The following is a 105,015-nucleotide window of genomic DNA, read 5'->3' on the forward strand; positions in this document are numbered from 1 at the left end:
ACATCCTGGAAATGGAAAAATAAATAATTTTTGGTTATCTGAAAATGCTGACAGGAAAAAATCATTTAAGCATAAAACTTACCTGGATAGTGACATGCTTTACCTAGGTAACTGCTGACAGTTCACTGCCTAGTATAAAAGAATTTTAGCTGGGTGGTGGTGACGCATGCCTTTAATCCCAGCACTTGAGAGGGAGAGTCAGGCAGATCTCTGTGAATTCGAGGCCAGTCTGGTCTACAAGAGCTAGTTACAGGACAGGAACTACAGGGAAACCCTGTCTCAAGAAACAAAAAAAGAAGAAGAAGAAGAAGAAGAAGAAGAAGAAGAAGAAGAAGAAGAAGAAGAAGAAGAAGAAGAAGAAGAAGAAGAAGAAGAAGAAGAAGAAAATAGAAAAGAAAAAAAAATGAAGTAAGTTTCCTGTGAGGCACCATGCAGTTTAAGTTGGAAGTATGGTTTTAGAATTAATTTTCAAACACACAAGAAATATGTTTGAATGTCTTCACTATACAAGATACTCTATTAGATCAATGAGAATAGTAATGAGAGTTTTGGGCAAATATTCCACAGCTTTCACTCAATAGATATTTATTGAGCAGTTGCTGGAGTCAGGCAATTCCTTGAGCCCTGAAAATTCAAAATAAACTAAAATTCTTTAGTAATAAAGTTGTAAGCTTACTTACCAATATATAACATCCTAACTCCTGAATAAAGCATATTTTGTTTTGTATTGTGACTTAGGCCTATAGGAAGCTGCAAGAAACCAATGACAAGTGCCACATTCTGAAGAAAGTTAAAGCTTAGTAAGTAAGAAACTTTGAAAATAAATTTTAAGAATAAATGCTGAATGAAGTTCATAAATGTCAAACTTTAAATACTTTAAGATCTTTTATTGAATTTAACACATACATAAATCAAGAATTTTAAAAGTCAATGAATTATCATGCAATGAATGGAATCATTTCACCTATGAAACCATCAGTCATGCCCAGAAATAGAATCTTATCAATGCCAATCAATGTTCCCTTTTCTTCTCCCACTCAGTGACTCTACATCAGGTCAAGGTTAACTACAATATTATTTCAACATCACATTCATTTTTTTTTCATTTACTCTTCTCTCATATAACATATCCTGACTACAGCCTCCCTCCCTCCACTCCTCCCAGTTCCTCACCCAGACTCTCCCCAAGATCCACTGCTTTTCTATTTCCCTTCAGTCAAGAGCAGGCCTCCCAGTGATTTCAATGAAACACAACATAACAAGATGTAATAAGAATAGACACAAACCCTCATGTCAAGGTTGGACAAGGCAATCAAATAGGAGGAAGAGGGTCCTAAGAGCAGGAGAAAGAGTCAGAGACACTCCTACTTCCACTATTAAGAGTACCACAAACACCCCAAGCTAAACAATCACAGCATGTGTGCAGACCCATGAGGCCTCCATGATTGCTGCTTCAGTCTCCATGAGCCCCTATGAACCCTGCTTATTCTGCAGTCTGTGTTCTCCTGGTGTCCTCAACCCTGCTGGCTCCTACAATCCTTCTTCCCTAATGTTTGGGTGTGGGTGTCTGCCATTTCACTTTTCTAGTTATTAATTGTCTTTTTTGAATGGAATTATATGCACTGTTTTATAGCTGGCTTCCTTTACTCAACAGTATTTTATCTATTACTTACACTATGAGTACCTATAGTTCGTCTAATGTCTTTGTCATCTAATGTCATAAAGTATATGTATACTGACTCAGTATTTTTCTGAGTCTAAAAAACATTTTCCATATTACTAAGGAAGTTGAATATTTTCTCATATTTTGGGGGAATTTAGACATCATCTTTTATGAGCTTTTCACTCAATTTTCAAATTTCATTCAATTTTCTTTATTATTATTTTCTTTTCATTTTTGTTTGGTGATTGATACTCAAAGTATGAACTTGAGTTTATCCTTGGTGAGCACACACACACAAACACACACACACACACACACACACAAACACACGGCAAATCAGGCAGGATAAAAACTCAAAACACATATGCTACCCCAGTTATGTGGAAAGAGAGGTTGCAACATGAAGAATGACTATATAGTAGATACAGATTTTTAAATGGGCAAGTCAAAACCAAAATGAAAACATTAAGACATTGTGGACGCAGCATTTTACAAGAAGCAGCTACATCTAAGTGAACCAAGAATGATGTTATAAAAATCAGAAATTAGTGGAGGGGTGAGTTGAGCTGAAATTTTGGGCTCAGGATTGCTGCTTCTCAGCTAGTATTGGGTCTTGGAGGGATTGCAAGTCAACCTCTGTGAATGTTGGAGATGGTTGCTGTAAAAACACATTGGCACTGCTGTCATGCACATGCAGACTTAGACTGGTGCTTTCAGATGCTAGATAGAGAACAGAAGGTTGGAGTCCTTTCCACCTGCATCTTCTAGCAGCTCATAGTGGCCTCCAATGTCACAAACCAGAATGGTAGATTGGAGCTGATAGATCAGATTAATTCGTGGCAAGAGAACAAAAAAGCAAGTCAAGAAAATTGAAGAAATATTCACTCCATGGGGAATGCCATCTTGCCAGGAGTGTTGGTTAGCAATTATTAATAGCTAAGTTTTAGTGGTTACTGCTCTGTTCTCAGGCTTCTTCACATCTTCCTATTTCATATCACAAGCATCCTTGAAGATGTGAACTATCAGAAATTCTCAAATTCAAAAATAAAGGTGATTTACTGTAAAGAAAAAAGTATTAAAAGTTTATAGTAAATGAGAAATAAAGTTATTAACAAGTCTCCTGGCTTAAAGGTATTTTACAGTAATCAATACTTTGTGGTCATATGAGCTCATATAGACATGACATCAACATTTTTCTTCCTTTACTGTTTGTATAGTCTTTATCAGTTTTAGTTGGTATTTCAAGAATCTTTTTTTTCTTTTTTTTTTTTTTTTTGGATTTTCGAGACAGGGTTTCTCCGTAGCTTTTGGTTCTTATCCTGGAACTAGCTCTTGTAGACCAGGCTGGACTCGAACTCACAGAGATCCGCCTGCCTCTGCCTCCCGAGTGCTGGGATTAAAGGCGTGCGCCACCACCGCCCAGCGGTATTTCAAGAATCTTTGCTACTGTGTGAGAATAACCACAGACTCTGTTGATGTAGATTATGTTTCCTGACAGCTTTTGTTTCTGCGCTTGCTGTTGCAGACGATAGTCATCTTTGAGTGAGAACTTCTGTCCTGCCCCGGAAACTGTAGGTTCATGCTGACCTGAAAGATGATTGAACCTTCCCTCTGAGGCATTCCTTTCTGGCTTGAATTAAATTCAGCCGTTTCTTATCAACATCCTATGCAATATGCTTCACTGAGCATATGACTGAGACATAATCTCCATCCTCCATGCTCATTCTGCAAGGCAAGTCAAGTAGAAAAGAAGAGTAAAATGGCACGTGGCATGGAGGTTTTAGCCCCCAAGTCCAGCACTCAGGCTGCAGAGGCAGAATATCTTAAGTCTGAGGCCATCCTTGGCTACGTAGTCAAGTCAAGCCTGGACTATATCGTGAAATTCTGTTTCACAAAACTAATAAAAAAGAAAGGAAGAAATGGAAGGATGAGGGAGGGAGGAATGGCCTCAAAATAATGTAGAAAATGTCCTTTTTTTTTTCTTTGAAAAATGTCGGGAAAGATTTCCAGCTAAGAGCCAATTGAACTGAGTGAGACATAAACTAATTTTTTAGGAAAAGGGTTAAATTATAAGCATTTTGTACTCTCTCTATTCATCGATTACATCTCTACCTGAGGTGTTTGGGCCAGTTGCTGCCATCAGTAAGATTTATGCCTGACTGTTTCAGAATAATAAGAGTTTCACTACTTATTTTTTCCAGCCCAAGGCTGGCAGAGAAAAGGGTTGTGCAAGAGAAGGATGAGTTGCGGGATGCTCCGCTTTGCCTGTGGCAGCATGGCACAAATTCAAAGCAGCAGAGGCTGTGCCTTGGTTAGAATATGGTGGTTTCCCAAGTACCTTGAACCAACCTGGGCAGATGCCAGATGATGAGAAAATGGCCACATGGCAAAAAACTCAGAAGACATCAGGCCGGGCTACAAATCGGGATTCTCTCATTGTCTAGACCCTGACTCGGGACAGCAGTGCAGGAGACCAATTCAGCCCACCTTGTACATGCCTGCTCTGGAAAGCAAGGGGCCTTGAGAAGACAACAGACAGGGTAAGTGCAATAGCAGCACAGTCTCTGAAAGTCAACCCAAAGAATGATCAACCCAAGCAAATACCTGCATATTTTCAGCAGCATACAGCAAGAGCAGCAATGAAAATGAATCCACCTTAAGACGGTGCTGATGCTATGGAAATGAAAGGTACTGAAGCAGAGCTTCCTTCCAGAAAGCACCAGGAAGCCTGCTTCAGGCTTGTGTGTGCTCAGTAGAAGACTTACAATATTGCCAAAACATTGGGTGGCTGCCAGACTTTTTGATAGACTGCAAAATTGAAGTCTGCAGCAAAGTTTGATTATGCCCCAGTTTTATTTTGGGAAAATCAAATTTTAAATCATCTGTATTTGTAAATTTTACTAATAAGAAGTCTTTAAGTTAAACATCAAAATGATAACCCATGAGATCACTGGTTACATTTCCTGCTGTGGTCATGCAATCCCTGACAAGTATAGTAAAGGAAGGAATGCTGCCTCATAGTTTGGGGGTAGAGTCCATTACTCTGGGGAAGTCAGGGTAGCAGGGGCGTGGGCTAGCTGGTCACATTGTGTCCACAATCAGCAAGCAGAGGGAGATGAATGCTAGTACTCAACAGGACCCTAGTCAATGGAATGGTGCCATCCATAATTTCCACCTCTATTAATTAGAAACTCACAGACACATTCAGAAGTTTCTCTCCTAGGTAATTCTACATGCTGTCATCCTGTCAAGTTGACAGTCGATACATTAACCATCAAAGCCTACAGTCTTCAAAGAAAAACCTAGGATCTGGGTTGGAGCCAACAGTTGGCTCATGGCCTATTGAGTGTGTGTGTGTGTGTGTGTGTGTGGTGCGTGCTAGTGTGTTTTGATACTCGGTCCCCACGTGGTAATACTGTTTGGGAAGGTTTTGTAAATCTTTGGGAAGTAGAGCCTAGCTTGAAGAAGTGGATCACCAAATGGCAGGTCTTGAGGTTTCAGTTCTTGTCCCCATCTCCCCCGCATCTAAAAGATATAATCAAGCAGCTCCATTTGGCCTGAAGCCACAACTGAGATGTTTCCACCATGTCTTATCCGCCATGATGGATTGTAGTCTCAAAGCTCCAACAAAATAACTTCCCCACTTTAAGGTGCTTCTTGCTGAGTCACCGCGCCAAAAAAACGTGACTAATAGTTTTTGCAAAACAAAAAAGTGTTTTAAGTGAAAACAACATTCATGTGCTAAACAAAGCAAAGGCACATAGGACAATAAGAAGCAAGAAGATGGTCACAGATTCATAAGAAGAGGAGGAGTCTGAAGTTGACCTAGGCAGTAGTTGAGCAAGTTCCAGAAAAAGCGGATGAAAGTCAGAACGACAGAGTGAACACAGACATAAGGAGGATTAAAGAGACAAAGCTGCAGAGACGTGGAAACTGAGATGCTGAAAATCCTTCAGGCTGCGCTTCTGTCATACATGGAAACCGACTTGTGGTCACAACATATTGGGATAGGTTGGGAACAGACTTCTCGAGAATGCCATAAAATTCAAAGAAACCACACGCAAAGCACACATGTCAATTTTGAATCAGAGTTAAGTGTTTAACAAACACCTGCTCACCCATGAGTGACAGAGCAGAAGTAACTTCTGAATTAGACCCAAGAGCCTGCCAGGCTGCCAGGAATGCTTAGTACAGTCATGCTGGTTCCCTTCTGTGATGATGGCTGGTGAAGGCATAAAGCAACTAAAGAACTACTGCCACCTAGTGACGTGACCGTGTCATAGCATAATACCTTGCTCAGTTTGCCATGTCACCTGTATAAACAAACTAGGGCACTGTCAGTCACATCACTAATAGACAATTATTATATTATGCATTGCTAGTTTATATATGTACTGTAATATACTTTAATGAATATGCTAGAGAATATTACTTCTGCTTGCTTTTTTTTTCTTTTAAGTTAAATTTAAATAGCTTCAGGCAGATCCTTCTCAAAGTATTCCAGCAGAGGCTTTGTGATCATAGGAGGTCACAGTCCAAATGTTACTGCCCTGAGGACTCTAGAGAGGGACAGGATACAGAAGTCGAACACAGTGGTGGTAAGCCTGACCCTGTGTAGGCTTTGGATAATGTGAGTGTATTTGTAACTTAATCTTAACCAAAAGGAAATCAGCTTAGGAATTTTAAATATGTAATTTAAAATATAAAACTAAATTATAAAATTCAAATTTAAAAAGTGCTATGGTAATACAATGTGTTTCTGTTTCTAAATAGAGTCAAAAATTATTTTTAATAGCTTATAAGATTAAAAGATGTCAGTATGCTAATGATTCCTGAAGAAAATGTTTTTACAAATTTAGAATAGTCTGTGCGTATCATGCCTACAAAGCCTACAGGAGTGTGCACAAGGTCTGCTATCTTTTTGTACATTCATCTCTCACTCACCAACTCACCCAGAATAACTTCTATGTGCTGGAAATGTCAGCAGAGCATCGGCCTTTCGCTGTGTGCCAGTTGTCGGACTTGGTACCATATCCTCACTCTGATTAGTTCCACAGTACTTAGCATTATAATATAACTGCCTATCATATTCAGGACAGCAATACTGTATGCAAGCTTTAGCTTAGGAGTGATGGACTAGACCATGTAGCCTAGAAGTTCAGAAAACTATGTACTCAAGTTTATATAAAATCGAAATCACTTAAAGCTGTATCCTTTGAGTTTATTCCTGTGGCTAAGTGAAACATAATCAACCACACATGAAACTGGAAGCTTTTCTCTGTCTCAACCAGTCCCACTGGATTGGTTTATCTCCAGTCTGCCGGTCCCCACAACCACTTATAAAATAATCATTCTGAGGCTTAATATTAATTATAATTTCTTGGTCAATGCCTTAGGCTTCTTACTGGCTAGATCCACATATAAATTAAACCATTTCTAATAATCTGTGTATCACCATGTACCCCATGGCTTACTGGTAATACTCTGGCATCTTACTCCTTCAGTGGTTGGTGGTGTCTCCCCGACTCTATCTTCTTTTTCCCTCTATTTGTGTGCTTGGGTTTCCCACCTATCTATATTCTGCCCTGCCATAGGCCAAAGCAGATTCTTTATTAACTAATGGAAATAAAACATATTCACAGCATACAGAGGGGTATCCCACATCACACACATCCATGAAAAATATGCATTTAACCCTGTCCTGTGGCAAATGTTGCTGATATGAACTGATTCCACTTTTTTTTATTCTTTTTTACTTAAAATTTCCAACTGCTCCCCGTTTCCCATTTCCCTCCCCCTCCTCCCACATATTGCCCCCTCCCCCCACTCCCCTCCCCCTATCCCCACTCCACTTCTCCTCCCCCTAGTCCACTCCCCCTCCCTCTCGATACTGAAGAGCAGTCCAAATTCCCTGCTCTACAGGAAGACCAAGGTCCTCCCACTTCTATCTAGGTCCAGGAAGGTGGGCATCCAAACAGGCTACGCTCCCACAAAGCCAGTTCATGTATTAGGATCGAAACCTAGTGCCATTGTCCTTGGCTTCTCATCAGCCTTCATTGTCCTCCTTGTTCAGAGAGTCCAGTTTCAACCCATGCTTATTCAGTCCCAGTCCAGCTGGCCTTGGAGAGCTCCCAATAGATCAGTTCCACTGTCACAGTGGATAACCTTTGCTGGAGAGGTTGTGGAGAAAGGGGTACCCTCATCCATTGCTGGTGGGACTGCAAACTTGTGCAACCACTTTGGAAATCAGTGTGGCGGTTTCTCAGAAAAATTGGGATCAACCTACCCCTAGACCCAGCAATAGCACTCTTGGGAATATACCCAAGAGATGCCCTAGCATATGACAAAAGCATTTGTCCAACTATGTTCATAGCAGCATTATTTGTAATAGCCAGAACCTGGAAGCAACCTAGATGCCCTTCAATAGAAGAATGGATGAAGAAGGTGTGGAATATATATACATTAGAGTTCTACTCTGCGGTAAAAAAACAATGACTTCTCGAATTTTGCATGCAAATGGATGGAAATAGAAAATACGATCCTGAGTGAGGTAACCCAGACCCAAAAAGAAGATCATGGGATGTACTCACTCATAATTGGTTTCTAGCCATGGATAGGGGCCACTGAGTCTATAATTTGTGATCCTAAAGAAGCTAAACAAGAGGGTAAACCCAAGGAAAAACATATAGATATCCTCCCAGCTATGGGAAATAGACAAGACTGATTCCACTTCTATGATGAATCTTATTCTTCGACCCCAGCTTAAACAGAGCCCTAGGATCTGCTTTAGTCAAGAAGGCATTGCCATGCTTCACTCTCAGGTGAAGGCATTGATTAATTCCATGCCTTTTCCTTCTGCTGTGGCAGCTAGTGATTGCAGAAGAAAATTTCAGCAGGGAGGTGCTGCAATAGGAAAGAAACCTAATGATGGAGAGCCCCCATATGGATGTTATTTGAGCAAAACGTGAACCTCTGCTGCAATGAACAGCTGGTGTTTTGTCATCGTAGCAAACTATCAGATGACTTGAAGACAGTCAACTGTTACACATAACACCATGAAAACGGTCACAGAGAAAGATGTGGACATTATGAGCTAAAACGTGAGGGAATAAGTGGAACATGAGGTCCCTTTCTGTTCCGTGCTCCCCTCTCTGCAATGATCCTCAGCTGTGGTGGGAGTGTCACGTGCCATTGGGAATCTCCAGGTGAGTCAGGTGAAAATAATTTTGTAGAAAACTTTAAAAACCATCAATTGCCCAGCATCTTACCATCTTGCAAAATCCTCACTACTTTTTTTACCTGTCAAGTCAGAGATGGATGCGGTGGGAGGAGGTCTCACTAAATTGAAACCTTAAGTATTGTCCCAAACAATCATTTTTCACAAATAACCCAAACTCTGTGGAAACTGTGTAGGCTCTGGAGGATCAGAAAATATTACAGCAGCTGTGAAAGCTGCACATAACAATTTCTTCAAACCCTGAATTATTCTACATATGGCTGAAATATGAGAGTCATTAATAAAATTGTTGACACTGAAGAGGCTATGAAAGATGCACTGTCTCTGATTATAGTCCTGCTTACAGAGCAGGCTTCCTCCATTTCTCCCCTCTAGACCTGTGTAGAACAGACAAGATATTTTAATCCACTAGTAACTTGGATTTACAGTCTGGGATGCTCAAGTACACAACTCACAGCAAGAGCTGCCAGACGCAGCTTTTGACAGAAGTACACACACCAGCATATGATCATGGTTTGTTAATACTCAGGGCTTTGATCCAAGAAGCACAGTTGCTTAGGTTCTTTTATCCAGTGATATTGAAAGATGAAGGTATAGATAGATGAGTCCATACTAAAGGGATGAAATGGAGAAAAATTAAGATGATGAATTTGAATGGAGGAGAGATAGAAGAAGAGAGAACAGCAAAAGACATACAAATGAGGGTTCTGATGCTAGAGCATCGCGGGGGGGGCTGTGTTTTTCAAGGATTACAGTGGTCCTTTCTTGCCCAGATAGTTTTTGATTGACTCGGGTCCCGACAGTTTTAAGGGCACTTTTGAGAGAAGCACAGAAACTAAGAGTGTTCTTACTTAGAATCTAAACACTTAGGGTTAGGGAGGTACTCAGTTGGTAAAGTGCTTGTTGTTCAAGGACCCGAACTTAACCTCAAGAATCTCTATATAAATATTTTCAATCCAGGCGTGGTGGTAAGCTTCACTTGTAATACCATCCAACACTGCAGAGGCAGACAATGGATCCCTGGGACTCACTGGGCAGTCAGCCACACCTAAGAGTTTATTCCCCAGTCAGCAAAAGACATTGCCTCAATAAACAAGGTGGGTGGCTCCTAAGTAATAAAACTCAAGGTTGATTTTTGACTTCTACACTCTCTGGCATAGATGCTCCCCATGCACCGAAAAGTGCGAATTCACACATGTACAAACAGACATAAAATAGAAACCGGATGCTTGCTATAGATAGAAGATTCTACAGAGAATTTATTGAAATTCAGCAAATGCTATCTAAATTGATCCTGGGCATATAAGTGTCTTCCGATATGCACATTTGTGGATCACTTGGCTGAACTCTTACTTCCTTCTTTAACACTCACCATCTCTTCCCCTTCCTCCCTGCTGCACATGCTCTCGGGCAGCCTAGACCTGAAAGACCCTTTCTGCAGCTCGAACAATACCTTAGCCCCACCAGCTCATCACAATGCCTCATGCAGCTGCTTTTTAACTTGATCATAAAAGGCATCAGTATTGTATGCGTTATTGCAAAGGACACAGCTTGGACACGATTTTTTTTTCTGGTTTTTGACATTGGGTAAACTGAGTCCTGAGGATATAAAAGTGGCTTGGCCAAGACCACAGAGTGATTCAGGGTCAGGAGGCAGAGCGATGTGAGATTGACTGCGGGCACTCTTGCAAAAAAGGTTTGCAGCTTGCGACTTTTCAATGCGACAAATTTTCTGCGAGTCAAAAGTCTGAAAACCTCAGACTCATTAGTTTTCTGTGCTTCTTTTTCCCTTCCTCACATTCTCCACCACCACTACCACCACTTCCTTCCTTATGTATACTACGTCATTCTATTTTTTCCTTCAGTGAAAACTTATTGAAAAGATGTTAACTGTCAGTGCTCAAACAATTCTCTTATGTATACTACGTCATTCTATTTTTTCCTTCAGTGAAAACTTATTGAAAAGATGTTAACTGTCAGTGTTCAAACAATTCTCTTCTGGCATATTTTAATTGCTTTACCACACATTGATCCATTTTCTCTTAGTGAAGCCATTATGATTGGGCATGATTATATCATGAGAGTTTTACTTTCCAGGTGACTATCTGACTTTTGCTGTTTCTGCAAGCCTTTGCCTCTTACTGATACATGTTAATTTTGAGCTATTTATGAAGACTTCTGAAATTGTTTTAAAAACTAGCTGTATCCCAACTGTCCCTGAAAAGGTCGATGTGTTTTCCGAATATTCCTTTCCATACTTCCTTTCAGAAGGGAATGTTGTATAAGGGAGTTTGTTTAGTTAAGGTGGACACGGAAAAACTCAGCTTCTCAATCTTGGTTGGGTGTGAATATCATTAGGGCTGTTGTTGACGTGATCATTTCCAGCGCTCTCCGCTGTGTCGCTGACCGCCTGTTGGAGCCGCCAGGGGGCGCTGTGGCCCGGACGCGAGGCAGCAGCTCGAAGCGGATCCTCCCCCTGCGTCCCGGCACCGCCCTGTCCCAGGCTCCTTTGCGGGTAAACAGACATGGCCGACGAGGGAGATCAGCCGGACGCTGCGCACAACATGGGCAACCATCTGCCGCTGCTGCCTGGTAACCTCCGGGACGGGCGACTGGCAATGGGTGGAGAGCGAGGTCCGGGGCCGACCCCTCAGGGAGGACAAGGACAGCAACCGGGGTGCAGCGGCGAGTGGGGGAGCTTCTCTCATGAGCCTCGACCGCTGCAGCTCTGCGTTTTCCTCCCGGCCTCTGTCTCCGGCGCTGTGGGGGATGTTGGGGCGAGGGACTTTCGTCTCCTAGAGCAGGGACCCAATCCTTTGCATCTTTTTCCTTAGCAAGCCTCCACGGAAATGCTCTAGAACCCGGTGACGTCCGAAACCGGGTTACATTAGTAGCCGTTGAGTTTCCTGCACGTCTGTCTTTTAATAAGACTGACAGCTAATATGTACTAAGCACCCACACGTCACGCGCCACGAAGTGAACGCTTTGCATGCGTTTCTGCTTTTGCTGCTACCCCTGTCACCTGTTCAGAACCTTGCTTGTAGGGGAGAGATGTATCGACGAGTTGTTAAATGTCTGTATAGTTTAGTGATATGAAGGTCACACAGTTGTAGAGACAGCTCTGCGGGGTGCTTGGCAGCACCTCAGGTATTGTTTTATATATGGCTCTCTGTCTGTCGAGGCCATATTTGGTGGTTTTTCTCTGGTATGAAAATAGTATGCTTGCATATTATCACTCAAGGGAGTGGTATTACCAGTTTCTCATCCTGTTCACTGTATGCCTATATATACGGTGCAGTACTGAATATTAAAAGGGCATGAAGTAGTGGTCCATACTATTCCTAGAATGCTGTAGACAACACAGACTGTTACCTGAGGCTTTAGGTTATAAACCTGGCAGTGTGTTAGTATGAAAGTCGCCACCACACACACCATTCTACTTTAAGGTTCACAGTTGTGGTGAGGCTAATGAGAATAATTATAATCTCGGGTGCAGTTCATCTAGGGCCAGACAGGCAAGTGCTGTTAGGGTTTAGGGGGTTGTGTTTCATTCATTGCTATGCTGAATTGAATACTAGGGTCTCCCAAATACTCTTGAGCTGTGTCTCCAACTCTTCCTGTGATTCGTCAGAGATAGGGACTATGCTGGGGTTAGAGGAATTGAACAATCTTGTGATGTAGATTTACTTAGGATACAGTTGTGAACTAGGTTAGCTGTAAGTTGTTGAAAACTTGCATCTTTGAGTTAGGAACTTTTTGTGGGTTGTGAAGAAATAGTTTCAGGTTTCAGTTAGTCACCTCGGGAAAGGTGTCCTTTGGGTATGAGTCTATTACTAGGTAATGGTTTAGTCTGAAGGAGGGAAATGCTGGGTGCCGTGCCAGGGCATAGAAGGCACCTTTGTCTAAGTCACTGGTTGTTTGTGAAGTTGTACTCGCTGAAGTTTGTAAAGGTAGGTAAGTCATCTTTCAGCAGAAGAGATGCCAGCGACATCAGCTCCACTATGGATGTGCTTAAGATTTAGGGAGAGTGGCAGAGTCCAAGGAGGGTGCTCATGTTGTGTTGGCATTCACCAGAGGCTGCTGTGAGCATAGCAGTAGCTCTGAAAAGTCCCTGTGTGTTTTCTCAATTTAAGATGCTGAAAGTAAGAGACTCACAGATGTTGTAGATGTAGAATAATGGTTTTCCAAATTATAAGAGTTCAATTTCTGGGAAAACTTTGGGTTGCCCCCTGAGTTCATGTAATGTAAGCTGTTTTGGAAAGTGATCATCTTTAGGTGCTAAAGAAATTGCCTAACATTTTAGGTGTGAAGAATCTACCCTGGAAAAATTAAGTACTCAAAGATAAACATTTCCAAGTGGGAGAAGTGGCTTTTGGCTTTTTTATGAGACTGGACACCATACATAACAAATCCCTTTAAAGAATAAAAGTAGAAAATGTCAAGTGTAAATTTTGTATAACTGCCGCCCTTGAATTCATAGCAGAGCTTTTAAGCTTGCTGTAGTAGAGAAGAGAATGGGTCTCTCCAAATGTCAAGTCAAATCTATGTTTTTTAGGGTTGCAGGTGAAATAATTACATTCAGAATGTTTCTCTCATCATTTTAGCTTCATCTTATTTGTTGATGAAACTTTCCTATTGTCGAGAAAAACATGTTCAGAAATGTTAAGCATCAACTATCTGCATACAACTTAAAATAATTATGTTCTTGTCTCTGACAGAATATTATATCTAGGAATTCATAATAAATATAAAGTTCTAGGCATTTACTTTTTTGTAAAGTCTTTGTGCTGTTAGGAGCCTACTTACAGATGGTTTGATAGAAAAAAATAATTTCACAATGAAAAAGCTGACCAATTTGTAATCAAATCTTATGCATTTAAAAGTTTTGGGGGAGGATATGTATATGTGTGTATACACACACACATATATTTTTATATATATATATAAAGTTTAGTGGGTTTAGGATCTTATTTAGGCCAGTGTTTCAAGCTGGAGAACCCCTTGTAAGATGTACTTTAAGCAGTACAGGGTATTTAGCAGCATGCCTGACCAATACCTAGTCTGGATTTCCAGGATTTTTCTAGTTGTGACTGTCAAAGATATCTTAAGACAATTCCAAATATTATAAAGGGACAAAATTATCCTTGGGTTGGAAAATGCAGCCACAGTTGGCAGGAGGAGAACAGTTCCTACGAGATAGAGTAACACCTCTATAAAGTAGCAGTTTGTTTGGATTTTTTTGGGCTTTCATCTCTGCCCTTGGTAGCATCAGGTTTTAAAGTAGATCAGCTTACTTTTCAAATTTAGAAAAGTATGTGCAGATAGAGTTCTTAAATCTCCTTTAAAATGTATTTTTTTCTTTCTGCCAACATTATTTTCAAATTTAAAATGACAAGGCAATGTTTGTATGAAAAGAGTGGCAAACATTTCATTTTTAAATATGATGGTGACCGCCGGGAGAGTCGTCACTGGGACAGCAGTGCCCTTTGCCAGGTTTTAATGGAATCGTTTTTCCAGTGTAACCAGCAGATCTTTCTTGCCTGCTTATTTCTTCTTGCTTTTTTTCACAGAGGAACTCTTTACAGCTAGAGTTTGAAATATCCTCAGAGATGAGTGTGTCCAAGCCTTCATTTTTTCTTCAGATAAAGCAGCTCAGCTTTAATCAGTTGGAATTTATTACATAAAGGGTCAGAATTATTTTGATGGAGAAGAGAAAAATATAGCAGAATTACACATAATCTAGCTGTTTCCCTTAGACGGCTGTGCCTGGTGATCTACTGTCTAAAAGTACAGTGTGAAAGAAGGGAAAGGGAATTTTGCTGTGAAGGAGTCTGGGGGCTGTGTCCCCAGCAGGTGATCGGGGGGAACATCAGCCCCTAGGTCAGCTTGACTGTATGTACCCCTGATATGAGGTGCGGAAACACCACGAGCCTCAGCTGAATCCTGAGAGTTCCATCAAGCTGATCCTTACTGAGGGATGCTGTGTAATGTACCTGATATGTACTCTGAATGATCTGGCTGTCCCTCAGACAGGAGGGCAGAGACAGCAAAAGAGCCATGACACCTATATAGAATGTGATATCCTGGAGGGGAGTCTATAACAAGATATAGAAATTAGCTAAAATTCTAAGGAAATCCAAATAAAATAAGGAATTTAGTTAATAGTAATATGCCAGTATTAGTTGTGACAAGATCCCAAATGAATGTCCAGTGCTAACTGTGGAGGAACATAAAGTGTTGGCATACTAAAGTTCTATTTTTCCAACATTCCTGTAAATCTTAAAGTGTTCTAAAACAGTTGGTTTCTTAAAACGGGGAAAGGAGGAAGGCACTATGGTGGCAGAAAAAGCATAAGGTCGCTTTCTGCTGCCCCTGCATGGCTGTCTTTGTGTGAATGTCTTGCCTCTCAGGGCAGTGCATGTGAAAGCCACAGAGCTGCCTTTAAAAAAAAGCTCATTATTTTTTTCTATTTCTTCTTCAGCAGAGAGTGAAGATGAGGAAGATGAAATTGAAATGGAAGTTGAAGACCAGGATAGTAGAGACGCCAGAAAACCAAACATCATAAACTTTGACACCAGCCTGCCAACGTCACATACAGTATGTAATTTTGCAATTGAGCTAATACAGTAGATGGACCTTGAATGTGCTTGGAGTTTCCTAAATGGCAGTGACTGACTGAAGGATCCCTGCATATTAGCTGACCCTAGAACTTGTGGATGAGAACGGGCTCTTAATCTCCAAGTGCATAAGAATGTAATTTTATAAACTGAAGCAATATAATACTATATTCTCCTGTGATTCTTGACTATTTTCTAATATGCAAACATATAATCTTAACTTTTAAACTTATCCTGGGTATACCTCTTTGAGGAATTGTCTTCCTCTGAACAATTCTACTATTAACTGAGCCACCAAGAGTGTATTCTTGGTACTGCTGGGATGTGGGGTGGAATTCTGCTTACTAGCATTCTGTCATATGAGTTGTCATATTTTGACACAAAGGGGTTGTTGGTTAAAATAAGATATCTTAAGCTACAAAATACTAATGAGAGATTCTTCATAAAAAATTGGGAGTTCTAATAGACAATATTAGATCAAAAATTAGAGTTTGATGGAGGTGTCCTTATATAACCAAGCTTATATAAATAAATGTGTGTGCTCTGTCTATGTAGTTCTTTGACTCTGCTCTACCCTTTAATCTGCTACGGTGTATTAAGTGTCCTGACTCTGTGTGTGTTCTTGAGTAGTATCTGGGCGCTGATATGGAAGAGTTTCATGGGAGGACTTTGCATGATGATGACAGCTGTCAGGTAATTCCAGTCCTTCCTCAAGTGATGATGATCCTGATTCCTGGGCAGACATTACCACTACAGCTTTCCCACCCGCAAGAAGTCAGCATGGTGCGGAATTTAATCCAGAAAGACAGAACCTTTGCCGTTCTTGCGTACAGGTAAAAGGTTAGGTGATCTGTTTACTGTGCTGCCCTCTGTGTTGTCACAGCAAGGTCAGGGTGGTAACCAAAGCCAACTGGAATTTTTCAGAAGATGTTGGATTAGAGTGTGAAGCAAGCAATTTGTCAAAGCACAAATTGGGAATATTATTCTCATTACTTTGTAAGTCAGATATTTACTTTTACAATTTAGCTGTCTGGCTGTTGAAAAACTTGCATGCATTTAATGGAAAACCTGCCTGGAATGCGAGTTCAGAACTGTTTTTATTCAGACAGCTATTTTTTTTTTTATATTTCATACCGAGGTTACTTTTCCCTTTCAAAACTCACAAAGTTGTACCAATACAAAACAGTGGTAAACTGAAGCATTTACCACTTCAAGTAGCCTTTGGCAAATGAAGGAAATGTGGTGGAGACAGGAAATGGAAACAGGAAGCCTCCCATCACCCCCAACTCTCCCCCACACACATGTGCTTAGCGCTGCTAATTAGCAGCAACCATCAGTGTCTAACAAAGTGAAAGAATGTGTAGGTTGTGAAATGAGCCCTAGATTATTTCAGTGACTAAAAATCTACACTCATTCTAAAGTGCTCTCTGGAGCCTCCTGTGTTAGCTTTACAATGAAGGTTGACTGCTGTAAACTGCTTTCCTGTCTATATTGCTTTTGCCGGTTTTGTGTATTTAAAGGCTAAAGCTGAAAACTCTTCTTGTACATTTTTCTCTTGGAAGTAATGCGCAAGAAAGGGAAGCACAGTTCGGAACCACAGCAGAGATTTATGCTTATCGAGAAGAGCAGGAGTTTGGAATTGAAGTAGTGAAAGTGAAAGCAATTGGACGGCAGAGGTTCAAGGTCCTTGAACTTAGAACACAGTCAGATGGGTAAGACACTTCAGCATCATAGAGGGCGGTGGTTTTGTGGTCATTTGCCATTTTATAGCTTCACTAGTTGTTCTCTTTGCCTTCTGTGGTGATGGCTATAGTTTCCAACCCTGATGTTTAGCAGACTTCCTTGTCCAGGGTAAACTGTTCAGGCTTCAGTTTTGGCCTCATCTCCTCTCCCAAGATGTGACTTAATATGGAGTGTGACTGTGGCATCGTTTAAAAATTATTTCTAGGCGACTGCAATATCCCTCTGGGTTTGAAACCAGTAATATGAGGCACGGCTTTTTGGGGACTGAAGAGCTCTCTGCAGCACAGGAGAAGAGAAGGCAAAGGCTGTGCTCATTGTGTTCCCCGGGACAGGGGGTGGCAATGGCGGCATTCCTGGGCTGTTTGAAAGCTACACTGCCAACTGATACTCTGCCAACTGATACTCTGAGCTGTACCAGCCACCGAGGTTTGTGGCTGTTTGCAGTGGGAGTTCTATATCATCCCAAAATGCCTTTATATGAAGAATGAAGAAATGTCATGTCGCTGCCCTGTGTGACATTTACAAGATCCCTGGGAATCCTAGTGCAGTCACATGGTTGGCTTTTCATATGATCAGCTATTTTCTTTTCCCATTAAATTCTGCTAATTACCCCTCTTCCTAAAAAGGAAATGAATTCGACGTAAGCATTTTTCTTTCCTGGTGTCATGTCTTAGGCACATATAGGAACCACTGTCATGTCTTAGGGGATAGCCTCTGGGGTCTACCTGTTGTACGGAATCTAGCCTGTGGTCAGAACTGAAAATTCTGTCGTACCTTTTTTATTTCATATGGCATCTGAGCACAGGAAGGTTTGAAGGTTTTAGGGATCAACAAGAATGTGAGCTGCATGAGAACAAGATTTGTTGTCTGTTATGTTCATATTGTAAGCAGCGGTAAATAGTCATATGCAGAAGTGCATATGGTCAGGCAGCATTTCGGGACAAGAAAACAAGGATATTGGGTGGGGTGTCCTAACTTGAGGGGCTTTTCTCCTGGTCCTTGCCTAGAACATTTCATTGTATAGACTCAAAGTCTTATAAGGTTGTATGACTGAGACCCTCAATAGACAAGCTGCCAGAGAAGTGACTGAAACTTTTATGATCTACATTTAGGACAGTGTTAGGTGAATGAGTACAAAGTGATCTGGGAATTGTGGTCTTTTGTTACCGTGCATCTTGCTGACAACAACAGCTTTTAATTTACTTCCTATATACATTGAAGTTCATACAATTTGATTTTCTTTGACTATAACTTTCTAGATAAAAGAAATTGAGTTGGGAGAAAGTATATTTCTGTATGTGATTTTAATAATTAGTTGTGTAAAACTCTAAAACACAAGCTGGAAGAAGTCACTGTGAGAAAGTAGTTCAAGAGACATGGTTACAATCTAGTAAAGACCAACATCACACTGGCACTGGACTAGTCCTAGAAAGGGGAGTTCTTTCTAGTATTCTATAGACCTAGTATATATTAATTCTCTAGTGTTCCTTAGACCTTATATGTATGTGTTCTTTCTAGTATTCTATACACCTAGTATATATTAATCCTTTTTAGTATTCTATAGACCTACTACATATTAATTCTTTCTAGTATTCTATAGACCTAGTATATATTAAAGCCTCTCAAAAAAGATGTCTCAATTTGAAAGCCCTCGTGGATTAAGATTTCTTTACTTCCACTGCCACCCTGGTCTGAGACCACCGTCACTTAAATGACGAATTTAAGAAACCATGAAGGTGGTCTAGGGCAGTCTCTTCTTTTTGCAATAACACATAGAAGGGTGTATTTGACTTGGTGTAGGACTCTTCAGAAATATTTCCTATAAGTGTACAGAAAAAGATTGATATCCTTTTGAAATATATATTACAAACATTTTAGCTGAAACTTATATTAGAGTAACATTTTGATTTTTGGGGAGACAAGGTTGTTTCTTTGGGTATGCAGATTCATTTGGATGTAGATGCTCCTAGATTTTCTTTATACATTACCCATCTATACCTGTAAGTAGTTTCAACAGGCATTACAATAAATGCAAAAACTTAAATTTTACAGTTTTCCCCCAATTTCACATGCTTTTGTAGTCTGTTATAAAATCATGTTGTTATAATCATAAAGTAACTGTCATAAACACCTAAGGAAGAACCAATACACACATACACACCCACCCCAGGCATGTTGAACAGGACCACGAGGGCTTACTTTTTCTATCCCTAGTTCTGAAAGACAGAGTTCTGCAGACAAAGACCTGGCATGATCTAGAGGACACTGCTTCCACGTTGTCTTTGGTGCAATAAAATTTTGTCTAGAAACAGAGAGGGAGAATATGTCTGTATGTATGCTTATCCAAAGTTTGTGTGTGTGTGTATGTTTATGTCTTTTCCTTTCTCTACCTGTTTTTGCTGCCTGGATATTAATGACAAAGAGTGTGTGAGCCTAGAGACTTGGGGATGGAGAGTTACCTAAGAATATCTATGAAATTAGATGTGTTAGGATAATCTGTAGGCTGTATGCTGAATTTTTAAAATAAATTTTGTTTTGTTTGTGCCTACATATTTATCTGAAATGTAGTTTCTTTTGATTCTACAAGTGAGGATGAAATCTAAATTATCTCTTATATTTTATATTAAGATTTATTAAACAATTGTTTTGAAAATTTCTTATACACATACATTACATATATAGTATTTGTTCCATTTGTTTAAAGTGGTGAACTTGGAAAAAATCTCATTTAAAATTATATCAAGAAACTAACATTATACCTTCAAAATGAACAACATGCTTCTCTTTGTTTTAGAATCCAGCAGGCTAAAGTGCAAATTTTGCCAGAGTGTGTGTTGCCATCAACCATGTCTGCAGTTCAGTTAGAATCACTCAATAAGTGCCAGATATTTCCTTCAAAACCTGTCTCTTGGGAAGACCAATATTCATGTAAGTGGTGGCAGAAATACCAGAAGGTGAGACACTAATTTTTTATGCATCTTCTAGAACTGAAGACAGGTTGCTTTTAAATAGTCACAGCTGTCGTGACATTTTCTAGACACTGTAGCTCACTTGGTCATAGGCAGGTTTAAAAAATAATTCACGAGGAGTTATTTATGAAAGATAACTCAGAGTAGTTGTGAAATGTCACACAATTCTAAGACACTGTTGATCTTATGCTTATCATATATGTATTAATGCCCTGTGGCCCTTAATTCCATAGGAACCTTAGAGTACTCTAATCACATATTTGGCTTTTGAGTTAAATGCAGCCTTGAAGAAGGGACAAGATTGTTTGGGCTGGCATTCAGTGACAGTAGAAAAGAATGCTGTCCTTAGACTTTGCAGAGGAAAATTTTTGTCAGTTGTTTTGCAGCATGCTGCTGATTGCAGCAAAAATTGACTTGTGAGGGTAGCATTGCTTGTTTGGCGCTGGGAATGGAGGTCAGTGGTTGGAGTCTTGCCTAGAAGAAAGCCAAGGGTGCTTGTTTTGGCATTATATCTTATGTAGTCCGTTGGCTACACAAGTTCACCTCTGAGGAGAAAAGTGAAACCGGTTCTGCTTCATTGGTGAGATGAGTACTTCACAGAAGGTGTATGTGTAAATAGCTTTAGGTATAAAACATGCTTCTTAAACTGATGATTTCCCCATAACGAAGAAATGTACAATAATTTCTAAGTTTAGAAGTTGGGTTTTGGTACTTGCTAAAAATACAAAAAGATTATCTCCACTGTAAACATAAAAGTTCATGTGAATCATCCCTACTCTTCTAAGTTAGATTAGGAAAGGTTTATATTTTGCTGTAGGTATAGCATGGCATCCTAAAGTGATGTGAATTAGTATATAATATTCATGACAGGTTCTATTTCTTTTCATTGTTCTATCACATTTAGTATTCTTTTAAAAGACTTCAGTTTCTAGAGAACTTTGGGCAGACTGGGTGCTTGATGGTTTTCTAACTTAAGATACACAGTTTTATATTCTGTTAACCGTTCCTTCATAGTACAGTATGCTTTGCTTAGTCTAATGCTCTACACAAGTATAATTAGACTGCTTAAACACATGCTAAAAGAACCTTGAAAGGAATATTTTAGAAACTTTGACATTATTGCAGGCAGCTTTGGTTCATCTGTATAGTACTTCCTTTTCTAAACTGGATATAGAGATTTTCAATATATCTATCTTTATTTACTTATCAGTACAACAGTGGGGAATTAATGTTCATGATTATTTTAAGCATAATTCTTAGAGTAAGTATGTCAAAAGGTAGTTCTATCAAAGAGTGTTGTTTTTTATTTAATCTTTAGTACTATCACTTACCTGCCAATGAAGTGATTATGTGACAAATTAAACATATCAAGATGTCCGCTCCCTACATGTCATGTCAGTATTTAGTTGTTCATCTCAATGACTATTATCGTTTCAGTAGGACTTACTTTGAAATTTATAATTCATATTGGGGCAGTAATGGGAATTCTTAACTTTCTGAACTTTCTAAATTAACTCCTCTTTGAAAATTAGTAAGTATAGGATGGGACTGTAACTAATAACTGACTTAAGTCCTGTCCTGGCCACAAGACCTTGAAATTCTCAACCTGAACTTCAATTTGTGAAGTTTAACTTTTTTGTTCCTTATTTGTTAAACTCTTCATATACTAGACAAAAGTGTCTCTGCATATTTACATTGAATTTAGAAATGTTTTCCTTTGCAACTGGATTGTTAATGGCTCGATGGGCAAGGAAGCCACTGCTTGTGTGTTGACAGATCACCTGAATTCCTGAGTCTTCTGTCATCCTAGGTTTGCACTCAGTAGCCCTCACTGACTGTGGGAAGAGTTGCCAAAGCCTTACCAGAAGGAACTAGGGAATGAGGTAGCATATGAGATTTTAAGAGATTTACAGAAAGCCTTTGTATTTTTCAGATTATTTCAAAGGTTTCCTCATTTAAGCTTATAATGTCTTAGCTTCTGAAATTTGGAATCTTGATCATGAGATCAAAAAAAAAATGTTGCTAACAAATGTATGTTGTGCCCAGGCAACTTGTAAACTTAGAGCTATTCAGAATATAGACTCTAAAACAGGGAAGTGCTACAGGGATGGTTGGCCAGGACTGCATACTGCACTTGTAGGTGGACATTCGATTACTTTGAAAATGGTCTGCGTTTTGCTTGTGTTTAGACAGACATTGGGTCAGTTCAGACCTCTTCCTAGATTTGACACTCACTTATACAACCCCACCACAAAATAAACCCATATTAGATGTGTCCTTTTTCCATGGCTGAGTAGTAGTTAAGGTGGAAGAGTTGGGACATTTGTTAACATGATTTAAAGGTAGTTGTCACACTTCCAATAGGAAAGATAAAGCATTCAAGAGAACATGGTCTTCCTGGATTACATTTAGTTATCTCTGAATTTATATAAACTACCCAGATATCATGAAGTAATATTGAAGCTTCGCCGAATGTTCTATGCAACCTCTTATTCCTACAAAGTACCATAGGAATATAGAGGAAGTCCAATAGACATGTGTCTGCTCAGCATGTTGGATGTTGAAAAGGGGAAAATATTGGAGCCAAGTTAATTGGGAAACACTTCAGACCTATTCCATAGAGATTTGATTTCCTGAGGTTCAGGCTTTTACACTGGTGTTTACTTTTTTATTATATTTTTATTTATTTTTACTATCATGGCCCCTTTTTTTAAAAATTTATTTATTAAAGATTTCTACCTCCTCCCCGCCACCGCCTCCCATTTCCCTCCCCCTCCCCCGATCAAGTCCCCCTCCCTCGTCAGCCCAAAGAGCAATCAGGGTTCCCTGCCCTGTGGGAAGTCCAAGGACCCCCCACCTCCATCCAGGTCTAGTAAGGTGAGCATCCAAACTGCCTAGGCTTCCACAAAGCCAGTACGTGCAGTAGGATAAAAAACCCATTGCTGTTGAGGACTACTGAGCACTCATAGCCCCTTTCTAAACTCACCAGAATGATTGGAAGAGATTGTCCAAATGGCAAACTTTTTCATCCCTCTTGTCTGTCCATATATAAAACTTACCCTGTTAATCAGAAGAGTTAACTCTGAAATACAAAGTAATCAATGTGAACAATAGAAATCTGTAATGTTTGATGTTCATCCTTTCAGCCTGTGCTAAATAAACAAGAGATGATTATTCCTGTGTGTCATGTAGAGCAGAGCAGAAATGAGTACAAATTTCCAAAGCCTTCAAACTTGCTCTAGTTTTTAATGCTCTAGAGTTTATAAAGATACAGATATTCATTTTTCTTACACCTTATGCAAAAGGGTATCTGCTGTTGACCTTCTCTTTTACTAACAGTGTCCTACAGGAGACTCCTCTCTATCTTTTGATAGACACAGCATCATTCCTTTCTAAAGCTGCAGCAGGCTGCTGTATTTTACACTAGTCACCTCTGACACCTATACTAAGTGTACAGATACCCTTTGCACAGATACATACATATGCTCAATCTTGATAGTGAGATGAAGTGACAATGCGGGCTTGTAGTTTTCCTTATAAAGGAGTTATTTACCTGCTGGTATTCATTGTTGCCACGGTTTCATAGTTAATATACAACCATGTTTGTTGAACTGTTAAGTGTAAATTGTGGGTTTAATTTTAACTTAATTTGCATAATTACTTATAGCAGTTTACTTAAGGGACTTGTGTACTTCTTATGAAGTTAGGAAGTTTTTATCCGTATTTTTTCCCTAGTGGCCCACTGGTTTCTCAGAACTCTTGACAGTTGTCATCTTTGTAGTCACAGGCCTGTCCCATTTGTCGTGTTAGTGTTGGTCATGGTGTGCTGTTTTTAAGGGGTCTTTACTTAATTCTATTTTAGTACACTGCCTTAGTGTTCTAAATTGTAACTAATAACTTCCCAAGGGAGGACACACACGATTTTTCTCTTGATAATGAATTTTATGTAAACAAGAGTCCATGTGCAGTTTATCCAGGCGTGTCACTGTTTCCAGGTGGCTTGTCTTTGTCCCATTTACAGTTTCTGAGAGTTCAGTGATTTGAAGGGCCGCCTCAGACTAGACTAGTTTTTTCTTTTACTTCTTCTGGTACTGTGTCAGCCTACATGTACTGTGCTGTGTAGCAATTCTCACGTTCACAAGCACTTTGAGTATAAATGGGGCCTCTGGCCTTCTCACTGCCCCCTTTTCAATGAAGCTTTCTAAGCTGTTTCTAAGATAGGTGTAGTCAGGTATTAACACAGAGAGACTTGTGATTTTTTTCATGCCTTGCACACATACTATGCATAGATATTTGTATATCTACCGCTAGTTTATAAGCCACTAGAATAGTAAAAATCCTACCAGCTCCCATAAGAAAAATTTGGTAAAAAAAAAAAAAACAAACCTGTCAATTTCCAATTTATTTAACTAAATTTTATCATTTACTTTGTTCACTATAATAGATAAAACAAAAACAAAAACATGGAGTCTCTGGACTCCATGTAATAAAAGAAGTCAGTGGAATGAATTTTAAGGGTTTTTTTTTTTTTTTTTTTTTTTTTGCTTTTCCATTGTCCTATTAGTTTCATTGCCTTTCTTCATTTTTAAAAGTTTTTTGCAGTTTTATTTCAAAGATCTTTATGCATATCAGTAGCAATCTGTTCCATGAACAACTACAAATTCTATGAAGAGTCTGTTCTTAGTCCCTTTAAGTTCCTAAATTTGGTGGCTATTGAAGTCTGGCCCATTTTACAAAGTAAGCCTTGAGCAACACTTGTAATCTGCTGAAAGTTAGCAACAGTATCCATACAGGTTAGAAGCTCCTCTCACAGTGCTGAGAGTCAAGAGGGACTCATGAATGTAAGAACAAACAGTTCTGCTCCCTTCAGTTTGTGTAATTACTATTAAACATTAAACACATTTTTTTTGTACATAGAATTCTTAGACTCAGAATAATTGGAATAAAGGTTTTTAGAAGTCCTTTTCTTCAATAGGAATTGAGACTCTAGTTTGCTTGTAGGTTGGGGCCCTGTAATGGGATGGCAAACAAGAATCAAGTCCCCTGTAATTGAAGAATTTTTCTTTGAGACAATTACCAAATAAAATACTTTATATATTTAATATGTATTACATATAGTCTATCACACTATTCAGACAGTAATATCCTAGGTCTTCTATTCATTCTCTACCACTGACCCACCCAGAACAATGAACAGTCCTGCATAATCCATCCGTGGTAGGTCCCCCATGTTGGCCTAACACTTCTTATTCTTTTGTATTTGTTAAGCATAGTTTGTAATACACGGGTATTTACCATGTGTTTCAGTTGCTGGCATACTCAGTACAGTAATATGCCATGTGAGCTTGCAGGTATATAGTAACCACCCTGGTGCTGTGTTGAATGCTGTTTTTGACGAGCATTTCTCAGAGAGTACTGTCATTAAGGTGTTGAAAGTGTTTGCCGTCTATAAGAATGCCTTTCAGATAATCACCTACCATAGATTGTGAATACATTTCAGATAATCTATTGGTAAGCTTTTAAAAATTAGAAATTTTAGGTGTTACTGTTTGTAGTATTTGTACCTTTCCCTTGAATTTTCCTAAGTGACACTTTTTGTTTCAGAGAAAGTTTCATTGTGCAAATCTGACTTCATGGCCTCGCTGGCTGTATTCATTATATGACGCTGTAAGTAACTTACCAGTCCTGACTTGTATCTTAGCAAAATAGGATGGCACATTTTTGGTTACTAAAATTATGGTCATGTGAAAGCCACACTATAAGAATTCTTACATCAGAATATTGTTTTCCAAACAAGTACATTCCAATGTATCTCTATATCATTAGCATAGTAACTGATGCATCTATACAGGCTTGTGCTATCAGTTGCACTATGCACTGTCAGGGGCTAGCAAAATCACTAAGAAACCGAATACTAGGATAACTTGAAGAATCTTGATTTGGAATACAATGAATGCCTTCAAAGCCCCTCAGTTACGCTGTGGTTTGAGGCAGATGGGCATAATAGAAACTATTACATAGTAAAGATTAAACAAATATTGCTTGTATTTCTTAGTGAATCCCTGCCAAGAAATCTAAAGAACTGGAAAAATAAAACAAGTAATTTGAGCAAGTATGATTTATGTACCACTAAAAAAAAACACAGTTGCCCTCTGCCCTTCAGCAGCTCTTGAACCTTACAAAGGCACAGATGCACTCTGCAAAACGTGTTAATGCCTGGAAAGATAGATAGCAATTTTCTGTAGTAACTAGTTGCTAAGTGGGGTGTGTAGCAAATGCACTGAGCCAGGAAAGGGCTTGGGAAAGGTCAGAAGAGAGGCCAGTTCAAGCAGCAGTCTAAAACAGCATCCAGAGGCATTTAGAATCACATAGTCCTTGGAATAGACAGCCTAAGGGTGAGAAGCCAGGAAAGTTGACCTACTTGCTAGTCAAAGGAGTTAGAGGCAAGCAGTTCCACCTGTAAAAAGATTGTGTCTGGTCTCAGATTTAGTAGCAATGTATGGTTTTTAAAGGGGCTGAACCTTATTGTGGTTACTTTTATTTTAAACCAGGAAACATTAATGGATAGAATTAAGAAACAGCTACGTGAATGGGATGAAAATCTCAAAGATGATTCTCTTCCTGCGAATCCAATAGGTATGGCAAATACTACAAGCTGTGGTATGTTGTTGGAAAAATTTTTTTTAAAAAAGCCTTTAATTCAAACTCACCTTTTATGAATTCTGAAAAGGCATTTGTATCTCTTTTACTTTGAAAAATATTTTTCAAAAAATTAATATTTTAAGCAATAGAATCTATTTTGTTAATTTTCTACCTAAAGTTGAATTGTAGAAGTGGTTCTCATGTAGACACTTCCTGTTCTTTATAGAGCTTTTACAAGTAAATCTGGCTCCAGAACTTGCTTTGTCATTTCTATATTTGTAAGTCAGTTTCATTCAAGTACGTTTGACTTAAAGGAAGGTAGCTGGAATATAAGTATATATTAATGATTCCTAAGTTTAAAGCCTGCATACCTCTCCCTGTCTTTTAAGACTTTTCTTACAGAGTAGCTGCTTGTCTTCCTATTGACGATGTGTTGAGAATTCAGCTCCTTAAAATTGGTAGTGCTATTCAACGGCTTCGCTGTGAATTAGATATCATGAATAAAGTAAGTAAAGATGACATGTCTGTTGTGTGGTTTGTCACTGTTGAGATCAGGAACTACCTCTATTGTATAGGAATACAGTCATATACTGGGGGGGTACTTGTTTGCTTCTTCTGGTTTGTACTGAAAAGCTTTTCTCAAATCTGAAATGCTCTGTATTTCAGACCATTCCAAATCTGGGGGATTAGGATGTTTAAACAATCAAGTCATACATACACACACACACATAATATATATATACACACACATGCAGTCAGTATACCTTTGAATAAGGTATAGTCAACTTGAAAATTTGAATTTTTGCAATCCTTAAATATTAATCCTAGGCTTCATATAAATTTATCAGGTTGGAAGTGTGACATATAACCCAAGACATTTGTACCCTAAAGAAGTTTATTCATGATTTGGGTAACATGTCTGTTTTTGCACTTCAACTTTTTAGTGTACTTCCCTTTGCTGTAAACAGTGTCAAGAAACAGAAATAACAACCAAGAATGAAATATTTAGGTAAGCTCTTTATTACATTTAGTATACCTCTCTCAATACATTTTCAACTTCCTTTTAAAATTTTTCTTCCAGTGCCTAAAAAATATACTCAATAAAGAAAATAAACACAGGGAGTTAACTTGGCTTGGGATAAGGCTGTCTCCCAGGCTGGAAATATCTACAATATCTATACAGTATATTTTTCCCTCAAGTTTTGTTTCAAGCTTGAGGTACTGTATCTTCTGACACGATGAATGCTTCAAGCATTATCTTTCAATAGTTATGCTACAAGTGACCAGAATAGGGCATGCCTGAGTATGTGTTAATGCTGTGATACAGGAGTTTAACACTTTGATGAATTCAGTAGAATTCTAAAATAAGACAGTAAATCAAGAAAGGAAACTGATGTCTTCAAAGCATCTAACTGTCCAAAGATGAATAAATATGACCTTTTTATTAGGCTTTTTAAACAACAGTGTTTCCCTGGAATCACCAAAGAAAATTTTCAAGCAAAAATAGAATACCTGCCAATCTCTTGTATATACAAAATTCAAAGATTAATATATATAATATATTGAATACAATAATAAAGATATATATATATGTATGTGTATATATATATACATACATATATATCCCAGGAAGGAAAAATTGGAGTTACTGTTTTTCTTTTCATTATCTTATTCTTCATACTACTTCTTTGTTACAGTTTATCCCTATGTGGTCCAATGGCAGCATATGTGAACCCTCATGGATATGTACATGAGACACTGACTGTGTATAAAGCTTCCAACCTGAATCTGATAGGTCGGCCTTCTACAGTACACAGCTGGTTTCCTGGGTAATGTGGTTGTGTTCACTGTTTTTTATTGACTCCTCGTTTAGTCTTCAGTGTAGCATCTAGAAATGATACAAGACAAACATGACAGGAATAATTTTAACTAATCTTCATTTCATCAATAGGTAGAAATGAACTTGGTGTGTATCGTTGTATATGTTAGGGTAAAAAACTGAAGTATCTGTCAGCTCATTGCAGAACTTTATGATCCACTGTAACTACTTTATGATCCACTGATATGTGACTCAAAGGCCTTAAGCAGGGACATAATGAGATGTAAAAACCAGAAAATCTTGGTTTATCTAGCCTGCTTTATTCTGGGCCACACCTTTACTTTGAAAGTGGCAGAGGAATTAGGGATTAGTGATTTTACTGCACCTGGAAAAAAAACCCTCTTATTTGACATCATTCTTTAAGACTGTAAAACTATCAAAATATGTTAATGTAAACAGTAAATGCAGAATACTCCATCTGAGGAAAATGGTAACTTGCTAACTTGAGAACAGAAGTACCTTATTTTCAGGGAGGTCATGCGCTCTTTCCTTTACATCATCTGTATCTCCAAGATTGCTGTTCTCTAACAATAATGTAGTAGAAAGCAGTGAGGTTAAGCCTGGACCGATGCAGTCCCTTGCAAACAGCAATATAAAGATTTGATAAAATTATCAAATCATAGTATCAATACAGTATTGGTAAGGTAGCTTTGTAAATTCATGAGGTTTCAGAGAAATTTCCTGACAAGCCTAGATCAAAGGTTAAAATAAAAATAGGTTGTTTAGCTTGTGTTTTCCTTCATTTTGTAGGTATGCATGGACCATTGCCCAGTGTAAGATTTGTGCGAGCCACATTGGATGGAAATTTACAGCCACCAAAAAAGATATGTCACCTCAAAAGTTCTGGGGCTTAACTCGCTCTGCTCTGTTACCCACAATTCCAGAAACTGAAGATGAAATAAGTCCAGACAAAGTAATACTTTGTTTGTAAGTGCATTGTAGGAGTAACTTCCTAACAAATTATTTTCTCAAGTCAGATCTGCTCCAGAGGTCACTGTCTCTGATATGTGTATAGTGGTTACAGCATTTGACTACCAAGTTCAAGAGCACACTTGTTCAGAGGATGAAAAAGCAGAGTAAAACACAAGGCTGGATTCAGAAGTATCAGCTTTAGTAGCTTAGTGCCATTAATTATCCTGTTGAATGTGTCATTGATGGGATAAGAAAACATGTTTGAAATGATGAGAATGACTATGGAACAGGATTAGGGCACAGCTCCACTAAATGATGAATGTTCCAGAAGCTCAGTTGGCAAGCACAAGACAGAGGCAAAGCAGTGTATATTATTTTGAAAGGAACAAAGTCCTTTTAATTTTCTTTAGCTTGTCTGAGATATTGATTTGTAAATTTTGAAAATATTAAAGAGTAAAATAAGCAGTTTGAACAGAAAAAAATAGCATTTTGTGTATTTGCACTATTTATTTGATAACCCTGTCATGTGTAAGACCCTTTAAATAGTAATATATGTGCGTTTTGCATTTAAGTGAACAGTATATCTTTCTGGGATTATGTCCTTTAGGAAAGGTTAAAGCAATTAAAGGGCATCTTTAAATAAAACTTACCAAACTTAATACCTATGTCCAAACCTACACTTTAGTTGAATTATGTAAAAGTCAAAAAGTAATTAAGTAAAATTTAAAGTGAAGTACAGTAATAAAATGTAACTCCTCAGTGTCACTTTTTAAGTTCCACTTGAGTTCATTTAAGCTGTAGTCATAAAGTGAGGGAATTCCGCTTTGTCCTTCTGCAGTGTACTCTCATGATCCATACACTGTTTACCATTACTTGCTAACAGTGCTGTTTAAAGGATAGCACTCCATCTGTATACTTCCTACATGCTTATGCAGGTAGTGACAACAGGAGGAGCTCCATGGTTAAACTCCCTCTTATTTGGGCTTCGTCATGAGTGATTTTATCAAACTCTAAGCCATATCCATCTAATTAGTAAAATAAATACTTATGATCACTATCTGGGACCTGATAGAAAGCTTTGCACACATAAGGACATCACAAAGTCCTGTGTAAATGAATGGCACTGTTGACTAACTTTAAAACTCAGTGAACAGCTAAGAGAACATTAACTAGTTATTTAGCACACACAAATGTTGACAGTTACCACATCCAGTCTAAACAAGTGACAGCTACAATTTTCTCATTGGCACTACTCCTACAGACTTGGAGAATTCAGAGTTAAACCTGTATTGAGAGGACATAGACTTGCTCATTTTTTTCTATACTGCTATACAAGAGTTTTATCTTGCTGTTTCTTAGGATTTAAGTAAGAAACAGAAGGAGATAAAACCAGTCTTACCGAGATTTCCCATTATTTCATATGGAGCTCATTTTAGGTCTTCTTTATATAACTCAGAAGTTCATCTTTTTCCATTTGGTAACCACTTTTCTTCCACTGTTCACGCAACTGCTGTAACAGGGCTCCGATCTCCTTTCCTGAAGAAATACCCACTTTCCGGATATCATGTCCACTCACGGGGAATGGCGGGACAGACCACTGCTGCATCTCCTTGAGCAGACCATGCTCTCCTTGGTACTTCAGCAGCTCACATACACGGGCAATTGCATCCGGTTCCCTTGACTAAGTTGACACACAATTTTTCACAATTAAATATTCACAATCTCATTCCACTATTTACTTATATAAAGTCTACAGTTAGAATAAAAAATACTTCTCTAGTTAATGAAGAACTATTTTTATGACCAAACCTAATACATACTTACATCTATAACGAAGTCTTGATATGGTTTCAGTGGTTCTGAACTATCGGTTGCTTTAATCAAGTCTTTCCTGTTTTTAACTATAAATAAACCCAAGTTTTTCTCTTCTTTTGAGATTTTCAATCTCAAATCCAGTTTTGTGACATCATCTTGTACTTTAAATAAAGAGGCCAAAAGAGTCATTGGCTTTGGTGAAAAACCTTCAACATTTTTACTGACTTTGTTAAATTCCTCTAAATTTGCATTAGCAGGTAAACCTGTATGGCAAAAAAAAAAAAAAAAAAAAAAAAAAGTCATTCTTTTTATTTATAAAACCCTAGTCATTGTTTTTAATTATAAAACCCTCACTTGTCTCTCATACCACGTAGTTTTGTGGGTTTTTTGAGGCTTTCTATGTATAGCTTTGGAGTGTGTCCTGGAACAGGCTAGCCAGATCCTGTCTGCCTCTTCCTCCTGAGTGCTGGGCTTAAAGGCATATGCCACCACTGCCCGGTCCGCCATGAAGTATTTTTTCAGTAGTACTCTTTTTCCACCTTTTATTCTCAGCCCATCTGTCACTCTCAACTCCTAGGAAACCCTATCATGGGGTTTTCCCTAGCAACATGTAGCAGGAGGCTCAGGAGCCATGGTCACGTCAAGTGCACAGCAGATGCTTTCTCAGTCACGCTCCTGTCTGCACCCACTCCTTGCTCAGTACGTCTGTGTTTCTCACTGACTTCATTTCTACATATTAAGTTTTCTTGTAGAAGGGGTAACTAGGTCTAACTGCTTTTTGATGATAACCCAACCTGTAAAGCCAGTAAGTGGTACATCTTCATCAAATCCAAGTGTTCACTGGATTATTCTTTACCCCTAAATTGTTAACCCTCAATCCCAATGTTTACCTTAGAATAAAATTTCCCCACTAAAAATTCCTTAACTATATAACACAAAACATTTTACCTCGTGTACTTTAAACTAGGTCTTTTGTTGCTCAAAATTTTTACATAGTTGTATAACCTATGCTCACCTATGTGAGAAGCCACATCAAGATCATAGATCAGGTGGATCAAATGGTTTACATGGTTCCCAGTGAGAATTTTCTTCAGTTCTATCCAAATCCTCTCTCCTGATATTCCAGCCAAGCCTTTGGCATTTTCTGCAATCGCTTCTAGAGTCTCGGGGTCATGGTCACCAGGTTTGTCCACAATTCTGCCATAAAACCTGTAAGACATTTGACATGTGACTTTTTTTTTTCCTTTAAGGTTTTTTAAAATGTTTTATTAAAGAGGAAAAACCCTACAAGACAAGCCTCAGAATTTTGTTACTTCCATACCAACGTCTATCACCATATAAAGTATTTTTCCATTTCTTTTCCCAGGGTTGTCCCCTATACATCTAGGTGATGGGTCAACAAAACATAGACAGTGCAACAATTTCAAAGGCTTGCTGTTTGGTCTGTTTTTGACAGATTGTTTGCATATACTCGCTTAGAAAACTTGGATTTATTGACTAAATACTTATGCCCTGCTACACAGTATTCTGAGTGGGCCCAAAAAGTGGGCAGTGAATGTTACCAGATGCACACTGCTCAGGTCGGCATTTTTTTTTAAGGTTAGAATTTGGATTCTTTTAATCCCTGGTAAGAAAACTATCAAGATAAAACCTACAGAATGTTTGTAAATGTCACATCAGATGAGGCATTATAGAAGGAATTCAAAAATAACTGCAAAATGTATAAATGATCAAAAAGTCTATGAACCATGTCTAGTATCACTAGTCACCAGGGAAATGCACAGGAATCACTCCAGGGAGAATGGCTCTTATCAAAGGCAGCAAGTGCTAAACAAGTCAGACAGAAACACACTTGTAAAGCTAAGCAGAAGTAAACTAGCATAGGCACTGTGAAAAATGGGGAGAATCCTCTGAAGACAAACATATACAATGGTTTATATCCAAAGAAAGTCAGGTCAGTATGAGGTGACCCCGGCTGTCCTGTGTTCCCTGTGGGTCACTTTTAAAAATAAACTGCTGATCAACTGTTAGAAAATGTAGCGCATTGAACATGTGGTACAGTGGCCTGAAACTTATGGTTAGCCAAGGCTGGCCTTGAACTCATGACCTTCCTGCCTTAAGATCCCTCAGTGTTAGGATTATAGGCATATGCCACCACTCCTGATGCAATATCCTGTCAAGTGTAGCAATAGATGAAGCTAGAGATGACTGTTAAATAATCTAGACACAAAAAGACTAGAAATGCATAATCTCATTAGGTATCAATGTAGTCAAAGAAGGTGAGCCTAAACCGAGGATCAGCTGACTCATCAGTGGGCATTGATGATAGGTACACATACGAGATGACATCCTCATCACTGCTGCAGACTGGAGTGACACAGATAACCAAAAAGCTTAAAGGAGTATGATATTTTCTCATAAACATGCTTTGTGTTTGAGGGCAGACAGGAGCTTTACCCTTAAATTACAATGTATCACAACATTACATATACATGTATAGAAGTTGAAAGTCATGCCTACAAAAATTAAAAATCACTGCTACCCACAAATCTATCCATGCGTCTTACACTCACCAAGTTTATCCATCTTTTAGATATATTTATCTATATTCTGATTTATTTCGCCACTCATTTAATAGCATTTTCTTTTTGTCAATGTCGTTTAGTGGTGAGGCATCTGAGCAGGTCTGTCCCAGAGCATCTCAGACTCTGCAGCTCTGTGAAGGCAGGCACTTTAAGTCATCCTCACTGTGATCAGAGCACCTAGCACAGTGCATGGTGAGGACTCAAACCACAATGAAGCAAAATACATTAATAACTTAAAGCTTTTATATAGAACCTTCCACAAAGGATGGTTTATATATATATTTTCAAAGTCAAAGGGTGCTATCTCATCACAGAAGACAGGTACTTGGGGGTCTCTATTTTATATTTCTGCTGATATGCACTACACAAAACAGGATTGTGCTCAAAGGGAAAAAAACCTGAAATTTTTTTTTTTTTTTTTTTTTTTTTTTTTTTTGGTTTTTCGAGACAGGGTTTCTCTGTGGGTTTTGGAGCCTGTCCTGGAACTAGCTCTTGTAGACCAGGCTGGTCTCGAACTCACAGAGATCTGCCTGCCTCTGCCTCCCGAGTGCTGGGATTAAAGGCGTGCGCCACCACCGCTCGACCTGAAATTTTCTGTTGTTAAAATTTACAAATTCTTACCTGAAATATCTTAAAATTCGAAGATAATCTTCTTGAATTCTCTGGTTAGCATGTCCGACAAATCGAATTTTTTTATTTTTTAAATCTTCATAACCATTAAAATAATCAAACAAGGTACCATCAAAACCTATTCATTAGAAAAGAGGGAAGAAAAATCATTGGCAAGAATTTAGAGTGGGAAGGAAAAAGAATCATCAGAATTATCTGAAAACTACCACACAGTAAAAATTCAATAAGGCTAAGAATTACAAACAAAATCAATTTACTAAATTCGTATAAAGTGGGAAGGAGGGGAAGACACCAGACAAGCTAATTTTCATATTAATACAGAACACCACCAGCAATGAAAACACATATTCGTAAAATATGAATAGAAGGAGAGACCCTGCCTCAAAGGTATTGGTGGAAAGTAATACAGAGCACTCAATACCGTTTTCCATCCTCTGTGTACATGCATACATATGCACATACACATACGCATACACATAGACACAAATAAATCTTAAACAGAAGCATAGTAATATAGTAGACAAAAACTATTTGAAAATAAAAATATGCTTATTGGTAGGAAAAAGAAGAAAGCCAGCAAGCATCTTACAGAAAATTACAAGCTTCTCCAAAACCACAGAGAATCCCTGTCTCGAAAAACCAAAAAAAAAAAAAAAAAAAAAGAAAATTACAAGCTCTTCAATAATATTCTGGGGAAAATATATCAGTACCAAAAGAGACTAATGTCCCTAATATGCAAATGCTGTTTTGAAATAAACAGACCCAAGATGGTAAAATACCTATTATCTCAGCATCAGGACCCTAAGAGAAGAGTTTTTAAGATGGCCTGAACACACCCTCAAAATTGAAAATAACAAAAAAGCAAAGCACATAAATAAAACACAGGTTAAAAAAATAAAACCCAGCAATCTTAAAAGATGACATTTTAACCTTAGTCACAAGGTTTTGAAAAGCTTTTCAGAATTCTCTCATACTGGATAATATCTGTCTGATAATAATAGGCTGTGGCAAAGCAGACACTCTGGCTCAACAACACGAGACTGAGCTGACTATTTAATCCCCCCTTTCACACACACACACACACACACACACACACACACACACACACTCTGTAACAAGACCCACTGATGGCTCTGTGTCTAGAAAGTGAGGAGGAAGGCTGGTCAAACTACTCTTACCAGCTTAGAAACAATATTAGAGTGACCCACTCATCTTGATTCCCCTTCCAGGAGAAATCTCAAACTCACATAGATAGCAATTTACCACAAGAACTCAAAAAAACCTGAAAGCATTCTTTCATTTAACTAAGCATGTTGGCCAAAGGCTCCGTGAGATGTTTCATTCTGTGCCATCAAGAACAAGAGAAACTGCTACCACCTTTGGAAAATGACTATCTTGTCAATTTAGCTGTTTCACATTAAATGCTATTTGATTATTATAAAAGGAACAACACTGGCAAGTCTTTAAGTGTTTCAGGGCTGTTTTGGATTTATACATAAGAATCTTGATTTATATGACAATTTCCAAAAGTTCCATATGAAAACAAAGCAAAAATGGAGAAAAGAATGCTAAACTAGCAAAATAAGATTACAGCGTGTACCTTAAGATCATGTTCTAATACAAGAATGGCAGGATGGCTAACTCTCCCAAGCTACCATGGACAGGCCCCTTATTTCCATCTCTAATAATGGAAAAGAAATAAGAAGGGGTGATAATGCCTTTGGGAACAAAGTAACCAACCATTAACATCCATACTATTAATGTTTGAACCAATAACAACTGAAAGAAGCCTGAAAAGAAAACTAGGCTAATGTAAGCATTGTTATTGTTTTGGTGGGATTACTATATTTAAAAGAAAACAAACAAACAAACAAAAGCACTAAAGATATAAAGAGCATGACCTTTAGAGCCAGACTGCTTCAGCGAGAATCCTAATTGTTCAATTTACAAGCTACACATTAGGCATTTACATCAATTAAATGGCTTCATAGACTTGTTGAGCAGATTAAATTTATGCAACGTGCCTGTAGTTGAGCTGGGCAAATGATAAATTTCAGCAAAACAGCATCAAGAGTAGCTTTGTTTCATGTGAAATACTACTTTTTTAAAGACTTAGTTTTTCTGTTTAGTGAAGCATACTGAAAATATTCCTGTTGGATGAGACTCTATAAAACCAGGTGGAGTAGTTTAAATTTGAATTATGTAAAAAGAAAAACATACACACACACACACACACAAAAAAAAAAAGAAACACACAGAGCACATTCATTATCTGGGCTCCTTACTGTCATAAATGCCTAGGTTTTGGAAGCTCTCACCATCACTAACTTTAGCATTCTGCAGTTTTATATATCCATCTTGCCTAAACTTACTTTCTCAGCACATGAAGCAATAATCAAACAAAGAGACTGTGTGAAATTAAAAGTATAAAAATTGGTGTAGCAGGGCTGGAGAGATGGCTCAGCCGTTAAAGGCTAGGCTCACAGCCAAAAATATAAAAATTGGTGTAGCAGAGATGTACCATCCCAACTCACCTCAACTCCTATTTCTCCTCACCTTTCATACCACAGAGGATTAAGCTGACAGGTGTTTCATTATCTATGGCAAATCCATTGCTGCTTCCTAAGATTGGATGCTCAAAAAGATTTTGACATTGTATGTAGAGTCAGTAACAAAGATTTGATAGTTATATGCCATTCTACACAACATTTTTGGATACATATGTATAAAACACAGTGCAGAGAGTGATATGATATAGGGGGAATGTGTGTGTGTTGCACATTTTTCTTACACTGTTTAGGTACAGTAAGTTAACAGACAATGTGCAAATATGGCAGTTAAGCACTGACGGTTATTTATTCCCTTAATCTTCACTACAGTACAGTAGAACAAAGGAGGCTGACAGAAATACTTCAGTTTGCAGCTAGTGAGTAACCAAATCTGAGCCCAGAGATGTTGGCTCCAGTCAACAGGATATACTGTCTCTCATAAGTTAGTGAGTTCAAAACCATTTCCATAGCACAAGTTTACCAAAGAAAGGAAACCCTGACAGGCTGAATTAAAACACTGTCTTGACTTCTTAAGAGATTACCTAGGAACATAGAGTTTATGGTAAGATCTCTTCGTTCAGCATCCTTCTGCCAGTCAGTTGTGAATTCTACCTCAGCATGTCTTCCATCAGTGGTGACATCAATCCGGAGTGTAGTAACCTCAAAATTTTCTTCATGAAGCTACAATTAAAGACAAATTTGTTATCGTTTTAAATTTTAGCACGTATGAGTGTGCATGCGTGTGCCACAGCTAAGGAAAACATGCCCAAGTCCGTTATCTCCTTCCACTATTGGTCTTCTGGGAACTAAATTCAAGATGTCAGGTTGGGCAGCAGGTATCTTTACCTACTGAGCCCCCACAAAGGTTTTTGTTTTCTTTTTAATTTGGTTTTTAGTATCACCAAGTATTTTTAAAAACTTGACTACATCAAGGCAGGATGTTGTGATACCTGCCAATTCCTGTATGTCTTTTAAAGTCTATTAGGTTACACACATAACTTTGTACAAAAACATACAATTCAAAAAAAAAAAAAACCCAAAGAACAGTTTCTTAAAATTACCCACTGTGATTAAGATTAATTTCAGAGACAAACACACAACTGTGAGGAGTGGGGTGGTAGGAAATGCACTCAGTACATTTGACTCCAGTTATTCCACTTTAGAGCAAGCTCTTCTCTGACATACTATTGAACAGCTCCAGTCTGCAGAGAGGCAAAGACCAGTTTCTAGAACACAGACCACTGAGTAGCAGCTGCTGAAATACTGAATCTTCAGGAAAGAGACCTCCAGCTGCAAAGGCTGGTAATAACATGGTGTGAGCAGAACACTGAGAAGGACCTGGACATGGGATGTGGGGAAAAGCACATTTCAAATGCAAGCTCATTTGATTATATCAGTGGTGCACTGCCAAATGACAAATTAGCAATAGTCAAGCACAGAGAGTTTCAATCACACAGGAGCTTAGGACCTCCTCATTAGGAAGTTTGTTCTAGCATTCCACACAGTTTCACATCCTTTTCCAGACACAAAGCTATACCTATAGTTTCATCATAAACTAAGGCTCTTGAGATACAATGACATATGAAAGAAAAGAAATGGACTTGACGTAGGAAACTATGTGAAATTATTATCAGAAACAATATGTTTTTCCTCCCTATACAAAACCAGCATAGACCAAAACTAATCAAAATTTGGGGCACCAGAAACTGTTGATAGTAGATAGAAATGAAACACCACAATGAAAACAGGATTAAGTGGAAATCAACAAGACTTGTCTTTTTCACTATTTAATTTTCAAAATATTATACAACTGTGTAATTGGAGGTTTCTCTGTCCCGCCCCAATCTCGCAGCTGCTTCTAAATCACTCAGAGGCTTAATTGTAATTATAGACTGCTTGGCTGAACAGCTCAGATTTATTACTAACTAGCTCTTACTTTTAATTTAACCCATTTCTATTAATCAATGTTTTGCCACATTTCTTGTGGCTTTGCCTCTGCTCTAATACATCTTGTTCCCCTGTCAGCTGGCTGGCATCTTCCTCTTGGTCTCTCCTCATCCAAGTCCTCAGTTTCATCATTATGCCTAACCTTATCTCATCTGAACATTGGTCAAACAGCTTTTATTATTAACCAATTAGAGGAATACATATTCAGACTACAGAAAGATCATTCCACAGCACAACTGAGCTTATCCCCTGGCACGCGACTCTGTGGAATTCTGATTGCTAATGAAAATTCTTGACATCAGGAGCACTAGCTCACTTCCATAGACTACCAACCACAGGTCACTTTGCTGAAGAATGGAAGCATGGGTAAACAATCTTTTGACGTTTTGACATGACACTGTCATCTGCAAATGTGATGGACTGTATTCATAGTTATCTGGGGTTATCAGGTCCAAGGGGCCCTGCCTGGCCAAATTTCATTAACAGCATCATTCGAATATAATGAGAACAATAGAACATGCTCATTTAAGGAAAACCATTAAGACAAATAAAAAATACTTAAAAGAAACACTTTGTCAAAACAATTTATAACTAATAGCCAATGGAAAATAAAAATTTTCAATCTGAAACAAGAACTGAACACTAAAAGAAATACAGTCCTGTGCCACATAAGGACACTTTAACAAAAGACCTCAGTTTATCATATTATACACATAGTACAGTATTTGTGCACCCAAAAGGGTAACATATAGTCATGTATAGTACATATTTATTATCATAAACAACTATGTTACTAGTTTCTGTATTTACCACACTACATTTATAGTTACTTTATTGTATGTCACATGTCATTCACTTAACAAAGGAAGCATGTTCGAAGAAATTGGTTGATGGGCAATTTCATTAACAATTTAGTTGATTTTAAACTTTACAATAACATTTGAAATATAAGATACAGCTATAAAAATAGTTAATGTCCTATTGTAAATCATATTACTCTTTAAACTTTTTTGTTAACAAGACACAAATTAGAAGAGGAGGTAGTGAGGATCACTGCTGTTCACCCCAAATCTTGGCCCACTGGACAGTTCAGAGTGACACAGATGGAGCTGTTCTCCCCCATGACAAGAGCCGTACCATGTTGCATGTCCTAAAAGACCTGCCTGGATCTGATAAAATATAGTCCCAGAACACAGTTGTAACTAACAGTCATAAATTCATACTCTGAACCTGAATTAACCAAAGTATATGGGCCTGCTGTGAAGGGTGGCAAGGAAATTAACTCACATAAATGAAGAGCATCGTTAAACCTACAAATTAAAAACAAAAACGCCAACAGAGGACTTACTTGGTTTTCCCTCAGAAACTGAAAATGAGTTGAGTGTCAAACTTATATAATACGTAGCTCCAATGGAGGGAGGGGCATGCAAGATTTCAGAGGGCAGGAGGCAATGACTTTTCTATTTATACTTTCTAAAAAGTTGTTATTTTTGAAACCAATTTACACTTTCACTCACCCTGGCAGTGATCGTCCCATGCTTCTCTCCTTTGTTGTTTATCATGCGAACACCAGCTGACTGGAACATCTCCTTCATCTGAGTAGGGGTTGCAGTGGTGGCAAAATCCACATCTTGAGGCTTCACCCCATTTAGTAAATCCCTCACTGCTCCTCCTGCTATTCTTAATTCATGATTCTCTTTGGCAAATAATTCTGAGGAAAGAAGGTCATTTTTTTTTTAACACAACAGGATTGAAGATTAAAGCTCATATAAGCATAAGGTCTTGTCATCTATTACAGGTAGGAGATCACTGAACTGAGCAGTCTTGTATGAGAATGAAAACAATAGTTAGGCAGTGGTGTATATGCCTTTAATCTAGCACTCAGGAGGCAGAGCTGATGTGGGATTCCCCTCTGTATGCTGTAAATACCATTGGTGAATAAAGAAACTGCCTTGGCCTGTTTATAGGGCAGAACTTAGGTGGGCGGGGAAAACTAATCTGAATATCTGAATGCTCAGAGAAAGGAGGCAGAGTCAGAGGAGAAGCCATGTAGCCCCCCGCTGGAGACAGACACCGAAACTTTAGCTGGCAAGCCACAGCCACATGGCGATACACAGATTCTGGGAGAAAGAAGGGCGGAGTCAGGGAGAAACCATGGAGCAGCTGCTGGAGAGAGACATGCTGAAACTTTGCTGGTAGGCCAAGATCTCATGGTGAGGCACACATTAATGGAGATGGGTTAAATTAAGATGTAAGAGTTAGCCAATAATAACCTAGAGCTAACAAGTGTGATTTAACTAATAACAGTTTCTGTGTGATTATTTCGGGGCTAAGCGGATGGGAACTAACTAGTGACCTCCTTCAACATAGAGGCAGGGAGATGTTTGTGAGTTGGAGGTCAGCCTGGTCTACCGATCAAGTTCTAGTACAGTCATAACTACACAGAGAAAATTCTGTCTCAAAAAAACACCAAAAAAAGGTCTGAACATCTGAGATGGTTCCCTACAGTAGACTGCCCCTAAGAACTGTAGAAAGAGAACTTTGAGAATTTCATTCTGATCCAGCAGATAGTACAGAATTCTAAGATGCCTTAAGATCATCACTGTAAGTATGAGTTTCAACAGCAATAAACAATTCTGATTGTTTCTCAGTGGTGTATGTGTACACTTTAGAATGGAAATTATTCTGTCTTTGGGACAAATGTAGAGACAGTAAACTTATGCATGAAACCTAATGATAAATATTAGAGCCAAGAACTCTTAAAAAACAAAACTGCACATATTGTTTGAAACTAATTTGAATCTGTGCTATACAAAGTATAAACATTATCCAAGGCATGCCTTGCACAGTTCTTGAATGACTGCCCCCGCTTTCCAGTCAGTTTTAGTCTGTGTTTTCTAGCCACAAATTAAGATAAATTAGCAAACAATTAGTTTCTACCAATCTAAAAGCTAAGAATGCCAGCAGATAGCAACTCAATCCTATAGAAAAGCTCATTTATTTCATTGCACCTACGTTTCTGATGTACTACACCAATGTATTTTAAACTTGTATTGATTTATGACTGTCTCTGTTCTATAAAACAGTGAAACTGCTTTCATGTTGAAACACGGAATTTGAGGTAACCTAAATTTGTCTTCCTGGGCTATAGACACTCACATGGCTCCCCTTACGATGAAAGTTGTGGTTTATAAGTTTAAAGAATAACATCTTTTTCCTGAAAACAGACAATCTTCTTCAGATCCCACTTCCTAAACTCTCTCCAAAAAAACTAATCCAGGTCCCAATATTGCAAAGTCAGTTTGAAAATGCTCTGTTGCAAGGTCACTGGCATCTCCATAGGTAGTAGTCTTCCTTTACTGCAAGAAGCAGCTTGGTGTGTCCTTGGGGATCATGCATTCAGCTAAACCCAGCCCTAATCACTCCCAACTCAAATAGAATCCTCAACTTATTTTCCTCCCATACTCTTCTTACACCTTAGATTTTAAACAATCGTGTCTAAAATAAACGTGGACTGATTCTACTTCCATAAGCCCTCCCCAATAAGGGTTTTGCTCCCTTAATTTCCAATCGAGTCTCTCAACCAAATACCCCTGTAAAATGTAAAAATCATGTTCACAACTGTTCTAACACTAATGGAGAGGTCCATGTCCCAAACAATTGAAAAACTGTCCAAGCTGCAATCTGTTTCCTTTAACACTTAAAGCAGGCCTCTAAAATCTGGGCTTTTTCAGGGCTCTCCAGTGTCTTCATAGATCTCCTTGCTCCAATGCCAAGTCCCTTAAATCCAGCCTCCATAGTTGGATTACTCAAAAGCACCAGAGTAAATTACACTAGGCAACTCCTCCTAAAGATTTGCACTGCAATGTCCAAATTCTCTAGCACAATACACAATGGCTCCCATATCTAACTTCTATCTCATCTCTCTCTAATCTCTGCCTCACACTTTACCTACACCACTCTCTGCAGTTTACTTTCAACTCTGTTTGCACTGAGCGCTTCACTACAAGCACTTTTCCACGTTGGTCAATCCAGCTCATTGGCCAATGGTCCAACTTCTCGTCCGGTAACACCAACTAGGAAAGACACTACTTATAGAGAGCAGTGAAATGGGCTTTAAGGGTGTGACCCCTGAGAAGCTATGCTCTACAACTAGGAATCAATGGGCAGCACAAATTGGAGTTGATTGGTTATTTAAAAAAAAAAAAAAAGGCAGCGAGGGAAGGAACTAGAGGAGTTAGACTATAATACTTAACATCGTAAGTATTGTTTTATTTAAGGGAGGGGCAATAGAGACTGGGAAAACTAGGGGCTGTGAGACACATGAGAAAAGAACAGGTTCAATCAACCTATATTAGAGCTGTTAGGACTGCAGTGCCCAAGCAGCTGATCGCCACTTATGGTTACTGAACATTTGAAATGTGTGAATCTGAATAGAGACGTGTTATATGTGCTAGATACAGCCTAACATGCATAAATGTGACAAGAATAATCATTTTCACAAAAATCATACTCCTATGATAGCTTGTTAGTTACAGAAGGTTAAATATAATGGAGAACTCTTAATTTCACTCATTTCTTTCTAGTTTTATAATGTAACTAGAAAAGGTTATCACATGCAGGTTTATATATTTCTATTGGAGAGCAAATTTCTAGGATTTTCCATTCCGATTAAATCACTGTGAATACAGCATTGTAAACTTGTATTTAAACCCTCTACTTCCACTAAAGAACTTAAAAGGACGTTCTCCTCGGTAGGTACCCATATCTCATGTGAAGAATAAAAAGCAGTTTTGGGAACAGCATAATAATTTAAAACCAATGGTTCCCTGGTTTGTTCAACAGAATTAGTCTGCAGAGTTAAAACAAAAGCAAACAGATGTTCTTCCTTATGAGTCAGTGGGATGTAGGATAGAATCCTAGCTTTTATGGTTTGAAAGTACTTCAAGGGCCTGTGAGATGTCTGAGTGGGTAAGAGTACCATCAAGTCTAATATCCTGAGTTGCATTCCTGGAACACACATGGTGGAGACTACTGACTTCTACAAGTAGAATTCTGACCTCAACACAGAACATGCATTCTGCTCATCCCAATAATAAAGAGGCACCTCAAGTGCATCCTAGGTGTTTTACACACCCACACAACTCAGTGTATTCCTGAAAGCCATTCTTAGCATACCCCAAGCTTTAAATCGCAGCTGTGGGCTGCATCAACGTCATTTGCTCACTTTACAGACCAATACTGACATAACTGTAGCAACAGCCATTTTCTGTCTGCCTCCCAGACAAGCTTTACAGGTGCTCACACAGAAAAAGAGGACATAATTTTTAGTTCCTTCCGTTCTCTCAGAAAGCAATTATACAAAGGAAGAGACTGTAACTTCACTGTTTACAAACTGCATGACATCAGACTCTGCAAATTTAAAATCCAACTCCTTCAGTTAGTTATTTGGGAAACAGAAGAGGAACTTCACTTCCTAATTAGGTGTTTCCTCTTCTATACACACATCTAGAGGTGTTGGGTCTCATGATGGGTAAATGGGATTTCTTAGAAACATAGAAGAGCTGTGCTTTATGCTACAGTCAAATCCCCATATCTAGTGATCAGGTTTATGATTTTCAGTTTATCCCAAGCAGGCCTTTCTTTCATTAGCCCCAAAATAACTATCTCAAAATCGGGCAAAAGATGTTTCCCCTTTATTTGTGGTGAACAATTCCAAAGCACAGAAGGCTACCTTCACCTCTCACCTGTCAGGCTCTTCAAGCCTTCCGTGAAAAGTGACTGGAATTCTGGAGACTGCAACTTCATTGTAAATAGGTGTCGCTTTAGAAGGCACAATCTACTCCAACTACAGTTCAGGACCTGCCTGTGCCAAAGAAACAGGCGCCTCTGCATCTGGAGACAGTCACCAACCACGCATCTACAAAGGCAAACACACGGGCACGCCAAATTAAACTTCAAAATGAAGGCAAACAAATACTGTCAGGCAAGTCAACTAGCAAAATCCTTTCTGGATAAGAACCTGGAAGTGACCCTTTAAGGAATACTAAACCTCTCGGATGGCAGCTACCCAGTTCTGTACTCCTCACACGTTTACTATATCGGAAGCAGGAGGGGAAGAGAGTCCCCGAAAATGAAATATTAGACCGGCAGGAATAATTGGTCTCCAAAACAGATCAGTTACACGTGCTCATCACCCTCCTTCCCCACCCAACGCCGACCTCAGGGTCACTGCCTCCAAAGTTGGATGGTGGCGGGGTTGCCTCGGCGGGCCGTAGCTCTTCAAGGAGCCCGAGGAAATTGACGCGCCCCGGAACAGGCACGCTGGAGCAGGCCACGTGTGTCTGAAACGCCTGCTTTCGCTCCTAACTCAACTCTGAAACCCGCCGGGCACCGGCTCCGGCCGCCCACGGCTCGGTGAAGAGACCGGGCGACACGAAGAGGGGGAGCAGCTTCGACCTCCCGCTATCCCCCCAAGGGATTTCGGATGCACGCGGTACCGGCGGAGTCGCCTGGGTCCCTTACGAACGAAGCATTCCCACACCGAGGGCCTCTGACCCGCCCCCCTCCCCGCCACACGCGCACTTCCGGGTCGCGGCGCAGTGACGTCGAACGTACTGAGGCACCGCAGCAAATGAGTCGCCACGAGAGGTTCCTCCCACTTCCTCCGGGAGGGCCAGCCTTTCCGAGTGGCGCCGGCTCCTCCTGCGCCTGCGCGCAAGACTGGCAGCGTCTTGGGGCCTTTGAACAGTGAAAATAAGCAACGGGTGCTTTTCTGTGCTTGAAACCCCGAACACGCTTTATCTGAACAGTTACCAACTTTGCGTGACCGTTGCTACCTGGTTTAGAGGCTTCGCCAGGCAACGCGAAGGACTTGGATTTGATTAAGTCCTTTGCAAAGTGGAGAGAGTGGGAAAACAGGTCTGAGACTTAAAATTTCTTCATCTTTCTAAAAGATTTCCTTGATAAATGAGAACTCTTTAATGTTTCGGTGTTTCCTGTCACCCGGCCCCTTATCTTCAGGGAACTTGGGTATCTACATTTCGAAACGACAGACTGCCTGTCCCACTCCGAGATCCAGAGACACAGTGGTGACTGAATCCAAAGCCTACAGGAAGCTAAGTTCAGAATCCTCGACTTTGTCCCAGAAGAGTAAGCTGATAATATTAGGATAAATCTATAAAAACAGATAACTTCACTGAGGTAAGATAACGTCTAATAGGGCAAACTCCCATCTCCAAAATAATAAACAAGTAACAAAAATAAAATATTAACAAACTGAATCCCAAAACAACATATACAAAAACTCATGCTTGTAAGCTTGAGTTTATTGTAAGGCAAGGAATGCTAGCTAGAGTTAATTCAGAAACCAGTTGAGATAACTCATTGTACTAACAAACCCTAAAAAAGGAGCCATAGACACTAGACACACTAAAAAGTTCTCTTAGCTTTTATACACTCACTTAGAAAATTAAGATTAAAAGGGACTTTCTCAGTAAAGTAAAAGGCACCTGTGTAAAAATCCACAACTCACAGTCCAGCTGGCCTTGGTGAGCTCCCAATAGATAGGTCCGACTGTCTCAGTGGGTGGGTGCACCCCTCGTGGTCCTGACTTCGTTGTACATGTTCTCCCTCCTTCTGCTCCTCATTAGGACCTTGGGAGCTCAGTCTGGTGCTCCAGTGTGGGTCTCTGTCTCTATCTCCATCCATCGCTAGATGAAGGTTCTATGGTGATATGCAAGATATTCATCAGTATGGCTATAGGATAGATTCATTTCAGGTTCCCTATCCTCAGGTGCCCACGGAACTAACTGGGGACATTGCCCTGGGCATCTGGTAGCCACCCCAAGTTCAAGTCTCTTGCCAACCCTTAGGTGGTTCCCTTAACTAAGATATGAGTTTCCCTGCTCCCCTATCCAACCTTCCTATATCCCCAATCATCCCGTTTCCCCAAGTTCCCCTCATCCTCTCCTTCACACTTTTCTCTCTCCATCTCCCCTTACCCCCATCCCACCCTACCCCCAAGATTCCAATTTTTTGCCCGGCACTCTTGTCTACTTCCCATAGCCAGGAGGATAACTATATGTTTTTCCTTGGGTTTGCCCTCTTGTTTAGCTTCTTTAGGACCACATATTATAGACTCAGAGGCCCCCTATCCATAGCTAGAAACCAATTATGAGTGAGTACATCCCATGATCTTCTTTTTGGGTCTGGGTTACCTCACTCAGGATAGGACTGTGACTGAAAAAGCATGGGATAAAACCGGATTCTCTGAACATGGCGGACAATGAGAGCTGACAAGAGGCCAAGGACAATGGCACGGGGTGTTGATCCTACTTCAGGTTCTGGCTTTGTGGGAGCCTAGACAGTTTGGATGTTCAACTTCCTAAATCTGGATGGAGGGGGGAGGACCTTGGACTTTCCACAGGGCAGGGAACCCTGACTGCTCCTGGGACTGGAGAGGGAGGAGAAGAGGAGTGGAGAGAGGGGGAGAGGGGCGGGAGGAGGGGGAGGGAAATGGGAGGCGGGGAGGAGGCGGAAAATTTTTTTTTCAATAAAAAAAAAAAAGAAAAAGAAAAAAAATCCACAACTCACATCAGACTGAGTAAAATTTGGATCACGTCTCCCTTAATATTTGGAACATAGCTAGCAGTTATTCAGTATAACTTCTTATTTCCAACATTTGACTAGTTCATCATCAGTTAACAGAAAGCAAGAAAAAAAAAACAGTTCAATTCTTGTATACAAGAGACCTTAAGATTTCCATCAGGAAACTCCTGCAAATGATAAATGCTTGAAGCAAAGTGATAGAGTATAGAACTAACACTTAAGAAAAGACATGTTCCTATATATCATTTACGTGAAGAGATCATGAAAACATTCCCATTCAAAGTTACTTCTAAAATATCTAGAATATTTTAGACAAGAATTTTGGGTTAATTTAAGTTGGAAGAGCTGATTAATAATAAGCCTGAGCTGATAGACCAAACAATTTATAATTAATATAATCACATCTGTGTTTCTTTGGGACTAAAGGGCTGAAGGGACTGGGTGGGACAAAAACTTCAGTCTGCACTTCTCCCCCCAAATAATGTTTCCTTTTATTTCCGTTTTGAAGTCAAGACATTTTTAAAAAATATATAGGTTGGCTTAATCCAACAGTTTTCACAATCCAATGTGTTTTAGCAGTTGCTGTTCCTTCATTAGCAATCAGAAACTCTAAAGCCAACACAATTATATGTATGTATGTATGTATGTATATATATATATATATATATATATATATAATATATATATATTCCAGACTCACTGTGTTTTTCCATCTTTACATAGCTTTTTATTTATTTTCATTTTGTTACATTATTTCTTTTTTAGGACTTTATTTTATTACTTTTAAACTATTTTAATCTATGACTGTATATACCCTTTCTCTTCTCTCTCCCAAGCCTAGGTCTATTTTTAAACACACTGTAACCTGTTTGTAGGTTTCTTTCATCTGGATCTGTCTCTACTGAAAAACTGTATTGTTTTTGGATTGCATGAGTTGACTCTTAAATGGCACAACTCAGTTTAGCATGTGAGTTGGTGAATGGCATTGGTGAATGACTCCTTCCCCTTGCTGCCTGAGAGCTTAGCCTCATGGTGCAGGCTGCACCAGCAGGAGCCATTTTACCACCCCAGCTCTGGAAGTTGTTGGGTCCTCACTGTAACCAAGTAGCAAGAAGCCTGCTGCTCATAAACCTCATTTAAGTGTTTGATAAAAGAGCCGTGCCTGTGTTTACTGTAGCCATGCCTCTCTTTGTCACTAGTATCAAGCCTACCCAAGAAAAGGCAATTATCAGGAAGTCGTGTTTGGCTCTACTTTTGTGTGCTTAGACTCTTTTTTTAAAAAACTTTGTTAGGTCTTATATGAAAATTCTAGCCCCATGTGGTGTAGGAGGTTCTTCTGTTCATGTATTGCTTTCCAATAATGAATAAAGAAACTGCTTTGGGCCTGATGGGGCAGAACTTAGGTAAGTGGAGAAGACAGAACTGAATGCAGGGAAGAAGGGCAGATTGAGAGACGCCATGGATCTTCTGCCTGAGATGGATGCCAGTTAGAATCTTGCCAGTAAGCCAAAGTCACATGGTGATACACAGATTATTTCCTTTGTTATGATAAAGGATAAAATAGATATAAATATTGTAACTGTAATTCTTGCTTGATAACTGTTTTGTTATATGTAATCTTACTATGTTAAAGTTAAAGCCTTTCTTTTTTGTTTAAACAGAAAAAGGGGAAATGATGTGGGAGTGATTTCTTTCTAATCTGTTGCTTTCATTGGTTAGTTAATAAAGAAACTGCCTAGGCCCATTTGATAGGCCAACCCTTACGTGGGTGGAGTAAACAGAACAGAATGCTGGAAGAAAGAAGTTGAGTCAGTGAGTCGCCATGATTCTCCCACTCCAGACAGATGCAGGATAAGATTTTTCCTGGTAAGCCAGCTCGTGGTGCTACACAGAATATTAGAAATGGATTAGATCAATATGTAAGAGCTAGCCAATAAGAGGCTGAAACTAATGGGCCAGGCAGTGTTCAAAAAAATACCGTTTCCGTGTAATTATTTCGGGTATAAAGTTAGCCCTGCGGGAGCCGGGTGGCAGGAAGCAGCCCGCTGCCGCCCCTTCAACAGTCTCAGGTGGAGGATCCATGGCTTCTCTCTGACTCTGCTTTTTTCCTCCCAGAATTCAGTTCTCTCTTCTCCACCTACCTAAGTTCTGACCTGTCGGGCCAAGGCAGTTTCTTTATTCACTAACCAATACAAGTAACACATAGAAAGAAGGTCCTCCTACACCAGGTGGGGGGCATGGTTTAGCCATTAGGGAAGTTAGAGTGTTCTATGGACAGAACTTGACAGTTGAAAGTCCTCAAGGGAAGGGCCTGGCCACGTGTGTGACTCTAGGGGCTTACACTTAATACATACCATTCATAAGGGAAATGAAAACTCCACTTTCAGAAGTGTATGGGGAAAGGGGTCAAGGAAAAACATACTGCCCCTGACTAGATCTGAGACCTGGGCCAAGGAAAAGCACCCTGAACACCCTGAACCTGACTTAACCACAAGACCAGGACTTGAAATCTCACAAATTTTTGAGCTGACCCCAGAGTCAGGCTGTAGAATTCCACATATTTCTGAGCACAGAATCCCACTAATCCCTGAGGTCCCTGAGCTTGAAATGCTGCCAATCCCTGGGCATGAAATTGTACCAATCCCTGAGCTTGCCCCAGAATCAGACCACAAAAATCCTCCAGTCAGTCCCAAGCTACCCTGGAAAGCCACACACCAATTCAAGAAACCCTGTGTAAGTTCTGTACTCTGTCCAGTTCGCTGCTATTTTTTTTCTGAGGCAACTGCCCTCCTGGATTCTTCTTTCCCAATAAATCTCTTGAATGAGGTTTGTTGTGCAGTGTGACACTTTCCCTGGAGCCGAGCCCAGCTGTAACAACTTTCACCAAACTGGAGCAGAACAGATTTGTAACACCTTCATGGAGAAACTTTCCCCTAGAGGAGCAGAGTTATTACATTCCTAGGGACCAGACCAGAGCTGTAACACTTCTCCAGAGCAGAGCAGAGGAGAGTTGTAGCAACTTCTCTGGGAAAACCCCAATCTGCCTGAGCAGAGTTGTTACGTTTGCATTGGGGAACCCTTTTCCTGGAGCATAGCTGTAAGCTGTCAAGCTTACAGTGACTTTGCTGTATCCTAGGCTCCTAACTGCCAGGTTACCTTTCCATCTGAGCTGTAATGCTTACAAGAACTGGTATTTAACACAAAACAGCACAGGAAGAATTCTCTCTGGGTATGTACTTTATACTGTGAGATAATTATAGTACAGAGTACCCTGTAAGGATCTTGCAAGTTTGTACTATTCTAGAGAAAAACCACAGTCAAGGTGATTACTCATCAGCTAGAAGATAATAAGATTAAAAAGAAAAATCAGGAAACTGAAATAAAATCAACCTAGACATATATGTATGTACAAAAATATATGTGTAGGAAATTTATTAGAATGGTTTACAGGATGTGGTCTAACTAGTCAAATAATGGCTGTCTACCAATAAAGGGTCAAGACCAGAGTTGTTCAGTCCATGAGGCTGGGTGTCTTAGCTGATCTTTAGTACATGCCAGGATCCCAAAGTTACATAGACTGCCAGCAGGTGTGGCCCAGAACTTCCCAACTCAAAAGAACTGGGTTAAAGGTATATCTTCTACCCTAAAAATCCAGATCAAAGGAGGGTCTTTCTACTTCAAGTAATTCATTTAAGAAAAGTCCTTCATTGGTGTACACAGCCCCTTAAGCCTCAGTTAATTCCAGATGTAGTCAAGTTGACAACTAAGAACAGTCATCACAGGCTTCAAGAGGAATTTTGGATTCAAGCATTCTGACTCAGAACTGTTACTCAACACTGATTACACTGGAGGAGGTCACAGAGATCAGATCAGACTGGCTAACACTATGTGTCATGACACTGAATGTATTTTTAACTTTAAGAGTAGAGAATTAATGGGTTTACTGAAGAGGGGTTTTCATAAACTCACTTGTGTTTTCCCAAGAGTGATCACTACACAATGGTGGCATGAAGGCCTGGGGAGGAGGCTGGAGCTGATATACACATGCTCTTGGGCCAAGAAAGGCACTGGGGGCAAAAGAAAAATGAATGGTAACTAGAAGAAAACTGAGAAAAGCTAAAGATGAGTGAGGAGAGGAAAACACTGGCAACCCACTGCCTTAGCTCCCTGGGGCTGCCGTAGCCAACTACACCAAATGCAATGACTTGAAACCACATCAGCTCATCAGCTCACAGCTCTGGAAGTGTGCATTAGTTACCGTTCTCTTGCTGTGATAAAGCACAAAGTCCAGAAGTGACTTATGGAAGGAAGAGTTTATTTTGACCTTTGTTTTCAAAGTAATAAGTCTCCACCATGGTGAAGAAACACAGCAGTAAGAGGCAGGCATGATGGCAGGAGGCTGAGAGTGCATATCCCCTGACTGTGAGCACACAGTAAGTGGCGTGAATTTACCAAGTCTCAATGCTTGCCTTCAGTGGGGTACTTCCTCCTGCAAGGCCCCACCTTCTAATTTTCCAGTACTGTACCACCAACTGGGGACCAAGAGTACAAATGCCTGAGTCTGTGGGAGACACTTCTAAGTCATACTACCTCAAGGACAAAGTTCTAAAACAAGCTAAAACAAGTTTATTGAGTGGGGTTCCTTCTGAATATTCTGGGGATTCTGTGTCCTTTTTCTAGATCCAAGAGGATTTCTTTCTCCACTTTCAAAGCCAAGAGCACAGCTCATTCCCTTCTGCTTCTTCCGGCCACCCTGTCACAAGGACATGGGCAACTGGATTTGTTTAGCTAGATATCCTAAGATGATCTTTCTACAGAAAATTTTTTACCTTAATTCTCTGTTTCATGGAAGTAGGCTGATTTCTGGGTTCTCCCATAATCCTGCCTGTGAAATCTCTAAGGGTGTACTTCAATGGCTAGGCAGCTTGTGAGGTAAAGGAACACCACAGAAAGATCCACAAAGATGTGCTAACTTTAGCTGCATCTGATAACATCAAGTGCTTTCCCGACTTCTCCCTTTTGGCTTTAGGTAGGTTGTGTGACTTCCATCGCAAATGCAGCTCAGGGACTGGGGAAATAGCAAATCGGTAATGTGTTTGATGTCCAAGCAGAAGGAACTAAGTTCAAACCCCAGAACCCTTGTAAAATGAAGCAAGGCATGAGGGAGGACACATGTAGTCCCAGAACTGGGGAAGCAGAAGTAGGTAGATACCTTGAGCTTACTGATGACCGATCAGTGTAGCAGAACTGACAGGTGCTGGCTGCTGAGAGATGCTATCCCCTAAAATAAGATGATCAGGCTCCTAAAGAAAAATACTAGAGATTGAACTCTGTCCTAACCACATATATATGTGCATGTGTGGATGCGCACACACATAAACACACGCACATCATACACATACACATTTACTGTTGCATAAAGGCAGACTGACAGACAGACACACCCACCTCACCCTTACATAAGCACACACACACACACACAAAACCAAACGTACGGCTGAATATAAGCAGAATGCCCTTCAGCCTCCACCCTGCTCACTTTACCCTCCCTCCTGCTGGAAGCAGTGACATCTTTACACTTTCCCGAGAAGGCAGATGGACTCTTTTCACTGTGCTGGGTGTTAATAGCAATGCTACCCACTTGAGGAAGACATTTGAGGCAATATTTAGATAAGCCGGGAAATAATATGATTGTGACCTGATGTTACAGTCTGCAATTCAGGAGTGCAGGCAGTTCTCTCCCCGCTCTATCCCCACTTTGGCCTTTTCTCTGTAAGTGACACACAGTAATTTGCTGAGGCAAAAATTCTGTTTCAGGCCTGTGTGCTCTTCTGTGGAACAACAAAAAGTACCTGTTTGAAGGAAAAGTCATTCCCTAGTTTTGTTCTCATAAAAGTTTCATAGAAGCCAACTAAAGTTTAAGATCTCCCAGAGGACAAATAAAGATATTTCTCTGCAAATGTAGAATTGCTGTTTCCATTGGTGCTGGGGGATTTTACACACAAATGCAATTTTATTTTACATTTAAAAGAGGTAAGTAAATAGACGAATCAATTTGAGTTGCTCTGAAATTTCGTACCAGGTCATTAATTTTAAAAGATAGAACTTCAATAATTTTTAAGAGAACAGAGGCCCAAGGGTAAAGACAAAATAATCACCTACAAATTCTGACTTTTCAGCAGTTTCAGATCAGAGTAAGGAGGAATCTAAAGTCAGTGTCTTAGCGTCGTTCTCCACTGCACCGTTTAGCTCTAAGTGTAGGTTCACAAGGAACAATCTAGTGCCAACGCAGAAATGGCCTCCCTTCTTGCAGCACGCAAACCTGCTTTGTGTGCTGGCTCCCAACAAAGATTAGGAGGCTAGAGTAAAACAAACACCTGTCCTCTGACCAGCTCTGGGCTTCAGATTTGAGATGGGCGATGGCGCTTGCAGCCGTTGCTGCAGTGGAGACAGAAGTACGAGCATCAATATCGGTTCAGTAACAGAGTAGAAGTGTTCAAGCAGAAGTGTTCAGTAAGCAAGAGGGAGGCAGGAGAGGGCTTCGCAGACCAGAGGATATTCATCAGAGGGCTCCGGAAGAATTGCACACCAGTCGTTACCAACTGAACATTCCATCCAAGTCATCCACTTCTTATTCTCTTCAAAAAATAACTGTGATGTTTGTAGAAAGAAGGTTTCTGCTATCCCAGGACATGTGAATTTCGGAAGCATCACAAAGATGCTGTGCTATGTCAGTTCTCCAAGCCTCAGTTTACTTGCCTGTAAAATAGGTTTATGGGGCTACTGTGATGCATGCACAGCAAAAGACAATGAGGCAAAGAGCTTCTTTCTTCACTGAAACAAAATGCTACTGGTCATTAATAGAGTGTTCAACTGCACAGCTTTTTGTTAGTTCTTCTTTTCTTTTTATGTTTGTGTTCTGTCTATGCTCTGTGTGCATAGGCTGGAAGAGAGCGTTCGGTATCCTCCTCTGTCTTTTGAGGCAAGATCTCTCCTGCGATGCTGACTGTTTTCGGCGAGGCTGGCAGTCAGGAATCCCCAGCCATTCTCCTGTCTCCAGTCTCTCTAGCCCTGAGGTTACAGACACAGGAAGTACCTCACTCAGCCTGTTATGTAGTTACAGGTGTGAAGACAGCCCATCACAGTTACACCAGGAATAACAGCACTTAGCCTATGAGCAATCCCCAAGCCCATTTGTTAGCTCTCACACACTTAGGCGATTTCCTGTCTGACTTGCAGAGTGATGACCCAGCTGCCAGCTGGGAAAGCTTCCACTTCTGGGAGTCTCTGTTGGACAAAACCGAGTTTTGAATTCCAGGGAAACATGATGAGTCTGCACACACTGAGCTTCCACTATATAGTTTTCCCAATAACTTCCTGGGATTCGGATCAGGAAGTATCTTTTATGACAGTTGTACTGGCACATAATTCATGCTATAAAATTTATGTAATGTAACTCAATGAAATTTTTAAAAATTGGTTGAGTTGCTATCACCACACACAGAATAAAATGCTTTTCTTACCCCAAGAAACTCACAGTAAATAGTGGTTACTGTTCATGTTCTACAGACTTTCCTCACTGTGTCAGCTCTACAGCTGAATTCACAAGCACTAGCTGATTTTCTTCCTCAGATTAGCTTGTTCTGGCGCCCTCTTCTGGCCCGCAGGCAAACATGTAGACAGAACACTGTATACATAATAAATAAATAAATAAATAAATAAATAAATAAATAAATAAATCTCTTTTTAAAAAACGGAATCATGCATTGGTACTTCTTGACCAACCTGACTTAGCTTCCTATTTTTAAGGATCACCTATTTTATAGCATGGATCAGTACTTCGTTCTCATTCTTTATCAATATGCCATTGACGCTTATACTATATTCTCTCTCTCTCTCTCTCTCTCTCTCTCTCTCTCTCTCTGTGTGTGTGTGTGTGTGTGTGTTGGCGGGGCAGGGGGACAGGGGTGGGGGTGATACTTGTATCATGGCATGCTTGTGGAAGACAGAGGGTGATCTCGAGTGTTTTACCTTGTTTGAGACAGGGCTTCTTTTGTTGTTTTTCCACTGGATGTTTGTATAGGATAGCATGGCTATAAGTTTCCAGGTACTCTCCTGTCTCTGACTTCTATCTTGCCACAGTAATGCTGGGATTATAGACACTCATCATACTTCCTTTTTTTTCAAACAAGGGGGCTGTAAATTTGAATTCAGGTCCTCACGCTAGTGTGGCAATATTTTATCCCCAAGTCATCTTCAAAACCATGTACTACATATTCTTTATATAGTCATCAATTGATGGATGCTTGAGTTGTTTCCATTTTTTGGCTATCACAAATAATGCTATGAATATTTACATAAAGTTTAATATGTTTGTATTAGCTATTTGAAAATTTCACGCAAGAAGACAGTGTATTGTGATCAAATTCATTCCCATTCCTCTTTTAAGTTCTCCCAGATTCACCCCATGCCCCCAGTCAACTTCACATCTTCTTTGAATCCTATTTGTTCTGTCCATGGGTACATGGTCATTCACAGGAACATGATTGGCTTACAGAGGGACACAACCTTAAAGAAAATTGGGTCTCCCTCCTGCAGTCCCCATCAAGAGTCACTAGCTCCTCAGCTAAGGGTTGGGGTTCATAAACCTTTCGTCCTTCCTCACTGGACTGTTGACTAGCCTGATCCTGAGGTCTTATGTGGAAAACCATCACTGCTGAGTTCCTCAGTGCAGTAATCCTGTTTGAAATTACCTGGCACAAGTGAGAAGGAAACATGTAACACCAACAAACCTGCTTAAGAGTTTATTAGAGGGGGTGTGTACGGGTCTGGGGATTGGTGTGCAGAAGTGGGGGGAGATGGCGCGTCCAACTTTTAAAAGCTGCCTAGCACATGCGCACAGGGGGTTAGCGTGACTACATCACCCTGATGACACAGATGACAGGTGACTCACACATGCGTAAGGGTTTAGCTGAGCCATACGTGGATGTGACCACACATGTGCACACGTGGGTCATGCTGGGCCCTTTGTGCCCAAGGGCCCATCCGCACATACCTGCCTTTAGAACCCAGAAGTGCAGCCTTATCTGTGGCTGAATAATTACACTGTTATGTTTAGAAGACACTACTTTGCCCTAGTCCTCCCCGACATCTGGCTCTTAATCTTTCCACACCTCTCTTCCATGGCGGTCCCTGAGACCTGGGGATAAAAAGTATGATACAGATGTCTCGTGTATGGCTGGGCACTACATGGGTGCTTGTTCTCTGTACTCTGACTAGTTGTCAGTTTCTGCCATCCACAAAGAAGCCTCTCTTATGGAATCTAAGAGCTTCATGGATCTACCACACGACAATTCTTATGTGTCTTCTTGGGTAAGCGTCTGCCTGGGAATGCTGGGTTGTACTATTTGCAACCTTAGGAAAGATATTGGAAGCTCTTCACCCACACTTGTTACCATCTGTATCTTCGCCATTATAGTGGGTGTAAAGAGGCTGCCCCTCTGTCATTTGATATGAAGATCCCCCACAGCTAGTGATCTGTGCACTTTTTCATATGCACACTGACTAGTTACATTTTTTATGGATATATAGCTGCTCAAATTCTTTGATGAATTCAGATTATTTTTCTTTTTATTGCTGTGTTATATCTTTAAACATTTTTGGAGGGACTTTTCTAAGTACGAAATATTTTACATTTTGTGAAATCTCAGATGACCTGTCCCTCTTTTGTTACTTGCAGTTTTGTGATTCATTTAAAAAAATCTACACAGTTCAAACTCATGGTCTTAGTCACTGTTTTATTGATGTGAAGAAACACTGTGATCAAGGCAGCTCTTAGTAAAGAAAGCAATTAGTTGGGGGCTTGCTTACAGTTTCAGAGGTTTAGTCCATTATCACCATAGCAGTAAGCGTGCTGGCATGCAGATAGGCACTGGAACAGAAGCTGAGAGCTGCATCCTGATTCATAGGTAGAGAGAGATAGAGACAGAAACACAACAAGACAGAGACAGAGACTGGGTTTGGATTGGGCTTTTGAAACCTCAAAGCCCACACCCTGTGATAAACTTTTCCATCAAGACCACACCTCCAAACCCTTTTCAGAGAGTGCCACTCCCCAGTGACTAAGTTTTCAAATATATGTGTCTATGGGGGCATTCTTATTCAAACCAAAAAACCCAGAAGACTTATGCTTATCTTCTTCTGAGTATTTTATGCTTTTCCCTCTTATATGAGTCAGGGTTTTCTAAAGGAACAGAACTGATTGTGTGTGTGTATGTGTGTGTATTTGTGTATTTGTACACATACACACACGTGTGTGTATATACACACACACACACACACACATATATATATATATATGAGAGAAAGAGAGAGAGAAAGAGAGAGAGAGAGAGAGAGAGAGAGAGAGAGAGAGATTTATTAGAATTGGCTTACAGACTGAGGTTCAGCTAGTTCAACACCAACAATATTGTCTACAAATGAAAAATCCAAGAATCCAAAGACAAGCAAGCAAAGAGCAAAAGCTTGTTTCTTTGATGTCCTTTGTATAGGCAGTCACCAGAAGGTATGGCCCAGATTAAAGGTGGATCTTTTCCACCTCAAAGAATCTGGATTAAAGGTAAGTCTTCCACTTCAAGTGATTTAATTAAGAAAACAATGTCTTACAGGTTACCCAGGTGCTTGGGTCTTTGTTAATTCCAGATGTAGTCAAGTTGACAACTAATAATAGCCATCACATGTCTTCTGCCCCTGTGCTTTATCTCTATCAAGTTGATCTTTGTATAAATTGTAAAATAAGTTCTGTATCAGTCTTCTGTGTGTGTATGTGCACTATTTCTAGAACAGACTGAGCTTTCCGCCATTGAATTGTCTTGGCACCCTTCTTACAAATCACCTTGCTGGACTGCAGAGGCAGCTCTGTAGGCAAGGCACTTGCTGCACAAGCATGAGGACCAGAATTTGGAGGATTAGAATATGGATCCCCAGAACCTATGTAAAGACTGGACACTTGTGATGTCTGTCTGTATTGTCAGCACACTGAAGCAGAGGGAGAGCTCCAGGGCAAGCTGGCTAGTCAGACTAGCTGACTGTCATGTTGTAAACTCATTTGAGAGACCCTTCCTCAGTAAATAAAATGGAGACATATATGAGAACACCAGATGCCAAGTCTGAAGTTACACACACACACACACACACACACACACACCATATACATCATATGCAAAAATATCAATTGATCATAAATCCGAGAGTTTATTTCTGGATTGTCAGATCTTTCCTGTTCATCAGTATGTCTCTAATATTTTTAAGTAGTTTTGCTCATGCATTTGTAAAAAAAAAATGTAGTATATGAGAAACGCATGAATAAAATAAAGGACATATAAATCCTGCTACATTAGAAGGAATTCTTTTACTCTCAGTTTTCACTGACCTGTACGTTTGTTTCACTGACCACACTGACAAGTGCAGATGGCAGAAGAGACTTTGGGCCTGAGACTTTAGATCCTAAGATTCATTCTACTCTATGACCTGAGCCTTAGAATATCATTGAGAAGCTGAGCAACATGAGCGTGAATAGTTGGTCTTGCCCTCTGGCACTTTTGCTATCACTGTAAAAAAAAAAAAAAATGCCTGGAGTAGTCCTAGTTCCAAAAGTCTTGCAAATGCCTGGACCAAACCTGAACCCACTGTGTGATCTGAAACCCAATGTAAACTAAGCCAGACTCCAGTGAAAAATCAGACATACTGGTTAGAAACAAATGCCTTTCGGTCACGATCACTGACATGCCATGGTATATGTTCTCAGTGAATAGCTAGGAAACCTACAGCTTAGACGTTCTCCCTCCTCCCATTCTTCATGTGACTAAAAATGACACTATAAAAAAAGCGTAAGTGTGAACGTTTGCACACTCTGCTATTGCTTTCTCTATAATAGTTACTTACAAACTCTTGGTAATGCTGGGCATAGTGGTAACCCACTACTTAGAAGATGCAAGAGGATCAGGTGCTCAAGTTCATGCCTGCTACACAGCTAGTTTGTTGCCAGTCTAGGTTACATAAGACCCTGAATAAAAAGGAAAAAAAAAAAAAGACACAGAAAGAAACTTACCATAATCATCAATTTTACTACCCAAGTGAGTGAAACTTGAGGAGCTGTATATATCTCACCCATCCCTATATTACTTTTCCTATTGCAGGGAAGGCTGAAATGCATTTCTGTCCCTTATGTATAAACCTTGGTCTACCCATCACACTTTAATAAGCACATTAGGCAGAGCTCAAAAAGAAGACAGTGCATCTTACTCCCCATGTAAGGACAACTCAGATTTAATCTAAGCCAATGAGTAAATCCTCATTGTTGCCTTTCTTAAGGAATGCGACACATTAAGAACAAAAGCAAAGCTGATTTTGTGAATTCTTCTTAAATGTTCCACTATGTCTTTGGACACATATTTTACCTTAAAGAATGAAACTGTTGCCATAAAATATAAACTATGCAAATTACTGCCTTTCTTCATTTCCTTTGAGTTGACAGGAAAACATGAGAGAAATATGAGCATATTATTTGTGCTTTTTATTGGTGTAGTAATTTAAAACATCAAACCATCCCCTTGGAAAAATTGGTATACAGGGGCACAGCCAGAATAATTTTCTGAAAGTCTTCAGAGGGTCTGGCATGGTGCATATCTGAATTTTGTAGATGTATTGGGAATGAACACGTGTAAGAAATATATCATATGTTAAAAGCAGCCCCTCAGGACACAAAATACTATTCTCACAGTGATGCATAAATATGTTTAGCGTTCTTTAGTGAGAAATGTATTGCATCTAAACTAAGATGTGCTGGACTCTGACGAGCAGGCCAGATGGCTGAAACTCACCTGATCTTTCCTGGGCAGCGCTCAGCAAAGAACAGAAGCTCTTTCTGTTGTTTGTTTCACTTCTTCATTCCCCAAAGAAAATCACATTTTTTAGGTCATCAAATAATAATTGATCTGGTTTCACTTTGGCAACTGTTTAAAGTGGTTACCTTGGGAACCCCCAAGAACCAACAAAGCACTGTACTTACGCTGTGCGGACGCTGAGCCGTGTGGAAATTTCCTTCAGGGGACTCATCATTTATCATCTCACAAACAGGAACATTGATCTAGCCTCCACAGTGGCCTCTCTGTGTCTGCTCAGAGGGAATGGCTGCCTCTCTTCTCTGAAAGGCTTCTGTGCTGGCTTCTCTGGGGTCTAGGATTATTGCACCAGGTACTCCTACAGCTGAGCCTGCAATTGGCCTTTCAGAGACAGCACTAGTATCAATGCACTCAACTGATGCACTGAAGACAGTCCTTGTGTATGCATGCTAAGCCGGTGGTTCAACCTGTGGGTCGCGCCCCCTGCCGGGGTTGCAAATCGCCTATGTAGCGAAATTGCAGTTATGAAGTAGCAACAAAATAATTGTATGGTTGGGGGTCACCACAACATGAGGAACTGTGTTAGAGGGTCGCTGCATTGGGAAGGTTGAGAAACACTGTTTTAAGTGCTAATTAAAGGGAGAAAAAAAGAGTCTGCTCTGCTACTCACTCTGCTTGAAACTTCCCAGACTGAAAGACCCAGAAAAGAGCCAAGGGCAGGAGAATCTAAGGGTATCAGTTGAAGTACCACAACAAGGGCTGGGGCTCTACTGAATACTGGGAGACGACTCAGTAAGTATGTGGAGTGTGCCTTGGGAACCCATTGTCAGGGCTCATGAAGGATGAGCTGGGTCAAGTTAGATAGACTCTAGCAATTTATTACGCTGAGACCCCTGGGCAGTCTCCCAACAAGTTCACTTGAGGGTGCAGAGTTTAATAACAAAGCAGAAGTCAGAGGGCCCGAGAAATGCATGTCAGGCTTGGGGTGGAGGAAACTGCCCCCGTGCCAGGCCCTGTAACCTGTCAACATAGGAACTTACTGTTGGTCACACACGGTGCCTTCACATCCTGATGAAGCTTCTTAAATGCTCTGACTCCTAAAGGCAGCACGCTATCACCCCCAGAGACTGAGGCTTGCAGAGTTAGCAGATTGTGGCTAACTGGAGGAGGCAAGGCTTTTGTCAGGTAACAGTCACTGCGAGTCCAGTGCAACTCCTCCTTATGGGGTTGCTTTCTTGGGAATCATCCTCCAAGAAGCAGTCATGTGGCCTTTCCATTGTCAGGGAAACTGCAGGTGACTTCTCAACCATTGCAGCTCTGATGATGAAAGAGTAACCCAAACAGTGTACCCAGAGATAAGGTTCGCAGCTGTTGTCTTACATCGCGTAGCCACCCTTACTTCTCAGTAAGTGGGAATCCAACGCTTGACTCACTGCAGGCTTGGTGGGGCAGATAAATTCGGTTCTCTATGACTAGGCTGGAGACACACCCAGGACCCCCAACAAAAGGAGGGGCAGAAAAAGAGAAATAATAATTGGTAAGCATATAGACAATGCTTCGATAGAGAAAAAGAGGAAACGGAGCACTTCGTAGCCCTGTTATCAGCAGAGACAGAGCAAACACTGGGGGTACCACACGTGAAGAAGCCCCCTGGACAGGTCCCAGCTATGCAGTTCTGGATTTGGTGGTGGTTCTGTATCTGATGCACTCCTTCATACCAAGGTGAGTTTTGTTAAAGTAACAACTTACGTTTTGTCAATGCCCCTGAAAATAGAAGGCACTGGTTTGCTGCTTCTGTAGACACCTTACAAGACTGAAAGGAGTATATATCTAGTGATAAGACTTCTTCACAAATATATTAGTTTAGAAATAGGTTATAGAGTCTAGTTAGAGATTGTCGTGAAGAATTTCACAGCTAGTTTCAAAAGTTACAAATTCAGAGACAAACAATAATAAGGAAATGATGTCATACTATAACTGAAGGCATTTTGCTTTTGGTTTCTGTTGAAATTTCTTTGGTATCCATGACTTTTTCATTTTACCTAAAATGTACAAAAGGCTTACAAAATGTCTCCCTTGTCCTTATACTCACTAATTTAATTAGTTACCAAAAGCCAGGAAGATATATACTTTATATACATGGAAAGAATGGATGGAAAGGATCAAAATGTAATTTTATAAAGAAGAGAAACAGAAAAAGAGAGCAGAAAGACAGAAAAAAACCAGAATTCAACGAATTATAATTAACATTTTATTGCCTGTTATTTCTACTTATTGTTAATATGTTCTCTTCCATAGTTGTCTGGTGATAAATCTATGTAGTTGTTATTAAAAGTTTATGTTTTGAAATATAATGAAGTTTTGGAAATCAAACTGTCTCATTTGTTTAGCGTTACTTAAAATGCAATGTGGGAAATCTTTTAAGTAAGGCATACAAGGAGCCAGGCTTGCTAGGTGTTTCCCACACAATCCCACAGTGGACCTAAGGTGTCTCTTTGATCGCGTTGAAAAGACCTGCTTTGGCTCCTTGAGGCTGGGTACTGACTTGTCCCTATTCTTCACAGGACCAAACCTAATAGGCATGCGATCTGCACTTGATAGTGGGCTGGGTCCTGGGGCTCTGATGGGAAACCAGGCATGACAGGCAGCTGTAGTCCTCGGTTTCTAATGCTGAGAACCTGTGGAACCGAAGGGAGCGTGCATAGACAGGTATGTTCACCAGCGAGGAAGCATCTATATGGATAATACTTAGTGCCAAATGAGATTGGCAGGATGTATTTAAATATTGGGATACTTGTAGCAAACACCTTCTCTATACAGAATGTTAAGGGTGGCAGCTAATTGCATCTGGACTTATGGAGTGTTTTGTTTGTGGCCACAACTTGAACCTGAGGGTGATATTTGAGGATTATTCAGAAGTATAGTAATGGGAAAAATAAAGTGTTGTATATGTTATCCTGTTGCTCATTTATATTTTTATGAGCATCTCCAGTTTTTCACTGTGTGTGTAACATGGTGTATCTAGTTAAACATATCCTTTGGTTTAGGCATTCATCCCCCTAATCCAGAACTGAGTTTTTTTGGCTGACTATACTACAGAGGGTTAAAAAAGGGAAACAAATTCTTTCTATGTAATAAATTAAAAGAGCATGAATTCTCCCATTGGCTTTTCAATTTCTGCCACTCAGGTGGTGCTTGGAATTAGATGCTACCACAAGTCACTCACAAAGGCTCTAAAAATAGGGCTACCGATGTAATTTTGGTTGTAAATGAATGCTCCAGGCAGAAGAATTATTTGGAAAGAGAAAATTTTATTTCTGAACTTCAATAGAATTTGGCCAGTTCTCATGAACACTGGGGAAGTCCATCATCAAAGGCTAAAACCTGACTCAACTTAGTTTCTAGAAACACCTGTCATGAGAGAGACTGCACTCCTGTTTTCTTCTACAGTTCAAGGAGGGCACTCAAGAAATTTAAATTTACTCACAAATTTAAATTTGTCACATGAACAAATTCCTTCTGATTACCTTCAAAGATAGAGAACGTATTTCTAATTGTAGATAGGCAATCTTTGTTTATTTTGTTCTTTTTAATTTAACAATCTAATGGCTTTGGGTTGTGTTTTAGCTAATATCCAAGAGAAAAATGAGTTAGGGATATTGTCATCTTGAGGCTATATAAATAAATAGGCTATTGTGTTAACTATATTTTAGTATATGGCTTACAGTTCATTTGATAATAGTGCAAGTTTGAATGTATGAACCAAACAACTTTAACCTTTTTATCCCTAACCATAGATGACAGCTTCTTTACAAAGAGCTCGTATGCTTTAAACAGTCACACAGAGACCAAGCCTAGAGATGTTTGAGGAAACTGAGTCAGTTAATCACAGGAAACACGAAGTCAGATGTTGATGCTCCAGTAGTATCCAGCCTTTGTTGAAATTTTTCTACTCTACTTTGCGATATCTGTGGTCTATTTGAGCAGCTTGTACTGTCCATAGGACAACTGATTTTTTTCCTCAAACATACTGCCTATGGCATAGAAAACTGGGGAGATGGGGAGAAAACATCTTGCCATTAATGGTCAAAACTTAGTAAAAATATGTTTGAGTTATTAAACTTGAAAGAGAATTCTATTTTTAGCAGCTATAAAATCAGAATGCAAGGTAAATTCTAAGGGAGAGCGCTTACTGATATAAAATATTCAGTTACCTCCCCACTGAGATATTCAACAGAGTCATTATTTACTTCAACAATTTAATTGCAAAGGATAAACAGATGTTTGTTATTTTTACAAGCACTGTATTAAGACACTTCCTCTTCTACCAGTCAGTAAAAGTTACTACAGGGTATTAATTTTGACGGATTTTATTTTGCCTGACCTAGAACTCCTGGTAATGAAAAGCAGTGAAGGTAGGGGCATATTAAACATGATGTCAGGAAATGTTGATATCTGAAGACGAAGCTTTCATAATTTGAAGCAGTGGCTGTCTTTGTTGTTACTAAGGATATTTCAGCTGAGCTTAGTGCATTAGAAATGCTTCCCCTTCACTCATGAAAAGTCTATTACAGTGTCTGTTTCATTGTCATGATAATGATTGGTGTAAAAATTCACGCATATGGGTGGAAGTGTCACAGAAATAGAAACAGGATTATTCTGTTGAAAACTGTCATGATTCTAATAAGTTTATTTGAAAATAAAGGAGAAAACAGAAAGACTCGAATGACTTTTATATGTTCTCCCGTTAGGGCTGCTGTGTTATTACTCCAGCTTGAACAGTAGTAGCAATATGTTAAGTAAGATCTTGTAAGATGTGATTAAATAATGAAGCAAAAATGTCTGGTATTCGTTTTTTGAATTTATCCATTTAATTAAGGTCTTACCCTTGCCTGCACTGGAATTAGACTTTGAAAATGTCTAGCCATTGAAATAATTTTTAAATAAAAACTTCTCTTATTGATTCATTCTTAAAAAAATTACTTATTGTGGAAGTGCTGAGGGGCTGCTAACCAAGGTCTCCCATGTTCTAAGCATGGTTCTCCCACTGAGCTACATCTTAGCCCTGTAAGTCATTTTGATTACTATTAAGCTTCAAAAGCATATATTTTGTAGTCTGAGATTGCGGTATGGTCGAAGTTCACTTCACACACACACACATACACACACACACACACACACACGCTGAATCAATAACTAATGTCTTATTGTTTTAAGTGAGAAGGCACAGCCCAGGTGGAAGCCACACACACTTTTCATCCTTAAGGTCAAGCTCCAGAAAAATCTCCGGGAAAAACTCCAAATCTCTAATCTCCAGGTCCCAGCCAGAGCTGTTGCATTCTCCTTGAGTTCAAGGGCTGAGACTGTTTTTCCTCATTCACTTAACCTAACTTGCTACTCTTGTCAAGTTGTTTTCTGAAGGAAGAAATTCTTAGATTTCTTTTTCCAAGTTTGTGGCCATGTTTCTTTGTCCTCCCCTGTCCTATTCTAATTTGGGATCTTAAGACAATAAATTATTTTTTCCCAAACTCAAAGTACTACAAATTTATCCTGAATTTTAAAAGAAAATTTCTCTTTCTCACATTACAAATTGCTACTAATGTAAGTTTCCTGTCATATTGACTTTAAGGGAAAGGGTGATGGGGGTCGAACCTAGAACTTCCTACATAACATCTACCTTGACCAAGTCCCTAATTTAAAAACACATGAATTAAACGGGTAGTATTTATGTTTGTTATTAATTGCTTAGGACTTTTTCCATCCCAAGGCCTGCTCTAAGTCCTGAATACTAATCCTCTCCTGATTACTTCTTTTTCTTCTAGTTCTACACATTTGTTCAGTGGATTCTAGTGGAATCTTTCCTTGTGTGTATTGTGAACTTTAATTCACCCTTTGTGAGTCAAATCAGAAGTCTCTTTGCACCTATTGTGCTCCAACCCATTACACTGTGAGTAATTTTTCAATTAATTAATGATTTACATGTCATTCTATCCCAAAAGACCATGATTTTGCAACTCAAAAGTAAAACCCCATACATTTGCATTCCCAGCATGCCAGAGAGATCATAAGCAGTTGCTAAGTAACTACCTGATTTTATGCTAGAAAGTAGCAGCCAGTTTTCCTTAGAGCTGACAATGTGATGACCTAACATTTGTCTCCCATGTTTCCCATAGGGTTTGACCATCATGCTGCCTACGTTAGTAATTCTTGTGGGGTCTTGGGCAACACTGCAAGCTGACTTACTTTCTGACAAAAAGGGTAAAAATCTTCTATCTAATAATGTTTGGTTTTGATAAAGTATATTATGAAAAAAGATAATGGTATTTTCTCTGAAAAGCCATTCGATTGGGAAATTTTTATAAAACAGTATAAACTCTTGAGATTTTAAGGAAGCGGCATGGGCAGAAATGTAAATTCTATGCTGCAGTGGCAAATTCAATTCTAAGAGTAAATATGGGCAGTGTGGAAGAGGGCAGCCTCTGGAGGCCACATTTCAAACCCCACCTTTACCAGGACTTTCATAAAAGTCTTCACAAGAGGCAAAAGCAAACTTATACCATTTTTCTTTTCATTTCCCCCACTGAAACTTGTTGATCTAAGGGTTTGGTATAATAATGGAGGTTAAGAGGGGAAAACTGTTTGATGGCACCAGCCCAGCTCTGTCTAGAACTCTCTATAAAGACGGTATTCTCGTTCAGTACTGCCCTGCGCATAGCCCCTGTCCACATAATCACCAAACAATCGAAATGTACACAGTGCGCCTAGAAAAATGAACTTTGGGGTGTAGTTAGGTAATTTATATTTGAAAAGACACAGTAGCCAGTGGTTGCTGGAATAAGGTGAACTACATAGACAGTCCTGCATGTCAAACACAGCTGCAGAGTCAAGAAGGGCTTTTAAGGTCAATGGAAAACACTGACAATTCAGTATATGAATAAATTAAAGATTAGGTGTTTTATAATGTATGGTGTCGCCCTGGTTTGGGTGAAAAGTTTTAAGAAGTTGTTTAAACATACACCCAGATAAACATAACAAAATAAGATGTGGATTAATTTTTTTTTTACTTTCTTCTTATCGCTCATTATGTTTTACAGCATTTCTATAATAAGTTCTGATTCCTTAATTAAGTAAAATGTTTTATTGTGAAAGCAAATCCTTTTTTTCTACTCAGATACTTTAGACTATGGCTCATACTGAGAAATAAATACATTTACATCATGAATCACTGATCTTACAAATAAGTAGGTACTTTTATGCAATGGACACCGGATGTCCATGAGGCAACTTTTTACATGTTTATATACGTCTCTCTCAGTCCCTGGTGTGTTCGATTTATATTCTATACTATTCTGAAAAGAAAGGAAGGGAGCTTAGAGCTCCAGAAATTGTTATCACATACCATTCACTGGTTAGGAAGTTTACTGTGACAGCTACAGCTTTAATAAATAGCAATATGGTAGACTGTTCATATTCAATAAAACCATGCAAATATTCAGGTAATACCTGAAAAATGAACTAGCAATAACTTTAAAGAAACTTTTGCCAAATTACTTCTGTGTCATATATTCTCAGAAGCCACAACAAATCAGTATGTTATTTAATAATATAAATAATTAAAATATGTTAAGGATAGGGAATAGAGCTCAGTGGTACTATACCTGTCCCACATTCACTGGCCCTGAGTTTCACGCCCATTGCCATGCATAAAAAGTGCTCTTTATGGACAGCTGAACATCGCATCATTTGTTGCTGTTGTTTTTTTGAATCAATAGCTTTACTTCTGCCACCTGTCAATTTTACCATTAAAGCCACTGGAATAGCCCAAGTTCGTTTACACTGGGACCCAAACCCTGACCAAGAGCAAAGCAATGTTGATCTACAGTATCATGTGAAAATAAATGCTCCACAAGAAGATGACGTAAGTGCTGGGTCTGATGACAATTATTACGGAGAGTGAATATTCATTTTTAAACTGTATTTTATTCATAAAGTGAAATTCTTGATAAATAACAATCAATTACTAAAGATCTTCTTGTGTTACCAGTAGGATCTGTAAAATGAATTAGACCCATGTTTATTATTCAAAATGAAACAGTAGCATAAAAGGCTTTATCTTGAGAAAAATTCTCTCTCTCTTCTCTCTGTGTGTATTCTCTTTCTCCCTTTCTCTCTCTCTCTCCTCTGTGTGTGTGTGTGAGAGAGAGAAAGAATGTACACATGTGTGTTATGCACTTGTCATGTGCATAACACGTGTGTCTTTGTGTGTGTGCATGCTTGTGCGTGTGCAGGAGTTTGAAGGCCACAGGTTGACTCTTTCCTTGATTCTTCTTCAAGACCTCTTTTTTTTTTTGAGAGAAATCTCTCATTGAATTGCAAAGTCATCAATTTGACTAGGCTTCAATAATCCACCTATCTCTGCCCTACCCCAGTGTTGGAATTGCAGGAGCATGTTGCTATGTGCTTGAATTTTACATATGTTTTAGGGACCCAAACTGAAGTCGTGTTCACTGACATTGTGTGCATTGACTGAGCCATCTTCCCAACTATTTACCAATATTTGAAGTGTAATGTATTTGGTAGTACAGCTTATATAGCTCCTGAAATGTCACTAAAACTTGAAGAAAGTAGTGAGAAAAATAGTACAAGGTAAAGGTATAAGCTTGGAAAACCCAAGGTAAAGGCCAAGTTCATTCACTACCTTTGCTTACATCCTCAAGTCTTGATTTCTTGGATTCATGATAAGGATATGCTAACACACCTGCTGTGTATCATTTTGTAGTAAAGTGAAAGAAAGGGAGATATAATTTGTATTAACCACTTTGGAGTAAACATAGAATTTTAAAGAATTCCCTGTCAAGAAGTTTTTCTTAGAAAGGACACTGGCATTAGAGATGAGAATCAAGGAACTTGAACCTTAAATACAATATGTTGTTTGTCATTAAAAGCAGAATATGTTCACATGTCATTGAGAAACTATATTAATATTACAAAGCCCCTTTCTTAAGAAAATTACTTCATTCCGTTTTATTTATTATTTTCAAAGTGGAGTAAAAGGCCTATTTGATTAATGTTGCTTTCTCTTATGTGCCACGACTGGTGGATTTTATTTTAGTATAGTACCAGGAAGACTGACAGCAAGTATGTGGCCCCTCTGCATGATGGCTTTGCAGCTAGTGTGAGAAGCATCCTAAAGAGAAGCCACGTTTCCCTGGCCAGCAGTTGGGTTTCTGCTGAACTCAAAGCTTCACCAGGTAAAGGCGGCATGGGACATCCAAATTTCATATTTTACACTTTTCAAAATGGGAAAGAAAGCAATCCACTTTTCTTTAGTCCAGCACCACACCTTCCAATCTCCTTCATAGCACCCATATTCTAACCACAACTGCCATAGGCCATCCAGGTCCACCTGTTGCATCCCTACAAGCACACCCCTGTATCTACACTGGCCTCCAAGGAACACTGGGAATTCTAATACACATAAGCAGAGATAGCTCTGGTTAAACATTTTAACACAGATAGACACAAGCACAAGAGGGAAACAAAAGGAGGAGACTGACCATCAGATCCTGGGATATGTGACTTCCTAAATCATATACATCTTAGCCCCATGTCTATGATTGTTTTTCAAGTCTTCCTCCTATCTACATCATTAGAGAAGAAGATCCTACCCCCTTTATTATTAGTCAGCTTTCTTTTGACTATATCAAATATGTAAGATAATACTCTTATTTTGGCTTCTGCTTTCGGTGGAGGTTTCCACCCATGACCTATCAGGCCTAATTTTAGTCTGTGTAACAACACAGTAGAAAATTCTAGAAGCAGGTGGTAGAAGTTTATAGCCAGGAAGTGAAAGGGAACCATGAAAAGGGCAAGGGTTCAAATATCATTCCCTTTAAAGATTTGTCCCCTAAAACTTCCCCAAAGGCCCCCAATTCAGAAAGGGTTCTCTACTTCCCAACTACATCATAGGCTGCAGAATAGTCTTTAACAAATAGAACCTGGTGCACACTTAACCAAAACCCCTGAACTGTGTTGGTAACAACACAGATGCTTTTATTTACTCATCATTTTATTTCTTGGGTTGGAACTGGGTAACTGCTGACTTACTTTGACATCACATAGACTGTGTGGATGTTTAATATGTGGACACATGCATACATGCATGTATGCACACACAGAGTGAGGAGAAAAGCCCTGTATCCATAGGCTACACATTCATGGATTCAACTAAATGTGGATCAAAAGCACTCTATGACAAAAGCATTGAAGCATCCATATTGCTCATGAACACATCGTTTCAAGCCACTATTTTTTGAATAAGACACTTTAGCAACTATTTATTAAGTGCTTACATTAAGTATTCTAAGTTATCTAGAAAGGATTTAAACTAGGTCAGAGACTATGTAAGTTATATGCAAGATAGCATCATATAAGATGCCATCTTAGTATGGGGGGAATGTTCTAGAACAGATACCATAGATACAGAGGCATGATTTTATAGATACATGTGTCTACGTCGTATATAATGTACATATATATATATATATATATATATATATATATATATATCTCATAAAGCAAAACTAACCAGTTTTCTGTCTCCAACCTCCATATGGTAATAGGAGGCACTTTCCTCTCCTTCCCTCTCTCTGTTAATTGAAAGACATTCAATGACAGTGAGAAAAGTTAATCTATAGTTGTTTTAAGAAAAAAATAAAAACCCATCCATCATTCAGGGTTTCCTCTTTAAGGAGGTTCTCCCTGTCCCTAGCCCCCAAAATAATTTTCCCCTCCTTTAAGGAACAACAGCAAGTTTATTTGATAGAGTACTCTGGGTAGCATGAACATAACTTGGGGAAGTCCAGGGCAAATCTTTGAAATCTCCTCCGATTTTAAGTCATGGTATGTTAAGGAGACTGGCAGGCTGACATACACTCTTCTCTAATGTAATGGTAAGATCTTGGGGTATTGTCAAAATGCATCTCCTGAACAGCAGTCCATGCAATTCATGAGGCATAGATACCAAGGAATGGCTCATATGATTCAAGACGGAAGGGCATTCTGGAGAGATTCCTTGACCTAACCTCTCATTGACAGCTTGAAAAACTGGAATTCAGCCATTACAGGGGGAAATGCCTCATAGTCAGGTACTGACAAATATAGCACTGCAGTGCTGAAGCTGTTGGACACATGACCCCAGCCTTGAACTTTCAAATATCTGTTGCACTGACACGCCCCCACGTCTTCCGCTAACACAGCCACGAAGTTCTTTCAGGTCAAACCCTGAGGCTCTATAGCTCTAGTTTCATTTCTCCAGTACATTTGCCCTTTGCAAATGAGTTTCTATAAATGGATGTTCGTGGTCACTCACAGTCAATAGTATTCCAAGCAAAAGCACAAAATTCATAAGCCATTAAGGCAATGTTTTATTCTTTTTATTTGTGGTCGCCTAGGGTCTTCTGGAACCTCGGTTATGAATTTGACGTGTTCCACAAACACTGTCGTGAGTAGTCACACCCACTTGAGGCCATACCAAGTGTCTCTTCGCTGCACCTGGCTTGTTGGCAAAGATGCCCCTGAAGACACACAGTACTTCCTATACTATAGGTCAGTATCTATTTTTACTTATGCAAATTATCCATTTCCTCTTCCCTTATAAAAACTCATGGGTATTCCAATTTAGGTTTGGTGCTTGGACTGAAGAATGCCAAGAATACAGCAGAGATACACTGAACAGAAATACTGGATGTTGGTTTCCCAGGACGTTTATCAACAGCAAAGGGTTTGAGCAGCTTGCAGTACATGTTAATGGCTCAAGCAAGCATGCTGCAATCAAGCCCTTTGATCAGCTGTTCGCTCCACATTCCATTGGTAAGCCAGACTTAACTCAACGTTGGAATAATGGAAGAGCACAATCTTGGTACTGGAAAGGGTCTTGCTACTTTTCAAATATTAAACAACCATATAATCAACATGGAAAAAAAAACTGAGGCAGTCATCCAACCTTTAACTCACCTTAAATGTTTGACTGGATGATTTGGCAATGTAGCGACCTGTTCTGGCCATGAGAAGATGTTTAGTGGCCTTCCTAGCCCCATCCATGAATTTTCTAACTCTTTTCTTTCCTGATGGTTCCCCTCTCCTAGTTGTGACTATTCAAACTTCAAACATATCCTATTGAGGGCAGAGTTCTCCCCTTTTGAGAATAACTGCACCAGGAAAAGTCATAGCAGTGCTTATCTGTTCAGGCTGCTATCATGAAATGTGTGTCTACAAGTCTTATACTAGATTGTACCCAGAACAGTTCTGAGGTTCTTCCCCAAGGTGTGGCCCTTCTGCAGTCCAAAGGTATTCATTCAGCTTCTCCATCCTGTGACTCCTCCTTCAAAGTTAATCATCTCCAGTTTTTATTGGGTCTTTGTAGTGGTTTGGATTCATCTCTAGACTTTTAGACAATATGTACACAGGTCTCTTTCTCCTCCACCCTCCTCTTTGCTTCCCCACTCTTTTATTTTTCTTCATATGTGTATGTGCGCTGTATGCGTATTTGTGCAGGTGTGCTGGTCCATGCAGAAGCCTGGGATTGCCATCACAATATCTTCCTCACTTGCTTCTCTGCTTTATTTTGTAGGGCACAGAGACTTTCACTGGATCTGGAACTTGCCATTTTTGTTAGACTAAGCCCTAGGATCTACTTATCTCTACTACCCAACCTCCAACCCCAGCTCTGGGGTTACTGCTGTTTTCACCTGGGTGCTGGGAATCCAAACTCAGGTTCTGACACCAGTATGGAAGTATTTTACTCCTGTATAGATTTATTTAGCTTAATCTGTTCTTTTTATGTAGAAGCTTCTTTTTCTATATGACAAAACAGAACAACAATAACAAAAAATAAATAAATACTGAAACCAGAAAGGAGTAGTGATTTACCCAGAGCTATCCCTCTCCTGGGAAAAGGATATGGTGCAAATGGTCCATGTTTTGTCCATGAGCACAGTCTAACTTGGAAAGTTAAAGGGATGCTGGGTACACCTTGCAATGAGCTAACAGAGGAAAGGTGTCAATTAGTCCCTTCCATCTGGAGTAGTGATTTTGTTCTTTATGTGTGTAGATCTATTCAGTGAGCCATACCAAAAACCTCTTGGGAAGCCACTCACTTCCTGTGGCTTTGAGATTAGTTGATTGAGACTTAATGGTAAACCTTGAAAAAGCATATCTTAGAAATGGTGGGTTGGGGCTATCAGCCCTGATCATTGGGTTTTCAGAATTGCCACTGACCTATCTCTTCTCTTCTCTAGATCAAGTAAATCCTCCAAGGAATGTCACAGTTAAACTTGAAGAAACTTCTCTTTATATCCAATGGGAGAAACCAGTTTCTGCCTTTCCAGTCCATTGCTTTAACTACGAATTGAAAATTCACAACACAAAGAATGGCTACTTTCAGGTAATTTTAAAAATCATTCCTTTTTTCTATATTAGACACCCATTATTTGTGAAACATTTAAAACAGTGGCTCTCACTCTTCCTAATGCTGTGGCCCTTTAATACAGTTCCTCATGTTGTGGTGACACCCAACCACAAAGTCGTTTTCATTGTTGCTAAATAACTGTAATTTTGATACCGTTATGAGACCTAATGTAAATATTTTTGGATATAGAGGTTTGTCAAAGGGGTTGCAACCCACAGTTTGAGAGCTGCTGCTTTAAACCTAGTGACTGGCTTTGGGTATTTTTAAGTATCAACAAAGTCAATGTTGACTTACACCTGCCCTAGGTATTACAGAAATAAATCAAATCTTACATTACTTTCATTTTGAAAGGACATAATTTGAGTTGAAAATAATATAAAGATAAAATGAAACCCATTTGTAAGAGCTTTGCTAAAAATACAAATGATACAACTACTGGGGAAAATGGGAAGGCAAGTTTTCCAAAAGTTAGAATTATCATAAGAGCCTGTGGTTCTCCTTTTAGGTATATATGCAAATGATTTCAGAACAGGGTCTCAAAAAGATATTTGGGCACCCATGCTCACAACAGCATTACTCACAATAGCCAATTGTGAAGAGCTGAAGCAGCCTCCATATTCATTAACACATGAATGTAGTCAGGTTTGGTGGCACACATCTGTGACTCCAACACCCAGGAAGGAGGCTGAGATAGGAATGGTGTAAATTTGAAGATAGTTTGAACTATATAGCAAGATTCTTACCTAAAAACAAACAAGCCAAATCCAAGGTTCTACAGAATATGAATAGAAAAACAAAATGTATTGCCGGGCAGTGATGGTGCCCACTGCCTTTAATCCCAGCACTCGGGAGGCCGAGGTGGATCTCTGTGAGTTCAAGGTCAGCCTGGTCTATAGAGCACGATACCGGACAGGCTCCAAATCTGCACAAGGAAACCTTGTCTTGAAAAACCAAAAGAAAAAAGAGAAAAAGAGAAAAGAAAAACAAATATGATATATATTAATATATACAAAGAGACAATATTCAGTCTTTGAAAGGAAACTCTGATACACGCTACAATATGAATGAACCTAAGGACAGCAAGCAAAGTGAAATAAGCAGATCACAAAGGACAAATGTATATGATTCTGCCTGTGTGAGATGCCAAGGTTAGTAAAACACATATAAATAGAAATTAGCACAATGGCTATCAGGAAATGGGGAATGGAAAATGAGGAACCATTGTCTAATGAAAACAGAGTATCCAGATTGTGAATTTTTGATCACTGGGTGATGGGAATTGAAGAGAGGGGTTCATACATGCAGAGTACGAGACACACCCTCAACCAGCAACTTCAGACACGCAAGATGAAAACAGTGTTGTAGTCTGGTTGCACAATAGCATGGCTGTTTAACATTTTTGGGCTGCACACTTGACAATGGTGCAGGTGGCATATCTTACACCCATGGAGTTTTATTATGTTATTTTATGCCTTGTCCACAATAACTTGCATAATTACGTTTCCTGTTTTAGTGACAATTAAGCCCCATCCCCCAAAAAAGATGAATAATTTCTCAGTCATGAAGGTAAAGAAAAAACATAGAGGTTGGGATTCAACCTCATGTCCTACAAATAAAAGAAATGGAAGAACCTGTGAGACACCCCAGCTGGTGAAGGCATTTGCTGCTAAGCATGCTTTCTTGAGTTCAATTCCTGGAGCCCACAAGGTGGAAGAAGAGAAGAGACAGCCTCAAGTTATCCTCTCACCTCCATATCCATGCTGCGGCATACATAATACATATACACAAACAAATAAATGCAAAAATAAGTAACAGAAACAAAGAAAACACAGTTTAATTAAATTTAACCACTACCTACTAATAGGTTTCTTAGGAAAATACATAAAGAGAAATAAGGCCTTGTTTTGTAGTCTGAAATAAACTAATTCATATGTTGTATTAATTTTAAATTATGTGCTATATCATGGGGGAACACTATTTTCATATGATCTGCCAAGCAGGTAATTCACATAAAAATAAATGGGCATGGGCCTAGAGAGATGGCTCAGTGGTTAAGAGCATTGACTGTTCTTCCAGATGACCCAGGTTCAATTTCCAGCACCCACATGGTCTCTTATAACTGTCTGGTTCCTCACACAGACGTACATACAGATATATATAGAGAGAGTAGGCAGATCAGTGAGAAGCCATGTAGCTGCCAGAGGAGACAGATGCCGAAATTTTGCCTGGTAAGCCACAGCCACATGGCGATACACAGATTAATAAAAATGGATTAATTTAAGACATAAGAGCTAGCAAGAAAGATGCTTAAACTATTGACCAAACACTATTGCAAATAATATAGTTTCCGTCTGATTATTTTAAATCTGGACTGCTGGGAAACAAATGAGCAGCCTCTGCCAACAGCATACCAACACAATAAAAATAAATAAATTAAATAAAAATAAATAGACATAGAAGATGAGTCCTGCTCTGGTAAATGGCATCAGAGTACAGAAGAGAGGGGGGGAAAACAACCTTATTTGCTTCTACAGCATGGAGCTGAATGCAGCCTGAGCAGAGGTGGAACATCAGACAGAAACTTGCCTACTGAAGTAAAAAGAGAAGGACATGATAAGATATGTTTCCAGAAATATTCTTGTGAAGCATTGGCTTTCTCTTGTAAATTTCTAATCTGCCATAGATTAACAGTTTTATAAAATAAATTCATAAGGATCAGCTAGGAAACAAACAAAACAAAACAAATACAGCCAAAGATATAAACATGCAAACCAACTGATCATGTGCTTGGATGTTACAGTCATGTCCAACGGTTCTCCATTTCTAAACAGTGCTCTCGCTTGTCTGCACAGATCTTATCATAGACCAGCAATCAGCACTTCCTGACTTGTACCAGTCCACAACCACACTGTGCCTGCTAGGGTGTACCAGAGGCTCGAGACTGCATACTTCCTTCAGTTAAGTGGTAGTGACTGAGTTGGCCTCCACACAAGCTAACACTAGACTTGTAACTCTAATGAAATAGGAACTTCAGAGTAGCTCTGTAAGGTTTTTACTAAAAGCTGAAGAGCGTCTACTTTAAAACTATGGTCATGGACAATGAGCAGCATCAAAGGATTTTACACGATCGAGAAATGTAGCATTTACAGGGTAGAAGGGTAATCTTGGTGGCAGTGTGAAAGTTGGATGTGAGGGGGGAAACATGTGGCTACAGAGATGTGAGCTATTAGGACCATCCAAGCAATAAAGCAGAAAGCCTACACAGGGTGTGGCCATCGGGCAGGGATGAACAGGCACAAAATACACACTGTTTAGTACTATGACTTACCAATGAGGAAGGACAAGGTAACGGAGATTAAGTACGGTGTTGAAGATGACTCCAATTTTTCCATAGGAAACATTCTGTCTACACATTTCACCTAGTCCTTCAGCTGGCCATTTTATATATTTTAGTTACAAGATCACCTTCTCCCTCAGGGTAACTGCCAAGACCTCACACAGGAACAGTGCAGAATAAACTCATGACTATGCCCTCTTGATTTTAGATTACTTGCTAAATAATGAGTCACATTACCTACATGAGATCTCCCATGCCGGTGTTCTGCAAAAATTGTATGCCTAGGCATTATTATAATGTTAATTTTTCCCATTTAGATGGAAAAACTGGCCACCAACAAATTCATTTCAAAAATTGATGATGTTTCTACATATTCTATTCAAGTGAGAGCAGTTGTGAGCTCATCTTGCAGAGTATCTGGAAGCTGGGGCCAGTGGAGTCAACCTATTTATGTGGGTGAGTTCCTGTTGTGTATTTAAAAGCAGTGGCAACAGATAATCCTGGAAAGTGCACTTGTTCATTCAAGTCTTGAAATGGCTTCATCTTTACCCTGCCTCATCTTTCATCCATCTACTGTGTCTTCAACTAGTTACAAGTATTCTAGTAAAGAGTGTCCTACTGTCTCCCTAGCACAGCCCTTCCCAGGACTATTTTGCTCAATTATTTTTATTTAGATTTTTCCATTTTGACTTCTGTTCATATTGAGTGTGTATATGTGTGCATGCATGAGTGTGTGCCATATGTACCTGTGTGTAAATATGCAGGTATGTGCAATGTGTGTGTCTATAAAGATAAAGGAGGATGTTGAGATCCTATTCTATCACTCTCTGCCTTGTTTGCTTGAGACAGAGTCTCTTGTTGAACCTGGAGCTAGGTTGGTATGCAGTAAGCCCCAGAAATTCTCACACCTATGCCCTCAACAGTGCTGTGCTCGCATGTCTCCATGCAGCCATGCCCAGCTTTTCATATGGGTGTTGGGAAATTGAACTCAGTCCCTTACGCTTGTACAGCAAGCGCTCTTACATGCTGAGGCATCTCCCCAGCCCCTATCTTATCATTTAGAGTACACTTTTTATTTTCAGATAATTGCAGGTTCATAAGCTGTGGAAAGAAACAGAGATCCAGTCTTTCTTTGACCTAGTTCCTCCCAAGTGGCAGCATCTTGCAAAATCTATAGTATAATTTTAAAACTACAGAATTGGCATTGGTGAACATCCATCTTTCTCAGAGGCTTAGAATTTAATGCATAATTATTTGTTTATGTTTGGTCTTATGCAGTGTTAGCATTCACATCACAGCTCAGTCAAGATGCCAAGTTGTGTATCATAAGCTTGTTCCTTTTAGCTGTTTGAAACACACCCATTCTCTTTTGCTCTTCATCTCCAGGCCTTGGAAAGGTCCACATCACCATAATTTTGCCATACTCACATGTGAATTTATTTATTTGTTTCTTTTTAAAATGATTTTAAAATTAAACAATATTAGGGTCCATCAAACTTTTAACCTTGCAGACAGTAAGTCCATCTAGTAATCTGGGCAGTTCTTAGGCATGTGTGTTGGTTTTACACCTATTTTTATTTGTGATCAAATTGACTGGTTTATTTGGCAAATAAAATGCGTACCATACATGACAAATGACTGGGAATGGGTAGTAACCATGGAGGAAGGGGTGCATTTCTTGGATAAAGGAAATTACTGGTATATGTAGATAATTGCAAAACACCATCCTAGATGATTTTCATATAGTCTCTTAGTTAAATTTACCAAGAAACGCATTCTTCAGATAAGGATGTATATTTGGAATACTTGGGTGCTTTGCTTACCTCTACAAGCATCCAAGATGGGGTGAACCCTACATTAATATTTAGGGCTCAGTCTCTTAGCACCCTGTCATGGTGTGACAGGACCCTACCTGCTGCAAGGTGCTTAGCAAATTAGCCTGGCATAGAGGACTCTGTGGTTCTAGCTGGTTATATTACCTCTTACAAAACCCAAGGGATCTTCCTGAACAATTTGGACAGCATACTTAAAGAGAAATTTATTTCGGGCACATGCTAAAATTTCCTATTACAGTAATTTATTCACTCGGGCTGCAGGGTGGGTCATCTGGAAATTCTTGGGCAGCGAACCATTTGCCGGTGTGGTTGTGAGCCAGTGCTGATGTGACCGGGTATTTTTCCAGGGGAGAGAGGAATGGTGGAAGGGCTCGAAAGGTGAAACACTGATCTGAGTCTCGAGAATTCTGCTCCTAACTCCTGTAGCATACCCTACAGTTGTTCAATGTACAAATAATACTGCCTCGTTCGGTGTCCGGCAGCACTGGTGTGTGTATGTGTGTGTGTGTGTGTGTGTGTGTTTGCAGAGTGGCATCAGCATCATGAGCTTCCTGGGGAGAGGAACTGAAAGGCAAGCAGAGGGAACCGAAAGATGGACAGACTCACCTACCTCATAATTCTTCTGAGGTGAATCTTCCTGACCCTCCCTTTCTCCCCAGCTGAAATAAGCTGACCTGGTACACACAAGACCTCTCTCAAAAACACTTCATTTGAACAAATAAAACTTGCTCTGTGCCCCAAGAGAGAACAAAGTTTCACTAGTCTTAGGGACTTTGAAACTAGATCTATTAATTTTGTCAAATCCTGTGATAGACACTTCTTTTATTTGTACTCCATGGAGTCCTTTTACAGATATGTTTTATGTGTTTCTTAAGTGCGCAACCCTCATTGATCTGAAGTGTTGATGTTTCTCATTGTTGTCTCTACATTGCAACCTAAACAAATTTGGGGGGATAAGTGGCCTCAGGTCAGAATCCCGACTAAGAAATCAGTAGGGTTTGCTGAGCACTTGAGTCTTGAAGTTATAGTTTGTGTTGATTATTGACACTTTAGAACTCAAGAGGGTGAGGAAGCAGCAGTAGGCAAAATCAGATCTGTAGCCATGACTCTGCCGGGACGTAGTTCAATGATCCAAGTCAGAGATGGCTAGGTAATCAGAGGACACAGTTCAATGCTGAGAAGAATTCTGAGAATAAACTCGGGCTGTAAGAGGGAGGATAGACTCTGCCACCCCATGGGGGACTGAGTGAAGGAGCTTGCTAGTCTGGGTTTTACTACTCCAACCTAATTCCTAACACCTGACCTTTCTGGACCTCAGTTTCCTCGCCTATAGAAGTGATGCTTCATTTTTTGGTAGCTTCTAACTCTGCCATTCTTCAAGCTCTGGCTCCACTTTCCAACATTCATTACCAAAGGCCTGGGAGTAAGATTGTGATCCATCTGAAGAGTTTATTTCAAGCTTGCTGTTAACTTATTATTCATTTCCCACTCTCCCTCTCTCTTACTGTTTCCAGAATAACTGCCTCCTGGTTTGGATCTGGCCTCATTAGATTTTCCCGCACCCAGGTGCACCTCATTGTCATTTGCTACTGCAAATCCTATTTCATTTATTGCCACCCGTTTCATGAAGACGAGCTGATTAATATTAGTGCTTACCTTATAAATCCATCCTTTCTGGAATTTACTACCCTGCTCAGCGTAGGATCATTAGTGAATTTAATCAATGCAGACTCTCCGTTTTCATCAAGATGATTAATAAACATAGTAGGAAGTCCAAGCCCCTCAGGGACATTGTGCATGGCTCTTCCTTACCCCTGGAGGCTGCGGTAATAATTAAGCTCAGCTTGCAGTCTCTCAGGCAGTTTTGCTGCTGTGTTCATTTCCTTCAGACACTCTTCCACCTCTCCTACCTTGCCTTATAAATGGCCCTGGGAGCCCTCCTGGATTTTCACTACCAGGCTCAACTGAAATATCATCCCGTGCCTTTGATAGTATGTTTACCCCATTGTTTTAATTAAGGTAAGGAAATGGTAGCCTGAAGATAATAAATGACTCAGTCATTGTCAAATAGCCAAGAAGTAATTATTAATGTATAATTTCCCCAAATAAGTGCCATATGAACCAATTAGCAAATTAGAATAGTTTAACTAATTAACCCATTATAGAGCCCAAGGCTACTTCATGAAGAATGAGACACAGGGAATTGGATTGATGATGGTGGGAGCTGGGCTTGCGGGAGGTGGCTTCCATTCTGGTTGGCAAGGTCCTTGGTCAGTCCAACAAGCACAGGGGATGTAGATGCAGTGAGCAGTAAATAAACTCTGTCTGTCTCCTTGAGGTTTGCCTTGAATCTGCCCTCTTGCCTTGGGATTTTCAGAGTATAGATTCTTTTCCTTCCTTCCTTCCTTCCTTCCTTCCTTCCTTCCTTCCTTCCTTCCTTCCTTCCTTCCTTCCTTCCTTTCTTCTCTCTCTTTTTCTCTCTCTCTGTCTCTGTCTGTGTATCTCTCTCTCTCTCTCTCTCTCTCTCTCTCTCTCTCTCTCTCTCTCTTAAGTAAACGAAAGTAGCAGTTTTATCAGTATTCCTTATCAACTGCCCTCAGGCAGCGGGCTTCTGCTTTAAGAGCTGAACTTCCTAATTTCAAGTTCTTTCTCCTTCTCAAACTAGAAGTTCCTAATTGTTCTGTTCTGTTCTTATCTCTGCCATCTGTTTACTAAAAATCTTTGTGTCCTGGACTCTGGTCTCTGAAACTTACTGTTTTTTTGTTTTGTTTTGTTTTTTCCACATCTTCTTCTCTTTTCCACTCTGTGACCTTCTGATACAGACTGTGGAGCAAGCAGTACTTCTCTATGGAAAATGAGAGTGTTGGCTGCACTTATTTGTAGCTGTGCCCTTGGTAAGAGGTTAGACTGACAATCACTGGACGCCCCCTTTCATGTCAACAATGGGTTTGCTTCACCCTCACTGAAGACTGTATCTGCCAGTCTGGACCTGGTATTACTAGAAGTCTGTGAAAACATGTGCTTTCCAAAAGCTTTCTTCAGGCTTAAGATGGATGCACTTATGCACTTATGGGGGGGAGCAGAACAAGAGTCAACCACACCAGCTTTCACATCACGCAGTCAGCAGTGTGGTCACTGTCCACAGGGTGACTGCTGCTGTCTTCGGGAAAAATCCCTCAGCAACAAAGACATGCTACTCATTGGAGGGCTCAACTTGCGTTTTCCTGCTATATGTGAGTTAGTGTGTGTGTGATATATGTGGGGATCACAGCAAAGCAAAAACCAACGTGGCATATATGAGTGCGGGCTGGATGGAGGGAAGACTTTCTTCTTTGACTTGGTGTTTATCACAGAGGTGTGAAGCAATTTACCTCTACCTGAAACGTACGGTCTCAAAAGCTGGGAGGAGATGGGGGTTATGTTATAGCATTGAGTGCATTTCCTTCATGCTTTACAGCCTATCAGAGAACCCCAAGCTCTAGTTCTTGCTCCTTCTTTCTTCTGTGCCTTAGGTTTCTCCCAGGCTCCTCTTCATCTGTCTGTCGTTTTGCTTTTCTCTGTCTCTCTCCTTAGTCCCAGCCCTTTCTTCTTAAATTCTCGCATTGTGGTAAGACAAGGCAACAACCAGGAAAGGGAAGAAGAAAGGGAAAATAGGTACAAAAAAAAAAAAAAAAAAAAGAGCCAGCTTCACTTTCTTTGGGCTTCCAAAAAGACTTCTGCTGATTCAAAGCCTCATGAGGTAAGAGAAGGTGGGGGGTGGGGGGGAAGCTCTGGGTAAACACAGAGGGAAAAGATGCTTGGTGAGGAAAGCAGGCGGCACAGTAGCGACAATGAAAACCCCCAGAGAGACTACTGTACACCTGTGGCTTCGGGTTTTTCTTTGAAAGCGGGGGATTTCAGCTGGTAGACCCTGTAGTAGAGGCAAACTGCTTCCTTTGACTCAGGCTTCTGTGGTTTCAAGGCTGGATGAATCTTGCCTGGTAAGCCTCAGGCTGGACAACCTTGGCTCTGTAGGCTGTCCCACTGTCTTGAAGAAAGGGTAGCAGTAAGTTTTAAGGCTCTGTCCCTTAATGCCAAAGCTTTTGTTTGTTTGTTTGGCTTGTGTTGTTTTGTTTTACTTCAGATGTGACCACTTCTCTTGGTGGTCACACCAATCAATTATTTATGCTTAACAATTTAGATCAAGGATGCACTCTATCCCTGTGCCTCGCCCTGTGAGAGGCAAGCTTACAGTATTTAGAATATCTGCCCAAATATCATTTTTTCACTATAAATAGATAGGGAAAAGAAGACAAGGGTATTCTCAAAACTGGTAAGAGCTGGGCTTTAGCCTGGAACTTGGCAAAAAGGTTGTCTTTACTCCTATGTATGCTGACTGATGCTCCTTGTCCCATTTGTGAGGTTCCAGCCAGAGAAACTGAGGCATGGAGATAGACCTGGCTTGGGATGTAGACTGCTGCAGAGATGCGACATTAGGCTAGTTCTTGGCCTGCTCAGGTTCCATCTAGGCCCAGCACTATGGCTGTTTCCATTGACCTCTGCAGGCAATTTTTGTCTGAATAAGTCCATGTTGTGTACTATACTCCTTATGTGTGTGTGATGTGTGAGTTCATGTATTCATGTGTTTGTCTGTGGGGTGTGAGTATGGGCATGCATATACTTGTCGGGGACCAGCCTCAACAAAAATACCGCTTGCCAGGGTGGGAGCGTGGGGATCCGAAATATAAGTAAAGAGTGCGAAGACATGAAAATAATAAAACAGAGACCATAGAATAGTACCGGGAGAGAGTTTCAGTGAATACTGAAATCACCTGAATTTAATTTTCCGTATACTTTTATACCCCAATACAAAAGGGGGAAGAAGGCAATTAAAGACTTCTTTAACATGATACAAAGGACAACCCATACAGTTGCTTCAACACTTTGAGATGTCAAGCCATTAGCATTCTGTTGTGTAGGCAGTGAATCCACCCTAGACCAAGTATCCTGAAAGCAGCCACTCCCCAGGTAACTTTCTTCTTACAAAAGAAGGAGCAGAAGTACGCTTGCATGTCCTGACCATCTGTTGGGATGGAATGATCTACTTGTATGAGCCATCTTAATGTCAAATGAACCAAGTGACCACATCCTGAGGCAGGCTGTGTAGCTCCGACTGTTGTCATCAAATGTGAGCAACCTCCAAACTCTCTGACCATCAGACAAGGTAGAACTAGACTCACATTTTTGGGCCTTCACATGAGCCCCAGCCCACTGTGGAAGTCAGGGGACAACCCTTGGGTATTGGCTCTAGTATTAGGCTCTTTGTATTTGTACACATTAGGCTAGCTAGCACTCAGATTTCTATATATTCTCTTTTCTCTGCCTTCCATTTTTTTCTGCAGGGTTTTGCTAGGATTACAAATACCTGGACTGCTGTGTTAGGCCTTTATGTGAGTTCCGGAGATCTGAATGCCCATTTTCAGGCTTTTGTGATAAGCAATTAATTGTACCAACTAAGCCATCTCACCAGCCCAATGCAATGTTCATCTTAATTCAAATTCTTTGTTTATTTGTTTGTTTTTTTATTTTATGAGACAGGGTTTCTTTGTGTAACAGCCCTGGATGTTCTGCAATTCGTTCTGCAGACCAGAGCGGGCCCTAAATTCACAGAAATCCTCCAGCCTCTGCCTCTCATATGCTGGGATTATTGTAGACCAAGCTGGCCTCGAACTCACAAAGATCTGCCTGCCTCTGCCTCCGGAGTGCTGGGATTAAAGGCGTGTTCCACCACTGCCTGGCTAATTCAGACTCTTGAGGAATGGGTCTAACCCTGACTTCTGACCCTTCCTTCCTTTATACCCAGACTATCTGGTGTTTGTTTCTCCTGACCTGAGGATTCTGATAGCACCGCAATTGTGGTTTCCCTTGAGGATCTAGGGAAATTAACTCGATGCCTTTGCTCTGATACAATGCATTAATCCCTATCATAATCACCACAAACATGGATTGATCGGCTACTCTGGACTGGCGCAGATGCTAAGCACTTTGTATGTGTTAACGCGTTCACTCTTACCCCCATCTTCAGAAGCAATACACAAAGTGAAACAAATACACTGCTCAAGGAAGGTCACCTCAGTAGAAAGAAACAAAAGTAGGCCCAAGCTGCTCTGTCTGAGTTACTTCTGCCAGGCCCTGGCACCCTGTGTAGCCAGCCTGCAGCTACTTTAGCAGGTTCACAGAAACAGGCTCCAGAGCTACTCCCAGGAAAGATTTCCGGGTTTGTGGGAGCTCTGCAGAGGAGAAGGAAACATTCCCAGTTGTCATCCATCCGGTCTGGGCCTGGCAGGGGTTGTGAAAACCACCACACTCCCACTCAGTCCCGAGCTTGTCAAGTCGTTCACATACACAGCGTGGCGTCCAAGGCCTTGCTGCTCTGTCCCGCACCTGGGTTCAGTTTCACCGGAAGAGCCCAGCTTTGCACATTTTCCAGCAGGTCTCGGGTTTGCTACGAGCCTTTTTGCTGCCCTGCCCTTTGTTTGTTATTTTCTCCCTGGCTCCTTCAGTTAGTTGATCTCACCTGAAAGCTGCCATCGAAAGCTCAGTCACAGGAGGTGACTTTTGACTTTTGCTTGAATTGGGAACCTTTCCTGAGTGACAGTAGCGCTTCACCCTCCAAAAAGGGGAACGCCACGGGAAGCTAGTTAAAGCCTGTATCATAGACTAACATATTGACACCATCTTAATTACCCAACCCTGTTGATGCCATTTAAACTTCTCCTGCCACCTGCCGGTTTAAAGACACAGCAGGACTACTTTATGTGAAGAGCTCCGTCAATTTACTAATTAGTGCTTTTGCTTGAAACCTATTGTTGAGTCAGAGTCAGATTCAAAATCAATACTGAGGCCATCAAGGTACAAACTTGTGTGGACTAAGGCAGAATAGGCCTAGGAATCAAATTCACCTCCGCAGAGCCATCAGTCTCAACTAATAGATCACAGAATTCTCGAGCCAGAGAGACTGCAGCACCCAGATGCGAGTCATTTGATGAAGTTTCGACGGCAGTAAGAGGCAGCTAAAGGAAGCTAGGCTGTCATCACCTAGAGATTCCCTAGCCTCTGTTGTCACCATCCCATCCTACCTACTGTACACTTTCCACAGAGTTTCTATGAGGTTCCTTGTTTTAAGGACAACTGGCTGAGATGTCAGAAATAATGGGAACCAACGTCAACAGAACCATATGACCAAATTCTCTAAATATGCTGAGTTGGTAAGGTCTGAAGAGGACCCAGATATAATGGAATGTTTCTCTCTAGACCGCTCCATCCCAAGTAACCAAACAGAGGCTTACTATTACTTATAAATGTTTGGCCGATGGCTCAGGCCTATTACTAGCTACCTTTTATATATAAATTGACCCATATTTCTATTTATACATTGACACGTGGCTCATGGCTTGCTCCCTTATTTTCTCACATGTCATGTTTGCTTGGCAGCTAGCTGACATCTCCTGACTCTGCCCTTCTCCTTATCATCCTCAGTTTGATCACCCTGCCTATACTTCCTGCCTGGATACTGGCCAATCAGCATTTTATTAAATCAATTCGACTGACAAATCGAGTGTGCAAGAGGGTTATTCCACAGCACCCAGAAATGAGGCGGATATACTGGTGGGCTTTTCCACAGGACAGGCTATGCAATTTCCCCTCTCAAAAACTCATCTCTGTATAACCGAGCGAAAGAGTGCCCAGCACTTTCTTAAGAAACATCTGTGACTCAAGATGAATAGCACGTAAGAAATGTCCCTTAAGTCAGACAAATGATTCATATCACCTAGAACTTTCTCTTTTTACTTTCTATCCCCACCCTACTAAAGCCCCAGGCTGACGATCAATCCTAGAGCCTTGTCTGTGAGATAAGGAAAAGAAAGCTCTGAGGTCATGTATTCCAGGACATCTGAAAACATCTCAGCTTTTAGAGTATTGGAATCGGTGGGACCTGATCTCCTGTCACTCCTTCAACCAGACAAGAGAAGGTCCTTGCTTGGATTCATCTTTTTATAATCATTGTTCCCTCTCTCTCTCTCTCTCTTTCCTTTTCATTGATAAAACAACTGGTGAGATAGCTCAGTACATAATGGTACCTGCCACCAAGCCTGATGACCAGGTTCAATCCCTGATACAGACATGGTAAAAGGTACCAACATACAAGTTGTCCTGTGATCTACACACATGTACGCTGGTACCTACAATTTCCCATCAAAAAAGACATAAATGTTGAAAATCAGCAGAAATAAAATTTACATAACTGAACTGCTGGTAATTTACGAGTCACTTTTACTCAACAGTAAGTGAACAGTTTTCTTGCACTGGATTCTCCTGCCAGCATGCTTCCTTTAAGGTCAAGCTCACAATGCTTATAGTCTTGAGCATGAGTTCTACTCTTCACATGGTGAACTCCTTCCAAGCACTGCCCACAGCTCTGCTTCCTACACAGGAATTTCCATGTAGTGAGAACTTTCTTTTTAAGTTGGATGAAATAAAATCAGCTGCCTCCATGATTTTGCTTACCCGCTGATAATCTACACTTACCTAAGTCAGAAGTAAGGCGAATGAGCCAGTGGGATAACTGAAAAGATTTTTGTAATCATGGTCAGAAGGCAAATGTTACTGTTATCAGGACTTGGCATATCAGGCCAGTGGGTATTGTACAATTTGAGCCGCAAATTATTGAGTGTGTACCCATGATAATATTTACAACATTTTGTTCTTTTCACATACTCAATGTTTTGCTGTTTGTCTTTGTATCATACTTAGGAACAAATAGACAATACAGTTAGTGACTGTCCATGCCATTTTCTTAAAGGAGAAAGAAAAGAAAAGCAAATGACAGCAAATAGTATCATGTTATGCAGCCCCAAGTGGCCTGGAATTTAACAATGTAAACCAGGCTGGCCTCTGACTTGTGATTATCCTCCTGCCTCTGCCCCACAAATCCTGGAGTGACAGGTATGTTTCACTATGCCAGGGTGTGCTAATGCCTGCTTTTAACAGATACAAAAACGTTTAAGAAAAGAAAAGACAGACTTCGGATTTTAAAGTTTTCTTTTAATGTATACGTATGTGGATATGTCTGAGTGTTTATGTACATATGTGTGGTGTCTTCAGTGGCCAGAAGGTATCAGATCACTTGGAGCCAGAGGCCACGGATGGTTCTACAAAGCTAGATGGCTCTACATAACCTAATGTGGGTTTTGGGAAGCAAATTTCTCTGCAAAAGCAGTATAAGCCCTTAATCGCTCAACCATCTCTCCAGCCCTAGCTTAGGATTTTAATAAATTGATTCAGTCCAACCAATAACTTGGGAAGGTCAAGGACACTGGCAGTTTGCAGAGCAGCCAACATCAGTTAGAGAGGAGGCTTGTAAATATATAATCTGATGCAAAACAACTTTTACTACAGTGAAGTAAATCCAGCAACAAAGGCAGTGGTGCTAGGGCGTGGTGGTGGTGCTCCTTAATGAAATATACACACCTGGAATATAGTAACTGAAGAAATACATAGTGTATATGAAGTAAAGAGACACCTAGAATACACTAAGCAAAGAGACACCTAGAATACCCTAACCTAAGAGACACCTAGAATACACTAAGTGAAGAGACACCTAGAATACCCTAAGCAAAGAGACACCTAGAATACCCTGAGCAAAGAGACATCTAGAATACACTAAATAAAGCCCCAGCACATATAGCACACCCACTGTTTTACAGATGGAGAAGAATGCACTGGGAACCCTACATTACATTTAGGGATTCAGTCATTAGTCAGTCCTGAGCTTTGTTTCCAGTTTCCCTAGCTGAGATCTGTGTGTCTTCAGGTGACTTCTCTCCCTTTCCCTACTTCAGTATTTCTATTTACACAGTAGCTTTTGGAAATAAATTAAAGGTGTACATTGTGTCCACTTTTTTTTTAAAAAAGGACATATAAAATATTTGTAGAGAGTAAGTTCTTAGTTAATCCTTATGAGTGGCTTTTCTATTTTTATACTTTATAACTTTCAAACTATTAGCAGTTAATGATCCTGCTTCTGTAGAATTAATCTTGTTTAAAGGCTGAGTAATGACATGATGGTGCCCTGGGTAGAGTAAGTACTACCAGAAAAAAACATATCTGTGGGGGAGGAATGGGAAGGAGCCTGTGTTTTTAACTTGGTTTGAGGTGGGACTATCAAGCCCAAGATGTCCACCTTTACAGAAAGCTGGGTCTGGAACCCTTATCTCCAGACTAAGCAAGAATAGATGAAGGAATCAGAACCATGTAGCCTTACATGTATGATTGTACATAGAGCTCATATACTAAGGAGGTGAAGAAGACACATTGGAAACAATCAAAGTAACTCCAAGGATTCGGGTCTGGGTCTTGGAAGGGCAGAGACTGAAATGGAGAAGCTGGTGAAAGAAGTAATTTTTGGTTGTTTGTTTTTATTTCTTTTGTTTGTCTTGAGGCAAGCTCTCCCTACTTCCCATGGGAAAAGAAGTGTCATCCTTCTACCTGGCAATTAATATGCTAAGAGTATGGTCAAGCAACACCATGCCTGGCTGAGAACAGGTTTGATGAAACAAAGAACACAAATTTGGTTGTGACTATTCTCAGGTTTACAAAAGGCTCAATGAGTTTGTGAGATTGTGCTATGGGGATTGTATAATCTATTCCTATGGCTACAAGTCAGGGCAAGGGCAGGAGAAAAGAAAACACTGTGTGTTTCATGAAATTTAAAGAGATAGGTCTGACAAACACACTTTTCAGTGCTCAAAGAGCATACTGATCAGAAACAGTCAAGGGATGCACTGAAAGGGACCCAGCTGCAATTTTAAAAGCAAGAAGTGTCATAGAAGAATGGGGCCATCTCAGTAAAGAGCTGTGGCTTCCCTTAGCTCAGTTGTGGTCAGGTTGAATTCAAATGGAGATGGCAATGGGGCAGATATGATAGGAGTATAGGAGTATATTATGCATATTTTAAAATGTCATAATGAATACTGAGATCTTCAGCAATTAACAAATGCTAAGAAACTTTTTTTTTTTTTTTTGGTTTTTCGAGACAGGGGTTTCTCTGTGGCTTTAGAGCCTGTCCTGGAACTAGCTCTGTAGACCAGGCTGGTCTCGAACTCACAGAGATCCGCCTGCCTCTGCCTCCCCAGTGCTGGGATTAAAGGCGTGCGCCACCATCGACCGGCCTAAGAAACTTTTTTAAAGGATGGACTGGGGATGTGCCTCACTTGGTAGAGAGTTTGCTTAGCATGCACAAAGCAATGGATTTGATCCCTAGCATGACATAAACTAGGTGAGGTAGAGCACTACACAGGAAAAAAAGTGGAGGCAGGAAGACCAGAACTTCAAGTCCATCCTCCACTGCATATTGAGTTTGAGGTCAGTCTAGGGGTACATGAGACCCTTCCACAAAGAGTATGTTAAAAGAAAAGAAGAAATTTAGGGGCGAGATCAGAAGACATCAAGTCAGGAGAGGAAACAAGGGATCTTTTGGGTTGCTCTAGGAAGACATTACCAGGGACTGCAAAAATGGTTCCTGAGGCATGACAATACAGCAGATTGAATCTTTATTCAAGACACTAACCAAGTGAGAGCAGAAAGTATATGATGAGAGCTGTGGAAGATGACGGAGCAGGGTCATAGCTTAGTCAAGAAGAAGGACCCTGAATATTTGAAAGCAAAAAGGAAGAGATGAAAGCTTTGGGAAGGTAGAGAAGAAACCTGACCAAGGATGCCAAGAAGGTACTGGGAAAGAGATGCGGAGAAACAAGAACCACTAGCATTAAGTCCAGACAGCTCTCTCCTGTGATACTTAACAGTGTGTGGGTTTTGAATGACTTGAGGTGTTTTTTGTTTTGTTTTGTTTTTTGAAAACCTAGATAGTCACAAGGGCTCAAAAATTGTCATTTATATGCATTTATTGTTTTGTAGAAGAAATTATAACAAACTGAGGTTTGGAACCCTTTTTCCACATGTAGCACTGTTTGAACCTTACTGCAACGCCTACATAGTACAGCTATCATCAAATCATGGGCTGAGTCATTATTTGCTTTCTGCAGATCTCCCCTGATGGACTCCCAGATGCAGGATGGGAGGTACCAAATGTACTCTCTTAACCCCTGTGTCCCAGTAACTTGTATACCTGACAAGAGCCTAACAGACACTTACTAAATGTATGAACATATGTATGTATGTATGAATGAATGAATGAATGAATGAATGAATGGTCATCTCTTTTCCAGGAAAGAGAACTGAATATAACTCAGGATTTGCTTTTGTTTTCTGAAAGTGAGTAAGACAAATTAGCAAGGACACTACTTTTCCCAACATCATTTAGTCAGGGACCATTGGATTTTCAGGAGTGCCTTCCTGAAATCCAACAGACACACAGCACTGAACACCCCTCCTTCCCACAGTCTGATGTAGTCTTTAAAGTCCATAGAAGAATCCCTTGAATACAGAATACAGAACAAATTAGAAGAAAGGTGTGCAGAAAACTTCCTGTGCTGACAATGACAACGTTTTACTTCTAGATCTGTGGAAAAGGGGATGAGGGTAAAAGGCGCTCTGAGGATAATTACAGCTGTAAAGTGCTCATTGTGGACTCTAACACCTGCACTGCTAACTGTAAATTTTTCTTATACTTTCTTTCCCAAGTGGGTAAAAACAATGTTTTACTACAGTGTAATGAAGTTATTTAGTAGCCTTATGCTTCTGTAGCTTTGCTATCTAAGACCCTACTACTCATCTGATGCTCTAAGCTCTAGTATCCAGGCAGTACAGGGTAGAAGTGGACTAGTTGATTGGTTGAATTACTCCTGCTGAAATAAATAATAATTAAAAGACACCTGGTGTGGGACCATAGTCTGTAAACTGTCAATTATATTTTAAATAAACACTGATTGGCCTGTAGAAGGCAGGAACTATAGACGGGACAACCAGGCAGTAAGTAGAGGCGGGTCAATGAGAACAGGAGAATTCTGGGAAGAGGAAAACCCATTCCTCCACAATTGTGAGCTTGCCACAGAAGCAAGATGTGACTGCCTCGCTGAAAAAGGTACCAAGCCATGGCTATCACAGATAAGAATAATGAGCTAATATAAGTTATAAGAGTTAATAAGAAGCCTTAGCTAATGGGTCAATCATTTTATAACTAATATAGACCTCTGTGTGATTTCTTTGGGACTTAACGATTGTGGGAACTGGGCAGGACAACAGGCCCCACTGCCATGGTTTCCTTTCCTGTTTGTAACAATCTTGTGGGATGGGTATTAGCTCCTTCAGCAGAAGAGACACCTAAGTCTCAGTCAGTGTTCAATCACTTGTCCTTGCCTACCACTACCCAGCACCTTCAACATAAACCAAGCCCTCTGATGACTCATCCTTATCATGTTATTTTCCCTGGTTCTGACTTTGCTTTCACTCTCTCTCTCTCTCCCCCCCCCACCAGGAAAAGAGAAGAAGCTCTTGGCAGAATGGCGTCTCATTGTGTTTCCAGCAACCTCCTGCTTTGTCTTGTTAATTTTCTCTCTCATCTGCAGAGTGTAGGTATTCCTTACTTTCAAGGGCTGACTTTCCAGTGCAGCCCTTACACATGGCTCATTATCAGATGGAGTTTATAGCATGCTGCTTCAGGCTGAAATAACACATGGCATACAGACAGGATACAGCATGGTCCTCAGCTACCACACACTCCTCAAATTTGCTAACGTTATCTTAATTTCTACCAAGATTTTTGCCACTGTATTCTTTACTTTCACAGTTTCCCTTTTTGTACTTGCTTGTTTTTTGCCATCTCCTATAAAAAGGCAGCAATCCACCCAAGTCTGAAGTCACCACACTGCCTTCATATATGGGTCTCAGTAGTCAAGGGTTGACTTCTGCCTGGCTTTCAGGTTCCTGATCCAAAGTGGCTGTCCTTATGTCAAATTGCAGATTCTCTAAAGGCTGCACAGACCGTGCAGCCTGCAAATGACTGTACCCTCTCCTCTCTCAATCACTAAGGCAAAGTTCTGTTTTAGCCTAACAACTTTGGAAATAACTTCCCTATTAAAGGATATTACTCATTGACATGTTATATTTAGATGCCCCATAATAGGCAGCAGTTCAAAGGGAAAGGAAAGAAGAGAGGAAACTGTGAATTTGTCATTGTTGAAGGAGGAAAGCTAGAATGAGCAGTGAATGAGAAGTCAAGCAAAGGATGCGGTTGACCCATCTTCAGAAGTCAGATCTGGCAATGAGCCCAGTGTGAAACTGTTAGGGTTTCCTCTTCCCTGTCTCCAAGAAGCTCAAAAGCCTGGAAGCATTCCAAGGTTTTCAACGATGATAAGATATTTAGAAATCTTAATGAACAGAGATTCTCAACTTATAACATGGTTACACATGGAACTAATTTGGTCAATGTTTGAGTAGAAATCTAGACAAGAGGACTATTTATGTTCACCCAATTTCTTTCCTGTTTTCAGATGTCACATATGGATTAAGCTATTTCCATCAGTTCCAGCCCCTAAGAGTAACATTAAAGATCTCCTTGTGGTGACTGACTATGAGGTAATGTTTAAAGACACATAGAGGTGATATTTTAAGTGCCCTGGGGTGAGTATCAAGCTCTCGCTGTATTTATGTGTGTATATATATATATATATATATATATATATATGAACCAATCAATAACTGTATCTCTCTCTCTCTATCCTCTCTCTCTTCCTCCCTTCCTTCCACCCCTCTCTGTAATTAGTTTTAGACATTATTATTGCCTCTACATTTAGGGAAAGTTTTAGTCAACAATAAGGGCTCTGTGTAACTCTGGCTAGACTAAAATTTTCTATGTAGACCAAGCTGGTCTTAAACTCAAAGATCCACTTGACTGCCTTCTGAATGCTTGGTTTAAAGGCAAGAAGCTGGGAGTCTATGGTAAATTTGAGCTTTTGCGGCTAATCTGGGAAGAAAGTGACATCATAATACTATTATTAGCATCTCCATATATTGAGGTCTTTTTTAGTTTCTTTCAGCAACATTTCAAAATTTTCTGTTTATAGTTATTGCACTTTGGTGACCTTATCTTTCAGTCAAGTGGCTATTGAAATAAAGGGCAGCAAACACTTCCTATAAAGACATAATAAACATTTAAGGTAGAATTGTTTTTTTTTATAAAGGGTGTATCCACATAAAATGTACTAAAGAATAAGCATTGCTGTGTTATAATAAAACTTTATTTACAAAAGATAACAAGCCAGATTGGACTTCATTAACTGACCTCTGATTTATATCAAGGAATTTTCTTAACAGACTTAGAAGCTTTTTCAACAGACGTGAATAAATCATCTCGTGGCCAGTTACAGGAAAAGACAGACTGATGAAAATTCATTAGGATAGTTAATTTCAGTAACCCCCCCCCCCAAAAAAATTTTTTTTAGAGTCTTTTACAGTTTGAGTTTGGAGTGATTTATAGGTGTGAAATTACTAAACTACTGAAGTAAAGAACTAAGGCTGGCCAGAAAGACATGGTACACTGTACTTCTTCCTCAAATTCTGCATTGAGAGAACAGCACACCCACGCTGGCTTACCTATTGCTCCTTGGAAAGGAGCAGGCCCTGTGTGGATCTACTTTTGTTCATCTGAGAGTGCACTGTTCATTCTTCTTTGTTGTAGCAGAGGAAAACACACTGAGGTTAAACATGACACTACAGTCATTTGTCCTGTTCTCTTAATGGAGCATTTGAAGGTTGGTATCTAATTTCCCTATAGAGCCTGGGAGGATTCTGTTAATATTCTGAGGGTGGTGAGTGAAACTGGCTTAAGAGCTTACTTTCTGAGCTTCTGGTTCGTTATTAATTAAAATCAAGTCATGTGTAGAATAACGACTTAGGGTAGACAGGCTGGTTTCAGAATATGCAAAGGATTAATGTCAACATCGCCTGGCTTTTCAGGATAATTTTTTTCTGTGCACCCATTACAGAGTTTTACATGAAAGATTGTGGAAAAGAGGGAGGCACAGAGAATTAAGGGCTGAAAAATATGTAGTATTATATGGTGTTGTATGTAGTATTATATGTAGTATTATGGCCTAAGATTTTAACCTAAGATTGCATGTGAGCAAGTGGAGAGCTGACCACAGTTGGGCGACACATAGCAGTGTGCTCCAGCCACCCATTCCACCCATGGGGAATTTAATACAAGAAAAAGAAGGCCCATTAGTGCTATTGGCACTATGGTCCCTGGAGAACACCCGAAGAGTGGAAAATGAAGCTCTCTACTTTGACAGTTGATCCTTCACGGTGAGGGTAAGGATTTGTGTCTAGACCCATTGTGGATGTCAAAAGCTGTTGTAATCAAGCCCTGATGGACAATGGTGTGTAGTATTTGCTTAGATTCTACACATCAGCACCACACTATAAATCCTCCTAAAATTACTTCAAATACACACATGGCAAATGCCGTGGAGGAGGCTGCAGAGTCTGAATTACACTGCATAATCTGAATAATAAGAACAAGATCCCTTGTTTGAACACACAGAAGCAAAACAGTGGCTTTAGGGGCTCACTGTGACTTGTACCACCGTACTTGGTAGGAATGCTCAAAGTCATGGGCTTGGAAGACAGCAGTCATCCTGGAGCTGTTGCCAAGCGGGCTTTTGTTCCTTTATACCGGTATAGAGACTGTTTTACAACATCCAATAGACAATTAACATTTTGGTTCTTTTTTAATTTTTTTTAGATTTCACTCTGAATTTTCAAACTTATTAGAGATGAGTTTCTAGTTGACTTTTTCCCACTGGTAACCAGAGAGGGTTTCTCCCTCTATTATGCCCACTATAAATAATACAAAATATGGTATTCAGGAAACATGTCTGCTGTGTTTCAAGGATTATGCCTAAAACATAGCATCATATCTAAAATGAAATTAATGTTAAAAACTGTTGAATGAAGGAAAATAGGATGATCTTTTACAAGTGATATCTTAAATATAATTTCTAATTATTACTGGCCTTATGTGTTATAGTCAAAATTAAATTAAAAACAAATGCTCCAAAGATTTGCTAGAATCTTTTTATCTTTTTTGAACATGGTCTCATATAGTGCAGGGTGGCTTCAAACTGGATATATAATTGAGTATTACCTTAACTTTATGATCCTCCTGCCTCTGCTTCCTAAGTGCTGAGATTATATACATGGACATCCATACTGGATTTATTCAGTGCTAAAGATGCAAGTCAGGGCTTTTTAAATGCTAGGCAAGCACTCTACCAATTGAATTTACCTCTAGCCTCAAATTTATATTATTGCAATTGGTGAGTGGAGTATGATCAAAATATTTTAAATGATCACATCAAGCTGGGGGTGTATCTCCCAAAGAGAAAACCTGCCTAATATGTACAAGGCTTTGGGTTCAATCCCTAAAACAACAAAAATATACTTAAAATATTATATGATATTATAAAGAAAAAATCATAGACCTATGCAAGGGCTAAGAGGATATATCCCATTGGCAGAACATCAATAATAGGAATGAATTGTAAAGCTAAAGCTGTGTGTCCCTGTTACTTTATCATGAATGTAAAGAATACTTTATGTGTTAGAAAGGACTGAGGAGAAGCAGTAGGGTATATGTGGGAGATAAGTTAGATATTTTTTCCTTCTTTACACTTATTTTTTAATTTGCTAAACATACTATTTGGGCTGAGGAGGGAGGAAGACTTGATTGGGGGAGGGGGGGAAATGGGAGGTGGTGGCGGGGAAGAGGCAGAAATCTTTAATTAATTAATTAATTAATTAATTAATAAAAAAAGTTACTTCAAACCAATTAAAAAAATCAAAGAGATGAGGTATTCTCTGAAAGACAACTAAGGAAAATATTTTGTTTTGCAGAAAGCTGCTTGGAATGAAACCAAAATTGAAGTTGTAAGTTATGTGGAAGAGGCTGGATTTGAAGTCATGGAAAACTCCATGTTTTAATGGCATTGTGATATATTCTGAAAAGAATTCACATAGGAGTCCATGATAAAGGCAAGAACTGATATTTCTTGGCAACGAGGAATTTCAAATGAACACACAGCACACAATTTGATTGCGAGGCAACAAATCCAGACACACGAGTGTCCAATGTCTCATCTCCTGAAGTGTACAAATCTCATCAAACCACCTGGCTCACAGCAGGACAATGAACGCATCTGAGCAGGGCACCTCGTTTTCCCACCCACAGTATATAAAATATCAGCCGGCCTGGTTATACAGGCCAGTCTTTGCAATTTGCATGACTTACCTTGAATATTTTGCACAGGAGATCGTTTTTCAAGCTAATATCACATGTTAATTTGCTTTGAGCTGCCAACAGTAGCACTTTCAGCTACAGTTGAAACAGTGGAAGTTCTACAGCGAAGAAACAGTGGAACCCATCCAGAGTGAACCCAAATATAGGACTGTCTTTCCTGCAGCAAGTGGAAGCTATCATTTCATGGTGCTTTTCCCCTTCGAGTTCTAGAATAGTTCTTTCAAGAACTGAGTCTGTGTGTTGGGGTGTGGGATGAAGCAATGTGGAGCCGGAAACAAAGACTATGTCCAGTTAATATGCCTGTCTCAGGAAGCATCCCAGCCAAAGTAACTAAAAATGTGTACTAAGACATCACGCCTGGGTCTAAGACGATGAATGGCTCAGCTGGCCAAGTGCTTGGTGAAGAAGCATAAGGACCTGAGACTGATTACCCAGTCCCAAGGAAACAGCAACCAAACAGTGCAAGCAGCACGAGCCTCTGATCCTAGTGTGGGTGAAACAAAGATGAGAGGCTCCATGGGACCTCTTGGTCACTCTGGCCACAAAGATGGGAGACTCCATTGGAACTGATGGTCACTCAGTGAGAGATCCTGTCTCAAAAATTTAATGTGGAAAGTTATTGGAGAGAACCCCTGACACCGGCCTCTGGCCTATATGCACACGTACACACATGAACACACACACACACATACACACATACACTAAAAATATCATGCCCCATTAAGAGAGAAGACAGGAGTTTGTTGAAGAATTACATTTTTCAAGTTTTTCCTTGGTACTATGGAAATAAACAAAGAGACATTGAACATAATTCGCTGTGAAGGTGATTGCTAGATCTAGAATGTACTTCCCAAAGAGATGTTTGATGAAAGAGCCTTCAGGGTGACTTATTGGTCAACGAGTTTTTGTTCAACCTTATTCTCTTAAGTTAGGGTTTTCTAGAAGTCATCTCTGTGCACATTATAATGGTATAGAAATGTATTCTCTCAATGTCTTCATATATGATGTCATAAGCCTTTGTGATGGGCAGTGGGCTTGAAGTAGAAGCAAGCACAAGTATGCTCTGGGAGGAGGAATAGTTAGTAGTGAAAGGGACCCTAACGGTATTGATTTTACATAGTCCTGAGGCAAGGAGCTTGAGACAATGAAAGGAGATGATGGCACTTAAAATCAACACCATGGACCACTTTTTTATACTTTATAGAGCTGATTTAGTTAGTTTAGATACTCTGGGTGAGGTACCCAAGGAGTACCAACTATCTGTTACATGGTTTTTCTGATTATCTGTTACATGGCTTTTCTGATTTAGCATATAACCGGCAGAACAATCATGAACATCTGCCAATACTGGACTTCTCCAAGGGTCAGAACACACTATAGCAGGTTCTCTGCGCTGTCTCTCTGGTCTTCACAAGTCTGTGCTGTGCCACAGTCATATACATTGTGGCCTCCATATTAAAGATACAGGAAATGGGGATGAGAAAAGTCAATAGCCATGAAAGGGCACAGCAATGAGCTGAATATCACACTTGATAGACTGCAGTAACACAGAGGAGACTATCACATACAAGCTGAAGTTGGGGCCTTAGAGAGATGGTTCAGTGGTTAAGAGCACTTAACTGTTCTTCCAGAGGTTCGTGTTTAATTCTGAGCAACTGCACGATAGCTCACAACCATCTGTAATGGGATCAGATTCCTTCTTCTGGTGTGCATGAAGACATAGCTCATAAAATACACGGATAAATAAATAAAAAAAGAAACAAAGGAAATGCTGAAGTTGGCTTTAGGGCTCAAACCAGGAAATTGAGGCCCATGGGAGTGTTACTATAGTTGGAAAAATTTATATTTGACCAACTAACTGGTCAAGAATCTATGAAAAATGGTGCTAAAAAATCTCTATAAAGGGAGCCAAGAATTTACATGGTCAGCAATTCTCAAGTAAGTCTTATGTTGCTGGTCTGCCTACCACACTTTGGTAAATTGTTATGAGCATCACAAATTGAAAATTGCCCAATTAAAGAATAATGAATGGAAACAACCAACTCTAAGAATTCTGTCTCTTGTCTTGCAAAAGAAGTGTAGAAACACCATTTTGGAAACTTACCTCTACTCGAGAAGGTTGGACCAGAAAAGGGAGCTGGGGCACTGCCCTCATACAAGGCCAGTTGTTCATTTTGAGTGTGTGCAGTTCTCATTTGAGAAAGCCCATAAGCCTAATAGCCAACAATTTTCTGGGTTTCACAGGATTCCTGTCCCCCATCCCTGTGCTGGTGCTAGCATCTTATCTTGGTGTGTGTATAAGAAGCAACACAAAGTAATTCTTGTGACCTTGTCAGCATGTTGTGGACTTACTCTCCTTGATTTTTGGATTGTGACAATCATTCTTTAGGAAATCCTATCCAATATTATCTCTTCTATGAGGCTTCAAAAACAGTTGGTAGATCATATCACTGGAGTCTCATTGTGAGCCTTATGTCATGGAAGATGTACACAACAGTTTAGCTGCCTCCCTGTTTGATCATGTGCTCTAGGGGCATTGACATTCTGCAAGCAAGATGCATCCTTTTATTTGCAGGGTCTAGAGCAGTACCTAACCCTTAAAAATTACATATGGTTCTGGAGCTGGAGAGATGGCCTGGAGGTTAAGAGCACTGGCTGCTCTTCCAGAGGATCTGAGTTTGGTTTCCAGCACTCACATGGTAACTCACAACCATCTATATTTTCTGTCTCAGGGGATCTGACCACCTCTTATGACTTCTGTGGCCACTAACATGCATGGGGTACACAGACATACATTGCAAAATCACTCATAACCTTTTAAAAAATTATATATGGTTAGTGAGCCAGCTAATGTTCTCTTAGCCCTGGCACAGCACTTTCCATATATTTAAAATTCAACTGCATTCAAGAAAGATTATCAAGACCTACAATACCATAGAAAGAAGAACAGGTATCTAATAGGACTATAATGGCAGTAGCCAGAAGAAGCTCTGTAGTTGATGGAAACTGAGGTCACAGTATTGATTTTCCTAGCATAAGACAGAGACGCACCTTCCTCTTAGATCTTTCACAGCCACAGCATGTGAACAAAAAGTGGTTCTTCAAGATATCCTTTAGAATGAAGAGCTTATTGCAACCTCTCTCTTTGGTAGTTGTAATTCCCAGTGAGCAATATACAGGAGTTTGAGGCGACTGGGGAATGAAGCTTGTCTGCAACAGGCAAACCACCCGAGCCTCGTTGATATGCCTCAGGCCTCAAACTATTTAAGCTGCCTGGGGAAGAAACCACTTGGGCAAAGAGCATCTTGATTAAAAATCTAAACGGTTTTGAGGTGAGACTTGTATGTGTCAGGACCATCTGCTAGTGGAATTCAAAAACTGTAGACGCTAATTTGTTAAAGATAAAGCAGACTGCTTGTGAGAACCAAGAACTATAAACAACCTCTGATGGCTGGGGAAGGATGATGAGCCGTATGGAAACGGGACATAGTGTCACCCTAAGGATCTTTGTGACAAAAGCTCTGGAGCTGCTCCTGCTTTCATGTCCCATACATGGAGTTCCAGGATGCAAACTTTTTCAAAACACTTTGTTTAGAATTTAATATTGAGTTAAATGAAAATTGCTTCCTTCAGCGTTACCCTGTACTGGGGAGTAGATGTGAACGTAATGTGGGTCAAGATAGGAGTCCGTTAACATAAATGACAATGATTTATTTGAATCTATGTTATCAAGAGAGGTATATTTTTAATTTTCCTCCTCAAACATTACCCCTTTTCTGTTCCCACTACTGCTCTCTCCATCCTTCACCTCATTTGCAGGAGCCTCTGAACTGAATTTCTGACCTCCCGGATATCCTTTCTCTTAAAGGCATTTGTTCCTGTATCACTCTGCTCAAAAGCCTAAAGGATGCTTCACTAAATCAAAGCTCATCATTTCAAGTAGTCTACTGTTACCTGGCATCTCTGTAGTGCTCCAGCAAAACTGTGCGAAATCTAACCTCTATTCTGCTCTCTAAGCATCAAGCTGTCTTTCCAGTCTCATGACTGCTTAAGTTTTCTCCAGTGGAAAAAGCCTTCTGATTTTTCCCCTTCTTGTCAATGCTGCATCTCCTAAGATTTAGCATTTTGCCACATTGAAGTCTTTAATTTCTTGTCGGATTGACATGTCCCTGTATGCTTGCCATATGCCTTCTGTGTAATTCTTACAGCATTCAACTGCTTGTTTCTTATTTATTGTGTAAACACTCTGAGGCCAAGACCAGCTCCTTATGTGCCACTATTCACACAGGCCCTCAGTAGGAACTGAGTGGTTGCTTAGCTGAGCAAGGCTAAGGAGACAGAAACATTCAACAGATACTTAGAAATCTAATGCAGACTCATATATTGAAAGCTGTGTGATTATTCCAAAAATGAAACAACCATCAACTAAGGTAGTAAGAATTCACAGTTGACATAACTCGATGTGCAGACAGCCAGCTGCTGGCATCCCTGCATGTGGGCACTCAGAGTACCCAAGTTCTCACACTGTGAGGAGCTCCTGTGCACTGGTCACTTCCCTAGCTTTGTATTTGGTAATTAGCAAATGTATCAGGAACACAGAGTAGCCTGGGTGTGTTAAGTTGAAATTCTAATGTGCTTTCAGTTTTCAACTTGAAAATGTGGTATTAAGTTCATTTCTTATTCTCAAATTAAAAACAGAGATTGATGCAATAATACTTAAGCCTGGGAGGAGGAGGTGGAGGAGGAGGAGGAGGAGGACGAGGAGGAGGAGGAGGAGGACGAGGAGAGAGTGAAGAAAGCAGCAAAGCAACCAAACAGAGCTTTAGTGTAAAGGCAACTAACTTGCTACCATCTCTGCTTTCAGCACTCTATGACCTGTTGCTGCTTCACTTCTGACATAACACAACATGTACATGGGTAAGGCCGTGTCCTCATGTTTTCTTTTGGAAAAAGGACCAGTGGGCTAGATTTCATGGGGGGGTATTTTTTTTTTTTTACAAAGCTTAATGTACCCCAAATATGTTACCTCATGGATGTGGTTCCTCTCCAGCATGTTTGGAAGCCAACCAATTTAAGAAAATGTTTAATCCAATAAAAAACATTTTATTCTGAGTTATGTGGACAAAAAACTTGATTGTTCCCCTGAATTTACCTGTGCTACTAATTGGCTTCACAGGAAAACAGAGGTGCAGGATTTTTGTTCCTATAAGCAATGTCCACATTTTTATGCCATAGTTTAAATATGTGCGTTCTTTGGTCTTCTCCACTAAACTATGAGGAGGGAAGTCTCAGTCCTTCTATCTCCATTTCTTCAGTGCCAGCACAACACCCGGCTCTTATCTGTTGACTGTTCAATAATAAGAACAGCTGTACCCAATAAAATCGATAGTTACTTGTTTTCAGTTACTTTGTTCTAAAGATTGATAAATCCCCCTATCCAACTAGCTGTATGGCTCATATTCTTGGGAAGAAGATTATTTGTATATCTCTTTAAAATATTTCTGGAATTTTCTCCACTCCCTTCTTACCTCCTTGCCAAGTAATTTGGCTTTGGAAAGATCTCTTTGTCTTACTATTTTTTTGGTGGCAACTGTAAGAGGACCTTATACACTAGTTCTGGCTCTCACAATGCACGGCACTTACACATGCATGCTTGCATGCATGAATACAAGCAAGTAGTCATGCACCATTCAAGGAAGGAAAGAGAGAGGAGAAGGAAACAGTGCTCCAAATAGGAAGCATCAGGCTTCCACCACAGAGTCATTCATTTCAGACTTTGGAAAGCCCCTGGCAATTTGTAATAAAACTTAGTGACTTAATAGGGATCGCTGTATCTTCTTCCCTGAAAGACTTAGTACATACAGGGGAACATCAATCAAATTTGTATTTCAAATAAATATTGCATGTAACACACTTGTTTTTAAAAAGAAGGTTATTCATTCATTTTCTCTAAATCCAAGTTTGATCGGACCTCTTTGATTTTACTTTGTGCCCTGATCAGTACTACTCTGATAGCTTAAGTGTGAAGGGCTCTTATTACAAATGCAAGTGAAAAACACAATTTGCAATAGAAGAAAGAGAAGCAGCCCTGCTTGGTCTCTTTGGAGTTAAAAAAATTCACCACACAAAATCTGTAGGAATTTATTTGGAAACTTATCCTAGCTCTGGTCAATTTCAACACCAACACACCAACACATAACCTCATAAAGGCTCACTATTTAATACCGTATCTTCCTGTTGCTTTTTTAGATACTAATCTATCTATCTATCTATCTATCTATCTATCTATCTATCTATCTATCTATCCATCTATCTATGTATCTATGTGCCTATGTATCTATCTATCTATCTATCTATCTATCTATCTATCTATCTATCTATCTATCTATCTATCTATCATCTATCTATAAATCTATAATCTATATACCTTCTATCTATTGCCTATTTATTATCTACTTACTGCCTTTCCTTTTTGTTATTAGGACACTAATCTTGTCTGCCTGTGTTCCTTTCTGTCTATCATCTCTCTCTCTCACTTGTCTGTCCATTTCTCGGTCATTTATCTGTCTTTCTTCTATACAAGGCTATAGAAATCTAGTGTTTGGAAGGGGCCCTAGACCTATGCCAGAAACATCTGAATTCCTGGTTTTGGCTCTGATACACATGGTACATTTTTAAATCTCTCAGCCTCACTTCTCGTGTGCCAAAATATGGAATGATAAGTAGTAGCCCAAACAATCACTAGGATGATCTGCAGGGAGACGACTACATACCACTAGCATGGCTGACTGTTATTCACACCACATACATCCCTCTGGTCACAACATACTCTTTCAGGTTCCTGGACTTTTCCACTCATATTCCCTCTGTGCCTACATTATTGCCTGGTGTGCAGAGAGTAGTTAACAGTCCTCTGCTGAATATAACTTGCCCCACTTCATGGACCTTATTTTCTCCATCTTCTTTAAATAGTGGTATTCTTTTGCACCTGGCCTTGTTCAGAACAACTGATTCCAAATCCTCACCTCAGATGCTGTTCCTCTCAACTCAGTATCTCTCTCTTGGTTGACTCAGTGTCCTGTACTGTCCTCTAGCTGAATTTAGGGGTCTAGATTCCGGCGTAGCTTATTGTCTTTCTTAATAAATTCCTATGACTAGGTATATTATTTTAATAAGAAGCCTTTCCCAGTGTGCCTCATGTGTTGAATGCTTGGCTCCTAACTGGCGGCACTATTTTTGGAGGTGGCAAATTTAGTTAAAAGGAGTGGGTCAATGTGGAGGGGGAATTATGCCTCTAAGGGTTCTATGTGGTACCCATTCTCTCCTTCTCTTAGTTCCCTGTCCATGATGAGGAAGGCAGCACATATTTCCACCTCCTTC

At 39.9% G+C, this 105,015-nt stretch overlaps 3 protein-coding genes across 6 annotated transcripts; 2 read left to right on the plus strand and 1 right to left on the minus strand.

Annotated features, from left to right (window-relative positions):
* The first annotated feature begins 11,400 nt into the window (after positions 1 to 11,400).
* On the plus strand, positions 11,401 to 31,093 carry Crbn (cereblon). Of its 2 annotated transcripts, none has more exons than XM_057763252.1 (11): positions 11,401 to 11,492; positions 15,382 to 15,497; positions 16,148 to 16,350; positions 17,080 to 17,229; positions 20,055 to 20,214; positions 25,834 to 25,896; positions 26,781 to 26,865; positions 27,261 to 27,376; positions 27,816 to 27,880; positions 28,569 to 28,700; positions 29,501 to 31,093. In XM_057763252.1, the coding sequence occupies exons 1-11, from the start codon at positions 11,426 to 11,428 to the stop codon at positions 29,679 to 29,681; spliced, it is 1,338 nt and encodes a 445-aa protein (XP_057619235.1). In that variant the 5' UTR covers positions 11,401 to 11,425; the 3' UTR covers positions 29,682 to 31,093. The 2 variants fall into 2 exon arrangements, with proteins under 2 accessions (XP_057619235.1, XP_057619243.1); XM_057763260.1 differs by having other exon boundaries at positions 11,417 to 11,492; positions 15,385 to 15,497.
* On the minus strand, positions 27,872 to 45,755 carry Trnt1 (tRNA nucleotidyl transferase 1). 3 transcript variants are annotated; one of them, XM_057763281.1, is made up of 9 exons: positions 45,689 to 45,755; positions 44,936 to 45,108; positions 40,706 to 40,899; positions 37,784 to 37,922; positions 34,684 to 34,810; positions 32,493 to 32,686; positions 31,487 to 31,740; positions 31,062 to 31,343; positions 27,872 to 28,759 (listed from the first exon to the last, which is right to left on the minus strand). In XM_057763281.1, the coding sequence occupies exons 2-8, from the start codon at positions 45,081 to 45,083 to the stop codon at positions 31,095 to 31,097; spliced, it is 1,305 nt and encodes a 434-aa protein (XP_057619264.1). In that variant the 5' UTR covers positions 45,084 to 45,108; positions 45,689 to 45,755; the 3' UTR covers positions 27,872 to 28,759; positions 31,062 to 31,094. The 3 variants fall into 3 exon arrangements, with proteins under 3 accessions (XP_057619264.1, XP_057619270.1, XP_057619256.1); XM_057763287.1 differs by having other exon boundaries at positions 45,410 to 45,742; XM_057763273.1 differs by having other exon boundaries at positions 45,682 to 45,740.
* Positions 45,756 to 66,885: 21,130 nt separating this feature from the next.
* On the plus strand, positions 66,886 to 97,319 carry Il5ra (interleukin 5 receptor subunit alpha). The gene is made up of 10 exons (XM_057787961.1): positions 66,886 to 66,958; positions 68,473 to 68,618; positions 69,813 to 69,951; positions 72,154 to 72,307; positions 72,384 to 72,571; positions 73,999 to 74,144; positions 77,823 to 77,961; positions 92,815 to 92,908; positions 93,830 to 93,914; positions 97,233 to 97,319. Exons 1-10 carry the CDS (start codon positions 66,886 to 66,888, stop codon positions 97,317 to 97,319), a joined length of 1,251 nt encoding a protein of 416 aa, XP_057643944.1.
* Positions 97,320 to 105,015: the final 7,696 nt, after the last annotated feature.

The sequence above is a fragment of the Chionomys nivalis genome, chromosome 1, assembly GCF_950005125.1.
Source record: "Chionomys nivalis chromosome 1, mChiNiv1.1, whole genome shotgun sequence".
Lineage (NCBI taxonomy): Eukaryota > Metazoa > Chordata > Mammalia > Rodentia > Cricetidae > Chionomys > Chionomys nivalis.

Excerpts from the sequence above, each read along its gene's own strand:
- Crbn (XM_057763252.1), top strand. The coding sequence starts at position 11,426 with ATGGCCGACGAGGGAGATCAGCCGGACGCTGCGCACAACATGGGCAAC. Across the intron at positions 11,493-15,381 it reads CCATCTGCCGCTGCTGCCTG|CAGAGAGTGAAGATGAGGAA; the intron begins GTAACCTCCGGG and ends TTTCTTCTTCAG. Across the intron at positions 20,215-25,833 it reads GGTGGCAGAAATACCAGAAG|AGAAAGTTTCATTGTGCAAA; the intron begins GTGAGACACTAA and ends TTTTTGTTTCAG.
- Trnt1 (XM_057763281.1), bottom strand. The coding sequence starts at position 45,083 with ATGCAGAGGCGCCTGTTTCTTTGGCACAGGCAGGTCCTGAACTGTAGT. Across the intron at positions 34,811-37,783 it reads CATAAACTCTATGTTCCTAG|GTTTTGATGGTACCTTGTTT; the intron begins GTAATCTCTTAA and ends TCTAATGAATAG. Across the intron at positions 32,687-34,683 it reads CGAATTTTAAGATATTTCAG|GTTTTATGGCAGAATTGTGG; the intron begins GTAAGAATTTGT and ends AATGTCTTACAG.
- Il5ra (XM_057787961.1), top strand. The coding sequence starts at position 66,886 with ATGCTGCCTACGTTAGTAATTCTTGTGGGGTCTTGGGCAACACTGCAA. Across the intron at positions 66,959-68,472 it reads CTTACTTTCTGACAAAAAGG|CTTTACTTCTGCCACCTGTC; the intron begins GTAAAAATCTTC and ends TTGAATCAATAG. Across the intron at positions 77,962-92,814 it reads GAGTCAACCTATTTATGTGG|GAAAAGAGAAGAAGCTCTTG; the intron begins GTGAGTTCCTGT and ends CCCCCCCACCAG.